Raw genomic sequence first — 109,398 nt, 5'->3', positions numbered from 1 at the left:
CTCAAATTCCTGCCAAGGGCTAAAAAGTTGAAGGACCCAAGTCCTGCTGGTTTGAGAATTAGGCCTCTATCTGCTCTCTGCTCCTAGAGGCCTTAGCTGCTAGAGTCTGGGCAGGCCCCACATCTCTCTCTTCCTTCAGCCTCCCAGACACCTTTGGGGATCATGGCCTAAAGGTTCTGTGGCTATACCCTAAAATCCATTCCCTCCTGATGGGATTGGGCCATCTGTGAAATCCCTATGAAAGGTCTTGGGCACAGGCGAGTGCTGCCAGAACATGGGTGAAGGCCTGGAGAGGTAAGTCTAGGTTGCGATGCTTCAACTGCAGAGCTGTCCCCTTACTGTTATTAGGATGCCTTTCTTTTGCCTCCTTTACCCAATTCTTAACAAAATCATGATGAACCCTCCCCCCTTGCCTCAGAGGATCTACCCCCCAGCCTTTTGCCCTTCAATCGGTCCTAACAGCGCTCTGCCCATCACCTCCAAGCCCCAGATACACAGCATCTGGTTCTGGAGCACACACGCACCTCACAGGATCACAGGTCAGCTCTGCCAATGCCCCTGAAACAAAGTCCACATTCTTACAGTCCTGTCCCTCACGGTAGTTCTTTCTTGTCCTTCCCCTACCTCCCAGCACTCCCAGAAAGCGCCTGCAGAGAGGGCCTTGGGGAGCAGCTGTGTATCCCTGAACAGTCTGGGGCAACACTAGTCCTACCTCGGGACAGTCACAGTCACTTCACGCTTTCCCTTTCCCCTGCATCCTGGCTAGGCCCCAGAGAGAGGAGAGGGCAGGATCACCACTTGACTCTGTACTGTGCCAGGTTCCAGGCCACAGCTGCCCTCAGTCCCTGGCTTCACTCACAGGCTCTATTCTCTGTATGCCCCTCTGGGGCATGTCCGTAAAGATGACTACCTCTTTCCATGGACGGATAGGAATCCCTGCCAAAAACCACCTCCCACATGCTCTACAGCTCTGCCCTCCCAGGTTGCCATCTCACCCCCCACCCCTACCTGGCTCTGGGCTGACCGCCTCACCCCTCTCTGACTTTGTCAGTCAGTTCAGTGCATGGTTAGCTTCCCTTCCCACCTGCCAGGGTGGCAGCCTCTCTTGTTACTCATTTCTGTATCTCTAGTGCTCAGCCAAGGGCTCCCAGGGTGACGTCCTCTCATAGTGAGCCCCGGGCTGAGCCCACTCCCTCTTTCTCCTGCTTTAGGTAGGACCAGCAGCCAAGGTTTCCTGAGCTGCCTCCCAAGGCCCAATTTTTACTACACTCCTCAGCCCACTCCCCAGAAGAGAGGGGGACCAAAAGTCACTTTCAAGAGAGCAGGGACAACTCTCCGGCCCCAGCTATTGTACAGTCCCTGTATTGTCCACTCATGCTTCCCCGGCCAGTTCTATTTTAACACAGACCATCTAGAGAGCCCTAGTTCTCCCCCTTCCATCTGGCTTCCTGGTCTGTCCTGCTGTCATTGGGCCACCCAGACTTCAGTCCTTTCAGATGATCACAGCCAGAAGAAATCTTCTTTACCCCAGCCTCCAACTTTTTCCTTTTCTTGCTCAATTCCTTTGTTACCTGTCTTCCAGACCTGGCTCATCTCCTTGTCCTTGTTGGCAACAATATCTGGCCTTAGACCTACCCTACGCTAGAATTTTTTTCTAACTTGCTATGCTGGTAGCCCTACTGGGGACATTAAGTCTGCTAGATTCTCCCTCCCTCATTGTGACTATGGAGGGAGGGCCAGGGCAGGGCAACAGGGAAGGAAGTTGGAAGTTGGGTGTTCAGTGCCTTTCCTACTCAGAGGCCCCACTACTGGCCAGCGCCAGGCATTGTCTCCCTGCAGGGGCTGAGCCACCAGTAAGGCAGCATGGTCATCTGAATGGATGTGGCAGGAAAAGGGGGGTTGGGTGGGGTATCAGGCATTTAAAAAAAATCAACAGAGATTCTTCCAAATGGGCAAACTATAGCAGCTGAAATCCTTGCATAGATTCAGCTCCCTAAGCAGTGGTGTCAAAGCAAGTGTCATCCTCCCAGACCACCTCCAGGCCCCAACTCAGAACCTCAACTTTTAGTCACATACCACATTACAGTAAGCAGTGGGCCAGACAGACTTAGGCAGGTGTTAAGAGTCCCTTATCTTAGGTTGAGAGTGCCTGTTCCGTCAACTCAAATCCCAGAAAATAAGGGGTTAGACCAGTGATTATCAACTGGTGTGCCACGGCACAGGGGTGCGCCATGAGAGGATCTTAGGTGTGCTGTGAAAATTTTTAAAGATCATTAATTAAATTATTTTCAAAAGAAGTTCAAAGCTATATATATGTATATTTGGATCAGCATAATTTAAGTGTGCCATGCAAGTTTATTATAGGTTGAAGTGTGCCAGGTGATAAAAAGGTTGAAAAACACTGCTTTAAGTGACTCTTAAGAGTCCAAAGAATTCCAAAGATACCATCCTGGGCCTCAGGACCTTGCTGGGAGTATAGGGATGAAATACCTTCAACTTTTCTTTCTTTTTTTTTATTTTTTCAATTTTTTACTTTTTTTCATTGTTAAATCATAGCTGTGTACATTAATGTGATCATGGGGCACCATACACTGGTTTTATAGAGCGTTTGACACATTTCCATCACACTGGTTAACCTAGCCTTCCTGGCATTTTCTTAGTTATTGTGTTAAGACATTTGTATTCTACATTTACTAAGTTTCACATGTACCCTTGTAAGATGCACCGCAGGTGTAGTCCCACCAATCACCCTCCCTTTACCCATCCTGCCCCCTCCCTCCCCTCCCTCTTCCCCTTCCTCCTATTCTTAGGTTGTAACTGGGTTATAGCTTTCATGTGAAAGCCATAAATTAGTTTCATGGTAGGGCTGAGTACACTGGATACTTTTTCTTCCATTCTCGAGATACTTTACTAAGAAGAATATGTTCCGGCTCCATCCATGTAAACATGAAAGAGGTAAAGTCTCCATCTTTCTTTAAGGCTGCATAATATTCCATGGTGTACATATACCACAATTTATTAATCCATTCATGGATCGATGGGCACTTGGGCTTTTTCCATGAATTAGCAATTATGAATTGGGCTGCAATAAACATTCTGGTACAAATATCTTTGTTATGATGTGATTTTTGGTCTTCTGGGTATATACCTACCCTGTTTCCCTGAAAGTAAGACAGTGGCTTATTTTAAGGTGTGCTCCCAAAGATGCGCTAGGTCTTATTTTCAGGGGACGTCTTATCTTTCCTGTAAGTAGGTCTTATTTTTGGAGGATGTCTTATTTTCGGGGAAACAGGGTAGTAGAGGAATTATAGGATTGAATGGCAGATCTATTTTTAGATCTCTAAGTGTTCTCCAAACATCTTTCCAAAAGGAATGTGTTAATTTGCATTCCCACCAGCAGTGTAGAAGTGATCCCTTTTCTCCACATCCACGCCAACATCTCTGATCTTAGGATTTTGTGATATGGGCTAATCTTACTGGAGTTAGATGATATCTCAAAATAGTTTTGATTTGCATTTCTCTGATGATTAAAGATGATGAGCATTTTTTCATATGTCTGTAGGCCATGCGCCTGTCTTCTTCAGAGAAGTTTCTCTTCAAGTCCCTTGCCCAGCCTGTGAGCGATCACTTGTTCTTTTCTTGCTTATACGTTTGAGTTCTCTGTGGATTCTGGTTATTAAACCTTTGTCAGAGACATAACCTGCAAATATCTTCTCCCATTCTGAGAGCTGTCTGCTTGCTTTACTTACTGTGTTCTTGGCTGTGCAGAAGTTTTTAGTTTGATCAGGTCCCAGTAGTGTATTTTTCAAGCTGCTTCAATTGCCCGGGGGGTCCTCCTCATAAAATACTCACCCAGACTGATTTCTTCAAGGGTTTTCCCTGCACTCTATTCTAGTATTTTTATAGTTTCATGTCTTAAGTTTAAATCTTTAATCCAATGAGAGTCTATCTTAGTTAATGGTGAAAGGTTTGGGTCCAGTTTCAGTCTTCTACAGGTTGCCAGCCAGTTCAGCCAGCACCATTTGTTAAATAGGGAATCTTTTCCCCCACTGAATGTTTTTAATTGGCTTGTCAAAGGTCAAATAACGGTAAGTAGGTGGATTCATCTCTTGGTTCTCTTTTCTGTTCCAGACATCGACTTCTATGTTTTTGTGCCAGTAACATGCTGTTTTGATCACTAGCGATTTATAGTATAGTCTGAGGTCCAGTAGCGTGATTCCTCCTGCTTTGTTTTTATTTCTGAGTAATGTCTTGGCTATTTGAGGTTTTTTCTAATTCCATATAAAATGAAGTATTATTTTTTCAAGATCTTTAAAGTATGACAGCGGAGCTTTAATAGGGATTGCATAAAAATTGTATATTGCTTTGGGTAGTATGGACATTTTAACAATAATGATTCTTCCCAGCCATGAGCATGGTATGTTTTTCCATTTGTTAACATTTTCAGCTATTTCTTTTCTTAGAGTTTCATAGTTCTCTTTATAGAGATCTTTCACGTCCTTTGTTAGATAAACTCCCAAATATTTCATCTTCTTTGGCATTACTGTGAATGGAATAGAGTCCTTAACTGTTTTTTTTTCAGCTTGACCATTGTTGGTATATATAAAGGCTACCGATTTATGAATGTTGATTTTGTAACCTGAAACACTGGTATTCCTTGATCACTTCTAAGAGTATTGTAGTAGAATCTCTGGTGTTTTCCAGATATACAATCATATCATCTGCGAAGAATGAAAGTTTGATCTCTTCTGACCCTATATGGATACCCTTGATCACCTTTTCTTCCCTAATTGCAGTGGCTAAAACTTCCATTACAATGTTAAAGAGCAGCGGAGACAGTGGGCAGCCTTGTCTGGTTCCTGATCTGAGTGGAAATGATTTCAATTTAATTCCATTCAATATATATTGGCTATGGGTTTGCTGTAGATGGCCTCTATCAGTTTAAGAAATGTCCCTTCTATACCGATTTTCTTAAGTTTTCTGATCATTGAGGAATGCTGGATACTATCAAACACTTTTTCTGCATCAATTGAGAGAATCACATGGTCTTTGTTTTTTAATTTGTTTATGTGCTCAATTATACTTATAGATTTACATATATTGAACCAGTCTTGAGACCCTGGGATAAGACCAACTTGGTCACGATGTATAATTTGTTTGATGTGTTGCTGGATTCTGTTTGTTAGGATCTTGTTGAATATTTTTGCATCTATATTCATTAGTGATATCTGTCTATAATTTTCTTTTCTTGTTGGGTCTTTTCGTGGTTTAGGGATCAGGGTGATGTTTGCTTCATAGAATGTGTTGGGTAGTCTTCCTTCTTTTTCTACATTTTGGAACAGGTTGAGTAATATACCCTGTTTCCCCGAAACTAAGACAGTGTCTTATTTTAAGGTGTGCTCCCAAAGATGCGCTACATCTTATTTTCAGGGGATGTCTTATCTTTCCTGTAAGTAGGTCTTATTTTTGGAGGATGTCTTATTTTCGGGGAAACAGGGTAGGTACTAATTCCTCTTTAAAGTTTTGGTAGAATTCTGACGTGAAGCCGTCTGGTCCTGGGCTTTTCTTTTTAGGGAGATTTTGTATGGTTGATGCTATTTCAGAACTTGATATTGGCCTGTTCAACATTTCCACTTGTTTCTGGCGAAGTCTTGGAAGGTGACGTGCTTCCAAGTATTGGTCAATTTCCTTCAGATTTTTATATTTCTGAGAATAAAGTTTTTTGTAATATTCATTAAGGATTTTTTGAATTTCTGATGAGTCTGTTGTTATTTCGTCTTTGTCATTTCTGATTGATGAGATTAGAGATTTTACTCTTTTTTTCCTGGTTAGGTTAGCCAAAGGTTTATCTATTTTATAGATCTTTTCAAAAAACCAACTTTTTGATTTATTGATCTGTTGTATAATTCTTTTGTTTTCAAGTTCATTTAATTCTGCTCTAATTTTGGTTATTTCTTTTCTTCTACTGGGTTTGGGGTTTGAATGTCCTTCCTTTTCCAGTTGCTTGAGATGTCCCATTAAGTTGTTAACTTTCTCTTTTTCCGTTCTCTTGAGGAAGGCTTGCAGTGGTATAAATTTCCCTCTTAGGACTGCTATTGCAGTATCCCAGAGGCTCTTATAATTTGTGTCTTCATTGTCGTTTTGTTCCAAAAATTTGGAAATTTCCTTCTTAATCTCATCTCTGACCCAGCTATCATTCAGCATAAGGTTATTTACCTCCATGTTTTTGTATGAGTATGCAGATTCCTGTTGTTACTGAGTTCAACTTTTATTCCATGGTTGTCCAAAAAGATGCAAGGAATAATTTCTATTCCTTTAAATTTACTGAGGTTAGACTTGTGACCTAAGATGTAATCGATTTTGGAGTATGTTCTGTGGGCTGATGAGAAGTATGTGTATTGAGTTTTTTTGGGGATGAAATGTTCTGTAGATGTCTGCTAAATCCAAATGTTGGATGGTTAGATTTAAATCTAAGATTTCTTTGCTCAGCTTCTTATTGGAGGATCTATCCAACACTGCCAAAGGAGTGTTGAAATCTCCAACTATTATGGAGCTGGAGGAAACCAAGTTGCTCATATCTGTTAGAGTTTCTTTTATAAATTGATGTGCATTCTGGTTGGGTGCATAAATATTAATAATTGAAATCTCATCATATTATTACCCTTAACAAATACAAAGTGACCTTTCTTATCCTTCCTTACTTTTGTTGGTTTAAAATCTATTGTGTCTGCAAATAGAATTGCAACACCTGCTTTTTTCTGATTACCATTTGCCTGAAATATGGATGACCATCCTTTCACCCTGAGTATATATTTATCTTTTAAGATAAGATGCGACTCTTATATGCAGCAAATATCTGGCCTGAGTTTTTGTATCCAGTCAGCTAACCTGTGCCTCTTTAAGCCATTCACATTAATGGAGAATATTGATAAGTCTGGTAAAATTTTGGGTATTGAGTTTTTTGGAAGTCCAGTGGACATTTTTAATCCTTTCGCCATGTAGAAGTTGGAGTTTGATCAAAAGTTTCTGAGTGAGTTTACTTTTGTGGTAGAGGATTGGGCTGGTCATTATGGAGGATAGGTCTGAGAATATCCTGAAGAGCTGGTTTGGTTATGGCAAATTTCTTCAACATATGAATGTCATTAAAGTACTTAATTTCTCCATCATAAATGAAACTCAGTTTAGCTGGATACAGGATCCGGGGTTGAAACTTATTTTGCTTTAGGAGATTAAAAGTCTATGACCACCCTCTTCTGGCTTGAAAAGTTTCAGCAGAGAGATCTGCAGTCATTCTAATATTCTTCCTTTTGTAGGTAATGGATTTCTTACATCTGGCTGCTTTCAGAATTTTCTCCTTCATGTTAACTCTAGTGAAGTTAATTATGATATGCCTGAGGGATATCTTATTCGGATTGAGTTGTGCTGGGGTTCTGAAACTGTCTGCTACCTGAATTTCAGAATCTCTTAGCATGTCTGGAAAATTCTCTTTCATAATTTCATGGAGAAGGGCCTCTGTGCCTTGCAAGGCCAGTTCATCACTTTCAGGGATTCCAATGAGGCAGATATTAGCCTTCTTCGAATTATCCCAGAGCTCTCTGAGAGAATGATCCGTTTTTGCTGTCCATTTCTCTTCCTCTTTGAGAGTTTGGGAACGTTCAAAGGCTTTGTCTTCAATGTCAGAAATCCTTTCTTCTCCTTGCTCCACTCTGTTATGGAGGGATTCTACTGTGTTTTTCAGATCTTTGAGTGCTGCAAATTCTTGCTTCAGGGCGTCAAACTGTTTGGTGGCTTTGTTGTTAAATTCTGGAGACAACTTTTGAATTTGTCCTTGAATTTCTAATTCCAAATTTTCCTCCATTCTATTAATCTTGTTTGCAATCCAAATTCTGAATTCGATTTCTGACATCTCGGCCAGTGGTTTATGAATGGGATCTTCAGTTACATCTGCCATATCTTTCCTTGAGGGGGTTGATCGATTCTGGTTATTATTCTGGTCATGTTACCAGAGTTTTTACGCTGATTCCATCCCATGATTGTTTTATACCATTTGATTTTTCCCCTGGAGCTTTGTCGAGGACCCATACAGTGCTATGGCCTGAGGAACTGGGACCTGTTTGGTGTGGTGGGGCTAAGTGATTCTGTCTTGTTTTCACCTGGTCTCTGTTCGACCCTAGTGAAACAGTTACTCTGGGTTGAAGTCTCAGCTGTGGACAAATATCAGCAATTAAGTCACCCCATCCCCACAGGCAACAATTGGAAAAGGAAAATCAAACCTTCCTACAACCACACACCCAGGGCACCACTTCAATAGTCCTCGAGCGATTGGCTCAGTTCAAAAGGTCCAAATCAATTGTCTCAGTCAGCACCTGTCAGGTGGGAGAGTTTAAAAGGTCTCTGGCAACTGGATCGCAGGAGTCTGGTGACAACTCAGATATGGCTTGCTCCAGTGCTCCGTGGAGTCAGGAGGACCCACCCAGCAAATAGATTAGTCTGGGAAGGTTGATACTTCCTTCCCCACCTTGCACCTCTGTCACACCCAGTCACTGATAGCCCCGCAGGGCTGTGACCCAGTTGCCTGTAGTGAACAGATACTCCAGGGGTTTGCACCTGCCTGAATCACAAGGAAATCTATTTCTGCTCAGCCAGGCTGCTGCAGTCTGCCTCTATACAGCAGGGGGAGGTGAGGCCTGACAACCTTGGGCGATTGATGGAGGCTGGTGGGGGGGGGTGTTCCCTCAGTTCCAGCCCTGCCCCTGATTGATGTTACTAACAGAACAGAATAACTTTGTGGGAATTTGTTTCTGCCCCTGCTAAATTCCCCTGCAGAAGAGAAGCTGTTTTGTGTTTCCAGAGCCTATGCCTCAGGCCCTGCCTTTGTTCCTGCAGGTTTGTATTTGGTTAGCTGTCAGTTCTAGCCTCCTGCCTTCTTTTGTCTATAGGCTGATAATCCCCTGAGGGCTGGGTGCATCTTAGGCTCAGTAAAGCCGTCCTCTGTGTCAGCCCTGCCCTGGGAACTTCCCGGCTCTGCGCATGCGTTTCTAGTCCCCGTGCTCCACCCAGGCTGGTACCGCCTCAGGGAAACCGTTTACTCACAGGGCCTGTGTTTCTGTCCCAGATCTGTTCTGCGGTGGTTGCCACCTGAGAAGATGCCTGGCCTCCTCTGGTTGCCCAGGGAGACAGGGAGTGTGGCTTTGGAATATCCAGGAGTGAGCCCTACTGTTGCCAAAAATGGCCAAAACGGCTGCTGCTCTGCACCTTGGGGCACCGCTGCTCTGGTGTGGTCCCCTCTCAGTCGACCGTCCTCTCCTCACTCCCGTGCCACAGAAACAGCACTGACCAGCTGCAATCTAGGCCCTGTCCACACCCCTGGAGAAATCACCCAAGAATCTGGACTCCTGGGGGACAGGCCTCCAGACCTCAGAGAGTGGAGGGGAGTTCTGGGAGCTCAGAATTGCAGGCAGAGAATATATACAGTTTTATAGTTTTATGCCTGGCAGGAGAATGCTGTGGCACCCTAGTAGGGGAGGTAGGTCCAGTTTTTAGAGGGTCTCTCCCATGGAGTGTAGTGGGAGGAACTTTGAACTCTGCTTATTTGTTTGTGGGGCATTCCAAGCCTTTCTCATGGGGGAGGGGACTCCCGTCTGCTTGGTGATGGATTTTGTACGTTTTATTTGTATCCTTGGGGTTGCAGCTTGCCTCCGCTCTTTGTTTGTGGGGCACTCCGAGCCGTTTTTTTTTTTGAGACGGAGTGTCACTCTGTTGCCCTGGGTTAAGTGCCATGGCATCATAGCTCACAGCAACCTCTAACTCTTGGGTTCAAATGATTCTCTTGCCTCAGCTTCTTGAGTAGCTGGAACAACAGGTGCCTACCTGGCTATTTTTATAGACGGTATCCAGCTCTTGCTCAAGCTGGTCTCAAACCCATGAGCTCTGGCAATCTACCCACCTTGGCCTCTAAGAGTGGTAGGATTCACAGGCATGAATCACGGGCCCGCCAATCCCGCCCTTTTTTAAAGGCCTACTTTAAGAAATTCCTTTGAGGAATTTCAAATCTCCCAGAACAGAAAGCATCTATCCCTTCTCCCACCTCTTTGCTTCCGAACTGGGCAGTCTTTGCTTTTGGGCTACTTTCTACCCCATTAGCACACAAACATGCGCTGCAGGGTAGTTGATGCTCAATGTCTTTCTTCCCACCTTGCCCTACATCTACTCCAGACATGGTCCCCCAACTTCCACCGGCAGTCCAGCAGTCACCAGTGACCTCCATGTTTTCCTCTGCTAAGTCCTCCTCAATCTCCTGACTTTATGATGAAGTCCCTCGCAGACCTCTTCTCTATCCACTCAACCCTAGTGATCCTGTCTAGCTTCATGCTTTAATTATATTAAATATAAATTTTCTGTCCAGATCTCCTCACCTGAATTTGACTCACACCCAACTGCTTACTGTACATCTCTATGACTAACATACACATCTTACATTTAGCATGTTCTGAAATGAATTCTTCCCTTCTCCCCTTATAACCTGCCCAGGCATAACTTGTTCCTTTATTATCTTGATAACTGGCTGAAAAATCTTGGAGTCATCCATGACTCCTCTCTTTTGCTATCATCTCTACTTGTGTCAGTAAATCCTATTAGCTCTACTTTCAAAAGGTATCTAGAAAATTAGCCACTCCGGCGGTGCCTGTGGCTCAAAGGAGTAGGGCACCAGCCCCATATGCCAGAGGTGGCAGGTTCAAACCCAGCCCCGGCCAAAAAAAAAAATAATAATAATAAATAAATAAATAATTAGCCACTCCACGTGGCTACCACTGTGGTCCAAACCCATTTCTCACTTGATTCAGTCCCCTAACTGGTCTTTATGCTTTCATATGCGTCCCTGTATTGCCCATTCTCACCTCAGCAGAGTATTTCTGTTTACTGAGGTGGAGACTGAAAGTGATATACCCTTTGCTTACTCAACCCATCACCTCTGTTATCTACTACTAGTCCCCCTCCCCGCCAGTAACATGTCTGCCTGATGGCATTTGCACAGATGACGTCCACTGTCTGGAAGTTCCTTCTTCCCCCCAGTAGGTGCATGGGTTGCTCACTTCAAATACCAACTTCAATAACACACAAACCTTAAATCCATCACCACATTCCATCTGCCCAGAACTCCTGCCTCTCCACACCACTTTAATGCTTCTTCATCACACTCATTATTACATACACTTTTAAAAACCATTTTCTAAAGATAAAAACAATTAGGGCAGGATTTTGGTTTGTATCACTGTTGTATCCCCAGCATACAGATCAGCCAGTGGCATACAGTAGAAGTGTAATAATTAAGATCATGCCCTATTCCTATGACATTTAGCACAAAAACCTGAACACAGCAAAGCTTTACAGAAACTCATTGAAAATAACAGCTAAAAATAAGAGTCACACCACTGTTTACAATGGGAAGGTTTATTAAGGTTTTTCCTCCAGAGGAACAGCCAATCTCTTGCTTCTTAAGAGAAGCAATTATTGGGAAATGTATGTCACACCTTGGGCCCAGAACCACAAGAGGTCACTTCTTCATCAGCCCAAAGAACTTGTATCCCCCAATTCCCTTTTAAAACTTGTTAATGTCTGCAAAACAGAATCCAAGTTGCCTTCCCAGAAAACATAACTAGGTACCCAGTTCAAAGTCTCCAGCTATTCTGAACAAGAATATTTAAGGAACACAAGGCAATAAATGGACTGCACATTCAACAATCTTAACATGAAGTTGCAGGACAAAAAAATCCATGATCAATGTAATGTGTGGACTACATTTTCCAGAATTACTTACATTTTTTTACATTTTGGGGAACATACATGCTAAAAGTTGGGTGGTTAGGCTGCCTCAAAACTGATTTTAATTTCTCTGCACGTAAGATGGGTTCTTTCCAGGCCCTGGACAAGCACCCAAACCACTCTGCCCTTTTATGTTCAGAACTGATTCAAGAGAAGCTATGTTAACACATATTTAGCACCTTAAAAAAGTACCAACTCAAATTAGAGAAAAAGTTATTTTCCTCCTCCAAATACCTGACAATTACGTTGCTTTGGTTTCAATAAACATACCATCGGTAAGAGCATTATTTTGTTTTCTAACATTCTACTGTTCCTTTGCTTACAAAGGAAAATACCAAGGTAGTCCTTATTTCTTTCCTTAGTCCTAAAACAAATATACACTGACAAAAATATATCTGTACCTATGAAAATAAAGGGGCAAAGTATTTTAAATTGGCCATGTTCTGAAAACGCAGTGTTTCATTACTACTCATATGTGGAGAAAACAGAGCTCTAAATCTGTTTTAATAAAGTTGGTAATAAAATAAAGATCAGTATTTTCCCCAAGAATTAACTTTTCCATGTATATTACAGCTTCAAAGTGGATTGTTTCACTGAGGTATAAAAAGGTATCCATTTATGATGGCAGATCAAGGTGACAGATTTGTTCAGAGTTGTTGGAGAAGAGAGTGATATACTGACATCCATATTTCTCCAAAAAAATTTTTTTTTCTTTTTGAGACAGAGCCTCAAGCTGTCGCCCTGGGTAGAGTGCCGTGGCATCATAGCTCACAGCAACCTCAAACTCCTGGGCTCAAGCAAGTCTCCTGTCTCTGTCTCCCAAAAAGCTGGGACTACAGGCGCCCGCCACAACACCCGGCTATTTTTTGGTTGCAGCCGTCATTGTTGTTTGGTGGGCCCGGGCTGGATTCAAACCCCCAGCTCAGGTGTATGTGGCTGGTGCCTTAGCTGCTTGAGCCACAGGCGCTGAGCCTCTCCAAATATTCTTAAGAGAACTACCCTTGTGGCTGTATTTCAGTAAATTACAGTATTATTCTCACATCTTTGATGAATTTTTGTATATTTTCCAGGCTCATTAGGTAGGAAACTCTTGATGGAGAGCCTCTAAGCCTCTCTGTGAAGCATGCAGTGTCTATTGAATAGGTTAAGTCAAAGCTTGTAGAATTATTAACTGATACTGAAGCTCCCCCTGGTGGAAGGTAAGATCATAGATTACATACACGGTATTTACTGTTAATTTCTAAAACTAGATTGTTTGGGGGCACTATCAAGCCATTAAAGTCATTTGTATTGTAACTGAAAAATAAAACTATCAACTGCGGCACCAAGACTTCTTAAATTATATATCACTCATATAACCAAAGCCATTATAGTTTACTCACAAATACTTAATGGTATCAGTTCCTAGATATGTATCACATGAGATTCATATAATATCCTCGAGACTTCTGATTTTTCAGCTACAAAAATAACATCTTATTTTCAGGCACGCTGCCCTCTGGAGCCAGGATTAAGGAGTTCACTTCAGGACAATATAAAAACACACCTATCTTCTCATTTTCTAACAGGATACCTTTCCATCTTGCTCAGCAACCACAGATTTCCTTGAGATAGCATGCACAGATCAGATTTCAGCTGGCTCTGCTCTGCATACCACTGTATGCCCAAAGGCATTTTTTTGATGGTTCCACCTTTAACCCAAGTATAAGTTGTGACTGCTTGGGAGACTGAGGCAAGAGAATCGTCTAAGAGCTGGAGGTTGCTGTGAGCTGTGTTGCCCTACCAAGAGCAACAAAGTGAGATTCTGTCTCTTAAAAAAAAAAAAAAAAAAAGATGTGACAAAGCAATCTAGTATCAATCTTCTTTCTCCACCACATTATAAACAGTTTAAATTTATGCTACTACTCAAGCACACAGGAACTTGGAGTTAGTCTTATTTAATGATTCTACTTAATCTGGCAAATAATTACACAATCTATGTAACAAGGTCATGTCTAGAAAATTTTACTGGTGAGATGTAGGTCTATGATTTTTCAAGTCCAAAGAAATGTTTGAGAGAGAGTTTCGAAGCAGAATGACTTTGGAGGACTTTTTTTTTTTTTGGTAGAGACAGAGTTTCACTTTATTGCCCTCGGTAGAGTGCCGTGGCGTCACACAGCTTACAGCAACCTCCAACTCCTGGGCTTAGGCGATTCTCCTGCCTCAGCCTCCCGAGTAGCTGGGACTACAGGCGCCCGCCACAACGCCCGGCTATTTTTTTGTTGCAGTTTGGCCGGGGCTAGGTTTGAACCCGCCACCCTCGGTATATGGGGTCGGCACCCTGCTCACTGAGCCAAAATAAAACATGCCATCCTGACCTGGACAAATTGCCCCTAATTCATCACTTATTTTTAAAATTTACTATATTTTTGGCCCCTCAATCCCATACATATGCATAACTAGATCAGTGGAAGGGAAATGTTAGGTAACTAAGTTTATTAAAAACTAAAAAAAAAAAAAAAATACAATTTCCATTTTTAAAAAACAATACGTTAACAATTTCTCAGGTTGGTTAAATAGTGCTTACATTTAAAACCTGATTTTTAAATTTCAATTTAGTAGCTGACAGGCTGACCACGCTCCTGGAAAATCTCAGCAAGGCATGAATACGTCATACCTACTTGCAATGAGACAGTATCTAGATCCCTGAGCAATGATTTAGACTTTCTAGGACTGGTCTCCTCCTTCATGTTTGGAGACAAGGCACAGGGTTTCCCAAGCTTGTTTTTTGTTCCTTTTCTAGCATTTAGCTGGTCAACACGCTTTTTGCTCTACCTTTCTTTATGGAGACTATATAAGTAATATCACCCTGCGTCCATGTCCTTATTAAGCTCTATCTTTTATAAAAATGAAAATAACTGGGAAGAAAAAGAAAAGCACCACTATACAGGAAGATAAAATTTTAACTTAGCGCTCCTTTTCATGTTACTACTACCATATTATTTCATAAATAGTTGAAACAAAAGTAATTAACACATTCCTTGTATGTGTTTTAACTTTCACCCACTTGTCTCAAATTCTTCAATCTATTATAAAGCAAATTTGAAATTTTTCACATTTTACACTTCAACAGTGGGCTCACACCCAACAAATCAACAATGGCAAAAGAATTCCCTTGATGACATTACAAGCTGTGGAAGATCTGAAATAGTAAAAGTTAAACCCTGATACAGTGTTAAACTTATCTTTTTACATATAAAAATAATACAAAGTGGGATATTTTATTCAATGATACAATCTTTAAGATCAAGAGAGAATATACAAAACTATTCTATGCAGTCTGATGTATTTTACTGTATAGTAAGAATAAATATATCTAGAACAGAAAGTGCGAGGTCTGTTCCTAGAGAAATCACCAGGTCCTTAGTATAGTTTAAAGCCAAGTGTTCTGCAGATACTAGGCAGAAAGGAGCTACTGCTGCATTTAAAACAATGTGGTCATTATAAAATAAAGGCCTTAAATCTATATCTATAAACAATAACAAAACACACAAACCAAATGAAAATGTACTAAAATTTAATCATCCATAAAAGCTGTAATTTAATCTGACAGTAAACACAAGAAGCAATATTAGAGTTGGTTTAGTATATTATATATTTTAGCTTTGAAAGCCATAGAAATCAGTTATCCCAGTTTTTTCCTATAAAAGACCCATTTTTCCAAAGCATTATGCACAATTGTAATTAGAATATAATGACAGGAGATATTTCATAATTTTTAAATATAAAATGAAGTCAATGACTCAAAAAGTTATCTGCTGCAATGAGTTTGAGGGGAAATTTTATAATCTATATCATTACAGATATAAAGTATAATGGTTCAACTTTTTAGTGCTTGACAGGGAGGAATCATGGTAAAAAGGTCAATATGAAATCATTTGATTATAGTAGCAATATCTAACATTTGAAATGCATTCATGCTCTTTTGTATAATCATATTAGAGTCAAGTATATTTATTTTCACATCTGTTATAACTGCTATTGCAAAGGAGAAATACTATTGTCTTATTTTCCAAGTGATATACACAGAGCAATTTTTTTTCTCCAGGGAACTTGTGCAAACCAATATAAGATCTAAATTCTTCACATAATATATAAAACAGGAGAAGCCTCTTCGGATTTATTTTTTGAAGACTGGAATGCTGGCACGTTCTAATTAGGCAACAGTTCTTCATTTCTGTAATCTAGAACATTGAACAGATATAGATATACAATATACACGGTTAATCTCTTGATGTCAGAAGATGGTACTAAACAAGCAGACATCCAATAATACACAAAGAAACAATGACTTTCACTGATCATTACTAGAGAACTAAATTATACTAGACAGTTATGGTAAAGGGGCTATTTTAAATTCCCTTTAAAAATGTTTAACAAATAAAGAAGACAATTAAATTCACAGGAAGGAAGTCTATTATCAATCAATTTAACTATCCTCAGTTTTATTATAGTTAATGTTCCACATTATATCTGACAGTCCTGTGTATAAAGAGGAAAACAGTGATATTTCTTTTATATTCCATTATCATTTTATTTTTAAAACTTTTTTCTTTTTACCAAAGAAATGACACTTGCCTGTATAAACTTTCCATAAGATATAATTTAGTCAACTATTTTATGATTATGTGTATTAGGATTGACACTTCTAATAGAGATTAAGACAAAGAATGATACAGAAAGAGCTGATCCCCACATTCAAGGGCACAAGAATCAAAGTTAGTCTTAATGACAACAGAAGGGAAGTAGGTTAAAGGAAGAATTCCTGATGGTGAGTTTCTCAGAAGTCTTTAAAAATGGGATATATATACAAAAGAGATTAACATGTTTCAATGTGATTTGGCCTGAAGACTAAAGTCGCCCAGAAGATTCACATACACTCACTAAAAATGTCTGCAATTGACATTTAAATCTACCCTGTAGCTCAGTACTTTTAAAAGTAAAGGAACAACATGGCACTTCAAGTCTTTAATCACAATAAAATGCACTATGAAGTAGTCTGATTGCTAAGTCATATATTATTTGGCATTATGGAACATTCATAGAGATCTCAGGTGACTTACTAAGTATACCGCAAACTGAATTACATACCAGGGTCTGAGAATTTATGCAACCAGGATGAAAGCCTTACTTTCTAGATGTAGGCAAAGATTTATCTCCTCTAAGGTAAAACTTATAATACGCTGTCTCATTGTTAGGTGTGTATGAAATGAAATTTTAAAATCACAATAGGCCAGGAGATGGCACTTTTTCCTTTAAACATACACTGAGAGAATAGGAAATTAAACTAAGGCTAGCAAAGGTTAATGATGTCAATGAACCAGTCAACTAAAAGAGACTTAAATAATATAGTATTTAAGAACTGGCACTGGAGTCCTCATTTTTTCCACCTTTCCCTGCCTTACAAACACAAATACCAGAACACTAATCACTTTCAGGGAACTGATGATTCAAAGTTATTGAATCAGGATTTCATTAAAGGCCTAAAGCAACCATTTGGCCAGAAGCTACCTTTCTTTAAGTCTGACTACCAGATACAATCCCTATTCCCATTTTTCCTTTACATACTTTCATTTAAAGAGGGGGCACAATTACTCAGCTGTTTCCCTTAAGAGATACTCATTCATATCTCTAAGGAAGCATATATTATTAGTTAATTTGGAGCTCTGGAACAAATAATCTACTAAATAGACTTAAAAGAGACAATGTACCAACTCTCAAGAGAGAACAGTTTACTATCCTCCAACTTACAGGTTTAGTAATATTCACATATTTAGTATCAAATTACATCATGTATCTACCCCATAAAAATATTCTTTGATGGCATTATTTATGGAGTTGATGAAGTAGAAACTCTTCAGAAGATTTAAATACATAAAGAAAAACAAATAAATAGACCCCCCACAGGGCATGGTCTCTCACTTGATAGGCAGCTTAAATGCTGCCACTAGTTTCTCTCTAATGGGGCCACTTAATGAAAACTTAATTGGTACTTATGTGCTTTTTTTTTTTTTTTTTTTGAGACAGAGGCTCACTTTGTCACCTTGGGTAGAGTGCTGTGGTCCCATAGCTTACAGCAACCTCAGATTCTCGGGCTCAAGTGATCCTCTTGCTTCAACCTCCTCAGTAGCTGGAATGATAGATGGCTGCCACAACGCCTAGCTAGTTTTTCTATTTTTAGTACAGCCAGGATCTCACTCTTGCTCAGGCTGGTCTCAAACTCCTAAGCATGTTTTTCTATTTTTAGTAGAGCTGGGATCTCACTCTTGCTCAGGCTGGTCTCAAACTCCCAAGCTCAGGAGATCTACCCACCTCGACTTCCTACAGTGCTAGGATTATAGGCCTGACACACTGCACCCGGCCCTTTTAATTTGGTACTTATAGTCAACTACTACTTAGAAGCCTACAGACAAAATGTTTATATGAAAGAAGCTGACCCATACCTGAGAAGAAAGGAATACTAAAACTACAATGATATACTACCACGTATCCACTCCATGGCTCGAGTTAAAGGCTGACAAAATTAATTTTGAGGGGAATATGGCACCTATAGTCAGTGTAGAAAGTGGCATAACCACTATGAAAAACTTTTTGGCAGTATCTTCTAAAGTTGTCCACATGTATAGTGTGTGATCTGGCCATTCCTGACATGTATCTAACAGAAATGCATGCACGTGTGCACAAAGATGAATACAAGAATGTGCACAGCAGAATTATTCATAGTAATTCCTCAGAAGAAAGAACGCAAATGTCTACTAATAGAAAAATATATAAATATATTGCTAGTGTAGTCATATAATAAAGATGAACTCTTGCTATGTGCGACATAGATTATTTGCAAAAACAAATTTTTGAGTGAAAGAAGCTACGCATAAAATAATACTTTAGGTAAAGGGAGGGTAATGCGTGGGGCCACACCTACGGTGCATCTTAGAATGGGTACAGGCGAAACTTACTAAATGCAGAATACAAATGTCTACATACAACAAATAAGAAAATGCCATAAAGGCTACGTTGAACAGTTTGATGAGAATATTTCAGATTGTATATGAAACCAGCACATTGCACCCCTGATTGCACTAATGTACCCAGCTATGATTTAACAATAAAAAAAATACTTTACACATTTTTATTGATGTAAAGTTCAAAGAGAGGCAAAACTAACCCAGTGTTAGAAATCAGGGCAGGGGCTCCAAGTGGAGAGGAGTGACTACTGACCACTGCTAATATATGTGGGAGTGTTCACTTTGAGATAATTCACCAAATGTGTACTTAGGTCTATTTCAGATGAACCACTGTTTCACTTTAACTTGGGATGAATCTGGGGGGGGCATTCTACTCATTCAACCAGGATTTTTTTAATATTCATTCTCTATAAGGCAGTGGAGACTCAGTGGTGAGTAAAACAGACATGATTCTTGACCTTAGAATCTCATGGAAAGAGGGCAAGTTATCCAACAAATAAATGTATCTCCAAGTTATATATCACATTTACAAATTACAGATACTTAGACATATTGCAATAGGTCCAACAGAATGTGGTTAAAGTTTGGGAAAATCCAAAATAAGATGAAAAAGGCATTGTTTTGCTGTTAGCATCTTACCTGGCTCAGAGCTGCTGCTGACTACGGCCCTAGAGCAGCAGACATGATTTCTTTTTAGGCTTCTTCTTTTCCACTGGTGTTTTTCTATTTATCTGTCTGACCAGGTCATAAAATATCTAAGTAAAAACAAGAAAAAAGTACTTACTCAACTAATTTTTGAGACTTGTTCCACAAAACAACTCTGTTAAATATCATTCTGAGCTTAGATCTGTATTTTGCTGCTTTGTTTTAAAGTCAGGTTTCTTAGAAGCCCCAACTGACTTTTTCAGTCAGGGTAAGGCAGGACTTACCTATTCACAATGAAGAAAATACACTTGCTCTTTGATAGTAAATATCAGATTAAGAAGAAGAACTGGTAGTGAAAATGAACTTCAAATTTATAGAAAAACTGCAAAAAACAGCATCAAGAACTGCTGTATATTTGTTCCAGATTCACCATTTAGTAACATTTTGCTACTTTTACTTTATCTTTTCTCCTCTCTCCATACACGCAATTATTTTCTGAACCGTCTAAGAGTAGTGTGCTTACTAAAAGTTCCTTAGTACTTAAGTATGTATTTCCTAAGAACAAGGATATTCTCTTCCAAGTACCAGAACCATATTATAGCTATCATAGTTGAGACAATTAAGCATAGATACATTACTTTGTTTTACCTACAATACAAATGCCAATTTTGTCAGTTGCCTCAGTAATAATGTCCTTTATAAGTCACTTTTCCCCATCAGGGATAAGATCCATCTAGAATCAGACATTACATTTTATTTCCTATCACTTTAGTCTTTTAAAATCCGGCATAATTCCTGGCCTTTGTCTTTGAGAATACTGTCATTTCTGAAAAATAAAGGCTTGTAATATTATAGACTTTCCCACAGTTTGGGTTTATTTAATGTTTTCTCATAATTAGACTGAGATTATACATTTTTGGATAGAACAGGACCCCTCTCAAGGTATCACATGCAGAGAGACATGATTTTTGTTTATCCCCATTTTGGTGATGTTATCTTTTATTAAAGTAAAAAATAGAAAAAGTCTGCTGATCTTTGATTTGAAGTGACAAATAGTATCTGTAAATAATTTTTTTGAATTCATTTTTAGATGAAAAGTTCAAGGTATCAAAGACAAAATGATGCTCCCCTAAAGAAGATCATTTAATTCTGATCTGCTTATGTACAGTTTCAGAATGCCAGGTATGCCAAGGTGTTGAAACGCAAAACAGATCAGCTAAATATGGTTCTTTCCTATCAAATGCGAATGTTCATTAACAACCTGGAATAAAAACAAGTATCACAGAAGACCCTTACTGTTATTCATCTGGAACAAATAATGCTTTGCAAAAGTGGGTTAGAAAATGCACTGCATTTACGTGGCACTATTGGATTTTGTCAATGTCAATTTTTCTGATTCTAATACTTGTGCTATGGTTGTGTAAAGAATGTTTTTTGGGCGGTGCCTGTAGCTCAGGGAGTAGGGTGCCGTACTCTTTGGAGTTAAGAAATATATACCAGAGGTAGCAGGTTCAAACCCGAACCTGGCCAAAAACTGAAAGAAAAAAGAATGTTTTTGATATGAGGAAACACATACTAAAATATGAATAAACAGTATGTTTTCTGCAAATGTGGCAAAATGTTAATAACTGGTGAATCTAGATGAAGAATAAATGGAAATTCTTTTTATTGTTCTTAAACTTTTTCAGTTAATTTTAAAAGTATTAGTTTACATTTATTTTAAGATAGATGGTGAACAATTATATTTAAGGTGATAAAGATTTATTTACTTTTAAAAATGGTCCAAAGATTGTTAAGACTAAATTAACTGTTACAAAGAAAAAAGTACTGAGTGGTATATTCCAAAACTATAAAAGTGACTGATTTATATTCTTTTCTTTCTGCCCCCCCTTCCCCAGTCCCTTCTTCAAAGCATTTAATTCTCTATTATCTTATTAATAAGAAACGTTTGGAAACAGAATTTATGGAACAAAATGGTTTCTGTTTCTTAACTCCAAAGTCCATTGTTTCACAACTCTGTCACCCCTGTAATCCCAGAATTTAGGCTGAGGCAAGTGGACTGCTTGAGCTCAGGAGCTTGAGACCAGCCAGAGCAACAAACAAGACCCAGTCTCTACTAAAAGTAGAAAAATTAGCCAGGTCTTGTGGCAAGCGCCTATAGTCCCAGGTACTCAGGAGGATGAGGCAAGAGGATCACTTGAGTCCTGGAGTTTGAGGTTACTGTGAGCTATGATAATGCCACAGCACTCTATCCAGGGAGACAGCCTGAGACTCAGTCTCAAAAAACAAACAAACAAACAAAACAACTCTCAATGTGCATAAGCCATTAATGAGCTCTCATTGGTTCCCTAGACTCAATGCATAAGTGATAATAAGAAAATTAATAAAAAGGTAAAAGCTGAAAACAGTAAGTTTAATCTATTTCAGTTTCTTCATGTTGGCCAGTTTCTGGTACTGTTCAAAAAGGTAACAGATTTTTGTAGTATTCTAAATTATTTCTTTGGAAAACATTGCCTACCTCACAGCAGCAGATGTTCAGTGATGAGGGCATGTTCGAACTATAATATTTGGTTAGAAATGCTGAAAGTCCCCAGCCTAGGTTCTTCCTCATCTCTCTGAACTATAGAAAAATCTAAAGGGAACACAGAATAGAGTTTCTCAATCCCTCTCCCATTCCTAAATTCGATGTCTTGATTCCAATTATTAGTCCAGCCTCAGAAAAGAATAAATAATTCTTAACACTGATGTGATTTTGTATGGCTATATGCTTCTTTTGGAACATAGCAAAAGTGGTGTGAATAATAGCTTTTAAAAAATATGTATATATCAATCAGAAAATTAGAGGGTTCTTTTGTCAAACAGTATGTCCTTGTTGTTTTCAAAGCTGAGGCCAAGAAGTGAATCTTCTGAAAATATCCCTTTATCTTCAGGCATTCAAAGATCACAAAAACATTTACAAAATATAAGGCATCTAAGAAATAATTAACTATCAAAAGTAGCTGGATTATCAGGCTTTAAAAAGAGAAATATTAAAAGAAACTCAAGTATTATACTCAAGAAATTAAAGTATGAAGTTTGTATGTTTTCCAAAAAAGTAAAGATTCTTTTTTTTTTTTTTTTTTGAGACAGAGTCTCACTTTGTCACTCTCGGTAGAGTGCTATGGTGTCACAGCTCACAGCCACCTCCAACTGTTGGGCTTAAGCAATTCTCTTGCCTCAGTCTCCAGAGTAGCTGGGACTATAGGCGCCCGCCCACAACACCCGGCCATTTTTGTTGCAGTTGCCACTGCTGTTTTTTAGCTGGCCAGGGCCGGGTTCAAACCTGCCACCCTCAGTATATGGGGCCGGCGCCCTACCCACTGAGCCACAAGTGTCACCTAAAAGTAAAGATTCTTAAGATGGCTAATGTATTGTATTTTGTTTTATTGTTTTTCTATTACTGTTTTACAAACCCTCATATCAACGGTTGACTTTAACAAGACACTTTGAAAAGCAGCTCTGGTGCACTGCAGACTGCAACCCAGGAGGTTTAGTAGCATATAGGTTCACACAAACATGTAATGCACTGTGTTCTGGCTCCCAAAGGAAGAGAGCCCATATTCTGAACCTGAGTTCAACCTAGCCCCAGATGAACCTGATAAACTGGGTAGGTGGGTACCAGTGAGAGTAAGGACAGGGGTAGTAAGGAACTGAATCTATAAGGCCAATTATCTTGGAGATGGTGATCTCACAACACTGTTCCACTAGCGAAGCACATTCTCCAATCCTAAGATGTTCTTTGCCAAACTCACTTCTTTTGGCTCAGTGCAGTAATCTCAGCACTCTGAGAGGCTGAGGCAGGAGGATGGCTTGAGCTCAGGAGTTTGAAACCAGCCTGAACAAGCATGAGATCCCATCTCTGCTAAAAATAGAAAAACTTAGCCAGGTGTGGTGGTGTGCACTTGTAGTCCCAACTAGTAGGGAAGCTGACACAGAAGGATCGCTTGAGCCCAAGAGTTTGCTGTTGCTGTGAGCTAGGCTGATGGTGCAGCACTCTAGCGTGGGCAACAGAATGAGACTGTCTCAAGAAACAAAAAGTTACTGTTGTTTTTTACTTGTTGATGAGGATCTCAGTAGGACTTGTTTCCTAGTAGGATGTAAACTTCTCTAGGGCAGGAATAGTGTCTGGATGACTGTTACCTGGGTGCCTAACACAGTGTAAGACATAAGTACTCAATAAATATTTGCTAAATAAATGGAATATATAAATTTCTTGTTTTTATGTACTTGTTAAAAATGGTCTCATTCGAAAATGCAAGCTTTGGCATTCTTGATTATTTGTAAAATATGAGATTTGTAGCAAGCTTCATTTTTTGCTGCTATGTGTTTATCAGTTAAGGAAATGTGACCTACAGACACAGGCCAGAAAGGAAAAGCAAGCAAAAACATAGGACTCTGATAACCTAACCCCTTTTTAATTCTCGTTTTTTTTTTTTTTGTTTTAAAATTAATATTTTATTTATAATTTTTGCATCCATGCCTACAAATAAGCTTGTCTACTACTGCCCTTACATGCTTTTGTTGCCAACATTACAAAAACCTCTCAAATATGAGTTGAAAAATTGCTCCCCTTTGTTATTATTATTATTTTATTAAATCATAGCTGTGTACATTAATGCAATCATGGGGCACCATACACTGGTTTTATAGACCGTTTGACACATTTTCATCACATTGGTTAACATAGCCTTCCTGGCATCCCTGTTTAATTCTCATCCATGTTTTATGTGATCTGAATTCTGGCTTATCTGCAATGCTACATATGGCAAGTACACAGGCAAGAGCAAAGGAAAGAAGCTCCTTTCGTTTTGTTTTTATTTTTTAAAAGTGCTTATGGTAAAATTAACAAAAGCAAAGGAACATTTTAAGTTTTTGATTGGTAGGGACATTTAGGAACTGCACTAATTTTTCAGGGGCCTAGTATATGCTAAGCCTTTTATACCCAGGCACGTAGCTTAGTTACTAAGTATTCCTGTCTCCACAGCTATGTTTTTAAGATAGTGGAGTGCTTAACTAAAGGACCTGGGAAAAAAACAAAAGAAAAGCCTGTGCACCTGCTGTATTAAGCCTATAGGACTGAGTGAATTCCATATGTTGATACTCACATATTACTCACTTTGAATATAAAGTTCATGTGTTTCCCAAAAAGTAAAGATTCTTAAGATGGCTAAGGCACTTCATTTTGTTTTACTGATTTTCTACTTTTGTCTTACAAACCCTCATGTCAAGGGTTGACTTAAACAAGATTGCTATGAAAAAGTACCTCTGTTGCACTGCAGACTGCAACCCAGAGGTTTAGCAGCGCATAGGTTCCCACAGACAAATAATGCACTGTGCTCTGGTTCCCACATGGAGGGATCTTATGTACACCAAAAGTTCACTGTTATAACTACTTCATTTTTGTATTTTCCTGCTTAACTTTATATTCTTTTTATGCACATCTGGATAGATAACACAATGAAATAATACAAGGGTGACAGAAGTTTTCACATACCACTTTAAGGCATATCACTTGGGGGCTCAGCAGGACTTTATACATAATCTCTAATTGTAACTTCCTCGTTGCCAATAGGGTAAATTTAAGGGCCCTCATTAAAGCCATCAAAGTGATCTTATGCAAACTGAAATAGGATTTCTAGAAATTAGTATTTTCTATCAAGTGACAGAATCAAGACTGCTTAAAAGAACTTAAAGCAAGAGAAACTAAAAAAGCACTTGTCTGTGCTGCCCAGCAGCTACAGGTTACCTCATTAACGTTGATCTTTGACTTTGCAGAAGATTCTAAAAAGGCACAGTTACACCACTGTCTTGCTAAATTCTGGCCCTGTTCTTTGCCAACTACTCGCTCATCTTCCAGGTCACATTTATTGCCAACCAAAATCATTGGAACCTGTGGGAAGGAACATAATCTGAAATGAACATTACTCATTACTTAGCCTTTTCTAAAATATATTGGTTAGGACTCTAAGCTTCTCTAAGCACTAAAACAAAAAGTACTACAGCATGTGTGTTAAGGGAAAGATGGAGGGAAGAGAGAAGAGACAAAAGGGAATGTGGAGGACAGCCCAGTACATAGATGATGCTAAATTATTTTATGAATGCAATCCCCAAAATCTTATGTAGACTACTCTAATAAATGAATTTCAAGCAGAAAAGTCTGAAAGAAAAGGAACTTATTGTCACGTAGAGAAGAATAAACTCAATGGGCCTAACTGTTTTAAGTGCTTCATCTTACAGGTCCAACAAGTGCCAAAAGTAGTGGTAAGACCAATATGGTAATGGGTTCTACTTTTATGTTTGACATTTAGACCTGAAGACTGTGAGATGTTAAAACAAAGCCCCTTTCTCCATATCATAATTCCTTGCCTACATCCATCTATAACTTCCTACTTCTAGCAAAACAGGTAGATAACTTATTAATTTCCTTAGTTAAAAGGTGTCCAGGGAACAAATTATTTGAGGTGACAGACAATATAAAAATGAATGAACTTAAGAGACATGGTAGACCTTTACCTAAAATAAGCAATCATCATGAGTTAGATTAAACACACTAGACATTCACGACTCCATCTTTTTTAGTTAAGTACATGGGATAAAGAGATTAAAATTATCAGAGTTTAATGATTTGCACATAATTGCCATGAAAACAGAACTCTCTTGGATAAATTAGTCATGGGAAGGATTATTCATTATGCTACAGTTGGTCATGAGTCATAGGCATAAATCCCTTCTGCCTACAAGATTACTTAAGGTTAAGGTCCTGAGTGTATTTATAAGTTCCTAATAATAATTAGAGAGAACGCACAAAAACACAAAGAAAGGTACAACTGAAATTTTATATCCTAATTTATACAACTGAAAAGGAACTCTCTATAGTTCAAAACTGAGTAAATATATAAGATATCCATAAGACATACAACAGAAACAATGCTATTCATTGAATACGACAAGATTTCTAAAACAGAATTTTTAAAAATCTAGTTATTAAAAACTTTGACATAATTCAAAGGAAAAATCTACCATGTAAGTACAAATGTGTTATACGAATAGAATTTTACCAATAGGAACATACCATTATGGTTCTTAATAACTGTTCTTTGAACACGGTTTCTAACCTAACTACCACCTTTCAAAGCTGGAGTCCCGCTTTTTCAAATTAAATCTTCGACTCCTCTTCTATATTGCATTTTTAGCGACATAGCACAATGAAGACTTTACCACACGTCTTCATTTTTTAAACATCTCAGCATGTAATTTGTAGTCAAAAATTTTTGGTCACAGGGGCTCTTTTAGGGATGTAGTAGATACTTTCCGAATATTCTACTGATAAAGAAAACAGATACTTTTTTATCTGGCCACAAAGAGATAGTAAGTCTTATAGAGAGAAAAATACTTACATCTTCTGTGTCCTTAACCCGTAAAATCTGTTCTCTCAGGTCCTGTAAGTCGTTAAATGTGGACTGAGCTGTGATAGAATATACTAGTGCGAACCCTTGGCCGTTCTTCATATACAAATCTCTCATTGCTGTAAATTGCTCCTATAATTTAAAAACATGCAATTATAAATTAAAGTTTCCTGAAGGTATACTGTAACAATTTAGAAGAGAATAATCACAAGTGAGCTACTATTTTTTTTTTATTACATGCTATCATGACAGAAGACATGACACATAGTTTCCAGCAACGCTGAGGTGATTAGAAATAATGACAATGAACTGTCAAATTCAAGGGAATTCCTAACCATCTTAATTTGCTTTGGTGTGATTTAGAAGAACGGTATATACTTCTTTTTTATATATAGATCCTAATCAGTTTGGATCATAATTAATTTTATTTGCAAATTTATGACACAACTACTGCCCAACTGGAAATGATCCGAGGCACCCAACACTGAACTATAACTTAATCATCCAAGATAGAGTCTCAAAATCTCTACTGGCAGATTTTATCATCTTGACAATCAACAGACTCTTTTTATACGAGCTTATTCATGTATCTTTAGTTTCCTCCTTATTCTATACCTTTAGAAAAGATGCAAGACTAGCATGATGACTATCTAGCTAGATTTAGCGATTGTTAACATTTAGTCACACCAAATTAAAATGATTTAATTTTAGGGCCATTTCCTCTTATTTGGTGATAATCATTATTGTGTTAACTACAGATTTAAAGAAAAAATCTTATTTAAAAGGGTATTGGGATTTTATATACAGTATTAAGAAAGCATGTATGATAGAATATTAAAAATGTGCATAACTTGGGTCTTTATATTTTGGATCTTTGCACCTTTGGATACATAAATACAAAATAAGGTCTAAATCCACAAGGTTTGGCTGGGTGTCAAACTGGCTCAGTGAGTAGGGCGTCAGCCACATACACAGAGGCTGGCAGGTTCCAGCCCAGCCCAGGCCTGCTAAAGAACGATGATAACTGCAACTAAAAAATAGCCAGTGTCATGGCGGGTCCCAGCTACTTGGGAGGCTGAGGTAAGAGAATTGCTTAAGCCCAAGAGTTTGAAGTTGCTGTGAGCTGTGACGCCACAGCACTCTAGAGGGTGACATAGTGAGTCTCTGTCTCAATCAATCAATCCACAAGGTTTCCTAAGCTTTTCATGCCTGGCTTACTGACTGTCCATCATTACACAGCCTCTGTTTGCCAACTACACCAGTGCCAGTTTTTCTACCCTGGCTGACGTGGTCCTTTTGTATTCCAGGGAGTCAGCTATGCTACCTATCAGTCATTTCCCTAGTTTCAAATTCCAGTTTTTGGTGTGCCACAGGAAAATAGGTGAGCTTTCTCTGCTGCTGCCAGTGCATTTTCCAGGAAAATGTAAAATCTGGGGATTTCTGGGATCTTTTACCTACAAAGTTTGTATATTCCAGGAAAGTACTATGTGCTAACCAGTTAAATTCTGCCACTGTTCAAATGTTTAATTATGTAATAAATGAATTCATTTGCAAATATGGGTTGCAAATACTAGCAATAGTTTTCCTATCATGTTCTCTTGAGATCACAGTCCCTGTTTCTTATTAAATCAAAAAGTAAACATGAGCTGGGCACGGTGGCTCACACCTATAATCCTAGCACTCTGGGAGGCTGAGGCAAGAGAATTGCTTCAGCCCAGGAGTTTGAGGTGCTGTGAGCTATGACAACCCTGAGCTATGACACCACGGCACTCTACCAAGGGTGACAAAGTGAGACTCTATCAAGCAACCTGGGTTTTGAAAATCCAATTTAAGAATAGACCTTATAGAACTGCTGTGGCAGATGTCGCCTCCTATTGAGAATGCCAAATGCCTTTTTAAGGACGTTCTGCAAAATTTATCCATTCAACAAATATCATCTAAGGACCCTCTATGTGCCAGACATTGTGTGTACTAGATACTGGCAAACATGAGAGGCAAAAATCTCTGCCCTGGAGGAATATGTATGGAGACAAACAAAAATAAAGTATGCCAAGTGGTAATAAAGGTTACAAAGAAAAATAAAGCCGAGGAGGGGGATAGACGGTTTCTTTTTAGAATAGGAATAGAAAGTTATATTTTAAAATATAATTCAGGGAAAACTTTACAGGTAATATCTGAGTAAAGATCTGAAGAGGTGACCTCAAAGCAGATAAGCTGAATCTCCTCAGTGTGAAAATGCCTTTTTTTTTTTTTAATTTAAAGTTTAAAAAAAAAACTTAGAAAAAAAAAAAGATCTGAAGAGGTGAGAGTAACCTCTATGGTTATTTGGAGAAAGAGTATCCTGGACAGAAGGGACAGCAAATGCAACGGTGCTCAGGAGAAAAACATCCAGAGTACATGAGAAGCTGTTAAGAGGTTGGATTCACTGAAACAGTGTTAACTAGTGAGTACAGAAGTAGAGGTGGAGAGGGATCAGAGAGGGAGATGATTACCATTTGGACCTTTTAGGTAAATGTAATAAAGACTTGCATGTCTACTCTGTGCTGAATGGATAATTTAAGATGAGGAAGTCAAGATCTGACTTATATTTAAATGGGAATACTGTGGTTACTCTGTTGAGAATAGTCTGAAGGAGGTCAAGAACAGAAGCAGGGAGACCAGTCTTGAGCTTACTGAAATAATCCAGGTGAAAGATAACAGAGATAACATTGTTGACCAAGATAATGTCATAAGATTCTTGTGGTGGTGTCAATTTTTAAAGGTAAAGTCAATAGGATTTACTGAAATTTTGGATGTACATAGAATGTAACAGAAGAGAGTTGAGGAGGACTCCAAGGTTTAGGCATAACCAACTAAAAGGGCACCACTGACTGAAACAGAAAAGACTTTGGACAGACCAGGTTGGGGAAGAGAGAGCAAGAGTTCAGTTTCGACATGTTATATTTGAGGTACTTATTTGGCATATATACAAGAAGAGATATTGAAAAGGCAGTTAAACACAAGAATCTAAAGTTCAGAAAAGAACTCAGAGATGGAATTATAAATTCAGCATGTATCAGCATACAGATTATATTTAAAACCATCCTACTATAAAAGAGCTCCAAAGCAGTGTTCTTAGAAAAGAGAAATCTAAGTATTAAATACTGAGGTTATCCAACATTAAGAGGTTGTAGAGATAAAAAAAAATTAGGAAAGGAGATTTAGGAATAACCAATGAAACAGGGCAAAAACCAGACAAGCTTTGTTTCCTGGAATGAATAATGGTTTTACAGTTCAAGATACTGACCAACTGGCTCAGTGCCTGTAGCCCAGTGGTTAGGGAGCTGGCCACATAACTTGAGGCTGGAGAGTTGGAACCCAGCCTGGGCCTGCTAAACAACAATGACAACTGCAACAAAAAAATGACCAGGCATTGTGACGGGCAACTGTGAAGGAGTAAGGAGTGATCTGGGACAAGATTAATGAGCACCAGCTACTTGGGAGGCTGAGGTAAGAGAATCACTCAAGCCCAAGAATTTAAGGTTGCTGTGAGCTGTGATGCCCTGGCACTCTACCAAGGGCGATATAGTGAGACTCTGTCTCAAAAAAAATAATAGTGACCAACTAAGTAAAAAATTGCCCAAAAGTCAAGAGAACTGAAGATATACACAAGTGTATGATCATGAATGATAGATTGTGAAGCTATTATGTACAGACAGGGATAAAAATATGAGGGGAGATAAAAATATGAGGGGAAATAAAAATATGTAAAGACAAATGAACTGGTAGGTTCCAATGAAGTTGAAGAGCATTAAAGGAAGTGAGATGAATAAACAAGAAGTAGTGAGTGGTGAGTGAGATACCTGGAATGAGATTAGGAGGTATTACAGTTATTGGTAATCAATCATAGAGTCTAAAGTAGTAAAACCATGCATGAATGGCTCTGATAGGACAGAGATCAAGGCACTGACAGGGCAGGGTACTGAATCATCTATGATACTCACATAGATTCTATTTGGAGTGTAACATCACAAACAATTCTGAAGAAGCAGTGTTGGAGACAGTGAATGAAAATCTTAAGGAATAAGGAGTGAGCTGGGACAAGATTAATGAGTATCAGATGCTTTCCGAGTTTTATGCAAGGCCCAGGGGACATGGTCAAGAAGACAGGCAGCTGCAACATGATGTGCTGAGTGCTAGAATGGGAGATGGACATGGTACTGGAGAGCACAAAGAAAGTTCTTTGCAGTAGAGAACTTCATTCTTATAACGTGGACAGGGAAAGAAAAAAGACTGCCCTCACACTACAGAGGTGGTGAAAAGAAGTAGAAAAGTATTCTTTTTAGCTATTGGGGCTTCTGGAAACAAAGGGCAATTTCATTGATTTAGAAGTCAGGAAAATTGGTGTGGGAAGAGGGAGAGATACCTTGATTCAGTTGATGTAAGAAATTAGTTCCAATGATCTAAAGCTTCTCATTAGAATCAAAATGCATTTCTCACAAAAGAATATAAAAAGATAGTATAGTTAGTACTATACTGGTATATATAATTGTTATGTGCTTCTTTTGAACTACATGAAACTTTCTCATCATTCATAAAATTACAGCAGAAAAACTTGTGCTGAATTTTAAACAACTTATAATATTTAAGAATATAACCATTTTAAAGCTGGGAAATCCCTAATTTTATCCCTGCATAAAGGGGAAAAAAAGGAAAAGTAAAGCAAAAATTGCTTAGTGTATGCATTTTGTATGGCAGTATAACTGAAAATTATCAGTTATTAATAAAAAAAATTGTAAAGGGAGACTGGGCGTGGTAGTGTGTGCCTAAAATCTCAGTTACTTGAGAGGCTAAGGCAGGAGGATCACTTGAGCCCAGGAGCCTGAGACCATCCTGGGCAACATATTAATAGCAAGATTCCCCCCCACCCCCCAACAAAACTAAGAAAGAAATTATAAAAGTGACAGTATTGACAAATAAACACATGGATTCCGTACTATGTAATGGACACTGTGCCAAGTGATTTATAATTACTATCTCATTTGACCATTATAAGCCCCCTGTGATGTACCAATGCATTATATTATTTAAAGATGAAAAAAATGAGGCTCAAACTAATCTTAAAAGATTTTTCCCTTCCTTAGAAACATGTATCTATGCTGAGCCCACTGAGATGTTAAAATGCTAGTGAAAAGAAAAAAGAATTTTTATCAAAATGAACAACTATGGTGCCAAGAGATAAAGTCTTATTTAACCCACAAAAATACCTGTATTACCTAAAAACCCAACACAAAGATTCTGCGTATACTATGAATTCAATATACAATCTGATTGTGGTAAGTGAACATTAAGTTCATTGCAGTTTATTTCACACACATAGAAAATTTAAGAAGACCTACATTTAGAGAATTTGTTCTTAATCATAATGATTACTTTTACCCCAGAAGAATTATTCAGATGACATAACCAGTCCACAAATTAAATTCTACCAAAAAAAGAGAGAATATCCTTACTGTCCCTGCTGTATCCAGGATTTCAAGCATACACTGTTGGCAATCTACTTCAACTTGCTGTGAGGGTGAAAACAAAAAATTAAATTAGAAAGAAACACCAAAAATGTCATTCTGTTTTCCTCCCACCTCCTCACTCCAAGTACCTATTAGCACCTACAGAGCCTTTCTCTAGCAGTTTGCTGTACTGGCTAGGAGTGAACTAAGTACTACAATAAAAAACAGGGGTTTCAAGCATAGTTTATTTTTATTTATTTATTTATTCAATCATAGCTGTGTACATTAATGCAGTCATGGGGCACCATACACTGGTTTTGTACATAATTTGACATATTTTCATCACACTGGTTAACACAGCCTTCCCAGCATTTTCTTAGTTATTGCGTTAAGATATAGCTTATTGATATGCAGTTATTGTGTTAAGCATAGTTTATTGATATGTAGATGCCAGGATGGCTAACACTGAGTTTAGACATCTTCTGACCATTGTAATGATTTTTATTTTCTTATTAAAAGGCAAAAGGTCATATTCTGGAAATTAAGAAAAATTGTAACAAACAGGTATAGTTCTTTTAAAAAAGTACATAAATATGCATAATTTACATTATCTTCAGAGAAAACAAAGTATGAAAATATTAAATGACACAAAAAGATTTTAGGATAAAGAAAATTTTGCCAACTTACCACATTTAAGTTGTTAAAATTTTACTAAAATATGCACAAAATTTAGGAAAATTTGAATTTAAGACACAAAGGAAACATAGAAATACTAAAATAAACAGGACTGAGCTTATACAGTCCTCAAGTCTAAGAAAAAGATCCTTCTTTAGAAAAGCTCTGTGTAAAAGATGAAATTATATATACTGAATTCCAATTTCCCACTGTTTTATAAAAGAAGAGAAGGTTAATCTAATGAAAGTATCAGCTACCAAGTATGTGATAAACTTTTAACAGAGAAGGGATTGAGAAAAGTTAGTTCTTCATCGTCCTAGGCACACATTTTGTTATGCAGTTAAAGGTTTAACTAACAACTTGTTTGGGGGAAATTCAATAAAGCAATACTATTTTCTAAAAATAAATGTGTTAACCAAGGATTATTTTTGACTCTGCTTCTGTGTCAGATTAAGGATTGATAAAGAACTCCACTTGTGGTGCCACAAACTCACCAGCCCACCACTAACGGGACAAGTGTGGCAAAATCCATAACTGGGTTTGTTCAGTGACTATGCATTAGGTCTATAGTTTCTCATGTATCTTGACACACTTGTGTGTCCAACTTGAAGACAGTGGAATTGCTCTGCAGTACTACTCTATAAACTAACTTAATTCAACTAAAGTTATGTAGCACTTAAAGGTAAATTCTAAAAATATCTTTAAAAAGAATCTTTTCCTATTAAAGGCAGATTTAATTTTTTATTATTATTATTTTTTGGTATGTCATTGGCTAGCAGTCTTTTATAGTACTGTTTTGGGAAATAAAATCATAAAAATTTTCCACCATCCTAGTTTTAGTTTTACAATTAAACGGAATATTATTTTTTTGTCAAGATCAATTATCTAATGTTTTCCCTCTTAAATAGACTTTATTAGGGCAGTTTTAGGATCACAGAAAAATTGAGGGAAAGGTACAGAGCCATATACATCCTCTCCACACATGCGTAGCCTACCCCACTACCAACATCTTGATAATCAGAATGGTAATTTGTTGACATATCATTGTAACTGGAAGTCTGTAGTTTACAACAGGGTTTGCTTTGGTATCATACATTCAATGGATTTTGACAAATGTAGATGTATCTGCATTATAGTATCACACAGTATCTAAATGTAAATTTTTTGTAGTCTAAAGGTGAAATATCTTTAGCTATTACATAACTAAAGTCTAAACTTTCAGTCATTGGATAACTTGAAGCACAGAGGTGATCTTAATTTTTGTTAACAAATGGTTGAAAATATACCTACTATTTACAGAACAGTCAAATCTGCGTACTTATATGAAATTTTTCTATACTAAAATAATTCCCCACAAGGAAAACATATGTATTAAAGAAATTATTAATCAACAATAGAACATGCAACTCTGATATATGTAAGCAATATTCTTCGTAAGATATTTTATCAAGGAATAACTTTTAAAAATAAATGCAGAACATTTACATCATTTCTCAAAACTATTTTTAAAAAGCAATTCCATCGATCAAGTTTTAAAGTCATAAAGAACTACTTGTAAGCATGTATATACATGTTTTACATTTTACCTTTCTGTAGGAATCTTCTATCGTTGGGTCATATTTTTCAACAAAAATTCCCTGAACAAACTGAACTGTCTGGGGGGAGGGAGAAAAAAAAACAAAAACAAAAGAAAAGGTGAGAACTTAAATGAAAATCCAGCTCCTATTCTGAACCTCACAAAGTTGTAAAGAGTAAGTAAAATTATGTGAAAATTCTGGGTAAACACACAAATGTAAACACACACAAATACAGTATTATTTTTCAGTATAAGGATACATTCATAACTATGAGTACACTTATTGTGAAAGGAGATGGTCATGTTAAAAGTTGTCATCAATATTGCTGCTGACAGCCAGGTCTGGTACTGTGAGCCTGTAGTCTCAGCCATTCACGATGCTGAGTTGGGAGGATGGCTGGAATCTAGGAGTTTGGGGCTACATCACTGTACTCCACCTGGACAACAGAGCCAAACAACTGCTACTGATACTACACTATTAAACATTACTTTATTAAGTTTTAAAATACAAGTGGCCAGGCCAGGTATGCTGGCTTACTCCTGTAATCTCAGCACTTTGGGAGGCTAAAGTGGGAGGATCCTTTGAGGTCAACAGTTTAAGAGTAGCCTGGGCAACATACTGAGACCTCGTCTCTACAAAAAATTTAAAAAATAGCCAGCTGTGATGGTACATGCTTGTAGTCCTACATTTTTAAAAAGTCTTTTTAATTGTGAGGAAAAAGAGAAAAGAGAATTTGAATTTATTGAATATCTATTATGTCCTAGGCACTGAACTAGCAATTAATTTAAAATTATGGGCTCAGCGCCCGTAGCTCAGTCAGATATTGTGGCGGGCACCGGTAGTCCCAGCTACTTGGGAAGCTGAGGCAAGAGAACTGTTTAAGCCCAAGAGTTTGAGGTTGCTATGAGCTGTGACACCATGGCACTCTACCGAGGGTGACACAGTGAGACTCTAAAAAAAAAAAAATTTATATATATATATATATATATATAATTACATTCATACTTCACATTCACAGAAATAGTTATTTTTCCCACTTTGCAGGTGAGATTCAAACATACATCTTCTTCATTCCAAAGCCTTACTCTTTCCCTTAGAAAACACTACCTCATCATCTTTTTCAGATATTCTGCTTTCATCTCTACGTATCTGTAAGTACACACTGGAAACTACATATTCATCATTCAGAAAATGAGAAGTGGTACAGAAGATAGTTGTAAGATATTTCCCAGACAGCTTTAAAAAAAGGTCTGGTACCTTACTGCCTAAAACCAAAGGTAAGAATGTGGACTGAGTTCCCTTTCACTTAAATCACTCAGAGGAATATTATATATACTATTTTAGTTTGAGCTAAACAGATTAACTTAAATATACTAAGCTTAAATTTATTTCTCCTACTAAGCTCCTATTATTCAAAGGAAATTCAGGCTATAATCACACAAAAATTTTTAATTATCATTTTTGTTTTGCTTTTTTTTTTTTATTAAATCATAGCTGTGTACATTAATGTGATCGTGGGACACCATACACTAGTTTCATAGACCGTTTGACACATTTTCATCACAGTGGTTAACATAGCTTTCCTGGCATTTTCTTAGTTATTGTGCTAAGACATTTACATCATCATTTTTATCAAGGATTCAACCACTTCATCTTCTAAGAATTTCAATATACAACACAATCTAATATGGCTTTCTAATATGCTTTAGAACAGAGCAGAGATTCTCAAAACAGGGTCCAGAACAGAGGCTGCCTGAGATCAAACTATTTTCTTATTTTAACGATACTAAAACATACTCTCCTTCTCTCCTAAGTTTACATTGGAGTTTTCCAAAGGGTATAATGTACTAATGCATGAGACTGGATGCAAAAGCAGACATGAGAACCCCAGTGCCTTCTATAAGTCAGACATTAGTAAGACTTGCAAAAACGTAAAACAATCCCATGCTCCTCACTTTTCTTACTAAAAGTAATCTTTCATTACTCCTTTTAATCCTAAACTCCCTCTCAATTTTCATGGACATCTCATTCACTCATCTAGAATATAATTTTATTCCTTTGGTTTTTGCGCTGAACCCCTCCTCTCTTCTCTTTATCATTATTTTCCTCTCCTCTAGATTACTGATTCCAGCAAACATGCTTTGCTGTCTCCAATCCTAAAACAAAACCAAAAACCTCCCATAACCCCATGATTCCTCCAGCTTCTGCCCCCTCTTTTCTGTTCTCTCTCATAATCAAGCTTTTTCAAGTCTGTATTTCATTTCCTCAGCAATTATTTACTCTTCAATCTTTCCCTTATATGGTTATGGCACCATTACCTACCAAAGTTGCTTTTTTAATCACTTCCAACTACTTCTACCTTCCTGTGTTCCCAAATCAGCGATTTCCTCTTTGTTACTTGATTTCTGAGTAGTCAAAGATACATTCTTTATTTTCAGGTATAAGATACATTCTTCTATGTTAGATGCTCTCTAATCCTACTGATTCTCTAAAGGTGGGGAGGTACTCAGAGCTCAGTTCTGAGCTCTACTTTTCTCTGTCTAGTCTCTTTCCAGACAACCACATTCATTCTTATGGGTTTTTTTTTTTTTTTAATAAAAAATGATCCTTTTTATTTTGAAAAAAGTTACAGACATAGGACCAGATTTAAAAGTCACAAAAGGCTACATGGTGGTAACTAAGCTTACCTACCACCCTTGTTCCCAGCTACCCAAGCCCACTCTATGTATTTTATAGGTATTTCCCCTTAAACACTCACCTTTTTAAAAAATAAAACAGAAATGATAGTCTATGCTGTTTATTACCTTTTTCTCTCTAAATAATACATCTTGAATATCATTACATATCAGTATATGTAGAGCTGTTGCATTCTTTTAGTGGCTGTATAGTAGTCTACTCTGAATATATACTAAAATTTACTTAATTAGCCCCCTTGTGTAGGCATTTAGGTTATTTCCAAACTCTTGTCGCTACAAAAAATGTTGCAATGGATATCCTTGACCATATCCTTTTGCACATGTGAACTTATGGGCGGGCTAAATTTCTAGAGAGGGAACTGTTGAACTGAAAGTTATACACGGTGGTGGTGGTGGTGGTGGTAGTTATAACTCAATGGCTATAATCCTAGCACTTTGGGAGGCTGAGGTGGGAGGACTGCTTGAGGCCAGGAGCTTGAGACTAGCCTCCCCAACATAACAAGACTCTGTCTCTACAAAAATAATAAAAAAGATCTAATAAAGTAATTAATCAGGCATGGTGGTATGTGCCTACCAGTTACTTAGGAGGCTAAGGTGAGAAAATTGCTTGAGCCCAGGAATTTGAGGTTGCAGCAAGTTACGATAATGTCACCGCATTTTAGAACTGATGAGAGATCAAAAGACCTTGCCTTTAAAAAAAAAAGAAAAAAATTCTTTTTTTTAGAGACAGTCTCACTTTATCACTCTAGGTAGAGTGCTATGGTGTCACAGCTCACAGCAACCTCTAACTCCTGGGCTTAGGCGATTGTCTTGCCTCAGCCTCCCGAGTAGCTGGGACTACAGGAGCCTGCCACAATGCCTGGCTATTTTTTTTATTGCCGTTTAGCTGGGGCAAGGCTCGAACCCACTACCCTCAGTATATGGGGCCGGTGCCCTACCCAAGGAACCACAGGTGCCGCCCAGGAAAAAAAATTCTCAAAAAGACATGTAATTTAAATGATAGATATTCTCAAATATTTTCCAGAGGTACTAATCTACACTCCTAACAATAATGTAATTTCCATGAAATTAAATATTGATATGTTGATGGCACCAAAGTTGTATCACAAGCCCCTCTCTTTTTTGTTTTTTTAGAGACAGAGTCTCACTTTGTCGCTCTCAGTAAAGTGCCGTGACATCACAGCTCACAGCAACCTCCAGTTCTTGGGCTTAGGCGCTTCTCTTGCCTCAGCCTCCCAAGTAGCCGGGACAACAGGCACCCACCACAACGCCCAGCTATTTTTTTGTTGCAGTTTGGCCAGGGCCGGGTTTGAACCTGCCACCCTCGGCGTATGGGGCTGGTACCCTACTCACTGAGCCACAGGCGCCACCCTCACAAGCCTCTCTTTTAAACTCATATCTTTAAGATTCATTTGTTGTTGGGCATATTTACTTGAACATCTCAAAACATAAAATTTGACCTGACATTTGTAATGATATTCAAAAATTCAATACTGGATGTTTTATTTTCACTGCTCATTCTCTAGTGTTGCTCTTCTCTTTTTATCCATCCATAAAATTAGTAGCTGAAATAAACTTAGGGGTCATTCCTGACAGCTGCTTCTCTCCCACTCCTCCTATCAATCCAGCACTGCTATGTCAGTCCTACCCACTTATGCAATCCTCAACCATCTACCTCTCTTTTTTCACTGCCATGGACCTAATCCAATTTGCCATAAACAATAATCTGGTATACTGTATTAATTCCCTGTTTGTCTCCCACATCCATTCTAACTCTCTTCTAAATACTCTGTATCTTTCCTTCCTGGTATCTCTTTCACAATTATATCCACTAGTTTTCCATGTAACTGTGTATTTATTACCTGTCCCCTGTGAGAGACTGCAACTGTTTTTGTTCATTGTTATGATCCTAGAATCTGACACTGTAGAATCTCAATGATTATTTACTGAATAAGTATAATATGTATACAAACGAAAACCTTCATTCTACATAAGTCTGGGGTGGAGGCAAGGGAGTAACTATCCCACTAGAATCTGTAATATGTTTCCACCACTGGAATGTAAATTCCTTAAAAATGAGAATGAACTTATTTTTCTTTGAATCATGAGCACTGATGGTTGACATATAAGGAGGCCAATAAATATTTGGTAAATGAAAGAATAAATGAATCAACATTATAAAAGTACGTATCTGTGATTACTAAATGATTTCCTGTCCCTTGTGGTTCAGACACTAGGTATATAAAAATAATGCCACCTTTTTCTTTAGTAACTAGAAGTCTAAAAGCAAGCAAATGTCAAAGTTCTTCTTGAATTACACTAATTAGTTATACTTAGGTGGCTAACTTACCAGAGCAGACTTCCCAACGCCTCCTGAACCAAGAACCACTAGCTTGTATTCACGCATGATGTGGTCTGTTTAAATACTGATAATCTAAGAAACAAAAATAAAAATAAAAGCTTAACAAACATGCTAAGAATATCCTAAGAATGAATCAGTATTATACCAAATACGGGATTTTATTCTTTTTTGTTTTTACTTAAGACTACCAAGAATACAAAAGAGGCTACACAGCAAAAACTACATAGATTTTAACATAAGTTTATAAGACTACTGCCAGATATTTTAATTCACTGAAAACCATCTTTGATGGGCCAATTATTAGCCTGTTCATGTTACTTTTAAGAGTGTTTCATCACAATACAAGATGACTAAACCCAATAGTTGTAACTATAACTGTGAACTCAATTCTTGGCAAAGCTATGATTTAAATAACCTAGGTACTTTTTGGAAATATTTTGTTTACTCATGCACTTTAATATAATATACATGCTATTTTATTTGCTTAAACTATCTTACAGTAATTCTATACTATTTTGTATGTATTATAGGTAAACCTTATAAAATGTCACCTTAAAAATTATTAGTATGCAGATCGGCAGGGCGCCATCCACATACACCTAGAGTGGCAGGTTCGAACCCAGCCCTGACCTGCTAAGCAACAATGACAATAGCCGGCATTGTGGTGGACACCTGTAGTCCCAGATATTTAGGAGGGTGAGGCAAGAGAATTGCTTAAGCCCAAGAGTTTGAGGTTGCTGTCAGCTGTGATGCCACAGCACTCTACCCAGGCAACAGCTGGAGACTCTGTCTCAAAAAATAAAAAAATTCTAAGTATGCAAACAGAAGATCAGAAGTAACTATTAAACTCTGCAATTAGGCAACATATTCCCTAAGGCTCAAACTGCTAGAAAAAAATAAAAGGAATAGACTTTATTTTTTATCTCCATAGTTAACTTAAATGGCAAAAAAGCAGGAAATAATTTCCAATGGCCATGATGGAGAAACTAATAGCTAAAACATAGAACAAAAACCTGAAACTATTTACAGACACTGGACAAGAAACAGTATACTGTGATTACTGAGTTTTGTGAAAAAAATGAAGTGAAACCTAGTTTCGTGGCTTTCTGCCTAGCCTCACTTTCCAGATAATGGTGCAGGGAGAAATAACTCAAGCAGAGCTTAGGATAGCTGAGAAGTGAAGAGCTAGCTAGACAGAAAGTTCAGCTAGACAGAAAGTTCATACAATAAAAAAAATGGACACATGAAGAAGAAAACAGGACCTGAAACCAGGGTGAAATAAATCGAGTAAAACAAAAATGAGTAGATAAAATTAGCCAAAGAGGATTCTAAAACTGCTATTATAAATATGATAGAAGATTTCAACGAAAACATAAGAGAAATGGTAGACATAAGAAAAAGAACTAAGGCCGGCTGCTGTGCCTCATGCCTGTAATCCTAGCACTCTGGAAGGCTAAGGCAGGTGGATTGCTGAGCTCACAGGTTTGAGATCTGCCTGAGCCAGAGCAAGACCCCGTCTCTAAAAATAGCCGGGTGTTGTGGCAGGCACCTGTAGTGCCTACTACTAGGGAAGGTGAGGCAAGAGGATCACTTGAGTCCAAGAGTTTGAAGTTGCTGTGAGCTGTGATGCCACAGCACTCTACCAAGGGTGACAAATGAGACTTTGCCAACAACAAAAAAAAAAAAAATAAAGAAAAAGAACCAAAAAGAACTTCCAATATTCAAAAACACTATCTAGAATGGAAATATTACTGGATGAGATTACCAGTGTATTCATTACTGCAGAAAGAAAGTTCAGAGGATCTGAAGACACAGTAAGAGAAAGTGCCAAAAGTTAAACACAGTTAAAATGTGATGAGAACAAGGAAAAGTGGGTGGAGGAAGAGAGGACAAAAGAAAAGCAAAGGTCTAGGGGTGGGGTGGGGTGGCAGAAAAAGAAAGAACAGAAAAAGAAGAATAGGACAATATTAAGTCATTAAGTAGTCTAATATATGTTTAACTGGAAGGGGGGCAGTGGTAGTATTTGAAGCAATAGTGACACAACATTTTCCAAATTTGATAAAAACTATACATCTTACAGATCTAGGAAATTAAATGAGCCTTTCCCTTAGTATGTATAAACCAAACAAAATCACAGCAAGGCACAATAACCAAATTCCTGAAAAGTTGTCCAAAAGAAAAATCTTACAAGACGCAAAATCTTACATGAACATGCAAATAACTCAGTCAGAAGTAGAAGAAGCCAGAGGGGGAAAAAGTTTAGATAGAAATATAGTTAGGAACAGTTAAGAAAATATGTAGACTTCAGAAGTTATACAAGATAGTAGAAAACAGAACAACATCTTTAAAATGCTTAAAGAAATAAAAATGTTCAACCTAGAATGCTAAAAAGTGTATATTACAATAGCAGAAGGAGAGAAATCTAAATATACTATTAAAGGTTCTTAGATTATACTGAAAGTGAATTGCCATGTTAGAGATACACACTGTAGTCCTAGAGCAACCACTAAAAAAAAACCAAAAAAAGGGCATAACTAATAATCTAGAAGTTGAGATAAAATGAAATACTTAAAAAAGCCAAAACCTCAACTCATTCAAATGAAAGCATGAAAAATGAAAATAAGCAAAAAAGAACAAGGAAAAGATGGACAAATACAAAACAAGCAAGGCAATGGTAGAATTAAAAGAAATTCATATCATTACATTAAATGTAAACAACCCAAATATTTCAATTTAAAAGACCAACAACAGGCTCAGCACCTGCAGCACAGTGGTTATGGTGCCAGCCACCCCAACTGGATCAACTAAACAATTGCAACCCAAAAACAGCCACGCACTGTGGCAGGTAGCTGTAGTCCCAACTACTTGGGAGGCTGAGGCAAGAGAATCACTTAAGTCCAAGAGTTTGAGGTTGCTGTGAGCTGTGACGCCACAGCACTTCATCGAGGTCAACATATTAAGACTCTGTCTCAAAATAAAATAAAATAAAATAAAATACCAACAATAAAAACAAAAAAGAAAAACCTAACCATATGCTGCTTCAACAAAGTTTGCTGATACACGCTTGTGGTTTATTGGCTCCATTCAAAATAGAAGGAAATACTAAATTTCATTCAGAGGTAGTGGGAAAAAAAGTTATACAATATAATGTATTTTTTCTATACAAGCGCTGGGAATCCTGGATTAAGAATCCCTACCTAGGCTCATGCCTATAATTCCAGCACTGTGAGAGGCCAAGGTGGGAGGATGGCTTGAGGCCAGGAGTTTGAGTCCAGCCTAGGCAACAAAGTGAGACTTCCCCCGATCTCTATAAAAAATAAAAAAAATTAGTCAGGTGTGGTGGCACATGTCTGTAGTTCTAGCTACTTGCTAAGCTAAGGCAGGAAGATCATTTGAGCCCAAGAGTTGAAGGTTGCAGGTGAGCAATGATGCCACTGAAACAGAGTAAGACCCTGCCTTAAAAAAATATCTATTTTAAGTAGTTAGCATCCAGTCTAGCTGTTCTCAATGATTTGAGTTTCAGGTCTTCTTTAAATACTCATTTATATTCTTGCAAGCTTTTATTTATGTGTTCTCAGGAATGGATGTTGCATTTTTCCCCCAAAATGCTTTTCTGCATCTATCGATGTCATATGGCTTTCCATTTTATTCTATTAATATGTCTACTCTTACCACATCTATTCATCATAGTACCAAGCCAGGCATGGTAGGTTCTATCTAGGCTATGCAAATGGAAGAAGTAAAACTGTCTTTAGGAAAAGATGATATAATTCCTATGTTAAAAATCCTAAGGAATAGGGCGGCGCCTGTGGCTCAGTGAGCAGGGCGCCGGCACCATATACCGAGGGTGGTTCAAACCCAGCCCCGGCCAAACTGCAACAAAAAAATAGCTGGGCGTTGTGGCAGGCGCCTGTAGTCCCAGCTACTCGGGAGGCTGAGGCAGGAGAATCGCCTAAGCCCAGGAGTTGGAGGTTCCTGTGAGCTGTGTGACGCCACGGCACTCTACCAAGGGCAATAAAGTGAAACTCCGTCTCTACCAAAAAAAAAAAAATCCTAAGGAATATACAAAAAAGGTACCAGACTAATAAAGTGAATTTACCAAGATTACAAGAAAAAAGGTTGATAGAAAAAAAGCAATGAATCTCATATGCCATACAACAATCTGGTCAATGATAGATGGCATACATGGACAGAGGGCGTGCACAACTGTCACAATATTATAATACTGTACATACATTATCATAATACTGTATTTTATCATATCTATGTTACATACACATATATCTACCGTTATGTTAAAATAGCCTACAGTATTCAGTATAATAATGTGGTGTATAGGTTGGTAGCTTAGAAGCAATAGGCCACTATAGTATACAGCCCAGTTGTAGTAGGCTATACCATTTAGGTTTGTGGTAACACTCAATGAGGGTACAGTATAAGGACACAAGTCTAATGACACATTTCTCAGAACATATCCTCATTAAGTTATATGTGACAAAATTTCTAATATATTGGCAAACAAATAAAAAATGATATTTAAAAAATAATTATCATTTGTAAAAGGAATCAATAATAATCTACTTAGAGACAAATTCAATAAAATATATGCAAGTCTTATATACTGAAATATAAAATATGGCTGAAAAATTTAAAGACTTAATAGAGACATACTATGCAGGGCATATTCTATTAAGATTCACTCGTATTTTTAAGTTGTAAATTCTCTTCACCTTTATCTGCAGATTCAATACTATCTCAGGAGGTTTCTGTTTTGTAGAAACTAACAAGATTACTTTAACATTTAATATAAACATGCAAATAACTCAGCAAAGCTAACTTGATTTTGGAAAAGAATAACAAAGTCTAATAATATCTGACTTCACGACTGACTATAAAACTGCAGTAATACATACCCTGTGATATTGGTGTAAGGACAAACATACATCAGCCAGAAATAGAACCACATATACCAGTTCAATCATTTCTGATAAAGCTACTGTGGTACCCATCTTCCAAGATGGTTTCAAGGCATGATCACACTGTGAATAGCTTCTTCTCATTATTCATACTATTCATTCATTCATTATTCATGGCTTTTGTAGTTCCCTTCCATGCTCAATCAGGACTGGTTATGTGACCAATAGATATGGTGGCACAGAAATAGTGACTACAAAGGAGCATGAGGATACTTTTGAAGGTGATAACAATAATCTGTATCTTGTGATGGTGGTTGCATATGTATATTTATCAAAATTTATTGAACTGTACCTTAAAAATAGGTACAGTTTCATTATATGTAAATTACAGCTTAATAGAGTTAATTTAAGATAATTCAATGTGGGCTCGGCACCTGTGGCTCAAGCAGCTAAGGCACCAGCCACATACACCTGAGCTGGCGGGTTCGAATCCAGCCCAGGCCCGCCAAACAACAATGACGGCTGGAACCAAAAAATAGCCAGGCGTTGTGGCGGGCGCCTGTAGTCCCAGCTACTTGGGAGGTGGAGACAGGAGACTCACTTGAGCCCAGGAGTTTGAGGTTGCTGTTAGCTATGATGCCACAGCACTCTACCCAGGGCAATAGCTTGAGGCTCTGTCTCAAAAAAAAAAAAAAAAAGATAATCAATGTGAGAAAAAAGAATCCCAGTTACATACCTCGTAAGAATAAATTAGTCTACTATGCAGCAGATATAACAGTGTGATTAATGTTCTGAATCAAATATTTACAAAGTATTTTCTAAGTACCAATTCTGTATTAGGTATCAGGGAAACAAAGTGAAAAAATGTTTCCCATCCTCAATAAGCTCTATAAGCTTATTATTAAAGGAGAAGAAAATAAATAACTACAATATAATGTGAATGAAGGAGGAACAGGGTACAGTCCAGAATAGTTTTTCAATTTTGACTAACTTTTATGAAGAGCTAAGTAAAAACATGTGGAATATTCCAGGTCTGATGTTTGGAAAGGCATTCCAAGCAGAGAAAATAGCTGAAGCAAATACACTAAAGCATTAAATATAAAAAATCCCAGGACTAATCAGTGTGGCTAGAGGACAGGGTTTAAAAAGAAGATAGGGAAGATGAAGCTGGAGTTATCCTTGCAAAGGTATCTGCCATAGTAGTGTTTACCTTTTATCTAATAAGCAATAGGGACAAAACACAGTTATTTTAAAAAATTTATATGGTTATGCTTACATTCTGGAAAAATAACGTAACAGTATATAGAATGGACTCAAGGAAGGACAGACTAGAGGCATGGAGAACTGTGAGGAAGCGACCGCAATAGTTCAGTTGGGGGATGACATGGGCCTGTACAGTAAGTAGCACTAGGGATAAAGAAGAGACAGGTTTTTTGTTGTTATTTTTTTAACGGTAAAATTGGCAGAACTCTATAATTAGTAAGAGGTTATTATTAAGGGGAATGAAGAGGAGTCAAAGATAACTCCTAGGTATCTAACTTGAGCAAATAACTGGCAAGCAGCCTACCTCCTATTAAAGATAGACAATGCAAAAGGAATTTTAAAAAGATAGATAATACTTTTTTGCAAAAATTAAATAGGAGGTTCCTATAGGAAAAGCAGGTACTGATATCTGACAGATATTAAAAATCCCAAGTCTGGCTTGGTGCCCATAGCACAGTGGTTATGGCACAGCCAGATATACCGAGGGTGGTGGGTTCAAGCCTGGCCTGGGCCAGCTGAACAATGACAACTGCAACAACAACAACAAAACTAGCTGGGCGTTGTGGCGAGCACCAGTAGTCCCAGCTACTTGGGAGGCTAAGGCAAGAGAATCGCTTAAGCCCAAGAGTTTGAGGTTGCTGTGACTCTACCCAGGGTGACATAGTGAAACTCTGTCTCAAAAAAAAAAAAAAAATCCCAAGTGTGGAGGCTCAGTAGAAACCACTGGACTGAAGGTACAGATCTGGAGATACTGTTATAAAATGGCAGCAACTGAAACCACAGTAGATGAATTAAGGAGAAGTTTACTCTGAAAAGAGAAGAAAGCTAAGGAAAAGGCCCTGAAAAACAACTACATTTTATTATGTAGATGTTTTAAAGAAGGGTAAAGGTGAGGTGGGAGAGGTTTATGCTGGACACTTGGCATTCTATACCTGTGTCTGTACCAGGTGGTTCTCCCATTTTCATGAAAAAAAAAAAATACTAACAATTAAACACAAGAGCATATATCTCATGCAGAAAGAACCCCACCCATATCCCTAATCCCCTTTCCAGGCCTCTTAGTCTAAGAATTGCTGTCATTTTAGCAAGAAGTGACTTCACCATCTCTCTAATCCCAAAATGTATATATAGTTCAAGAGGGAATCCTAATATAGAAAAGATCATTTATATTCCCCAAATGCCTCCAGCTTTTTTAGGGCAACAGAATTGGAAAAGAACTCAAGAGATGGTCAAATTATTTTGGGTATTCTGCAACAACAAAATATTTGGCCCCTGTTCCGCAACTCAAGTGGTAAGTAAGACATTCAATTTTCAAAGCCATTTTTCACATATCATATGTATAAAAAATTACTTTCTTTACACCCAGCAGATGCCATAAGTTATGAAAGTATACATATAGGTGCACTTGAAAATACGAGAATCAAATAGTTGATACAAGAAAACACACACAAATTCCCAGTTAAGAATAATGTGAGTTAATATTTTCTTTCTAAAGGGAGTTAGTTCTAACTCATAACTGCCAAGTTAGAAAACCACTATGTTCTTCCAAGCAAATCCCATGCCTTTTTATGGAAATCTCTCCCGGCCTCCTAACACAGCAACCGAAAATTTCTTAACACTGGTTAAGATTCCCTGATAAATACAGAGGACAGGAATAAACATTACACTGTGTTTAAGTTTTAAGTCGACCTTGAGTCAGTAACATTATGGTCCAAGTTATAACAACTTTAACTTTTACAAAAGAACATAACCTAATTGTCTTTGTGAAGCAAATTGATCCCAACTTTGTTGTTTCTGCGTTTTTTTGTTTTGTTTTGAGACAGATTCTCTCATTCTTTCACGCTGGGTAGGGTGCCCTGGCATCACAGCTCATAATCTCAAATTCTTGGGCTCAAGCGATCCTTTTGCCTCAGCCTCTCAAGTAGCTGGGTCTACAGGCGCCAACCACAATGCCTGGCTAGTTTTTTCTATTTTTTAGTAGAGATGGGGTCCTCCCCTTGCTCAGGCTGGTCTTGAACTCCTGAGTTCAAGCAATTCACCCATAAAGGCAGTTTCTGAACAACCAATACAGCGTTATCTTTAAAAACATACAGATAGAACAAATATTTTAAAAATTTACAACTGAACACAAACATGCTGGGAGAAGGGGAGTGAATATGGAAATAAATCCACAATGCTGTTTAAAGTGCATCATAATGCAACTTTAATTTTTTGAAATCACATAAATACAACTATATTATCTCACTGAAAGAATTATCTACTCTGATGCATTCCCCTTTTGTTCTTTCCAGCCCTCTCAAGACTAATACTTTAGAGGAAGAATGTATATATAAGAGAAACTGATCAGACATATACTTGTAAGGAAATTTTATAAATTACTTTTCATACTCTAAAACTGGGCATACCCAGTTCAACAGCACTTACTACCCCCTATCCCACAACAAAAGGAAATAAGCTCCTATAGAAAAGGCTAACAGATATTCTAAAAAAAAAAAGCAGACAGTGGCTCAGCGCCTGTAGGTCTAGAGCACCAGCCACATACACCAGAGCTGGCGGGTTCGAATCCAGCCTGGGCCTGCCAAACAACAATACCAACAACAACAAAACATAGGTGGGCATTGTGACGGGCGCCTGTAGTCCCAGCTACTTGGGAGGCTGAGGCAAGAGAATCACTTAAGCCCAAGAGTTTGAGGTTGCTGTGAGCTGTGACGCCACAGCACTCTACTGAGGGCAACATACTGAGACTCCGTCTCAAAAAAAAAAAAGGCAGACAGTCACAGATGTGAGAAAAACAATTTTACAGAGGCAGTAAACTAAACAAACAGAAGAACAAAAACCAAAGAAAACTGTTAAAAGGAGCTACAGAAGACAGTAAAATAAATCTAATATCCTTAAAGAAACTCTTTCTATAACTGGAGACTTAGAAAATTAAAATACGACCACCAAAATAAAGTTGAGTAGATAAGCCAAAGTGTGTGTGTGGGTTTGTTGGAAGAGCAAGTTAGTGAACCCATACACAACCCAGGGAGTACAGAATCAAAGAACAGAGATACAATGTATGAAGGAAAGAAGTAGGAAAGATAGATCCAAAAGTTCTCCCACCTATCTGACAGGACATCTAGAAAGAGAATGGAAGAACCAATGTAATAATAAAAGAATATTTCCAGATGTAAACTAAAATAGTTAACAATCATCGGATTCAAAATACCCAAATGTAGTGGGCAGAAAAAAAAAGATTCACTTGAACATACGTGGTTGAAATTTCAAACCACTACAAATGAAGACAAAATCCTGACAAGCTTCTAGAAAGTAAAAACATATTCTCCTTCCCTTGATTATGGCTGAGCTTTAGTAACAAATAAATACAGCCAAAGAGATGTTTTCTGACTTCTGAAGTGCCAGAGCTTCTGCTTGGATCTTTCTCTTTTGGGATTTGTAAATATGAAGCCTGAGCTGTCAGGCTGCCTTAAAGCCACTGCTTTTGAGAGACCATGGTAACAGAGAGGGTTGCCTGAGGAGCTCCAGCTGTTTAAGGTTTCCTACATTTGTGAGTAAACAAGGCTTCAAGATGATCCCAGGCCGCTAACAAGTTCCTGCAATATCATTAGAAACTTAGGCTAGATCCACCTGACTGAGCCACTTCCTAATTCCATACTCAAGAAATGATCAATTTCTTAGTGTCCTAAAAACCAATCAATCAATCAACCAGCAAAGGAACAAAGAACAGATGAACAAATTAAAAATAATAGGAAAGAGGGCGGCGCCTGTGGCTCAGTGAGTAGGGGGCCGGCCCCATATGCCGAGGGTGGCGGGTTCAAACCCAGCCCCGGCCAAACTGCAACGAAAAAATAGCCGGGCGTTGTGGCGTGCACCTGTAGTCCCAGCTGCTCTGGAGGCTGAGGCAAGAGAATCGCGTAAGCCCAAGAGTTAGAGGTTGCTGTGAGCCGTGTGACGCCACGGCACTCTACCCGAGGGCAGTACAGTGAGACTCTGTCTCTACAAAAAAAAAAATAAATAAATAAAATAATAGGAAAGATATTAAACAATCCAAATATATCAATACATTAATTTTATTGATTTTTCATTAATAGATTCAGTAGGAAAAATAAGCATTTAAATATAAAGCTAAATATATAAGCAAAAGTTGACAGAACCTAAGGGAAAACTAGGGAAATATACAATCATGATTAGATTTTAACATAACTTGCTTAGTATAATAAATAATAGAAAAGGAAGACAAATTCAGTAAGGATACACAGATCTGACCAGATATGAATCAACTTATCAGACATATAGGACACCACACCCAACAACTGCAAATTATACATTCTTTGCAAGTGTGCATGGATCATTTACTAGAACAGACCATGCTGTGCCATAAATCAAGCCTGAAATCATACAGGGTATATTTTGTAACCATAATGCAATTAAAGTAGAAATCAATACAAAAATATTATCGCCAAATGTTTGTAAACTAAGCATCACAATTCCAAATAATACATGGATGAAGTTGAAGCAATCAAGATGGAAAATAAACAATTTGAACTAAATGATAATTAAAATATAACATCAAAAATTACTGGAGTTGATACTCCAACAAATAGAAAATGATGCAAGGAAAAGAAAGGCATCAAAATAGAAAATCATGGAAAACAATTACATTAGTAAAAAAATGTATTTAGAAATTAATTCTATGAAAAGTCTATGTTGACAAATATAGGATGTATGAAATAATGCACTTTACTTACATGTAGCAAATCTTACATGAATAGCTGGTTTTGTCTTTTGTTTTAAATATTGAAGTCAGTGTTTAACAAAACAATGTCTGAAATCCAGCAATTGTTTCTTTTGTGGCAATTCACTCTCAAAACATCCCTAGATACACATGGTCATCTAGCTCTCTGAACTACCCTCACAAATAGTACATTTCATTTTAGGTAATCTGTTAGAAAGTTCTTAACACTGTTCTGTTTCTTTGTAGTGGCCACTTTTACGGGGTTTTAATCCTATCCACTAATGTAAACAAAATAAAGAGAATTCCTCTTCTATTCTATACTCTTTCAAATACTTGAAGATAGTTTCAAATTCTATTACCATTCGAATCTCCTCTGCTAAAACTTCTGTTCTCTCTTACTCTCTTAAAATAAAAGCAATGCCATTCAGGTAAACACAAAAGATGTAAAATCACCATCTTTTTCTTATAGCTGAATAGTATTCCATGGTATACATATATCACAGTTTATTGAGTTGAAACACATTCTTCTTTGTAAAGTATCAGAAGAATGGAAATATCCAATGTACTAAATACTAATATGAATCTAATAGAAAAACAATTACATGTCCATATGAAAAAATAATACAAGTATATTCAAGTATGGAGGGGAGGTGGGACGGGGACTGTTAAGTTCTCACCTGATGGACCCATTGTGAGGGTATATGGCACACTCCCAGGATGAAGGGCTCAACTACAACTTGAACTTTACGTTAGAAACACTAAAATGTAACCTAATCATTTGCACTTTCATATTTATCTGAATTTGAAAAAATAATAAAAGATTTAAGTGTAAAAAAATAAAAGCAATGCAGACTCGGTTAGCATTAGCATTAGGTATTACTAAAAGGCCTATATAAAAAAAGAATAGTCACTATTTCTCTACCTACAATAACTACTTTGAACTTCCAGCTGCTTCTCCAGTGTTTTTCCTCATGTTTCTGTTTAATAAATAACATTTATACTGTTATCACTTCATTCTTGCTTTTAGATATTGTTATTATAGATGAGAATAAAATTACAATTCTTTTTATATAATTTGTATTTATTCTGAAATTAACATACCCAGTAAAACTTGCCAGATAATTTTAAGTTTCATTCCTTCTTCTCCTTATCTCTCCCCAAATCCTTCTTGGATTGTGCTATAATCTGTACCAGTTGCTAATGCTTGTCAATCAAAAACTTTTGTATGGGTTTAGAGCCTGTAGCACAGTGGTTATGGTGCCGGCCACTTACACTCAGGCTGACGGGTTCGAACCCAGCCCAAGCCAGCTAAACAATGACAACTGCAACAACAACAAAAAAAACAGCTGGGTGTTGTGGCAGGTGCCCGTAGTCCCAGCTACTGGGAGGCTGAGGCAACAGAATCACTTAAGTCCAACAGTTTGAGGTTGCTGTCAGTTGTGACTTCACAGCACTCTACCAAGGGCAACAAAAACAGACTCTGTCTCAAAAAGAAAAAAAATACTTTCATATGTATTGGCTTAAAACAATGTGTTTCAAAGTGCCTACTCACAAAGTGCTACTACTATTTGCAACCAGCCCTACAGAATATAAGTAGCTTGTCCCAAAACATCTATGTCTTAACCAAGCACACTGCTTCATTCAGTTAACAGTGTGAAGATACAATACAAGGCTGGTGACAGTACTTTTTTTTTTTTTTTTATTGTTGGGGATTCATTGAGGGTACAATAAGCCAGGTTACACTGATTGCAATTGTTAGGTAAAGTCCCTCTTGCAATCAAGCATCACAAGATGTGGAAGACAGTACTTTTTTTTTAAAGAGAAAGAACCAGTAAATTATAGATCATTCTCAGTATTGTACCATTACTTTTTGGTACAAGCATCAAAAACATACTAGTAATACATTTTTTTAAAGAGAAGTCTTGCTCTGTTGCCCAGGTTGGAGCAGTGGCATGATCACAGCTCACTGCAGCCTTGAACTCTGGGGCTCAAATGATCCTATTGCTGAGTTGCTGGGAATACAGGTGTGAGTTACCAAACCTGGCTAGTAACACTTTAGAAAAATAAAAAGAAGAAGACACTTTAAAGTACAAAGTTTCCATAATTTCTCAGGTTCATGCATTTCCTGTACATCTACCTTATATATTAAAAAGGAACATCTGTTATGTTTTAAAGAAATTCATTCATCTATATTACCAAATAAACCTTTACCAAAATCTTCACTAAGTATGATTGAGATAGTTATTTCATTCATCACACCCTTGGAATTCTCCAAATATTCAAGCAAAGGATTAAAATATCTAATTCAACCATCTTGCTCATTCAATAGTAAAATTTTTGGCAAGCTTGACAAGTGGTCTTGAAAGACTTGATACAACATTACGGTAACAGATGCAAGAATCTATCATTGTAAATTATTCCTTGAACAAATATGTTAGTGTATGTTCATTTTTTAAAAGTTTGTGGCGTCTTTAGTTATATCTCCTTTTTCATTTATTGTTTATGGCTTCTCTTTTACTTTTGGTCAATTCTACAAAGTTTGTTAATTTAATAGCCTATTTCTAAAAACAAGCTCTGGCTTTGTTGATGTTTTATTGTATTCATCTTTTGTATTGCCCTCCAGGCAGAGACTCTGTCCATTCATTTTCTTTTCTACTACATTGACTCTAATCTCAGCAACCATTATTGTTCTCCTAGGACTAATGAAACAGCCTCTTTTACTAGTTAACTAGAATTGTTGCTCACTTGAGTTCCCCATATTGCAGCCAGAATGATCCTTACAAGATATAAATCTTATCCTGGTCACTGCCCTCTTAAAGACAATTAAATGATTTCCTTTTGTAGGATAAAGATTAAAATCCAAACCAAGTCCTCAATGCTCTTAATGTCTGGTCTCTATCTATTTCATCTTGCTCCATACCCCTATTTACTCCCTATGCCATCTTTGGCCATCTTCCAGTACCTGATATGCTTGCTTTTGCCATAAAGTTTTTGCACAAACTATTTCCTTTGCCTGAAATGCCTTTTTCTTCCCCTCCATTCAGGTAATGCCTGCTCTTGTCCTCAGCACCAGTATTAATTCCATAAAATATCCTTCCCTGACCCCTCTAATGAAAAACTTAAACAATCTCAAAGTACTTAGTATCTTTCTAAGTAATAATACTTGTTAGGGAGGAAAACTCCCTAGGTGCCCCTGGTGGGGGAGAAAGATTTCTAAAGACAAAGATCAGGATATAAAAGTATAACATTTATGGCTCAGTGCCCATAGCACAGTGGTTACGGCACTGGGCACATACACCAAGGCTGGCGGGTTTGAACCCAGCCGAGGCCAGCTAAAAAACAATGGCAACTGCAACAACAACAAAAATAGCCAAGTGTTGCGGCAGGTGCCTGTAGTCCCAGTTACTTGGGAGGCTAAGACAAGAGAATCGCTTAAGCCTAAGAGTTTGAGGTTGCTGTGAGCTGTGATGCTACAGCACTCTGAGGGTGACATAGTGAGACTCTGTCTCAAAAAAAAAAAAAAGTGTAACATTTATTTTATCTTCTTAGAAGGAGAGAGGAAGAGGGGGAGAGAAAGAAAGGAAAGAAACAGAGAAAGAAGGATGGCGTTGCACCCAGAAAAGAGAAGTGAGATACTGAGGTTAATCGGCTTGTTGTTTTCATGGAGACAAAGAGAAAGAAAAATAGTGATTATAGTCAAATTAACAGGATACTGTGAAACTGTTGCATCTATTCCTTCTGTTCCTTTTATCTTCTCAGCTGCCTGTATGATAAGCAGCTACTTTGCTATTGGAGACAAACTTATCACAGGTGGTTTTGCCCTTGAGATATAATTGTGGGCAAGATCTGAGGCGTGAACTTTGTCCTGCCTGCCGTCCAGTCAGGAGCTTCTCAGGAACTTCTTCGGCTATAGAAACAGACTCTAAAAGGCAGTAAACTGGTAAATGTAAAAGAAAAAGACATACATTTCTTTTTCTATCTGCTCTTTTCACTGGAGGGGAAGGGTGAGGGGGCAGGCAAGCATTCTCTTGTGATTGATTTTAGTCCTTACGAAGAAATTATGAGTTAATAATTTTCCTTTTCTTAATATCATTTTGCTATTAAGAAGGACCATCCTTTTAATACTAAACATGGTTAGAAATTAATGTTTATTCTTAATTTGAGTGATTATTTGATTAGACTGTGAGCTCCACATGGGCAGGAACATTTGTTCACCTAGAACATCACTAAAACTTATTTAGTATGTGTTAAATAAATGTCTTAAATAAACTAATGAATGAATGCTCCAAAGGACTGATATTAACTGATTTATAGGAGACTTTCCCTCCATGAAAGAAAATCCTCAAGTATACACATATATTATAACTTTGTATAATTAATTCATAGAAACTATAGTACTTTAGATTGTGGATTTAATAAAATTCATTAACTATCACTCTGAGGGAAAAAGGCCAATGTCATACAAATTATTTGCCAAATGTAATAATCTCAGAATTACGGTTAATGACTGAATTTCCATTCTATTCCTAGAATATCAGGTATACAAGGGGTGCTGCATAATGATAAAAGGGTCAATCTCTAAGACAATATGATGATTCTTAACATATATGTACCTAACAACAGAGTGTCAAAATATGTGAGGCAAACACTGATGGAAATGAAAGGAAGAAATACATGAATCCAGTATTACAGCTGTAGGCTTTAACACTCCTCGGTCAGAAATTGACAGATCCAGCAGGCAAAAAAAAATTAGTAAAGTTGCAGTTGAGCTCAACAACATCATCAATCAACTGGATGTAACTGATAATTATGGAATACAGTATGCTCTGCATAATGCTGTTTGGGCCAATAACAGATCCCACATTCGATGGTGGTCCCATAAGATTATAATGGAGCCAAAAAATTCCTATTGCCTAGTGACATCTTGATGATCCCAACTCTGTTTAGGCCTAGGCTAAAGTGTGTTTGTATTTTTGTTTTTAAGAAAAATGTTCAAGGGCGGCACCTGTGGCTCAAAGGGGTAGGGCGCTGGCCCCATATGCTGGAGGTGGCAGGTTCAAACCCAGCCCCAGCCAAAAACTGCAAAAAAAAAAAAAAAAAAGCTTATAGAATATGGATATAAAGAAATAATTTTTACATAGCTATACAATGTAACTTGTGTTTTAAGCTAAGTATTACTATGGAAGTGAAAAAGTTAAAAAAATACTTTAAAGCTTATAAAATAAAATAATTACAGCAAGGTAAGATAATTTATTATTAAAGAATTTTTTTTTCTAATTTAGTGTTGCTCAGGAATACAGTGTTCATAAAGTCTACAGTGGTGTATAGTCATGTCCTAGGCCTTTACATTCAACCACCACTCACTCAGTGATTCAACCAGAGCAACTCCAGTCCTATAACCCCCATTCATAGTAAGTGCCCTTACAGGTACACTGTTGTTTTTTTTTTAAATACCCTATTTCTACCTTTCCAATCTAGGTTATTTTAGATATCAAATACTTGGCATTAGGTTACAATTGCCTATGGTATTCACTGTAATAACATGCTGTAAAGATTTGTAGTCAAAGAGCAATAAACTATATACCATAGGGCCTAGTAGTAGGCTATATACTGTCTAGATCTGCGTAAGGGCAATCTATAACATTCCCAGCACATCAATACAATCACCTAATGATGCATTTTCCAGAATGTATCCCCACTGTTAAGTGAGGATACACTGGCCAAGAACTGAAAAATGAATTTTAAAAAATACCATTTATAAAACCATCCAATAAGAGACAAAACTACTTAGAGACAAATTTTACAAATACCTAATGAAGGAAGCATTTCTCATAGCATTTCCCTGTGATTAAGTGCTGTAGGATGCTGTAGTTCATACAATAACAAAGGAATATACATTATTTTCAAGGGCACATGAGACTATCAACACAGACTGTAAGTCTCAATAAACTTAAAGGAACTTAAATTATACAAAGTATGCTTTCTGACTACAGTGGAATTAAATCAGAGATCAGTAACAGGATTCTCAATCTATATGTATTTTTTGTTTTTTTGATACAGAGTCTCAGTTTGTCACCACCAGTAGAGTACCCGTACCCTGGTGTTACAGCTCTCAGCAACCTCAGACTCCTGGGCTCAAGCGATTCTCTTGCCTCAGCCTCCCCAGCAGCTGGGATTACAGGTAGCCGCCACAATGCCTGGCTATTTACAGATGCGGGGTCTTGCTCTAATCAGGCTGGTCTTAAACTAGTAAACTCAGGCAATCCGCCCACCTCAGCCTCCCAGAGTGCTGGGATTATAGGTCTGACCTACCATGCCCAGCCCAGTAACAGGACTATATGAAGAAAATCCCCCAATATTTAGAAACTAAACAATACACTTCTAAAATGTTCATAGTGAAAAGAAAAAACCAAAAGAGAAATTAGTATTTTGAACAGAATGAAAATCAATGAAAATCAAAATCTGTAGAATAGAGAGCCCAGAAATAAAATTTGTAGAACAGAGATGTACTCACATACATGGTCAAATGATTTTGATAAAGGGGTCAAAATCATTCAATTGAGAAAGGACAGTCTTTTCAATAAATGCTAGGAAAACAGGAAATTCACATGCAAAAGGATGACATTGGACCAAAGTCTAAACATGAAAGCAAAACTATAAAATTCCTAGAAGAAAGAGGGACAACTACATGACACTGGACTTAGCAATGGTTTCTTGGATGTGACATCACAAGTGCAAGCAACAAAAGGAAAGACAAATTAAGACTATAGGTTGAGTATCTCTTATCCAAAATGCTTGGGACCAGAAGTGTTTCAGATTGTGATTCTTTTCAGATTTTGTGATTTGTGTATCTATGAAATGAGATATCTTGGGAATGGGACCCAAGTTTAAACATGAAATTCATTTGTTTCATATATATACATCTTATATACACATAGCTTAAAGGTAACTTTATACAGTATCTTTTAATAATATTGTGCATGAAACAAAGTTTTGATTGCATTTTAACTGCAACATGTCACATGAAGTTCAATGTGAAATTTTCCACTTATGGCATCATGGCAGTGCTCAAAAAATTATTGAACTTTGCAACACAGTGAAGAGGTAGCACACAGAATGAATGGGAGAATGTGCCAATAACATCACCTGATAAGGATTAATATTCAGAATATATAAGGAACTCCTATAATTCAACAACAAATTAATTAAAAAATGGGCAAAGGACTTAAATACATATTATCCAAAGAAGATATATAAATGGCCAATAAGCATAGCTATACAAATCAAATTAAAATGAGAAACTACTTCGCATTCATTAGGATGGCTAATGTAAAAAACAAAAACAGAAAACGAGTGTTAGTGAGAATGTAGAGAAACCAAAACCCTGGTGCCCTACTAGAGGGAATGTAAAATGGCATAGCCATTTTGGAAAACAATATAACAGTTCTTCAAATAATTACAAATAGAATTACCATATGATCTTCATTCTTCCCAGCAATTACACTTCAGGGAAGAAAAAGTTGAAAGAATTCAAAAAGAATTGAAAGCAGAAATTCAAATGGGTATTTGTGTACCGATGTTCATTACAGCCTACTTCAAAACAAGAGCCCAAAGGTGGAAGCAAGCCAAGTGCTCATCTACAGATGGATAGTCAAAATGTGGATTATCTACACAATGGAATACAGGTGAACCTTGAGGACATTGTAAGTCAGTCATAAAAGGACAAATAATGCATGATTCCATTTATATGAGATATCTAGAGTTATCAAATTCATATAGACAGAGGCTGGGGAGAGAGGGAATGGAAAGTTATTGTTAAAAAGGTACAACATTTCAGTTATGCAAAATGAAAAGAGTTCTGAAGATGAAAGGTGGTGGTCTGTACAATAATGTAAATGTACTTAAGATTCCCAAATTGAGGCTTGGCGCCTGTGGCTCAAGCGTCTAAGGCACCAGCCACATACAACTGAGCTGGTGGGTTCGAATTCAGCCCAGGCCCGCCAAACAACGACGGCTGAAACCAAAAAAAAAAAAAAAAAAATAGCTGGGCATTGTGGCAGGTGCCTGTATTCCCAGCTACTTGGGAGGCAGAGGCAGAATTGCTTGAGTCCAGGAGTTGGAGGTTGCTGTGAGCTGTGATGCCACAGCTCTCTACCCAGTGTGACAGCTTGAGGCTCTGTCTCAAAAAAAAAAAAAAAAAAAAAAATTGCAAATTGAGGCCAGGCGGGTAGCTCAAGTCTATAATCCCAGCACTCTGGGAGGCCAAGGCAGGCAGATTGCCTAAGCTCAAGAGCTCAAGATCAGCCTGAGCTAGAGCCAAACACTGTTTCTAAAAATAGCCAGGCATTGTGGAGGATGCCTTATAGTCCCAGCTACTCTCTACACTGAGGAAAGAGAATAGCATGAACCTAAGAATCTGAGGTTGCTTTGAGCTATGGCATCACAGCACTCTACTGGGGGAGCCTGTCCCCCTCCCCCAAACGAAACAAAACCAAAAAAAAAAAGATTCCCCAAACTGTACAATTAATGATTATTATTATGTTTATTTTACCACAATAATAAAGCAATACAATGAAATTTACCATATTAACTAATCCCCCCCTCCCACATCATATTTAGAGAAGCCATCAGAGGAGGACAAGAAGGAACAACCAGCGTAGCAGGGGGGAAACCATGCGCGTGATTTCCTGGAAAAAATAAAAGAAAATATTTCAAAGAAAAGGAACTAATCAACTGTCAAGTGATGCTGACAAATAAAGGAAGATGACACTGAGAATTGACCACTGGAGGTCACTGGAGACTTGATAAACTAATTTCAATAGCTTGACCCAGGGAAAAAGCCTGTTTGGTTCAGGAAAGACTAAGAGATAGCACTACTATTTTTTTTTTTTTTTTTTAAGGAGTTTGCTTAAAGGAGGAATAGAGAAATGGGGTGGCTACTATTACAAGAGAAAGGGGGATTTGGGTTCAAAGGGAGTTTTATTTTATTTCTATAGGTAGAAACTCAATAAATCAAACATTTAAGAGGTATTCTGTAAAATATTTATCCAGAATGAAATGTTTCTTTAAAATCCAGTAAATCTGAGCCTGTGGTCCCAGCCACTGGGGAGGCTGAGGCAAGAGAATCGCCTAAGCCCAGGAGCTGGAGGTTGCTGTGAGCTGTGATGGCACAGCACTCTACCAAGGGCAATAAAGTAAGACTGTCTCTACAAAAAAAAAAAAAAAAAAATCCAGTAAATCTCAAGACTAGGTTTACTGCTTAACACTAGAGATTACAGTGTTAAATTCTGAACCTTGTCCCCCATACCACCATTACCTCATCTTCCTTCTCTGAGGTCACTGAAGATTTTCGTAACCACTTAACAGATAATACTGCAATAAATGTGCAATAATTTAACTATTCCTCTTGCTGGCTATGTCCAAATGCTCTCTATTATTAGATATTATAGATAATGCTGCAGTGAATCTTTGTTCATAGATATTTATCCATACTTATTTTTTCTTCAGGTTTTAGTCTTAGATGGAACATTACTAGATCAAAAGTTAGAAATATGTTTAAGGTTCTTCATACAGATTGTTTTACCAATTTACATTCCCATCAGGAATCAGTGTGGGCCCCATTTTACCATATCTCTAACTGCAGAGTTTCAATAAAATGTTATTTTGTTAACTACCTTGTCAAAAATTTATTAATGTATTTTAAGTTTTCTGATTAACTAGTGAGGTTTAACAGTTTTTCAAATATTCATCAGTCACGTGTTTCTTTTATGAATTACCTGTTTTTATTCATTTGTCTTAAAAAAAAAAAAAAAAGGCTTTTTTTCTATCAAGCTGTCTGTTCCACTTCCTACTAAAGCCACGTTTTAAACTGATTATTCCAAGTACCCCCCAGGTGTTGTCTGCTTTCAGTTGTTTACTTTATCAACTTAGGTTAATTTTGGCTAAATTAATTTTATTAAATCTATGTCTTCCTTTGATATTTTCCCTTCAAAGTTCACAATTTTGGTTTATAATTGCTAAGGATTGAGCATCAGTGGATTAAACCAAAAGATAGGGTTTAAGAATGAGGGTTCTGTTGAAAATAGGGTTTAAGAATGAGGGTTCTGTTGCAGGAAGTTAGAAAGTCTCCTTTGCTATTAATAATACCTGTTCTACATTTAAATGAAAGTTCAGAAGGGTAAACATTTTGGTCTAATAAATAAGTATATAACAAAATCTAGTAAAAGCAACTAGACAAATCAGTAAATAGGACTTGGATTCAGAACACTTGTATTCAAGTGCTGGCTCTAACACCCATTAACTGGAAGACTTCAAACTTCTTACTCATATTCAATTCTCAGGATTTACTCGTATTGAATTCTCAGGATGTATAAATAATAGTAACAGTTTAATACTTACTAAGGAGTTACTATATGTCAAGCACAGGTCTAAGAATTTTACTTAAAATCAACTTAAAACAACTCTATTATTATAATCACTTTACACAAGAGGAAAATATATGATCTAAAGAAATTAAATAACTCAACAAAACTCCCACGCAATCAACTCAAATTGATTAAAGACTTAAATAGAAGACCTGAAACTATGGAACTATGAAAGAAAATATTGGGAAAATGCTTTGGGACATTGGGCTGAGCAAGGACTTCTTGAGAAATACTTCCAAGCACAGGCAACCAAAGAAAAATTCAACAAACGAGATCACAACAAGCTAAAAAGCTTATGTACAGCAAAGAAAACAATCAACAAAGAGACAACGCACAGAATGGGAGAAAATATTTGCAAACCACCTGACAGACAAGAGATTAATAACTAGCATACATGAAGAGCTCCAACAACCCACTATGAAAAAATCAAATAATGCAATTAAAAAACAAGCAAAGGATTTGAACAGATATTTCTCAAAAGAAGACACACAAATGGCCAACAGGTACATTAAAAAAATGCCTAACATCAGTCATTAGAGAAATACAAATCCAAACCACAATGAGGTATTAAACCATCCTAGTTATTAGGTCATTAAATAGGAAACATCCAATTTCTTTCTTTCTTTTTTTTTTTGTAGAGACTTCTTTTTTTATCGCCCATGGTAGAGTGCTGTGGCGTCATACAGCTCACAACAACCTCCAACTCCTGGGCTTAGGTGATTCTCTTGTCTCAGCCTCCCGAGCAGCTGGGACTACAGGCGCCCGCCACAATGTCCGGCTACTGTTTTTGTTGCAGTTCGGCAGGGGCTGGGTTTGAACCCACCACCCTCAGTATATGGGGTCAATGCCCTACCCACCGAGCCACAGGCGCTGCTCAGGAAACATCCAATTTCTAATCAAAAGTTTAATGTATTATATTCCAAACAAGAAACAGTAGAATTAAAGTGTGTGCCTAAACTAATGACACAATTTTGCCATCTTAATGGTAGCTTATTTATGCTACCGTAGGAGTTCATGACCTGGAGAACAAGTGGAGATGAAATCATAAAAGGCATTTCCACAACTTGTTGAGAATTCAATACTTTTCCTTACAAGAAGTGATCCAAAGCATGGAAGAAGTGGGAGTCAGATGATGCAAGGTCTGGCGAACATGGTGGATAAGTTTCCAAATCCACCTTCTGTAGTTTGAGCAGCACTGTTTGTGTGACGTACAGTTGAGCCTTGTCTTTCAAGAGGACTAGTCTGTCTCTACTGCCCAATCTTAGCTGCCTAATCACAAGAATCCTCATCATTTTGTCCAACTGGCTGCAGTATACATCTGCTGTAATCGACTGATCAGTGCTGAACCACCAGACATCATTAAACTTTTTGGCTGAATATCCAGTTTTGGACCATGTTTTGGCACTTCATCTTTATCCAACCAGTGTGCCAAACACTTGCAACTATCAAAAAGAATCCATTTTTGGAGTGGGTATGGTGGCTCACCTATTATCCTAGCACTGTAGGAGACTAAGTGGGCAGACTGCTTGAGGTCAGGCCGGAGTTTGAGACCAGCCTGAGCAAGAGTGGGTTGTGCCCACTACAACCTCTGTCTCTACTAAAAATAGAAAAATGAGCTGGCAGCTGGGCACAGTAGCTCATGACTGTAATCCTAGCACTCTGAGAGGCTGAGGTGAGTGGATTGCTTGAGCTCATGAGTTCAAGACCAGCCTGAGCAAAAGTGAGACCCTGTCTCTACTAAAAATTGAAACACTGAGTCAAGAGGATTCCTTGAGCCTGAACTGAAGGTTCCTGTGAGCTATGACACCACAGCACTCTATCCAGGGCGACAGCTTGAGACTCTGTCTCAAAAAAAAAAAAAAAGAAATTTAACTACAATAAAGGGGAAAATAACAAAAAAAATTATTACTTATGAATAACACCATTATGTAAGTAAAACTGTAAAAAAAAATAAAATAAAAAAGACAGCAAATAGATGGCTTGTGTTTTTTAATCCAATCAGCCAATCTATGCCTCTTCAGTGGGGAATTCAAGCCATTGATATTTATTGAGATAATTGATAAGTGTGGTAGCATTCTAGTCATATTATTTTGTGAAAGTCCATTGCTTAGTTTTGTCTTTTGCATCGTTGTGGAAACTAGGTTCTGTCCTTTAATTTCTGGGTGTTTACTTTGCTGAAGGTCTATTGTGATGGTCAGTGTGTAGGACAGGTTGAAATATTTCCTGTAAAGCTGGTCTTGTGGCAAATTTCCTCAGTATTTGCATATCAATAAAAAATTTGATTTCTCCATCAATCTTAAAGCTTAGCTTAGCGGGATATAAAAAAACAGCTGGGCATTGTGGTGGGCACCTATAGTCCCACCTAACTCAAGGACTGCTTGAACCCCAGAATTTTAGGTTGCTGTGAACTTTGCTAATTCCACAGCACTCTAGTCAGGGCAACAGAGCGAGACATATATATATTATTATATATATAATATATATATATAATAGACATTATATATATATATATAATCTATTTTCATCACACAATGGAGGAAAGGTTTGGTTTTATGTGACAGCAAGGAAGGCAAGCTTCAAGATGATTTCTATTTTGACACTAATTTAATTCATGCAGAACCCATCTATCCAGCTTCTTTACCTTGTGAGTTTATTTCAAATGGTCCAATATTACTAGAATAGTAATGTCAAACCCTGCTGCTAATTCACATGTAGGCTGAGATGGATTTGCTTCGACTACAGCTGTCTGCCTTGCACTGGTTCCATGACAGAACTCAAATTTGAAAGAAACACAAATTGTTGACTTATCCATGTTTTACAAAAATTGTTGCAGGTTTTTCAAAAATTTTGAAAGATAGGCTTGGCACCCATGCACATGGTTACAGCTCCAGCCACATACACCAAGGCCAGTGGGTTCAAACCCGGCTAGGGCCAGCTAAACAACAATGACAACTACAACAAAAAAATACCCAGGTGTTGTGGAAGGCTGAGGCAAGAAAATCGCTTGAGCCCAAGTTTGAGGCTGCTGTGAGCTGTGATGCCGCAGCACACTACCGAGGGCAACATAGTGAGATTGTCTCAAAAAAAAAAAAAAAAAAATCACAAGCCAAAACATGTGTTTGAAAGAATGAGCATATGCCTTCACAACAAAAATAAAACAAGAAGTATCAAAGTTAAAGGTCAGAGATATCAACAAAATTAGTATTTAAGGAAATCAGACATTTCTTACTTAATAAACTAATACAGGCAATAATGAATGCTGGTGAGGATTTGGAGAAAGGGGAACTCTGGTGCACTGTTGGTGAGAATGTAAATTCTTCTCCAACCACAATGGAGAACAGCATGGAGGTTCCTACTGCTACCCTGTTTCCCCGAAAATAAGACAGTGTCTTATTTTAAGGTGTGCTCCTAAAGATGCGCTAGGTCTTATTTTCAGGGGACGTCTTATCTTTCCTGTAAGTAGGTCTTATTTTCGGAGGATGTCTTATTTTCGGGAAAACCGGGTAGATATACATCCAAAAGAAGGGAATTCAGTACACTGAAAAGATAACTGCACTCTCATGTTTACTGCAGCACTATCAATAACACCCAAGATTTGGAATCAACCTAGGTATCTATCAACAGATGAATGGACAAAGAAATTATGGTACAGATATACAATAAGATGTTATATTGCCATAAAAAAGAATGAAATTCTGCCATTTGCAACAACATGAATAGAACTCAAGAACATTATTTTAAGTAAAATAAGCCAAGAATAAAAAGACAAATCTTATATGTTTTCATACATACATGGGAGCTAAATACGATGGTTAGCAGAGTCTGTGAAGAATAGTGGGGGTGGGTGAGTGGATAAAATGGGGACACTTAATGGATGAAAAAATATAGTAAGACAGAATGGATAGTATTTGATAGCACAACAAAGTGATTATAATCAACAATACGTTAAAGAATGAAATTATAATGTTCCTAACATAAAGATGGATAACTTCAATTACCCTGATTTGATTAACTCACAATGCATGTGTTTCAAAACCTCACAAGTACTCTATAAATATGTATAACTTCTATGTACTCATAAAAATAAAATTAAAAAAACTATAAGAAGAAGAATTTTTAAAAGACCTCACATACAACTGTACAAATACAACCAGTATTTGAACCCAGGTTTTCTGCCTTTAGTGCCCCCATCCTGGCTCCTAACCACTGTCCTATATGGCCTCTTTCATCTTTATAATTGGAATGATACCATCTAACTCAGGCGTGGTTAAATGATTAAATAGGCAATAGACATGAAAAACTTTGTAAAGTGGTAAGCATAAGGAATAGTATAAAGGATTTTGTTTTAAATAACAACAAAACCTGAGAGACACTTTGTATAATTTAAAATAGGTTATGGAAGAATAAAAAGATGGTAACAAATTCCTCAAAGCTTATGCTGTGAATTAAATAAAAGCCTTGTAAAAATCTGTTAAAAATAACATGGCAGGGAGCCCATAGCTTCTGCTTTCTGGCCAGAATAAAAAATTCCTGCCTCAGGCTAGAAAATCAGACAATTTATTCCATGAAAATAATAGTGCAGGCCAGATGTGATGGCTCATGCCTGTACTCCCAGCTACTCAAGAGGCTGAGGAGGGAGGACTACTTGAACTCAGGAGTCTGAGGCTGCAGTACTCCAGCCTGGTCAATAGAAAGAGACCCTGTCTCGCGTGTGGCTCAGTGAGTGGGGCGTTGGCCCCATATACCGAGGGTGGTGGGTTCAAACTCAGCCCCGGCTGAATGGCAACCAAAAAATAGCCGGGCATTGTAGCTGCTCGGGAGGCTGAGGCAGGAGAATCGCGGAAGCCCAAGAGCTAGAGATTGCTGTGAGTCCTGTGACACCATGGCACTCTACTGAAGGCGGTAAAGTAAGACTCTGTCTCTACAAAAAAAAAAAAAAAAAAATGTGCAAAGCATAATCCTTAGCAGGCCAAATTAGTTAATATGCCAAGTTAGAAGCCCCATGAAAACAAAGAGACACTTGGCTTGTCTTTTTTCCTCTTACATCTTGCCACTTCTCTCTGGCAAACAACAATATCTTGGTTACCCTTTCCTAGGACCTATGATGCTATAGTCACTTCCTTTAACTATCCAAATCCTCTATGCCCTTTGAGGTGCATTTCAAGCCCCAACTTCAGAGTCACATTCATTAATTCATGTCTATAGTCTTCTCCACTCTGACCTCTCACTACTTTTTTTATTTTACTATTTATCTTTATCTCTGGTTACATTTTCTTGTGTTGAGATATAATTCACATCCCATAAAATTCACGACTTGAAAGTATATTATTCAGTGGTTTCTAAAACTATATTCACAAGGTTGCAGAACCATCACCACTACTTAATTCCAAACTTTTATCACCCTAAAAAATAAGCCCCCATGTCTATTAGCAGTAACTCCCCATTTCCCTTTCCCCACAGCTTCTGGCAACTACTAATCTACTTTTTATCCCTATAGATTTACTTTTTATGGGCATTTCACATAGATGGAATCATACGATATACTATGTGGCCTTTTGTATCTGGCTTAGGCATGTTTTCAAGGTTCATTTGTGTTGCAGTGTGTGTCAGTACTTCATTTCTGAATGAAGGGCTGAATAACAGGCCTTCCATTACGTGGACATGCCATTTAGTTTCTTTCTCATCAGCTTATGGTCATTATGTTTTTTCCACTTTTTGTATTGTTCTGCTTTTTGTTTATTTATACAAAAATTTGTGGTAAGTTTTTCTGTAAATATGTTTCCAATTCTCTGGACATATGGTAACTCTATTTTTAACTTTCTGAAGAACTGTCAAACTGTTTTCCATCACAGCTGTACCATTCCATATTCCCACCTGCAATGTATGAGAATTCCAATCTCTCCGTATCTTTGCCAACCCTTATGTCTTTTTATTATAATTACACTTACCTAGTAAATGTGAAGTAGTTTCTCATTGTGGTTTGAGTTGTATTTCCCTAAGGACTCTGATTACATTTTATGTGATATATATTCCTCTAACAGTAAGCAGCAAATGTTTTCCTTTTTAAAGAATCAATTATTATTTTTTAGAGACAGGGTCTTGCTCTGTTGCCTTCTGGAAGGCAGAGGCATGGTCATAGCTCACTGCAGCCTTGAACTCCTGGGCGTAAGCGATCCTCCTGCCTCAGCCTTCTCAGTAGCTAGGATTACAGGCACATATGACCATACATGGCTAATTTTTTTTTTTATTTTTGTAGAAACAGGGTCTCACTACATTGCCCAGACTGATCTCAAAGTGCAAGCCTCAAGTGAACCTCTGCCTTGGTCTCCAAAAGTAAATGTTCTTTCTAGAGGAATATTTTATGCTCTACGAGTTACATATACTCTATGTTGCTTTGTTTTTTGTTTCTTTTGAAAAAACAACCCTTTAAAAAGCAAAAGCTATAATTAGCTTAAGGGTCACACAACACAGGCCTTGGACCACAGTTTGGCAACCTTCCATCTAATTGTTTCACAATTAGCCTTGCCTTCTCTATCAACGTCAACTTTGCTGAACGCAGGGCAACGACCGTTTTGAATTCTCTCATAGAGATTTGCACAGGGCCCATGAATACAAGAACAGAGATTTTAAAAATGTTTGAACTAAACTTCTTGCACAAAGCATGTCCTCAATTGAAAAAAAAAAATACCCACATGCATTACAAAAAATAAAGCAACTAGTTTTTTAAATAACTGTAAGTACAAAGTCATTTTTCTTTTTGAAATTGTATAGCTTAAGAATACTGTAAGAACTAGAGAAGGAACCTTTCACTCCAACCTGTGAGTCAAAATTACAAACAACTGACTTGTTCAAATGACTTTCTGGCACCAGAAGGAAGACATATTTCTGAATCAAATATTTCTAAATCCCAAAACTACACACAGGATTAAAATTATAGTACTACATGTGTAATGTGGCAGAACTTGCTATCTGCTCCTCTTACTTGATATATAGCCAAAACAAACAACAAAAAGGTAGGAGCACAGAGGATGTTTAGGGTATGAAACTATAATGTGGATTCATGTCATTACATATTTGTCCAAACCCACAGAATATACAACACCAAGAGTAAGACATAATGTAAACCATGGACTCTGGTGATAAAGCGTCAATGTATGTTTATCAATACCACTTTGGTGGGGAATTGATAATGTAGGTGGCTGTGCATGTGTCAGGGCAGGAGGTATATGGGAAATCTCTGTATCTTTTGCTCAGTTTTGTTGTGAAATATAAAACTGCTCTAAAAAAATTAAGTCTATTTTAGAAAAAGGTATATACTTCTGGCAAATGTAAAAAAAAAAACCCAGCAGTTTCAACAATCTGAATTTTTCATTCTGGAAATTACAAGTAGATCGTATAGAAGAAATGATTCTATAAAGAAACTCTTTGATGTACTAAAATAAAAACTAATATAAGAGAAAGCAAACAAAACTATCTTTGGGCAAGTAAATGAATTTCTTCAAAGTCCAGAGTTTTCATTTTTAAAAATGAGTGATACCATGTGTCCTATCTTTTTTTACAGAATTGTGAAGATCAAATAAGACAAAGTTTATAAAAATCATTCTCCAAATATTATTCATAATATTGTTAGAAGAATTCTAAGCCAAACCAAGTTTTCAGCATCAATATCAAGTATAGTATAGCCAAGAGTTCTCTGGGTTTTCATAGTTACAACAAGTATTTTTCCTAATACTCCTAATGACATCAGTGAACACTGTGGTAATTCTTTAAGCCTTTCTAACAGAGGAATGGAAATCAGTTCAAACTGGTCTCATACTCTGAATGGCATAAAGGTTAACCAAGTGCACAAAAGCATTCAGACCGGTTCCTCAGGTCTTAGGAATCTAAGACAATATTCATTCTTGAGCACCTTTAGGTTATTCTAACTAAAAATAATAATGCATTAAATATTCTCTTAAATACTAACCTGCTACTAAAACTTCTATGGGAACCAAACAGTAACCTCAAAAATTAAGTCAGAGGGCGGTTGCCTGTGGCTCAGTGAGTACGGTGCGGCACAGTGAGTAGGGCACCAGCCCCATATACTGAGGGTGGCAGGTTTGAACCTGGGCCCCGCCCAAACCGCAACAACAACAACAAAATAGCCAGGTGTTGTGGTGGGCATCTGTAGTCCCAGCTACTCGGGAGGCTGAGGCAAGAGAATCGCTTAAGCCCAAGAGTTGGAGGTTTCTGTGAACTGTGACACCACAGCACTCTACTGCGTCTCAAAATAATAATAATAATAATAATAATGATAAAATAAAAAATAAATAGTGGGAGTATAAGAACAATCCTTAGAATGTCAAAAATACAATATTCCTGTAATAAATGGTAAAATTTCCAGGCAACCACACACACAAACCCTAAACTAAATAGAAATTATATGCATATTCGGTTAACAGTGATTTTGATATAATACATCTACAAATAATGATTATAAAGGAATTTTTACATAGAATTAGTTCTAGACACCAAATACACCAGCTATTTTCACTTGAGAGAATTCTCAATATAGTATCGAAAGACTGATGTTTTCTGTAACATTCACATTGATAATGAGAAATTTCTTAGATTTGACCTATCTTAACTCTTCAGCACATATAAGAGTATCAGAACAATAGCATATAAAACTTATAAAATTTGGAAAATGCCACATATAAATTATGAAATGACCACCTCTTAAAGTTATGCTTGAATCTAATGCTTTTGAATGCTCGTAATTCTCAAGATTCTTCAAAACTGAGTTACTACAATCTTTTGTTGTTACTATGTAACAATTTAGCAATATAAATAACTTCACATTAGTTAAAAGATAGCAATCAATAAAATAATAAGTATTAAAATTCTTTATAAAAGTAAAGACATCTTGCTTTGGGGCCTAAATTTAGACTAAGGATGTTACTGGAAAAAAGTATTTGCAGTCAAATCAAAAACCACCTGAACATAGGAGACACTTTAAGTGTTACTAAAAGCCTTGAGGTTCAGAGTTGAAAGGAAGAAACAATTAAATATTTATGATTAAGTTTTCTAGAAGGTATAATCCTGACATGTATTAGATCTAGAGCCCTGATTCTAACATCTTACACTAGCAAGAAAAAAATGATTGAAATAGCAGAGTGAAATATCAACTTATAAGGCATACTAAGCACAACAAACATCAAGCCTTACCTCAATATCTAGATAAATATAAAAAAAGATATTATATGTATCTTCTAAGTATATGAGACAGTGAGAAGCAAAGGAAAATTAATAACCGCAATTTAACAAGAAAAACATTATAATTCTTTTTCTCAAAGTGTCAGCTTAATTAATGTTAGCTTTGGGTAACAAAAACTTAGAAAAAGATAAATTTTAAACAACTAGTTTCATACTGAGAAGGTGTCCCACTCTGATAGATGCACTCATTTTTTATTCCCTCAGTCTGCTTTTGATGAAATTTATTTACAAACTGTGTATCATGTTTTAAAAAAAGGGGAGGGGGGAGGGCGGTGCCTGTAGCTCAAAGGGGTAGGGCGCCAGCCCCATATGCCAGAGGTGGTGAGTTCAACCCCAGCCCTGGCCAAAAACTGCAAAAAAAAAAAAAGGAAAACTGACAGAATTTAAAGACAGACACATACTCTCCAAATGAGAACAAAACATTATAGTTCTAACTAGCAGGTATCCCCTATTAAATGGGCAGAGGCATACTAGTAGATATAAACATACTAAAATTAAAAAGCCTTCTAAATTCATGTTATGGTATGAGAGAAAAAAGAAAGCATAGGAAAAAATTTGGTTACTTACTAGGGATTTTGTCAAAACTGGGGTGGTAGGAGATATAAAAGGAAAAGATTTACTTTTACAAGAATACCTTACTACCTTCTGTTATACAAAAATGACAGCAAAAAGAATTATGCAGTACAAATGACTCACGAAAAATGCTCCTGATCATTAAGAATTACTGGTAATTGTCTAAACTATTTTTCTTTTTTCCCAGCACCTGACCTGATATAAATGTGTGCATTGGTTTGATTAGCACCGATTTTCCACGTCATTGAAACTTCACTTTGAGATCTTCAACTTCTCCCAGCCTACTGTCTCCCTTCCTGTCTTCCTAAACCTGCACTCCAAGGGTGATCACCAATGTAGCTTAGTAGTTAAGAACACAAACTTTGGAACTTACAATCACAGCCCTGCCACTTACTAACTCTACAATACTAGGCCAGCGTGTTAACTTCTCTGTGCCCCAGTTTTATGGTGGGGTTAATAGTGCCTTCCTCACAAGGTTATTTTGAGTAAATGAATTAGTATCTATAAAGCATATGTACACATTATGTCCATCACAGAGTAGGGGCTCTATAAAAGTATTAATTATAACATCATCTATGTTTGAGTCTTTGCTCAGACCCTGACATTCCATGTATTCTTGTTGTTTCACCACCAAATCAGCCAGTAACACCAACTCTGAATGAACCTTAAAATTTCTCTTCATTGCTAAAGAAAATATCATTATATAACTGATGTTTACTACAAATTCTTGGTCTGAAATCTCCCCTGAACCCTTAGTACTGTGCACAATCAATCCTTTTACCAATTTTTGCTCTACTTCCTCTCTCATTCCCTCCCCTTTCAATAAACTTACCAAGACCAGTTACTATCATCTTTTTTCCTTAACTTCCACTCAAAGGATGAGGTTGTCCCTCCTCACATTTAAGGTCAACCCTTCCACCTGGCCCCTTTACTTCTCCCTGCAATTCCTATAAGCTAGAAATGTATAAGCTATACTTAACTCTGCTCCCAGAAACAAATGATAGCCAAGCTGATTCTATGAATTTTGCCTCCTACATATTTCCTTAAACTGTTTATTCTTTTTATCCCTATGTCCACTGTGTTAAGACCCTCATCATCTCTTAACCAAATTCCTCCAAGAGAAATCAAAGAGATTAAGGAAAATTAAGAGTATGCAAATATCAGAAGCTGAGGGAGGAGATGTAACTTTTTTTTTTTTTTTGCAGTTTTTGGCCAGGGCTGGGTTTGAACCCGCCACCTCCGGCATATGGGGCCAGTGCCCTACTCCTCTGAGCCACAGGCACTGCTCGAGATGTAACATTTTGATTGTTTTTCAGCCTCAGTCATACACTCCTCACATCCATCCTCCAATATAAGCCAAAATAATTCACTTTAAATGCGACTTTGACTATCATGATTTCTTTGTCTAAGTTCCTTACACTGTTTATACTACCCTCTCCCTATGAGTTCTTAACCTTTTTTTTTTTTTGGTAGAGACAGAGTCTCACTTTACTGCCTTTGATAGAGTGCTATGGCATCATACAGCTCACAGCAACCTCCAACTCCTGGGCTTAAGCGATTCTCTTGCCTCAGCCTCCCGAGTAGCTGGGACTACAGGCGCCCACCACAACGCCCGGCTATTTTTTTGTTGCAGTCTGGTCAGGGCTGGGTTTGAACCCGCCACCCTCAGTATATGGGGCCGGCGCCCATTCTTAACCTTTCTAATTAAAAGACTAGCTCCTCTTCCCACCAAACATGGGGGTACCTTAAGGGATATAAGAACTTCTTGAAATGTTCTGCAAAACACAACAAAACCAAGCCTTTTAAAAAGCATAGAGTTTTCTAGAGAGAGAAAACAGTCCAAAATTTGATCAAAAATTTCAGATTTTCAAAGGGGGCCGTGATTCCCCTCCAATTTAATTATTCTAGAGAATAAGGCCCAAGTTCATTATCAGGGCTCCTAGTGGTCTACATGATCTGGCCCTGATCCATGTTTCTTCTAGGTAAAATTGGTAAAAGGATTGCCCGTTGTTTTGGTGATAGCATCCTCTCTGTTGGGAAATAATGCTTGCCTCCCTGAATGCAGTTTGAATGAGAGTATCAATAAGGTATCTCACCATCTACTGGGCAAGCAAGACATGTAGCTCAAACTCAAGTCAGCTCAATCAGGCTGCATTTCTGAGGAAGCTAAATTTTGAGCAGAATGATGGAAAATGACTCCAGGCACTTTATTATGTCTGTAATACACTAAGGACACTGTTCCTTACTGCTACCTAGTTCCCCACCCCTGCAAACTACTCTGGTTCTTCTTAGGATTTTCCTGAGGTCTAGTTGCTCATTTTTACTTAAATTCTGTTATTTAAGACACCTTCAAATAAACATTTTCCTTCTTCGATCAACCATTTTAGTCATGTGTTCATCCTCAAATATATATTGAATCCTGTGATTGTTAGTTGTGTCAACAGTTATTCAAACAAATAGCAATCTAGGTATTTCTGTCTAAGTATTATGTAGGTGTGGTTAATATCTACAATCAGTTCACTTTAAGTAAAGGAGATTATCCTCAACCATACGGGTAGGCTTCTCACTCAGTTGAATTAAGGCTGTTCATGAGGCCTTAAGAGCACAACTGAGGTTTCCCTGAAGAAATTCTGCTGCAAGACTCCGTTATCAGCTCCAGCTGGAGAGTACATAGCTTCGCTGGACTGCCCTATAGATTTGGGATTTGCCAGCTCCCTACAACCGTGTAAGCCAATTCCTTGAAATACATCTTTTACATTTTTATATAATCTCTGTGTGTGCGTGTGCACATGTATTTTTCTTACTAATTCTGTAGGTATCTGTCCTGTTCCATACCTAATGGAAACACCTAATATACTGGTGCTAAAGACAAGCATGGGTTTTCATTTGTTTGTAGGTGTGAGTATGAGACAAAGAGGCCAGCTTCATACACACTAAAAAAACATTTAAGTTAAATTTTGCATCAAAGAATAAAATCTCTAGTGAGTAAGACAACATAGCAATGTTTCTGTGGCTTGCAAAGAACCCTAAACATAGTTATTTATGTCATTATTTGGTAAGACAGTCAACAAAGTTTCACTGTTTCATATGTGTTAATAAACAGTTTTTAAGTTCAAAGGTGTGAATAGAATTTAAAAATTCTAAATGTGATGCCAGAGAAATAATTTTCCAAATTACTCCCAAGTACAGGGAAACTAAAAAAAGAGGCATGCTCAAGAACGACAAGGTGCCTAAAATAGTTGTTAGAATGTGCAGGTTCCTCTACTCAGGGGTCAATCAACCATGGCTCACAGGTCAAATCTGGCCCACTGCCTGTTTTTGTGTAGTATAGTTTTTATATTCTTAAATAAAATAAGCACAGCTATACTTATTTGTTTACATATGGTCTACAGCTGCTTCCACCTAGAAAAGGAGAGTTAAATCTTTTCAACAGAAAATACAACCCTAAAAACTTGCAATGTTTACTATCAGATCCATTACAGAAAAAGTGTGCTAATATTTAATTTATCAGAGGAACCATTAACTTCAGGAGAAATGGCTAAGAAAAGGATAAGAAATGTTAGAAAAGAGGATATAAGAAAAGGAATAAATCAATTGAAACTTATTGCATTCTGACCATGTTCAAAACAGTTTTGAGTATCTTACATGACTTAATATTTTTAATCCTGACAACATTTCCCACTTTTGTTGTCCAAGCTCAATAGACATAAATTATAGAAACAGATTACATTCCAAGCAGTTTGGTTCCATCATCAGTGTACTTAAACACAACACCATACTGTCTTATCAGTCATCTTCTTGTCTATCTAATCTGCATTGCGCAAATGATGTTGATTTTAAGGAAAATCCTTAAGTTCTAAGGAAAACCAACAAACTCTGTGGATAAGCCAACACTGGAATAAATTAGAAGTTTTTCACAGTGCATTTCTTAAAGAATTTGATTATAGGGCGGCACCTGTGGTTCAAAGGAGTAGGATGCTGGCCCCACATGCTGGAGGTGGTGAGTTCAAACCCAGCCCCGGCCAAAAAAAAAAATGCAAAATAAAAAAAAAGAATCTTAGAAACCTGATTAAAAAAATTTTTTTTGATTATAAAACCTATGCATATATATTCCTTCTTGAAGGCAGAAAAACTGGGGGTTATGGTTCCTTGAATTCAACCATTGCCTTCCATTAAACTATGCTTAAACTCAGTAACTCAGGCAAGCTTTTATAAGCAAGCTAATATAAAGCATATTCTCCTCCCATATGACTGTCTCATTATAACAAATTAATTAAGATTCTAGATAGTGAAGCCAGACAGAGACATTTCTCAAAGCTCCCCAGTTTAACACATAACCAAGCCAAGGTTGAGATCCATCACATTGTATTTCTCTCTCTTCAAGGACAGTAATAATAAAAAGAAGTGAGGGGAAGAACAAAGATAAAGATGGAGGAAACTTGACAAAACTTAACTTTGAAGAATTGACTTTTTATTTACTAGCATGCTAATATAAAACATTTTTAGTCTTCATGTCTCACATGTACATTTGAAGAGTTAAAGAAAAAGCAATGTAAAAACAAAATCAATTATTTCTGTATATGTATACGTGTTATGTTTTTCAGGACATGTATATAAAGGTACATAGCAAACTTATAACCATTATTTTTGCTTCATGTGTATTTTTTTGATCTTTGCTTTATTTAATCCTTTTACGATTTATTATTTAATAAAAATGAATTTAAAAAATAGTGTGACTAAAAGGATGTCAAGGATTACTAACACTTTGAATATGAAAATAATTGTTAAAGGGGCTAGGAAAAATTACTTCATCAGAATACAAAACATTAAAATAAAATCTCCCAACCAAATTCTATATACAATGGAGATGTATTTTCTAACAAACCTACTGAAGAACCCTTGCTACACAGTGGCTATGTTACTAACTAACATCTTACTGGTATTAATTTATCACAATAAATTAGTGAGGGGTAAGATATTTTAAATAATGAGAAGAAAATGAAAATATCTCAAGTTTCATAAAATATTTATGACATACATTCTGATTTTTATAATCATTCATCATAATCTCACATAATATTTAATTAAAATCAAATATCCTCCTTACATGGAGTATTCATTTAAGTGAATATTAAGTTCTGATATGGCTTCAGTCTTTAGAAACAAAGTAATGACAGTGGGTAAAGCTATTTCTAGGCTGGGTGCAGTGGCTCACACCTGTAATCCTAGCACTCTGGGGAGGCTGAGGTGGGTAGACTGCCTGAGCTCACAAGTTCAAGACCAGCCTGAGCCAAAGCAAGATCTCATCTCTAAAAATAGCCAGGCATCATGGTGGGCGCCTATAGCCCCAGCTACTTGGGAGGCTGAGACAAGAGAATCAGTTGAGCCCAAGAGTTTGAGATTGCTGTGAGCTATGATACCAAGGCACTCTACTGAGGGCAACAAAGACACTGTCTCAAAAAAAAAAAGGGGTGGTGGTGGTGCCTGTGCCTCAGTGAGTAGGGCACCAGCGCCATATATCAAGGGTGTCAGGTTCGAACCCAGACCCGGCCAAACTGTATTAAAAAAAAAAAAAAAGGCTGTGTCTAAGCAATCACATAGCCTTGGCCAAAGGTCTAAAATTATATTGAGTTAACACTTGAGCATAGGTTATCACTTATTTGCAGCTATGATTCTCAGATAAAAGACTCAGTTTCATATTCATTCACAAATCATTTAAGTTAAATTTTGTAGCAAAGAATAAAATCTCCAATCTGGTTGAAATGTTAATATTTACGAACACATTGTAAAACAAACAAAAAAAACCCAACACTACCATGAAGAAAAACAGTTGGTTTTTCACTGTGATGGATGAAGACCCATAACCCAAAGCAAGGTAAATCTTTTAAATGAGTCTAACCTAGTTGTGGTGACAACTCCAAAAGAAGCTAGTAACGGAAAACTGTCTTGTCTTAACTGCCTAGGTTCTGACTACTATTTATTATATTTATTATTATTAGTCTTCATCCTACTAGGGAAAACAGTACTGTCAGGAGAGATTTTTAATTACAAAGGTAAACTAACTTTTCTAGAACAACAAAATCATTTAAAAATCCCACTACTTGTGTTCCAAGAAAGCTTATACGTAATATTACAGTCACTAATAACACTACAATCAACGTTCAAGAATTATTATGAATGATGTGAGCAGCTAAATTTAATGTACAAATAGCTCCCCCCAAAAGTTAGTGCTTTTTAAAAGATTAAAAACATCTCTACTTTAAGCATTTTTTTTGCAATGTTTACTGATTTCTCATAAAGAAACCTGCTTGAATTCCGCCAAAATACTGGATTACGAAGCTATAAAGATCAAATGCTGATTCACAGAAGTGTTACCTCATAAAAATACATAAATATGGCGGCACCTGTGGCTCAGTGAGTAGGGCACCGGCCCCATATGCCGAGGGTGGCAGGTTCAAGCCCAGCCCCGGCCAAACTGCAACAAAAAAATAGCCGGGCGTTGTGGCGGGCGCCTGTAGTCCCAGATACTCGGGAGGCTGAGGCAGGAGAATCGCCTAAGCCCAGGAGTTGGAGGTTGCTGTGAGCCGTGTGATGCAACGGCACTCTACCGGAGGGCAATAAAGTGAAACTCTGCCTCTACAAAAAATAAATAAATAAATAAATAAATAACTCTGAAGACAATACATAAGCGTAGCAACTCTATAAAAATAAGCAGAAACATAGTATGAGACATCTAAAATAAGCACATTCCCAGAAATGTAAAAGAGAATATATCTCCTTTAAAAAGAATAAAAGCAGAGAGATTTTAAGTCCAATATGCGTCAATCAATAAACCAAAGATTAAAAACCATATCTGACAGAAAACGTAGTTCCAAGAATTCCCAGAAAGCTCACAACTCAATAGTTTGTTTGTTCACTGGGCAACTTAGAGATGCTTTTAGAATTCTGAATTACTGCCAGGCACTAAAAGTTCCCAAAAATCTTTATTATCCTAGTTTAGTTAAAATACATATACTTGTCTTTAAAAAGAAAACCAAAACACCAAAAACCTAGCCAAAATTAAACTGCGACGTACAATCTAAAAAACATAAAGGCACAGCTGTCTACTTATTAGGACATTTTATATTTCCAGATATAAAAGTGTAATACTGTAAAGCTATAGTACTTAAAATCTGGTATCAAGGCTCGGCACTCCTAGAACAGTTGTTATGGCACTGGCCACATGCACCGAGGCTGGCGGGTTCAAATCCAGTCTGGGCCGGCCAAACAATGATGACAACTACAACCAAAAAATAGAGGCATTGTGGTGAGTGCCTATAGTCCTAGCTATTTGGGAGGCTGAGGCAAAAGAATCGCTTAAGGTCAAGAGTTTGAGGTTGCTGTGAGCTGTGATGCCACGGCATTCTACCAAGGGTGATATAGAGAGAGACTGTCTCAAAAAAAAAAAAAAAAGAGTAAGCAAATAAAGGAATGAAAAAATAGATAACACAAAAAGATATCAGCATATAAAGTACTTTCAATTCTTAAATGACCCAGCAATTCTATTACAAATGAGAATTTATGACACAGAAACAAACAAGCAAAGATGTATGCAAAAAACAAAATAAAAAGCAAAATATCATTAAGTAGAATGGACAAATCATTCCACATCAGTTTAAAAGAAAAAAGAAAGAATTCTTTTACAGTGGTATGAAAAGAAGACCACAATCTCCTAGGCAAAATACATTAGGCAACAAAGCAATTTGCTACAGTTAAGGTACAATTTATTCTTCTTTTCAAAAAGATAGATATAGCTATATATAGTTTTTACACAAAATATATAGCTTTTTATTAGGATATAGAGGAAAGGGCTGGACAAATATTCATTTTCACGGTGACTGTCCTTTGGGAAACAGACTTTTACTTTTTAAGTTATGTATACCAAAGAATATTGAAGTGTACAGAATAACTCTACTTCCTGGAATTCATCCTAAGGAAATTATTAAGGATGCATAGAAAAATTCGACCACAATGATATTCACTGCAGAGCTTTTACCACATACAAAAATTGAAAACTATGGAAAACCATTTAACTAAATGATGGTAAATTCACATAATGGAATACTATGGATCATATTATTTATCCATTAGCTACGATACAGTTAAAATACATCTGTCATGAAAAATTCACAATACAGTAAGATGAAAGAGAACACAAAATATATCTGATTTCATTTTTGTTATACAAAAAAACATATATGCACCACTGAGAAAGATGTACACCAAAAAGTTATCAGGCTGAGAGGTTAAATTAAAAGTAACTTTTCTTTTGGCTTATTGCACGCATTTTCAACAGGGGCAACATGGTCCCCCATGGGGTTGAAAGTGACTCTCAAGGGGCCAAAAAATATACCTTACTCTTTTAGTGTATAAAGCATAAATACACGTACAATACATAAATATATTCATGAGGGAAAAATTTGAAGAAAATATATAAAAAGGGTGAGAGAGTGATAATGATAAAAAGGTTAACAAACATTGCCTCATTAGTACTTTCTCATTTCCTTCTACAATGAACTTGGTATTACTTGGGTTTGACCTAAGTAATCTATGTATATTTAACTAAGTAAAAAGGTAAAATGGAACATACAATGGTAAATTAAGACATTATTATTAAGACATTTTCATTACTAAATACAAAATGTACTCTCTTATTCCTAAGGCTTTAAAAATATAATACTAAAAATGAAAACATTAGGAGAAATAAATTGAAAAATATTGCATCAGAATCATCTGAGGATCACCTAGAAGAGTAAAATACAGTTTCCTAGGCCCTATCCCAGACCTATAAAATCAATAGTGAACTATGGGATGCACATTATAAGGCACAGGAGTAGCTTTGATTAAAGCAGGAACATTTACATCATCATACCACTCCATGGACTTATGAAATCCAGACAGATGGATATATTTTAACTTGGTCTAAGAAATTCTTAAAATTATGTACCACATTGAAGTGACTAAAAATAAGAGCCAGGAAATCTGAGAATTCCCATTAAACTCCTCCCTTTCCTTTAATGAACTCAAAGGTTCAAATCTGTTCACAAACTATCAAACACTACCTATTATTCATTATCTCTACTATAAACAAGATATTGTGAAGAATAATTTATTACTGTAGTATTGTAGAAAAGCAAGAGTTTATCTAAATCTGCAAAAACCAGAATTAGCCAGTGGCTTTCTCTGGGTACTATTACTCACAAAGAAAGAGTTTTTAATCCTATGATGAAAATTAAGCAAGGAGAAAACAAAAGTCATTGTTGGGTGATAAAAACTGGGATACTGTCAGCTATACCCAATCCTTTTGTCAACAGATTTGTTTGCACATCAACCTTGAACTATGCAGGATTCAAAATTTTGTTGTTTACTAAATTACAAAAATCCTAAGTTAAATACTTTAGGTCTAAAATGTTAACTCATGAATGATAGAGATTCGTTGTGTAGTAGTTCGAGTAGTTTCACATAAATAGTGAAACTACTTAAGTGCACAGCTAACAGTCCCACTTAACCACACAAGTTTGTGTGACGAATATACAAGTTTGATCAAAATAGGGGATACTAAGTGTAAGATACTCTACCAGTCCCTAGGGATCTTCTACTCCAATTCTTAGAGGCATCAATGCCAACTTTTTGGTGAGCTATAATATTTAAGTGCTTTTTGTATGGCAGGCATACTTATTTTATCCTCAAATAAGCCTGAGAAATAGATATTGTTCCTCTTCCATTTTACAGATAAGAAAACTAAGAAATAAAGAGGATATGAACAGCTGGTAGGTACTATATACAAATTTTTGCCAAGTGTTTTGTCTGCTGTCCACAAATACAGTATCAAGTGACCAAATATTCAAAATGAGATTTAGCATACCATTTATATAAATAAGTTCAAATCCTCTAAATACTCCTACATAAAAATATACATGAATGTAAGTAAGGCACACCTAAGTCAGAAGAATAAAAAAGGTTTCTGAGGCATGGTATCAATAGGGCAAGATCTTTCCTGTTTCTCATTCCCTACGGAGAAAATGACAACTCACTTTTGCTTCTGTTTTAAAGTACAAACGTTAGGCTCAGCACCTCTAGCTCAGTGGCTAGGGCACCAGCCACGTGCACCAGGGCTGGTGAGTTTGAACCAGCCCCAGCCTGCTAAACAAACAAACAAACAAACAAACAGCCGGGTGTTGTGGCAGGCACCTGTAGTGTCCCAGCTACAAGGGAGGCTGAGGCAAGAGAATGGCTTAAGCCCAAGAGTTTGAGGTTGCTGTGAGCTGTGACACCACAGCACTCTACCAGGACGACATAATAAGACAAACACTGTCTCAAAAATAAATAAAGTACAAACTTCTATCATAACACGTAATTCCATTTCAGAAACTCTATTTAATTCATTTTTTGTAAAGCCTTTAAACTCATTTTATCCCCTAATAATCATCACCATTAAAAGTTACTCTATAATGAATTCATTTTAAAACTTTTATTTTCTCACCCTAAAATATATATGGACAATGCATAAAGTTCATAAAACAAAACGTTTAAGTAAGAAAATAAAATGCACTGTAATCTCACAACTTGGAGATAACAATTTAGGTCCGTTGGTGTTTGTTTCTTTTAGTCTATATTCCACACATGAACACGTATTTTGTAAAAATAAGTAACCAAAATCATAATATATAAATACTGGTCATCTGCACTTTTAAAAAAACAGTACAATCACAAGAATGGAGAAGCAAGAATCCAATATACCTAATCCTAATTAATATGAAGGCAGTAGATGATCTAATCCAAGAGGGGTAGGGGAAGGAGGGAGAGGGGAAAGGGGAAGTGGAAGGAGGATGGACGGTATATGACACACCTCTTGGGGATGGGACACATTTACAAGAGGGATTTTACCTAACAAATGCAATCAGTGTAACCTAATTCTTTGTACCTTCAATGAATTCCAATCCAAAAAAAAAAAAAAAAAATAGTGCAGATAAATGCAATTTTCTGATTTGCTATTAAACACTTTGACTCAAAGGACCAAAAAAATAGTTTAGTATATTGTGAAATTTAACCATAAGTTGGGAAAGGATAGTTGGTCCTTCACAAAGAATATTCTCTCTTTTTCAAGTTATTTCAATGTTTTAAAAAATCATTTCTAAGTTTTACTTATAGGAATTTTCTTTGCGCTACTAAAAAATATCACATGTCCTTCTTCAGTATGTCAACACCCAGGGAACATGGAACGTATGGTTATGGAAATGTTAGGGTTGCAAAATATCAAAACTATGACAATTTGCTGTAAGACACAAAACAAGCTCAGCCCAGTACACTTGAAACTAAGTGTAACAAAGCCAGTTAAGAGAACCATAAAGCAATGTTTCTTTATATCCAGTTATCTAAAGCCTATTATTGCTTATATAACACATGTAGGCAGATGGCACTGAGTGGTGACACGATCTCGAACTTGTTCTATTGATGACAGCAGTCCAAGTCTAAAAGCATAGGGGGACTAGCAGAATCACCACATCATCTAAAATCCCCCTACTCATGGTTTCAATTGTAGATTTTAATTGGTTATTGAATAATAATGCTGTCATATTCCAATGTAAAAATTGTAACATTTGAGTACAATACTGGTCAGGTGTTACTAAACAATTCTTTAAAAATCAAAGGGAGTAGGGCGCCGGCCCCATATTCTGAGGGTGGCGGGTTCAAACCTGGCCCCGGCCAAACTGCAACAAAAAAAAAAATAGCCGGGCGTTGTGGCGGGCGCCTGTAGTCCCAGCTGCTCGGGAGGCTGAGGCAAGAGAATCGCATAAGCCCAAGAGATAGAGGTTGCTGTGAGCCGTGTGATGCCACAGCACTCTACCCGAGGGCGGTACAGTGAGACTCTGTCTCTACAAAAAAAAAAAAAAAAAATCAAAGGGATATTTTACAAATGAAGTTTGTCCCAAGTGTGAAATCCAATGTTAAAGGCACAGAAACATCTTCAAAGAGCATATGTTATTTGACCCATTTCGACCTCCTACATAGTCCAAGACTTCTCATTATTTGAATGTAAAAGAACCACTAGGGTCGGTGCCTGTAGCACAGTGGTTACAGCATCGGACATATACACCCAGGCTGGCAGGTTCGAACTCAGCCCGTGGCAGCTAAACAATGACAACTGCAACAAAGAAACAGCCAGGTGTTGTTGTGGCGGGTACCTGTAGTCCCAGCTACTGGGAGGCTGAAGCAAGAGAATCGCTTAAGCCCAAGAGTTTGAGGTTGCTGTGAGCTGTGACAGCACAGCACTCTACTGAGAGCGACACAGTGAGACTGTCTCAAAAAGGAAAAAAAAAAAAAAAAACACCAAAATAACCTAATATCTAAAAATCTAAACATACAGGTAAAAGTGGGTCTGATTATAAGACCTTCCCAAATCACTTGCCCAGGTTTTTTCGTAAATTAATTCGATGTCCTTAATTTAATTTATGAAAGTTCTGCCGACATCAATTTTTAGAGATAAATGGCTCTAGCAGCAGCTCACACCTGTAATCTCAGCATTTTCAGAGCTATGACTGGACCACTGCACACTCTAGTCCTGGGTAACAAATTAAGATCCTCTCTCAAAAACCAAAACTCTTAAATTTATTAAGGTATTAGTTAATTTGTAGAATTAAAAACTTTATAAATATGAGATTAAGAGATCTCAGAGTCCTAGTCTGTGTCAGTACAAACATCAGTTGACTTGTAAAAACCCTTTCATTATATATTTCTTTAAATCCTACTAACCATTAAATGACTTATATTTTTGAACAAATCATACATGTTAACATGTTAATCAAAGACATAAACATAAACATGCCCACCTATGACAGTCAGACGTTAGGTAGATAACTAATGTTGGCTACATAAACATTTTTTATTGAGACCAGGTCATGCTCTATCACCCCAGCTAGAGTGCAGTGGTGTCATCATGGCTCAATGCAATCTCAGACTCTTGGCCTCAAGTGATCCTCCTGCCTCAAGCCTCCCAAGTAGCTGGGACTATAGGCGCATACTATTATGCCTAGATAATTTTTTTTTTTTTTTTTGTAGAGATGGGGTCTTGCTCTTGCTCAGGCTAGTCTCAAACTCCTGGCCTCAGGGAATCCTCATGTCTTGGCCTCCGAAGGCACTAGTATTACAGGCACGAACCACTAGCTTGGCCAACATATACATTTTGATTACTGTTATTCTATCGCTATACTTCAAAATACTATGGTAAAGTTTTAAATGGTAAAAATAATTAAGAGATATAAACAGAACCAAAAGATACCAATTGTGATTAGGAAGGTGAATAAAGGAGATTTTTTAAAGATGTAAGCTAAAAATACCTAAGAGAAAATTACATTAAGTGTCTGGTCTTTATTTCCCGCCTCAGAATTTTTATTATGTGATTTATTACGAACAATTTAAACATCATTGGTGAGGGGTGTTACAGAAAATAAAACACAGGTGAAGTCACTTAATTACTTCTGAAGAAATTTCCTAGACTCACTGAAAAAAGGATTACAGAGGCAGAGGCAATCTTGTATAATTTCCTTTTATTCATTCACTTATTCATTTATGCATGCATGTAAGCAAGATACAAATATTTACTTATCATCTTTTCTCTGCTTTGTACTATAGAAATCCTTTCTTCTGGAAGTTTAGTCTTAGCATGAGCCTCTATAATTAGAGCTGTATCAACTTTCATAAACTATCTAATTACTTTGAATTTCATCACCTGCAAAAATTGGACATAATAATATCTACTTCATAGATTTGCTGTACAGATTAAATGGGATGAAAAAGGTCTACCTTCAAAAACATGTAGTATCAGTTCCCTTCTCTCTGTAGGTCTCCCTAGAGATAACGGACATTTATCAGTGGTTCTCAACCTTCCTATGAAAAATTTCTGGGCGGCACCTGTGGCTCAGTGAGTAGGGCGCCAGCCCCATATACTGAAGATGGCGGGTTCGAACCCAGCCCCAGCCAAACTGCAACAAAAAAACAGCCAGGTGTTGTAGCAGGTACCTGTAGTCCCAGCTACTCGGGAGGCTGAGGTAAGAGAATCGCCTAAGCCCAAGAGCTGGAGATTGCTGTGAGCTGTGATGCCACCGCACTCTACTGAGGGCGACAAAATTAGACTCTGTCTCTAAAAAAAAGAAAAAGAAAAATTTCTTTTATTCTCTATGGATTCTATGTATTTAAAGATTTTTGTCTACCCGACTTTATTAATCCGATAAGTAAAAGCTAATCAGAACTCCCACACTGTTGGACTTAACTAATGAAACTCAATACTAGGTTCTTGAGAGGCAAGCACAGTATTTTATTTCATTAACAACCTGCAAATGACTACAATGTATGGTAATGATTTGAGGTAATTAGCACCAAAGACTTGAGTCAATGTAATTACTGGTCAAAGAAAAGATAACAAAATATTTTATCTGTATAAATCTATTAGAGCAAATATACAATTTTCAGTAGACTCTTTACAATATTAAAAACAATTCCTTCCTATGTTTGCAGACCCCTAGGAAATACATAATTTACAGACTATAAGTTAGTGATTTTGTATCTCTACAAAAACTACTCATTACCCTATAGATTTGTTTCAAGCCCCTCTGATTTGTAACACCATCTTCAAATTCAAAAGTTATATATATTTATCCATAAAGAGATATAATAATATTCGGTGTCTTCCCTTTACATTTATTTATAAGAACAAAATCCATACCCTGTGTGATTTGCTCCCTGCCAATCTAATCTTCCCTGCCTTCTTATTCCTCAAATATGACTATCAATATCTATTTTCCACCGTAGTGCCTTTGAACCAACTGGGCTTTCTACCTGGTTCGCTCTTGCAGGGATGTGGTGTTTTGTCATTCAAGTCCCGCATTAAAATCACCACCTTAGGGAGTTTTTCTTCAACACACAATCCCCTTTTGTCATTCTATCATTTTACTTTGCTATAGTTTTTTCATGACAATTGGGACTTCTGAAAGTATCTTATTTGTTTGTTTACTGTTTCTCTATACTACCACCAACCCTTCACTGGGTATAAAAAGCTCTATAATAGCACATCTTATTCACTGCTAAGTCTCTGGTTCCTAGAATGGTATCAAGCACCCACCACTCACTCAGTATTTGCTGGATGACTAATTAAACTATCATCTTTTTTTGTGAATGACTGGTTTTTACATTTAGCATTCAAAATAACTGTTTGAAGAGGATTAAGGGGAAAAAAAAACTTTTCATAAAGAGAATAAGAAAAATGTACACAACATCCTATTCAGTAAGTGGCTTCATTTTCTTTTATTTTAATCCTTTTCAACAGAAGGATATAAAAGTCTTTTCATGCTTCAGACACTTCATATGGCACCTTATGTAAAACCTGAATGAACTATCTTAGAATATAGTGGTTTTCATCTTTCTGAATTCCGTGACCCTTTAATACAATTCCTGTGGGTCGTGACCCACGGGTTGAGAACTGCTGTTATATATAATAGTATACCATGAACTGCGAGCTACTTAATCTAATAAATTACTCTTCCCGCTAAGGCACAAGCAGGTTTTTAAGAATGTTAAGACATAAAGACACGCCCTCTTAGTGATAGTGCCAGAATGGACCAAACAGGGAATATCCTGTTCTCTTAGCTATTGTTTGAGGGGGCTGGTAGGGATAAAGAGAAATAATGATCAATACTAGGAGAATGACTGTAGCTCTGATTTTTGCTCACAAACAGGGAGAAATGTCCTCATAGGTTTATTCAAAATACTCAACTGGAATGTTACAAGTTGTGACATTAAATCATTATTTTGGGCTCGGCACCTGTAGCACAGTGGTTACAGTGCCAGCCACATATGCCAAGGCTGGAGGGTTTGAACCCAGCTCAGGCCAGCTAAACAACAAAAATAAGTGCAACAAAAAATAGCCAGGTGTTGTGGCGGGTGCCTATAGTCCTAGCTACTTGGGAGGCTGAGGCAAAAGAATTGCTTAAGCCCAGGAGTTTGAGGTTGCTGTGAGCTGTGATGCCACAGCACTCTACTGAGGGTGACATAGTGAAACTCTGTCTCAAAAAAAAAAAAAAATCATTATTTTGAATATCTGAGGTCCCTTTAGTAAATGAAATCATCATTCAGTTGACCAGATGTGCGCTTTTGTCGTTTTGCATAAGAAAAACATGCCGTCTAAGTAATCGTAACACACAAACACACACACCATTCCCAACTCTATTTGTTACATTTGCTTATTAATTTCAAAATATTTTCAAGGATACTTTTAAAGGGAAGAGATCTGAATAAAAATAACTAATAGAGAATTTATTTCTAAATTTAGAAAATATTTGAAAACTAAAAAATATTTAGAAAGGTATGACAACTCACTGGTTTAAAAAATGCTAACATCTGGCTCAGTGCCTATAGCACAATGGTTACAGCTCCAGCCACATACACCGAAGGTGGCGTGTTCGAACCTAGCCCAGGCCAGCTAAATGACAATGACAACTGCAACAAAAAATAGCCGGGCGTTGTGGCAGGCACCTGTCATCCCAGCTACTTGGGAGGCTGAGGCAAGAGAATCACTTAAGCCCAAAAGTTTGAGGTTGCTGTGCTGTGACAGCATGGACACTCTACCAAGGGTGACATAATTGAGACTTTGCCTCAAAAAAAAAAAAAAAGCTAACATCTTGGAAGTATCACAAGCTTGAATTTTAAAAAAATTGAAGGTTGCTTCTTTTCGTAACTGGAAGATAGTAAGTTCGTAGTTCATATGAGTTTACTTTATCAGTCAAAAAAATACTCTTATATCAATCTGGCTAACCGGCTTATGTATTATTCAGCCAAGTGGAAAGCACAAGTAGAGCCTCAGGTACTAGAATGACAAAAAATGGCATCTACAAACTCATTTTTTTTTTAATTAGGAAATTAAGGGATAAGAAAAAGAACAAGAATTCTAGAAGTAGTATTTTTTTTTATTTCCTATTTTTTGGTTGCTCCATATTCTACTTCCTTTACCATTCTAAGCTGCCTAACACATAAGTGTATATTCCACTTCTCATAACATCTACTCACACAACTGGTATTTTTAAAATCTAGCAGTAATCATGAATGTTACAAAAACCACATGCAGAAGATTTTCACCTTACAGTGAAGAGTTTTAAGATAATACCTCCAGAAATACAAAGTCTAAAAGTAAGGATGCTCTTGTTAACCAAGAATGCAAAATGCTAACTAAAAAAAAATTTCTGGAGACTATGTTTTTTAAAAAAGCATCAACATATGCTTTTCACTGATGAAATGTTAGGAATCTTTTACTTTTCAATTAAGAAAAAAAAAAAGGTTTCTCTCTTTGAGAGAAGTTCTATCTTCTCTCAAAGGTTGCCTAAGTACATGTAGCCTAAATCTTAGACTGTTTCTTTTAAAATTTAATCTCCAAATAGAATACACAGAATTTGACAATGGTGACTCCCACCTTCCAATCTTGCCTTATCTGTGTTATTAATCCATCCTCACTGTCTTCAGTTTCTTCCTTCCTTAATTCATTCAGTATAACCAAATCTATCTTACTTTTGATGAACACTCTTATCAAGTCATTTTCCCCACACCAAAACTTCCTGTGCTTCTGAATAAGAAATTTACACCAACAATTCAATGTCTTATAAAGTCTAGCCCCAATCTGTATGGCTTTATCCCCATTATCTTCTAACTACACAAAAACCTAGGCTCTATCAAACCAATCCTCCTGTCACCCAACCATCCCTGAACTTTCTACCTCAGCACATGTTATTCCTACCACAAAGAACATCCATTACTTCCCTCTTACTGCCTGCTCACCACAGCTCACTGGCATCTCTATACTTAGCAAACAAGAATATAAAAATGAGGTATTTCCTGCCCTCTAGGAGACTAGCAGAAAAAAAAAATTTACAAAAACAAAATTTATTAAATACTTACTATGTGCTAAGCAGTCTTACACATTATTTCTAATCCTCTCAATAATCCTTTGAAGTAGGTAGAAAGATAAGAAAGCTAAGGTTTAGAACATCAAATCATATATGTATTATATATGTATTTAGTAAGTTGCCTCAAATCATGTACTTAGTAAGTAGTGAAGCAAGAATGTGAACCCAGGCTGCCTCATTCCAGAGCCTTTGCTCTAAACATTAACAGTTACTATATATATTTTTATATATTATTTTTTATATTATATATATATATTTATATATATGTATTTTTTTTTTGGAGAAAGAGTCCCACTCAGTCATCCTGGGGTTGAGTGCTGTAGCATTATTGCTCACAGCAACCTCAAACTCTTGGGCTCCAGTTCTTCTTGCCTCAGCCTCCCAAGTAGCTAGGACTACAGGCACCTGCTACCACACCTGGCTATTTTTAGAGACAGGGTCTCGCTCTTGCTCAGGCTAGTCTTTAACTCGTGAGCTGAAGCAATCTGCCTGTCTCAGCCTCCCAGAGTGCTAGGATTACAGGTTTTAGCCACCACACCCGGCATCTATTTTATCAGATTTGCTTAACCACCCACCTCATCTATCTGATATAATTAGTTTTAAGTAACATTTCTACTTATTACACACTATAAAACATGCTTTCTCATTGTTTGTAGTTTCAGTAAAAGACATTAAAATTCCATTTCTCTCTAAAAAAAAAAAGGATGCTCGAATTGCAACTTCAATCAATGTCTTTTGCCACAAAGATTACTTAAACCTAAAATATTTTTTTTTTTTTTTTTTGTAGAGACAGAGTCTCACTGTACCGCCCTCCCCGGTAGAGTGCCATGGCGTCACACGGCTCACAGCAACCTCTAACTCCTGGGCTTACGCGTTTCTCTTGCCTCAGCCTCCCGAGCAGCTGGGACTACAGGCGCCCGCCACAACGCCCGGCTATTTTTTTCTTGCAGTTTGGCCGGGGCTGGGTTTGAACCCGCCACCCTCGGCATATGGGGCCGGCGCCCTACTCACTGAGCCACAGGCGCCGCCCAAACCTAAAATATTTTTAAAGAAAGTCATTCCAACCAACTTTTTGGAAGACAACTGCAAATTACTACTCATATACTGTAAACATTTTATAGACTATTAATGTTAGGAGGATTTTGTTATTACCACCCCAAGAACGTAACAGATATCTATCAAATTGGCAAAGATTAAAAACTGACCTACTCAATGCCATTGAAGGTTCAGTGAGACACACACTCTTATACACAGGGTAATCACCCTCTGATCCAGTTATCCCACTTCTGGGACTCTATCCTATAGAAAGAAAAAAAAAAAAAACAGAGATACAATCAAAGATAAATGTACAAAAATGTTTGTCCCAGTGTTAAGATAGTAATTTTATAAGAATCAACCTTAAAAAGTCCCACACTAGGAGACCAACATCCCATTCGGGAAGAAGAGGTAGGATCAAAACAGTATGTATAAAAGTATGATTCTAATTTTTGTAAAAAATTTAAAAATCTGTACACACAAGGAAAGAATTGGAAAAATATGCATTAAAATGTTAGTAATTTTTTCTGGCTACTGGGATTATAGGCAGTTTTCAATTTCTTATTTATACTTATGTTCTTTTAAAAAATTGTCATATAAAAATTTGTCATAATGTGACATGAAATACTTTACACAGAAAAAAATATGTTTAAGTAGTCACAGCCACTAAAAATGATCCTGAACTGGACATTAGTTGGATTAGTTGCATTTCCTAGTGCAAAGAAAACGTCAGACTTGTTTTGTTTCCATCTTCTATTATGTTCATGTTTACTTTTAAATTGTGTAGAGGATGTCATCCAATACATCTAAAATACCTGTATTTACCAAACTGCACAAGGCCCTCTTTCTTAAAAGCCAATTTGCCAAAAACAAAGCATCACACTTAAGTGGATTAAAAACTATGTATGTCTACTGAGAATAACAAATTTTAATCTTAACTCAAAACATGCAAAATGGAAAAACCAGAAAAATTATTCTCATTTTGCAAACTAACTAAACATACTATTGTTGCCTTATAAGCACATCATAATTAGGTACGGAGTGGGAAGGAACTTAAAAATAAAACTGGCAAGCTACCAACATTCACTAAAAATGCACAGTGGTGCGTTTTATCTATTTGTGCATTTCCGTCCTGGCTGATAGTTAACTTTATGTCAGAAGATGACTTTAATCAATGTAGAAAAACTATTAACAAGTTGGTCTACAAAAAAAACCATTCACAGAATTAAAATCGCTAGCTGAACAAGGAAACAATTTCCCTACAATGTGGTGTATGTGTGTGTACAGAAAGACAATTCACAAGAAAAATGTCTTGGACTGAAGTAAAATAGGTAGTAGAGCAAAAAAATTCTTATTTTAATATATATACATATTTTTTTTTCTTTGCAGTTTTTTTTTTTTTTTTTGGCCGGAGCTGGGTTTGAACCTGCCACCTCTGGCATATGGGCTGGCTCCCTATTCCTTTGAGCCACAGGTGCCACCCTATTTTACTATATTTTAAACAACTGGGAAACTGATTTGGTCTAATACTACGAAGGTGTTAGAAAATAAGACTATAGAAATAGCTATTCAACAACTAAGGGGGAACTTAAAATAGTCACAATGATTTTACTTAGAATATGAATATCATTCTATTTTTACTATATCATGAACATATATTTACAGTAGAACCTCCACAGTTGACTACCTCCCTCTATTGACCACCTCTTTACATTGACCTAATTTTCATAGACCAGACATGCATGCACCAGACCTAGTTTCTTATGTTGATCACCTCTGTATGTTGACCAGTTTCTTACAGTCCCTTGGTGGTCAACTTACGGAGATTCTAGTGTATTTATAAAACATATGTAAGGCTCTAGCAAACATAAATTACTAGACCATAAATTACTTAAAGCAGAAACTATACTGTTACATCTCAGTGTCCATCAAAGAGCCTAATTTTGGGTCACTGTAACATCTGTTTCATGATTGAATCTGAAATCTATTAATGAAATTATGCAACATTTTCATAAGCATGGAATTTAAAAAACAGTTTCAAAGGCATTAACAGATTTGGGGTAGATTGTAAACTACATAAAATTCAAAGATTAGTGTTAAATTTCAACTACGATAATTAACTTAATGGATGCTTAATGTTTTATATAGTATCTCCAACTTGTCTAGAAGAGAATAAATGAACTTTAAAATAGCATTGAAAATACATTAAATAAAATTACTCTCTGAATTACACATATGACATAACTAAAATGTACAGTGTGCAATCAGAGATTTCCTACTATTAACTTAAAATTCGTATAAGCTGCATTTGGAATTTGTCCAAATAGTTGCACCCACTTCTTCTAATCTTTTTATAAGTTTTGTCTCTGAGAGCTAAACCAGTCTATTATAAACAAAGTTATTTTACATATCCAAAATAAGTGGATACAGCACAAAATTACAAAAAACCATGAATAACGTGTTACAGATGTATATGAGTTCAAGGAAGGGTATTTCAAGTTTTAATTAATCTAAGAGTATCTCTTATCAGTTGTTTGTAGTTCAGTAAATTCCTATTCTTATGAAATGTGGCTTTATTTAAAGATATTCTAAGACCAAGCACAGGATTATATATTTAATTTTTAATTTTGTTAACTTTAATACTGCACACTTTGACCTACTCTCTGCCAATGTGAAATAGGCCAGAGACAGGAAACAAATGGGAAAACTAGAATGATTCATAAAGAATTTCTTCTCAGATTTATATAGCTTAAAAAAGTCATTAGTGCTTTTTAAAAAGCCAGTAATTTGTCTAACAACAAGTTTATTTCACAAAACACATTAATCTTCCTTGTGTATATCACATTCTAAATACATTAAAAGAATTATTTTTAAACCATTTATAAAAGCACACTATTTCCTGTTTAAACTCTACCTTAAAAATCACACACAATTTCCTTTTTTTTATTGTGTGTGTGTGTGTGCACGCATGTTTGTACTTTCTATCTCTAAATGGCCTATTTTCAAGCGGAAATGAGAGCATGGCACAGTTCTCTGCTGAACTGTTTTGTTGATCAGAACATCATGATAATGAGCAAAGCTAAGCTTGTAAGGTTCAATACTCATCTGGACCCTTTAACTTTGAAATAAACTGCCCTGTCAACCAGTCACCTCAAAATGAGACTGCGTCAGGAGGACTGGTACAATCATTCAGTGCAAACCCATAACTATCATTACAAAAAATTCACTATGTAAATGGGCCATTATCTTTGCATATGAAAGACTGAAGAGCACATTAAAATTATAGTTTGTAATCTCCAAATTTCATGCACAGAACAAAATGGGAAAAAAGAAAAAAATGACACTTTATTTCTTTTACCTCTCAGTAACATACAAAAGCCTAAATATCTGTTTAATGCTAAACTTTTTCATAAGATGTAATAATGTCATTAAGAAATGCAGAAATATATGCTATCTGAGTGAGCAAAATATACTTGAAGATATACCATTAACACTTCTACAACTGATTACCTATATTCAATTGTGGATTTTTTTTTTTTGTGGTTTTTGGCCGGGGCTAGGTTTGAACCCGCCACCTCTGGCATATGCGACAGGCACCCTACTCCTTGAGCCACAGGCGCCGCCCACCTATATTCAATTGTTATAGTTGATTCACTTAATTTGAAAGGAAACATCAGGGGGAAAGTAAGTTTATATTCACAATTTTAAGTGCACCACAGTATTAAAATATAAACGCTTTATAGAGTTATTCCTATTGAATATGTAAAATAAGAGATTTTAGGAACTGGGAGCTTAAAAGTCATCTGGGGTTCAATGAACATTTACTGTGTTCTTAGAATATATCAGACAGAGATTAAGGTGCTTTCAGTTAACTCAGTAAATTCAACCTGTTCCCTTTCATAGATGTTGAAGCTCCTGCTCTCTGCTTATGCCACATCAAGCCATGGAAGGTTCGGAACCAGATATGCTGAACAAAGTCCTCACAATGGTATAATTTTCTTTTTTTTTTTTTGGAGAGACAGAGTCTCACTGTACCGCCCTCCGGTAGAGAGCCGTGGCATCACACGGCTCACAGCAACCTCTAACTCTTGGGTTTACGCGATTCTCTTGCCTCAGCCTCCCAAGCAGCTGGGACTACAGGCGCCTGCCACAACGCCCGGCTATTTTTTTGTTGCAGTTTGGCCGGGGCTGGGTTTATAATTTTCTATCAAGACAGACTGCTATCATCTGCCCCTATAAACTACATAAAATTTCAAAGATGCAATGCTGGCCTTATTTAACAAAAACAATGGTCTCTGTTTTCTGAAAAACTATAAATGCAAACAACTTAAAAATTCAACTATGAGAGTCTTCAACTAAGTACCTGTTGTGTAATTTACTGCAAAGAACAAAACACGGGGCTCTCAGCTGTAAGTTTCTAAAACTATACAAAACAGAAATTAAGTAAATTACAGATACCATTAAAAATTCCTTTATAAGAAATAAAAGTAATTACCCTTGTGAAAAACTGGCTGCATACATGAAATGCCTATTTTATATAAAAGATCATCAACCATACACTAACAAAGTTCATGGGTAACAGCAAACACTGGCAAGATCTGGAGTTATACTCCAGATATATAATATATATATACAGAGTAATATATGTGAGGGCAGAGACCCTGACTAATTATCTCTATATCCAAAGAGCTAATTATATCCAATAATTAGTACCCTCCTGTTAAATGTTGAAAAGAGAGGTGAACTAACATATGAATTCTAAATAAGCTACTGAAAAATTCAACCTAACAATCTAAAATATTTTTTTATGACTGAAATTAGTTTTTAAGTGCTAAATAATAATACCCAGTGAAAATTCATGCTCAACAACTGTAGCTGTCAAAACTAGAATAACCTATTCTTTGAAGGCAATTCAGATATACACCAGAAGTATATTTACAGGCTTTGATCCAGTAGTACTTCTAGAAATGAATCCCCAGGAAATATTTCAAAAGAAGAAAATGTTGCATATGCATGTGTTCACTTTATTATTTTAAGAAAGAAGGATAATCTGTTAGGGAATTAGAGGAAAAAATAGAGGAGGAGAAAAAGAAACTACCTATATCGCCAATTACAAAAAAGCAGACTATTTTGCAATCACTGAAAAAGGTTAGAAACAAAAATTATTAACCCCTTAACTGGTCTTCCTGCTTCCACTCTTACCTCTTCCCCCCAGCACCGCCCCCCCACCTTGGTTTCCACACAGCAGCCACAATAAAGCTTACAAACTTAAGTCAGAATAAGTCTCCTCTACTCAAAACATCCAAGGGTTTCTCATCTCATCCAAAGTAAAATCCAAAGTTCTTACCACTGCCTACAAGACTTATAGTGGCCCCAGCTAATTCTCTAACCTCAAGTCCTCTCACTTTCTCTCCAACCACACTGGCTTCCTAGCTGTTATCAAAAAGGCCAAGTTCATTTAGGTGTCTTGGCATTTGTAATCCTCTCTGCCTGTAACCTTCTTCTCTAAGAGAGTACACATCCCTGGCTTCCTGTAGGTTTCTGCTCCAGTCTCAAGTCTTCCCTGACTATCCTGTCACTGTTTCTACCCCCTCACCCTACTTTACTCTTCTGGATAGCTCTTATCACCTAACGTATTCTATATTTGGTTATGGCTTGCATCTGCTGATTAGAATACAAGCTCTATAATAGCAAGGACTTTGTTTTATTCCCACACCAGGCATTCAAAAAGTACTTCCTTTAAATTAATACTGAATGTTGATAAGAAAATTATATGAAAAACCATGTATATGAATAAGTTTGAAAAGGAAAAATGAATAGTTTGATTTGTGAACATTTTCAAGTACTGATCATATTGCTAAAAAGTATTTTGTACATTAAAAACCATAAGTCAATTCTGACCATGATTTTAAGCTGCCAAAAGTGACTAGAAAAATCTTGTTCCCAAAGATCTAAAGTTGGTCTCTAAGTGTAGATACTGTCATTCCTGAGCCTGTACTAAGAATGAACAAAGACTTTTGAACAGTTTTAATATGAAACTGAGTAACACTGAGGGATTTCAGTTCACTTGTAAGACAAGTATCCCTGGTTGGTTTCAGAGGGTCCCTAAAACTGAATGCAAAATTTTGTGCAATAAATATCTATTGACTTTTTTCTAAAGAAAGAGTTCATATATTTCATCATATTTTCAAAGGGGTCAGTGACCTAGAAAAGCTTACAAATTATTGTTTTATATATTGGAAGTGAAATGCAATATCCTATGTAAGGTACCTCTCAAAAAGATAGGAGACGTACAATACCTAGACATATCCTTGTACTCATTCAATTCATTCAACAAATAATATGTATAGTCCTCAAAACCTTATAACTACTTGTATCTGAAATAAAACACAATTAAAAATACCAAGGAAACAACATTAAGATTCACTGAAAAAGGTCGGTGCCCATAGCACAGTGGTTATGGCACCAGCCACATACACCAAGGCTGGCAGTTTCAAACCTGCCCAGGCCAGCTAAACAACAACAACTGCAACAGAAAAATAGTCAAGCCTTGTGGCAGGCTTCTGTAGTCCCAGCTACTTGGGAGGCTGAGGCAAGAGAATTGCTTTAGCTCAAGAGTTTGAGGTTGCTGTGGGCTGTGACGCTACAGCACTCTTCCCAGGGTGACAGCTTGAGACTCTGCCTCAAAAAAAAAAAAAAAAGATTCAATGGAACACCACTCTAAAAAAAGAATACCAAATAATATAAATATAATTCCAAGACATAAAGTGTTACAGGAAAGCACAATAAAGACATTCGTCTAGGGCAGGGGTTCTCAAACTACAGCCCGCGGACCACATGCGGCAGTGTGATCGTATTTGTTCTCGTTTTTTGTTTTTATACTTCAAAATAAGATATGTGCAATGTGCATAGGAATTTGTTCATAGTTTTTTGTTTTTTTTTTTAACTATAGTCTAGCCCTCCAATGGTCTGAGGGACAGTGAACTGCCTCCCCACCCCCGTTTAAAAAGTTTGAGGACCCCTGGTCTAGGGGCTTAAACCAGCAAATACTATGTCAAAGTATCACAGGAATCAGTTTATCAAAAGAAAAGAAAAACTACCCACAGGGCATGTCCACTCCCACACATTCTGACAGGAAACCCAAAGAAAGTTTCCAAATCCTGTTTCCAGCAGCACCGCTTCGGAGACTGCCTGTCTGCAAGCATCTGAAGGTAAGAGCCTCAAGTTTCAAAAGCTGACACTTTACTTTTATTGTAATAAAAATATAGAGAATTATCATCTGCCACCCAAGAAGCAGAGAAGTGTCTATCTGTAAGGCTGTGGCCCATTAGCCTTCCGCCCTGTTATTCCATTTCATTTATTTCCCCCTCCTCCCGTCAAAATGGTGACAAAACAATTTCCCTTCCAAAAAGGAATACGAATGCTTGTTCTTCTTCCAACAGGTCAAAGGTCCCCTAAACTCTGGTTCTCAGGCCTATGAGGAGATCCCATTTTTCAGGCATGAATGTCTTCCTCTCAGCTTCTCCCCATAGCAATAAATTACACAATTCAACTGAAAACACCGTCCTTCCTTAACTTCCTGAGTGAGGGGAAAGTGACACTTCTACCCACCCTGGTTTGAAGGAAAATGAGGAAAACACCGTGACCTCTTCCCCAACAAAATTCAGGTTAGAAGCAGACACCCACGAAAAGGCGAACACATGGCATGCTGCAGGAGACACGGGGTAAGAGAGCGGGAAGGTGGAGTGGGGTGTAAAGATGTCAACCCTATCCACTGGGGGAAAAGAGGAAGGAAAGCGAGACCCTGAACCCTGACATAAGTGAACACGTAGAGGGCAACGCTCCAATCTACCCGTACCTCTCTAGCAGGGAACAGAGAACAGGAAATTCATCCGACCCAACAATTCCCTCCTCGTGTACCCCCAAAGGGATAGCGGGGTTGGAAGGAAGCTCTGACCCCAGACTGAGAACATTTAAGAGGAGAAAGGCAGCGATGTCCCTCTCAGACAGTGAGGGTCGAGGGGAGACGGCGAAGGAAATGGGCTTGTGCTGTGACACCTCGGGGAGTTGGAGGGTGGGGAACACAATGTCCTCTTTCTCTCCCTCAACCGGCCCCGGCCCCTCCCGTCCGTCTCCCGAAGGCCCAGCCACAGTCAACCCGGCTGGGTCCGCGGGCGTGGTTGGCTCTGGCCCTGGAAGCGGCAGGGCCTCTCTGAGTCCCGGCCCCTCCCGCCGGCCAGGCCCCCGGGCCGCCGCCCCGGACACCGAGAGAACGCGGAGGAGGAAGGGGGAGCCAGAGGACTGACCGGCGGTAGGAGCCGCCTCAGCCCGGGCTCGGCCGACCCGCGCCCCCCGCTCCCTCTGGGGCCGGCTGGGGCTCCCCGCCCCTCACTCACCCCCCCTCCCGGGTCCGGCGCCTCCTCCACCTCCTCCTCCTCCTCCTCCCTCCTCTCGGCCGTGGCTCCTGCTCCTGCTCTACGCGGCGACGGCAGCAGCGACAGTTTCGGGAACGGCGGCGACGGTGGCGGCGCCTCTGGAACGCGCACGCACGCAGCACGCAGGCCCCGCCTCCTTAGTTCCGTCCCGCCCCGCTGAGTCGGCGTCCAGGAGCCTTCAGCCCCGCCTTCCCCGCGCAGTTCGGGAATCCGCTTAAAGGAGCCGCGCAGGAAGGAGCGGGGAGAGCGGAGGACTACGGGGAAGGAGTGGGGAGTTTCAGCTTTGCAGAGGGCAGAATGGGGGCGAAAGGTTTGGATGGGTAAGGCCAGAAATGAAATGAGGAATGGTTCAGAGATTAAGGAGGAATAGAATTTGGAGAGAACGCAACCATTCCGCAAGTACTAACTGAGCACCTTTTTGGTACCAGGCACTGTTCAAGGCAAAAGGGATAAAGTCACAGAGACACTCAAAGGCTCTTGTAGAATTTGCATTCTAGTCGAGTGGGAGAGGGGAGACAGACGACGAACAAGTGACATAAGTTGCAGATAATTATAAGTGGAGTGTAGAAAAATAAAGTAGGAGATAGGATGACTTTACAGCTGGTCAGATGCTGTCTTTCAAAGAAGACCTTTGAGCACATAGATGCATGCTATGAAGGAAAGAGCCTAGCAAAAACGGGGTGGGTGGGGTAGGTAGAAACAGCATTTCTGGTCTGAGAGAAAATCAGCTCTAAACCCAGAGCTGTCAGGGTGCACTTGCCTTGTTGATGGCTGAGAAGAGTCAGTCAACCAGAGGGCCATGTAGTTAGAGAGGTGGACAAGTGACCAGATCCTGCGGAGCCTATAGGCCATTATAAGAGTAACAGGAAGCCAAGGGAGGAGGAGTGACTGCAACAGATATACACATTATTAAAAATTACTCTTACTAATGTTAGCAAAATAGCAGGAAGGCACAAATGTTGGGAGGAGGACCAGTCAGGAGGCTGTTTGTGGTAGCTTGGACTAACTAGCATGGCAGCTGCACAGAGCTGAGAAGAGGGCTAGTTTATCAAGACACATTTTAGTCAGATGCAATTTGATTGGGGGGACAGTGTGTAAGGTATAAAAAGATCATGGATGATTCTTAGGTTCAGAGCCTGATGACTAGGTTATAATGGTGTCCTTTAATGAGAAGGAGAAAACTCAAAGAGGAGTAGGTTTGTGGTGGGGGTACAAGAATTCTATATTGCATGTGTCATGTTTAAGGTCCCTGTTATACATTCAAGTGGAGATGTGAAATAAACTATTGGACATATGAGGCTAGAGCCTAGGAGTGTCCAACCTGCAACCCACCAGGCCAGCCACATACTGATTTTCGGAGGACTTTTTTTGCTTATCTGTGGTGTCAGAGATCATGAAAAGTATGCAGGGACTTTTGTTTTTTATTTTTGCTAATCAGCTTTGGTTAGTGTTTGTGTATTTAATGTGTGGCAGAGAAAAAAAGGTTGGACACCCCTGGTAGAGATATAAATTTGGCATTCATCGGCGTATAGATGCTTTTTAAGCCTTAGGTTTACTTAGGATCATTTAGGGAGTAGGAGTAGCTGGAGGAGAGGACCACCCTGGGAGATTACGGAGAAAAGGAGGTACCAGTCAGGAAGAATATCAAGAGAGGGTGGAGTGTTGAAAGATAACTGCTTCAGGAAAGAGGGGGTGATCAGTCTGTTGATACTGTTGAATAAGAAGAGGACTGATAATTTGAACACTGGATTTTGCCTGATGAAAGTTGCTGATGACCTTGATGAAAAGTTTCAGTGGAGTCATGAGGGAGAAAGTCTGATTAGGATGTGTCAAGAGAATCGGAGGTGAGGAAGAGAAAGGATTTATACCAAGTCTAAACAGCTCTTAAGAAGCTTTGCTTTAGGCTCGGTGCCTGTGGCTCAAGCAGCTAGGGCGCCAGGTACATAAACCGGAGTTGACGGGTTCGAATCCAGCCCAGGCCTGCTAAACAACAATGACAACTACAACCAAAAAATAGCTAGGTGTTGTGGTGGGTGCTGTAGTCCCAACTACTTGGGAAGCTGAGGCAAGAGGATTGCTTAAGTCTAAGAGTTTGAGGTTGCTGTGAGCTGTGATGCCAGAGCACTCCACCGAGGGTGACGTAGTGGGACTCTGTCTCAAAAAAAAAGGAAGCTTTGCTTTAAAAAGCAACTGAGAAATGGGCAATAGCCAGAGGGGTACTTGGGATGAAGGGAGGGTATTTTAAGATAGGAAATGCTTCCTCACATTGGTATGTTGGAATGATCCTTTAGAAAGGTAAAGTTGATGGTACAGAAGATGGGAGGAGAAAACAGTAGAAAGATTGTTGCCAAGTGAATAAGAACCAATGGGACCTAGCACAGAAGTGAAGGGGTTGACCTTGGATAGGAGCAAGGGCAGTGTGTTCACACACTGTTTTTGGAGAGAAGGCAGAGTGTGTAGGTATAGACGCACCCACACACTCTTTGGTGTTGGCGTGCTCAGGCCCCTGCAAAGCAGAGGGGGTAGGTAGGGAACCGATATCCAGCCCTTGTTTTGCCCACCAAGTTGTGTACTCTGGTAGGGCCACATAAGCCTGGAGGAAGGGGCACATTTCTAATTGGTCCACTTCTAGGGGAGGTGCCTTTTAGCAGTCCAATGTACCACACTGTATCTATGCACCTTTTCCCAGTCTGCACTGAGTGCTCACTGGGATTGGTGAGGTAAGATTTGGTTTGTATGCTTTACTGTGGGCAATTAAAAATCTGTGTGTGGGCAAGGGCTGTTGGCTTCTTAAGGAGATAGAAGAAGGTAAGAAATAATGTCTTGAAGAGTAGAAGAGTGACTAGAGAAGTGTAGTGTGGACAACGCTGAGGGCTGTCTGGAGTCCGGCCCACTCAGTAAGGTTGTGTGAGTTTCTCCCAGCTACACTTCAGTGCCTGGGGATTGAAGGAGAATTGTATTCAATTGGGGCTGGGTTTTTGCTGATAAAAATCAATAAGAGGAATAAGGGTGTAATGTAAGGGGGTAATTATAATGATAGACCTTGGAATCAAAGCTGGGAGGGTAGAGGTCAAGTAAAAATGTTGTGAGTTGATGGTTTGGTGGTCCCTGAGGTTAGGAATAGTTGGAGAGGAAGCAATTAAGTGAGTGAAGGCAAGGGGACTTTCTAAGGATCAGGCTTGGGGAAGGGAGAGTGAGTGGTTCTGGGAGAGGAAGTATAAAATATCTGTGAGATAAAAGGGTTTAAGCTGGCAGCAAAGAACAACAGAAACAGCAAAGCCCTTGGGCAGGCCTTGGCACAGTGTATGTGAGCCACTGGTCTGGAGTGGTGGAGGAGTTGGATTGCCCACTCTATTCAGAGAGCTGCAAAAACTGGAGAGAAACTGAGTGCAGGAGGGGACAAGCCAGTTAGTTCTTGCTGGGGCTCTGTTACCAGCTTTGGGAGATCCCAGTGGGTGCTTTGCTTTCCCCACCCTTTCCTTTCACCATGGACACCCAAGCATTTGTGTAGACACTTTATCTCACGTGGTGTTTGACGGAAACGAATCTGATACCTTTCCTCCTAAATCCAACTCTTCCTCCTCCTGGTTTCCCCTTTTCTGCTCATGCCAGTGCCTTTCTCCGTCACTAAGCTGCCCAGTTAGGCCCCAAATGTGGCAAGCTGCACTAATAGAACATCCCACCATGATGGAAATGGTCTTTATCTACATAGTGCTAGACACTAATCACATGTGGCTATTGAACCCTTGTAATGTGGCTAATGTGACTGAGGAACTGAATTTTAAATCGTACTTAATTTTAATTAAATTTATATTTGAATAGCTGCACATGGCTACTATATTGGACCACACAGGAATAGATATTGTACTTTCTACACAATGACTCTTCCATCCTTGAGTGGGGAACCCTCAGCCTTTGGTCTCCATGTGGTCCCTTGATGAAATCCTTTATTAAAAGGATTCAGTTAAAAGGCCCCAAGGCCGCAGGTTCCCCACCCCTGTGTTTTCCACCCACAATCCATCTTGTGTTCTTGCCAGACTATCTGCTCAAAGCAGTGGCCAAATCATGACTCCACCCTGTTTTAAAAAGGATCATTAGGCTGGGCAAGGTGGCTCTTGCCTATAATCCCAGCACTCTGGGAGGCTGAGGCAAGTGGGTCACCTGAGCTCAGAAATTCAAGAGAGACCAGCCTGAGCAAGAGCGAGATCCTGTCTACTAAAAATAGAAAAACTACCTGGGCATGATGGCAGGTACCTATAGTCCACAGTAGTTGGGAGGTGGAGGCAAGAGGATAGCTTGAGCTCAAGAGTTTGAGGTTGCTGTGAGCTATGATGCTATGGCACTCAACCACAGGCAACAGAGTGAGGCAGAGCCTCAGAAAAAGAAAATTAAAAAAGGAAAACAAAGATCACTAGTTCCCCATCAAATTAAATACAAACTACTCAATCTGCCAGTTGTCCTGCTGTGTATCTCCATCCTACTCTTCCAGACTTACCTTTCAGGGTATCCTAACATAATATTGGGAACCGCTTACCGTAATCCTAACAACTATTTACAAAGGAGTCAACTCAAACTATCAGCCTGCAACAAATGCCTCTCATCCCTTCTACCAACCCTAAAACCTGTTGAAATCCTTAAAGGCTTGTCTTGTATTGCAGCTCCTAATCAGACCCCTCTAAAATCCCATGGTTTCTGTTTGTACTTCGTCTGTAGCACTTATATGCTGCCTTGTAGTACATTTTGCGTGGTCATTTTATTCCCATTAAATATTCCTCCTTGCAGGTCACTGAGTTTATTTGTTTGTTTTTGAAGCAGACTCTCAGGCTGTCGCCCTGGGTAGAGTGCTGTAACATTATAGCTGACAACAACCTCCAACTCGGGCTCAAGCAATTCTCTTGCCTCAGGATTTTCTATTTTTAGTAGTGACAGGGTCTCACTTTTGCTCAGGCTGCCCTCAAACTCCTGAGCTCAAACAATCCATCCACCTCAGCCTCCCAGAGTGCGAAGATCACAATCACAGGCGTGATTACACCTCACCCGGCCAGGTCCCTGAGTTTTAGTTATGTTAGTGCCCCTTGCAGTGTAAGTCTTGCACCTTGTAAAATTAAGTACTCCTCCAACAGCCACTGAATTGAATTAGACACTTTCGTGAAGTCTATAGAGCATTCATTCCCCTAACTCTGGTAGTAACATCACTAATACTCAAAGAGAAAGTATTTACATCCTGGAAGAAACTTTTCGAACATGAAGTTCAAGCTTTTGATGAGAAACAGATTAATTGTATTAATATTTCTTTTCCTGTTACTGTTGGCTGAGAATTTCTTCCAAATGCTTCCCAAACATAGGGCACTTTCACATAGTTTGTAATCCTAGAGAGTGTGGGTATTGTTAGAACTGGCAAGACCAGCATAGCTATTTCTAGAGTCAGTTTATAGAAAAGGCCTTTAGGAAGCATTCCGATTGTGATACAAATCAATGAAAAGAGGCCTCCAGTGTTTAGAAAATGTGTTTTTAGAGCTTGAACGGGAACCTGTAGCCCAAGAGTAGAATTATATATGCTATGCCCTGTAATACCTAACAGACTTTTCTTGTTGGTCCAGTGAATTTTAAGGATTGGAAGAACAAGTATAATGTTTTAAACGAAATATGTATTTCACACATACAGAACCTTATGCACATTCATTCATCAAACCTTAACTGAGGCTTGCTACTTGGGAAGCACTTTATGCTTGGTGCAGAGGATACAAAGATAGGGAAGATATGGTTCCTTTCTTCAAAACGATTCTACAGTATCTCATTTAATCCTACTAACAACAGCATTAAAGCATTACATAGGTGTTATTAGCCTTCTTTTATAGGGGGAAAAATTTGCTCAGAAGGATTAAATGAATTCCATAAAAACATAGAGGAAGGCCTGAAACTGGCACTCAAATCTTTGGATGTCAAAACATTGGTTGAATTGGAACGTAAACTCCCTGAAGGCAAGCATCTAATCTGTTTTGTTCATTACTATATTTTTGAGCCTAAAAAGTACCAGAGGTATAGTAGGTTCTCAGTAAATGTATTTTAGGAATAAATATTAACAAGTGTGTGTGTGTGTGTGTGTGTGTGTGTAGCGAAAGAGAGAGAGCCTAATTCATTAGTTATTTGTATTTTTTTGTTTGTTTTTTGTTTTTGAGACAAAGTTTCACTTTCTTGCCCAGGTAAAGTGTCGTGGCAACATAGGTCATGGCAATCTCAAACTCTAGGGCTCAAGTGATCCTGTTGCCTCAGCCTCCCGAGTAGCTGGGACTACAGGCACCTGCCACAATGCTTGGCTATTTTTAGAGATGGGGTCTCACTCTGGCTCAGGCTGGTCATGAACTCCTGAGCTCAGAGAATCTGCCTAGCTGGGCCTTACAGAGTTCTGGGATTACAGGCATGAGCCACCACACCCTGCCAGTTATTTGTATGCTTTTATTAACAATGTACTGAGCAGTTCTTACCTATGTTAGTGCTACTCACAATGGTCCATGGTCTGGGGCTAGTCCATGAATTGTTGATTACCAGTTGACCTTGAGATAAGGTCACTGATAGTAAACATTTAAAATCTTTTTTGGCAATTTGACTTTACTCTGATATCCAAGCAATTAATCAATAGACTTGTCTAATTGAATCAGAGCATAGCCCAGTACAGGTTTTGCCTAACTCTTGTGGTGAGTCACACATGATAGAAGCTGTGTACTAGTCTTACAGCATCTAATATAATCCAGCCATTATGGCCATTTACCACTCATCTTCCCTTCCTCCTGGATATTCTTTACTATTTAACAAAGAAAACATTTCATGCCTTTGAAGTGAAAGATTTGGCAATTGTTTTTTTTTTTTTTTTGGCAAACAGATTTTAAATTTTTTAAAAAACGTATTTATTTGTTGCAGAAACTCTTATCTACTGATCTCATGATATAGGGGCATTGTTGAATAATAAATAAGTATATGACCCATGTGAGACTCCATATGTTTAAATGTCACTTACTGTGCGGTCTTGGACAAACTGCTTAACCTGTAATATGGTACTAGAAACAGTACAGTATTTCTTGGGACTTTAGTACAAACTAAGAGAGATAATGCATGTAGGGTACTTTTCATAGATACTGGCACATAATAACAAAGTGTTTTTTATGTTATACTAAGTATTATCTATTATTATTATTTCATTGTGGACTCATAAAAGTTCATAAAATTTGAAAGATTAAAACATCTTGACTATAGAGATAATTCTATAAATATCCAGGCTTATAAACAGTTACTTGTCAGTTGTCCATATTATTAAGATTCGTTAGCTCCATTTGTTTCTTTATGCATCGTGTGATCAGAGGGCCAATACATTTGGTTTCTAGGTGGCCATAACAGTTCCTGTGTCTTCAGCTCAGGTCATCTGAGTGGTGAAAGACGGTAGCCAGGCAGGTGCACACCATGCATTGTGTGAAAGCTCCATCAGGGCTCCATCGAGAGTTGTTTGTTTGGTGGCGTATGTGTTGCCTATTTCTATGTTTTATACAACAGATTTTATATGCGGCCCTTTCTGCTGAGCTGTAACCTGCTCATTCTTTTCCATTTCCTTCCGGGAACATTGTCATCTGGAAGGAAGCAGCTATTCAGCCATGCAGCTCTGCAACTTTTGGAAAAAGTCAAGGATTCCTGGGGCAAGGAAGTTGGATAATGATGAACACAGGTGGGACACAGCTGGCCACTGGAAAGAGAGCCCAATGTAGGCAGGAGGCCAGACTGTGCCAACAGTAAGCAAAGTCTTTTCTTATCAGAAGAGAAAAGCTTGCACTTAGCTGTACTATCAGGGAGAAGACTGGCAGCAGACCAACCCAGCCTTCACTAAATGGGGGGAAATTTAAATCCACGGGGGTTTGCTCCAGCTTTGTGGATGTGAGTTAACATCATTTATCCTGTAACAGAACTCCAGCATATGTAAACTGAAAATTAAGCAACCCCAACATATGGATATCTGAATTTATAGAAGGCAGAATAATGTGGTTAGGGTTGCTAGATTTAGCAAACAAAAATACAGGATGCCCAGTTAAATTTGAATTTTAGATAAACAACAAATACATTTTTAGTGTAAGTATGTTCCATACAGTATTTAGGATTTGTTTAGCTGAAAGTCAAATGTAACTCTACTTTATTTGAAAACTCTAAACGTGGTTAAACATGTCGGCTCTGGAGTCATACAATGTGAGTTCAAATTCTGATCTTGCGACTTGCCAGCTGTGTGAAATGACCCTGGGCAAATTGCTTAACCTTTTTGAGCTTCAGTTGCTCTATGTGTAAAATTAGGGTAACACTTACCCCATAGGGTTGTTGGGAAAATTAAATAATATATTTAAAAATTTACAATGGTAACTGACCCATATTAAGTGCTCAAAAAATATTAGCCACTTTTACAGGTAAGATAAATGGTTATTCACTGATCACATTACTTTTTTAAAAAATTGACATGATGATTCCAACTACCTTTTTAGAAATCTAAATGGAGGGTTTATTTCCCCTATTTACATGGTGCTTTCAATTTAGTTTACAAGAAACTGAGCTAACGACAATTTTTAGACTATCTATCTTAGCAGTATTATCAGATTTTCGATTTAGTCCCTTGATGCCTGATACTTGAACCCAATTTTGAAGACAACCTAAGTGCCAAGTTTTCAGTAAGAAATTTGGGTATATGTCCGCACAGCTTTTTTGTTTGTTTTGTTTTAGACAGAGTCTCACTTTGTCGCCCTGGGTAGAGTGCTGCAGCGTCATAGCTCACAGCAACTTCAAACTCTTGGGCATAAGTGAACCTCTTGCCTCATCCTCCCAAGTAGCTGAGACCACAGGTGCCCGCCACAATGCCTAGCTATTTTTTAAGAGATGGGGTCTCACTCTGGCTCAAGCTGGTCTCCAATTCCTGAGCTTAAGCAATCCACCTGTCTGGGTCTCCCAGAGTACTAGGAGTACAGGCATGAGCCACCACAGCCAGTCTCACAAAGTATTCTTGAGGGTTTACTGGGTAAAAGTCAGGAGCCAATGACAGCTTGAGAATGGTATTTTGTTACAAGCAGTTTTATTCAATGGTATTTATTGTAATAGGATTTCTATACTCTGTAGATTATTTAAGAACAACTAACTTCTACAGAGTTACAGTTTTTGGATATAGAGTTCTGTCAGCAAAAAGTTAAAAATCAGACAAGAAGAAATAGTGTGATAAAAAGAACAGTCAGGGAAGTATATTCAGAGTAATTTGAATCTATGCTCCTGAATTAAAAAAAAAAAAAAAAAAAAAGGTGTGTTGGGGGGATGAGCAGTAAAATTGAAATCAAAAAATCTAGTTTTCCCACTTGGTACAAGTCACCTAATACTTCTGAATATTTATTTCCTCATTTATAAAATGAGAACATTAGCCAGGTGTGGTGGTTCACACCTGTAGCACTCTGGGAGGCTGAGGTAGGAGGATCCCTTGAGCTCAGGAGTCCAAGACCAGCCTGAGCAGGAGCAAGAGCATTAGCCAGGTGTTGTGGAGAGTGCCTGTACTCCCAGTTACTTGGAGAGGCTGAGGCAAGAGGATTTCTTGAGCCAGAGAGTTTGAAGCTGCTATGACGTAGATTGAGTCCATAGCACTCCACCCAGGGCAATGGGATGAGACTCTGTTTTAAAAACTAACTAAATAAATAAATTAATAAAATGAGAATATTAATATTACCTTAAAATGCAAGAGTTAGGTTAATGAGATTATATACATATACCTTTATAATATATTAAGCTAAATGAGTTGATATAGTACTGGCTTATTAATATGAATCTTTTATGTTCACTAGAAAGAAGACCATATAGCCGTGCAGCCGTTCAGGAGGATTAAAGCCTGGGGTTTATACTACTTTATATGGCTGAGCTAAAACTCCTTACTCTGTCCATATCTGCTTCTGGATTAGAACCAATAACTTCTAAACAATGATACAACTTAAGGGGAATGCAGGGGAGAACTTCACCTTCCCTGTCTTCAATGACTGTGTGTGTGGTGTGTACTGGGACAGGAGAAAGGCCAGAAAAGGAGTTGGATATATCCTTTTCTTTTTAGTAACTAGCTAAGCCAGATATCAAACTTTGTGTATAAAAAATATTAGTTTGAGTCCAAAAAAGTGGAAAACACATTTCCAGTAAATTTATAATATTAATTTTGAGCTGAGGGAACAAATTCCAAATTCAAACCAGTTTCAGAAATTATGACCTCAGTTTTTCCAGAATTTCTACCGATTAGGGTTGTTACAGATTAACCAGAGGTAGAATGTATTAGTGGTGAAAAAAATAAGAGAGAAAATTAGAATTCATGACAATACTTGAATTCAGAGAACAAAGTGTCCTATGTTAGCACTTACTACTAATCGATGAGACTCAAGCTAAGGAGTGTAGAATTTTCTTTCTTTTTTTTTTGTAGAGACAGAGTTTCACTGTACTGCCCTCTGTTAGAGTGCCGTGGCGTCACACAGCTCACAGCAACCTCTAAGTCTTGGGCTTACGCGATTCTCTTGCCTCAGCCTCCCGAGCTGCTGGGACTACAGGCACCCGCCACAACGCCCGGCTATTTTTTTGTTGCGGTTTGGCCAGGGCTGGGTTTGAACCCCCAACCCTCGGCATATGGGGCCAGCACCCTACTCAATGAGCCACAGGCATCGCCCAGGAGTGTAGAATTTTCTAAGAAGGAGGGAGTAAGTCTTAGGCTTTTGACAAAGGAATTACCCAGGGAGTCGTTTTTTTGGCTGGAAGGTCATAAAGAGTGTACAGTTTTTCGAGCAGTACAGGGATGATGGTGAACTAGGAAGCAGACCTGGTGGTTGTAGAATGAACTGGAAGATTATTTTGAAAGTAAGTTAATCAGCATTTATATATTGAATATCAACCAAGTGCTCCATAGCTGAATACATTCAGGAGACACCGTGACACGTAAAGGACGTCCACCCAGTACACCTAGACTAGGGAAAGCCTAGATCAAGACAGGAAAAAAAAAAAAAAAGACAGAAGGAAGTTCCTGTAACAA

The 109,398-nt window shown here is 37.7% G+C and overlaps 1 protein-coding gene across 6 annotated transcripts; it reads right to left on the bottom strand.

Annotated features, from left to right (window-relative positions):
* Positions 1 to 15,362: 15,362 nt before the first annotated feature.
* RAP1A (RAP1A, member of RAS oncogene family) lies at positions 15,363 to 98,450 on the bottom strand. Of its 6 annotated transcripts, XM_053591060.1 has the most exons (10): positions 98,298 to 98,437; positions 90,072 to 90,165; positions 42,911 to 43,020; positions 39,702 to 39,785; positions 34,665 to 34,733; positions 32,410 to 32,466; positions 26,909 to 27,049; positions 25,258 to 25,401; positions 19,467 to 19,582; positions 15,363 to 16,046 (listed from the first exon to the last, which is right to left on the bottom strand). In XM_053591060.1, exons 4-9 carry the CDS (start codon positions 39,756 to 39,758, stop codon positions 19,496 to 19,498), a joined length of 555 nt encoding a protein of 184 aa, XP_053447035.1. In that variant the 5' UTR covers positions 39,759 to 39,785; positions 42,911 to 43,020; positions 90,072 to 90,165; positions 98,298 to 98,437; the 3' UTR covers positions 15,363 to 16,046; positions 19,467 to 19,495. The 6 variants fall into 6 exon arrangements, with proteins under 6 accessions (XP_053447035.1, XP_053447032.1, XP_053447034.1 ...); XM_053591057.1 differs by lacking the exon at positions 42,911 to 43,020; XM_053591059.1 differs by lacking the exon at positions 42,911 to 43,020 and having other exon boundaries at positions 90,076 to 90,165.
* Positions 98,451 to 109,398: the final 10,948 nt, after the last annotated feature.

Source organism: Nycticebus coucang, chromosome 5 (genome assembly GCF_027406575.1).
Source record: "Nycticebus coucang isolate mNycCou1 chromosome 5, mNycCou1.pri, whole genome shotgun sequence".
NCBI classification, from domain to species: domain Eukaryota; kingdom Metazoa; phylum Chordata; class Mammalia; order Primates; family Lorisidae; genus Nycticebus; species Nycticebus coucang.
Note: the sequence above shows the minus strand (reverse complement) of the source record. Positions and strands in the feature narration are given on the sequence as shown.

Bases quoted from the DNA above. Each gene is read 5' to 3' on its own strand.
- RAP1A (XM_053591062.1), bottom strand. From the start codon at position 39,758: ATGCGTGAATACAAGCTAGTGGTTCTTGGTTCAGGAGGCGTTGGGAAG. The intron at 34,734-39,701 runs GTAAGTTAGCCA...CCCTCCCCCCAG, and splicing joins GCGTTGGGAAGTCTGCTCTG to ACAGTTCAGTTTGTTCAGGG. The intron at 19,583-25,257 runs GTAACCTGTAGC...GTTTTTACTTAG, and splicing joins CAAAGATCAACGTTAATGAG to ATATTTTATGACCTGGTCAG.